General features: G+C 43.9%; 6 protein-coding genes across 7 annotated transcripts in view; 3 read left to right on the forward strand and 3 right to left on the reverse strand.

The window, feature by feature from the left end:
* KLHL24 (kelch like family member 24) overlaps positions 1 to 6,136 on the forward strand; it is a 16,722-nt gene extending 10,586 nt beyond the window's left edge. Inside the window, exons 3-7 of the mRNA XM_088538089.1 lie at positions 1,126 to 1,310; positions 2,517 to 2,635; positions 3,805 to 3,993; positions 4,449 to 4,637; positions 5,830 to 6,136. Of these exons, the coding sequence (XP_088394215.1) occupies positions 1,126 to 1,310; positions 2,517 to 2,635; positions 3,805 to 3,993; positions 4,449 to 4,637; positions 5,830 to 6,030 (883 nt within the window). The 3' untranslated portion in view covers positions 6,031 to 6,136. The remainder of the gene's footprint in view (positions 1 to 1,125; positions 1,311 to 2,516; positions 2,636 to 3,804; positions 3,994 to 4,448; positions 4,638 to 5,829) is intronic.
* A 7,967-nt stretch (positions 6,137 to 14,103) lies between these two features.
* Positions 14,104 to 56,677, forward strand: YEATS2 (YEATS domain containing 2). Its single transcript, XM_088538094.1, has 30 exons — positions 14,104 to 14,216; positions 16,619 to 16,716; positions 16,816 to 16,908; positions 19,398 to 19,640; positions 21,480 to 21,595; positions 22,753 to 22,914; positions 24,566 to 24,677; positions 25,523 to 25,567; positions 26,589 to 26,775; positions 28,977 to 29,216; positions 31,083 to 31,241; positions 33,743 to 33,846; positions 36,350 to 36,457; positions 37,424 to 37,597; positions 38,792 to 39,050; positions 39,418 to 39,579; positions 40,697 to 40,818; positions 41,801 to 41,959; positions 42,692 to 42,865; positions 44,801 to 44,999; positions 46,539 to 46,673; positions 46,918 to 47,019; positions 48,082 to 48,193; positions 49,530 to 49,603; positions 50,577 to 50,656; positions 51,657 to 51,858; positions 53,237 to 53,463; positions 54,509 to 54,583; positions 56,006 to 56,079; positions 56,415 to 56,677. The coding sequence occupies exons 1-30, from the start codon at positions 14,117 to 14,119 to the stop codon at positions 56,521 to 56,523; spliced, it is 4,206 nt and encodes a 1,401-aa protein (XP_088394220.1). The 5' UTR covers positions 14,104 to 14,116; the 3' UTR covers positions 56,524 to 56,677.
* Positions 56,678 to 63,852: 7,175 nt separating this feature from the next.
* Positions 63,853 to 76,904, reverse strand: MAP6D1 (MAP6 domain containing 1). 2 transcript variants are annotated; one of them, XM_088538077.1, is made up of 3 exons: positions 76,369 to 76,904; positions 66,501 to 66,618; positions 63,853 to 64,089 (listed from the first exon to the last, which is right to left on the reverse strand). In XM_088538077.1, the coding sequence occupies exons 1-3, from the start codon at positions 76,902 to 76,904 to the stop codon at positions 64,063 to 64,065; spliced, it is 681 nt and encodes a 226-aa protein (XP_088394203.1). In that variant the 3' UTR covers positions 63,853 to 64,062. The 2 variants fall into 2 exon arrangements, with proteins under 2 accessions (XP_088394203.1, XP_088394202.1); XM_088538076.1 differs by having other exon boundaries at positions 63,853 to 64,140.
* A 7,716-nt stretch (positions 76,905 to 84,620) lies between these two features.
* Positions 84,621 to 96,644, reverse strand: PARL (presenilin associated rhomboid like). Its single transcript, XM_088538078.1, has 9 exons — positions 96,571 to 96,644; positions 96,315 to 96,455; positions 93,752 to 93,800; positions 92,069 to 92,164; positions 90,652 to 90,801; positions 90,159 to 90,229; positions 89,774 to 89,875; positions 86,501 to 86,598; positions 84,621 to 84,933 (listed from the first exon to the last, which is right to left on the reverse strand). The coding sequence occupies exons 2-9, from the start codon at positions 96,357 to 96,359 to the stop codon at positions 84,819 to 84,821; spliced, it is 726 nt and encodes a 241-aa protein (XP_088394204.1). The 5' UTR covers positions 96,360 to 96,455; positions 96,571 to 96,644; the 3' UTR covers positions 84,621 to 84,818.
* Positions 96,645 to 100,155: 3,511 nt separating this feature from the next.
* On the forward strand, positions 100,156 to 113,056 carry LOC104579846 (claudin-19). The gene is made up of 5 exons (XM_010227301.2): positions 100,156 to 100,402; positions 106,874 to 107,038; positions 107,166 to 107,247; positions 111,476 to 111,586; positions 112,926 to 113,056. Exons 1-5 carry the CDS (start codon positions 100,183 to 100,185, stop codon positions 113,023 to 113,025), a joined length of 678 nt encoding a protein of 225 aa, XP_010225603.1. The 5' UTR covers positions 100,156 to 100,182; the 3' UTR covers positions 113,026 to 113,056.
* Positions 113,057 to 114,834: 1,778 nt separating this feature from the next.
* DUSP28 (dual specificity phosphatase 28) lies at positions 114,835 to 115,919 on the reverse strand. Its single transcript, XM_088538108.1, has 2 exons — positions 115,572 to 115,919; positions 114,835 to 114,948 (listed from the first exon to the last, which is right to left on the reverse strand). Exons 1-2 carry the CDS (start codon positions 115,917 to 115,919, stop codon positions 114,835 to 114,837), a joined length of 462 nt encoding a protein of 153 aa, XP_088394234.1.
* Between the last annotated feature and the right edge of the window lie 25,540 nt (positions 115,920 to 141,459).

Here is a 141,459-nt window from a genome sequence, read left to right on the forward strand (position 1 = left end):
CACATGGAGATAAAAGTTGAAGTGCGACATTATAAAAAGGATTTTGAAAAATAAAGTCAGTGTTGCATGAACTTATAGTTAATTAATAGACAGCAATTCTTGAAATAGTCATACAAGTTATTTGTAAATTCATTTAATTTACAAAAGTTGTGAAAAGAAAAGATTTTGATCATTGCTTATATATAAAAAAGTATAAATTTGAGTGAAGGAATAGGATTCAGACATGATTTGATTTATATATTGAAGGTGGTGGTTTGATTCTCTACCTTCTCATGTTGAAAAGAATATAGTGTAATTTACTGCTCTTACATAAACACAGTATGTGGAATGCAGAAGTATCACATTTTCTCGCAAAGTCAAGTAGAAGGTGAATCAGAATACTGAACAGGGTTTCAAGGCTTGATTCGGTATACTGACTACTTAATATTTCACATCCGAGTTTAGGTTTTCCTTCAGGTTTGAATTTTTATTCCAGCATTCCTCAATGCTTCCTTCTATCACTATGCTACTTTTTCACGTTTTTCATCCATTGTTTATTTATGAGTTCTGAGATTTGTTTTCTCTATTTTCCTTTGGTGAGTCTGTGCCTTCAGCTTTTCTCAGGAAATCACCTACACTGCGTTGAAGGTATTTTAGGCTTTTGAAATACTTACACAATGACAGTGCTATAGTAAATTTTCCAAAACTGATTAGGAAAACAAAATGATTTCTGTCTGAAGGATTGGTTGATTATTGAAGTTCTGTACCAGATTTGCACATCTAATTGTTTCAGGTCTTGCTTCAACTTTTTCTGACATCTCTATTTTCCCAGCTAAAGGAAAAGAAACATTACTAAAGAGTGAGAGCTTCCTGTATTTTTAAATGCTTGGCTCTTTTACAGAGAATGTTCTGCATTCTGACTCCACCACTACCTGGAAAACCAACTGCTGTGGTAACCTGCTATATAGTGGGGCACCTGGCAACGCTGAAAAACCAGAAGCGTTTCAAGTGATTTATTTTTCCCCCCACCATAGAAGTTAATGTTACGTTAGTAAATTTTCTGACCTTGTATATGTTTGAAAGCAATGCTATTTGGTTTCCCTCCGTGTATTAATCAACCTTAGTTACCTGGTTTTGCTTTTTCAGATCAACCGGTTATTCTGAGGTGATAGTTGTTGTCGGAGGATGCGAGCGAGTTGGAGGGTTTAATTTGCCGTATACGGAGTGCTACGATCCTGTAACAGGAGAGTGGAAGTCGCTGGCCAAACTTCCAGAGTTTACCAAGTCTGAGTATGCAGTGTGCGCCCTGCGGAATGATATCCTTGTTTCAGGTGAATAACTACATAAGACTCGTTTTCTTGGCTTTTTAAAGAGATATGACAGATCTTGGCACTTTGAACTTCCAGAAGCTCTGCTGAAAGTCATTTGCTGATGTAAATGCTGAACACAAACCCTGGGCCAATCTTTTTAGAGCCACAAGTGTTTTCTGGGATTTTTGCTTTAAATCAACCTTTATTTATTTTATTTATTTATTTTCTTTACACCTGAGGCCAGTGTGAATTGTGTTTAGGGAGGTGAGGATATGTTCCTGCAGGCCGCTCAAGTAAGCTACTTTAAAAAGCCTTGATGGCCCATTTGCAGCAACTTTGGAAAAGTGATAGTTGGAAAAATGACAAGCAAAAAAAAAAAAAAATCCCAGGCAATATTTTGCCAGCAGCATTTTCTCTGTTACAAAAGGTGGCATGTGCTGGTGCAAACAGCAGTTGCCTAGGAGCAGTGCAGTGCTGGTATGTTGCTGCTGCCTTGTTTCTATTGTATGGCTGCCTGGATTCCAAAGGGAAAACAGTTAAAGCTTTTTTTCAGCATAGAAATTCCAGATGCAAACAAACCCCTCTAGGCTTTTGCCACCTGAGTTGGGGATCCCTTTACACCAGCTTTTTCCAGTGAATAAGCAACAGTTGTCAGTTCTTCACCACCTCTCATTCAGTGCGTTGGAAGGGTAAACTGTGTCGTTCAGTGCCAAAAACTGGTGGACCGAGCAGTGTAATTTCTGTGGGTGAACTGACGTATCTTCTGCAGCTTGTTCTGCCTTTTGATCATTTCAGCAGTAAGAGTTCAGCAGTAATGTATGCCCAACCAACCAGGGGACAACAGCTCGTGTTAGGGATGTGCCTCGTGAGGTACAGATGGTTCAGACTTCCGTTCAGGTGTCTCATCCAGGTCTTAACACTCAAAGGAATCTGAAGAGCATGAGCAAAAACGTTTGAAATACAATCCAGGCTCAAGAAATAATTTAATGCATTATCAGCATGTTACCATGAAAGAGTGGTGGGAGTAAAATAACTTAACTCTGTGGATTTGTCTCTCACAATTCACTGAAAATGGCTTCTTAAGCCTAACATAAAGATAGATCTTTTGCCACATAAAAATGACATAACGTTTTCATTGTCCTCTGTAAAATGGTGTGTTAATTGTCAGGCTTTCTTGATAAATAATTCATTTATTCTAAGATAAATTGGCATATCCTTTTTTTAAAGGTGGAAGAATCAATAGCCGAGATGTGTGGATTTATAACTCTCAGCTTAACATTTGGATCAGAGTGGCCTCCTTAAATAAAGGCAGATGGCGTCACAAAATGGCTGTTCTTCTTGGTAAAGTAAGAGAAGCATATTTATAACTTATTTTAATCGTGTGGTCCCCAAATAAGCAAATCATGTAGGAAACAGATGCAAGTAATTAGTGTTACTTTGGCTTCCCTATCAAATTTAGATCTTTAAAAATATTTTAAATCTTAAATAATATTGAAAACAAATAGTTAATGTTCTTAGGTGGTCAGACACTATTCATAGACATGAAAATCATTTTTTCCTTTGGTTATTTATTATATTTTGTGATTTTTTTTTCTGTTGAAGTGTCAGACTTGAAGCTTTTTTTGTTGTTTTTGTTTGTTTTGAAAGCAAAATGCATCAGAATTCAGCTGTGCTTCAAAGTGTTTTCAAAAGTATTTGTCCACATAATGCAAGACTACTTTCAGCTAATTTTACTTACCAGTCACTGTCTTTATTTATGCATTTGCTAACAGGAAACTGCTACTGCTGAGTGGCATTTCTGTGCTCTTTTACTTGGTGTTTTATATTGAAAATATCAGCCAAATACATCACTGTAATGAAAATGTGGGAGTTTTATTACATTTTGAAGACCTATGTATTTATCATTTAACATAAAACCGATAGTTGGGATTGACAGCCCACAGAGATTCCATTAATGAGATTTAGTGAAGATGTGTGATGGGATTCCTGGAGTGAAAAACTTCTTCGAGATGAGAGCTATGGGTGGAGCAAAGAGGGGCACGAAGGTAGATGCAGAAATGGTAATGTGCTGTGCTGCTCGAGTTCGAGAGAAGCAACGGGAAAAGAGGCAAGGAAGGCTTACAGACAGAGGCGGAGGAAGAAGTGTCATTCTTGTAAGCAAGTGGGAAAGAAGTAAAACCCTGAAAAGCAAAGGTAAATCTGATTCAGTTCTGCTGTTGCTGAATATAATTTGCAGTCACCAGTGCACACACCCCATTCAAATATGGCATTTCTATTTCTGGATTATAATACCATCCTCCAGATGTCTGTTTACAGTTTTCATTCCACATATGACTGAATGGAAACTCTTCTGAGAATTTTTATCTATTACTTTTTAGGTCATTGTTTTTTTACTCTTCTGTATTGAAATTGTGGAGGAAAACCTGGCAATTGGGATTCACGCAGCTTTATTTTTTTATAGACATGTTATGCTACTCTAAAGGTGGAACAGTGATAGTTTTCACCACTTTGCTAGGTTTATGTTGTTGGAGGATACGATGGTCAAAGCCGACTCAGCAGTGTCGAGTGTTACGATTCCTTTTCCAATCGATGGACAGAAGTGGCTCCCCTTAAAGAAGCTGTGAGCTCCCCAGCAGTCACCAGCTGCGTCGGCAAACTGTTTGTGATCGGGGGTGGTCCTGATGACAACACGTGTTCAGACAAGGTCAGTTAACTGCGTTTGCCTCTGTTTTCTACGCATGGGTCATGCTGGCTTAAAAACACACTGTGCAGAGACCCGTTTCACTGGGCTTGCTGACTGGAGTTTTGGGTTGTTGGATTATAAAACATACAACATAGAAAATGTTAATTCATTGATACACTGTTTTTTCTGTTACTTTGTTTGGTCTCTGTCCTGGTTATTTTCACAGACTTGACACATTAAATAAACTATCTAAATACTGGAACCTAATGGTTAGAAAAACAATGCTGAGTTGGGACAGGGAGTGTATAAAAGCATCATTGATGCACGAGCCTATATTTATATTAAGTTCATTTTACTGGTGAGGTATTGCCTACAAGGTACTCCTTCTTTGACTGTAATTCTATAATGTGTGAGGGTATGCTAGAGAGTAATTTTTAATTAGGCTTTTAATCTCAAGTACATGTATTTGTTTTCAGGTTCAGTCTTACGATCCTGATACTAATTCTTGGCTACTCCGTGCGACTATCCCAATTGCAAAAAGATGCATTACGGCTGTGTCATTAAACAATCTGATCTATGTTGCTGGGGGGCTTACTAAAGCAATATACTGCTACGATCCAGTTGAGGACTACTGGATGCACGTGCAGAATACGTTCAGCAGACAGGTAATAAAGGCATGTATACTTCTAACAGGTATTTTTTTACATGGATATCTTAGTATGAAATGAGTGAGAATTGTTTAAAATCATTGTTAAAATTCCATCTCTCTTTGCATTCTTGCTTTACGTATTTTCATCTATATAATTCAGTCTCGCAGAAAAGGAAGTTTCGAAACCAGTAGCTTTTCCCTTGAATGCCACTGCATTTGCCAGCTCAGTCTTTTGATTTGAGAGTACTTACTATTGGGTAACAGTGTAACAGTTTGGTAGATACCCAAAATATTATCCATTAATGTCAAGTTCTGTTAGATCTTTTAATTTGGGCTCAAGGCAGTAATTGCCTTATAGTTGATTAAATTCTTTCAACACAAGAAAAAATAAAAGTGTTTCTGCACTGCACAGTCCCCCCCCACTGTAAAAAATAAAATAAAATAAAAAGGAATCTGACTTTAAGTGGTGCAAACAGTATCACTTTAGAAAAAGAGCTCCCTGAGCAAAATTTAAATACATGCTCCTACTGTAGTACAGTTTACATACATAGCAGCTAATTTCTCCTGTGTTTTAAGGCCTCTGCCAATTACACACCCTAGTGTACCTATCTTGACAGAGGTTTGTTCTTTTTTTTTCTTTCTTTCTTTTTTTGTCTTTCCCCCTCTTCATCTCCCTGATTTTTGTGACTTCCATTTGATTATTTTTCTGTGTCAGCTTTTGAGGACTAGCTTCCTTTCCTGCAAGACATAGTATTGCCTTTTCTTATATACTCTTTCCTTAGGCACAAACTTTCCTTCCCCCCTGCTTCTCCCTGCTATCTGTTGCTGCTCTTCAAAAAGTGGGAACACAGAGAAGCACTTTAGCTTTAATATCATCTGCTGTGTCTCCCTTTTGAAAGCCCTTGTTCTCCCTCTGCTCCTTTCCTTATCTCAGATGTCTCAGTGTTAATCTTTAAGTACTGCACTCTATTCCCTGTCGGAGCTATCTGCCCTGAAGACTTAGTCCTGAAATGGCCCTCGCTGAGTGGTGCTGCTGCTTTCCCAGCTGTTCTGTTTTCTGCATTGCTCCTTCTGGAAGTGAAAAGTGTAACCCAGTCCGGTTACAAACAAGAGTCACAGTGCTGTCCTTCTGCACAGTGGTAGGTGTTCAGGAACTGGAAGGTTTGCTTTTTAAATAACCATGTATTCCTTTGTATATTTTGAAACAGGAGAATTGTGGCATGTCTGTGTGTAATGGAAAAATATATATCCTTGGTGGAAGACGAGAAAATGGGGAAGCCACAGACACTATCCTTTGTTATGACCCTGCGACAGGCATTATCACAGGAGTGGCAGCCATGCCCAGGCCAGTATCGTACCACGGCTGTGTGACAATTCATAGATATAATGAAAAAGGCTTTAAACTGTAAAGCAAACAAACAAAACAACAACAAAAAGGAGATGGCATGAATGAATCCAGTGGTCTGCTGCGGGACAGGTTTTTAAAGATTCCTGAAATTGGAAAATGTCCTTTCCCTAGCTTAACTGTCAACTGAAAACTGTATCCTGTGCCTTCAAAGCAAGCAAGCAACCAACCAAAAAACAATTAAACAAAAAGAAGAAAGACAAGTCTACAAATCTCTCTGCTAGCCCTAGTTTAGCTGTATATGCCGTGTGCTCTGATGACTGCAGTATTAGTAGTTTGCACTGGGGTTCAGGAAGTTTTGACCTCTGTGTGATTAGCAATTAAAAGCTTGGAAGTTTTGTGGGGGAAGTGCCTTCACGGGTGTTTGTGCCTGTATCCTAAGAAGCAATGGCTACAAGTTGTTTCAGGTTCTGCTAACTGAAAAGATGCATTGGCAAGTAAATTTCAAAGAATTATCTAGGATAATTATTACCTAGGATTAAAAAAAAAAAGCTTATATAATAATAATTCATTTCTGCAGCATTCTTACGAGCAGATTACTTGGCGTAACCAAGTAGATTTCATTTCAGATCATGCATGTTTTGTGATTTTAAAACAAACAAACAATTCAGCTACATAGGAAAAATATAAGAATCTCTGAGGAATGCTTTCCTTGGATTTCCTTGGAAGGAGAATAGTGACATCTTGGTTGTTCCCTGTGCTACTGCAACATACTGCAGTGAGGACTGTACGCTGTAACACTGTGGGCCTTATTCATAGTGTTGCTAAATGCTTAGCAGAAGTACAAGGCTACACGACATGGAAAACTAGTGAACACGGGGGTGCAGGCACACACCTGTTAAGCAGGTTTTGAATCCCTGTGCTTACAATCTTGAACAATACAGCTGAAGTCTGAAGGTTCCTGGCTTCCCTCTTTGCTCATCACGGAATGTCTCTAAACTCGACAAGGAACTAAGGCCAGCTAACTGTGTGTGTGTTCTTGTGCTTCTCTGAATCACACTATAAATCATGTGCTGGAGGTAGGGGCTCAGATTGCACCCTGCAGCTTACAAATTATTCTTTCAACAACTCATCTGCAAAGGTCCAGAGTGTCCCTTGAGTATTTCTTGGCCTCTCTTCAAAGAGTCACCTTCAGCAGTTCAGCTGTCCTGCGTTATAGCTTACTCGGCCGTAGGCGAAGAGGCTCCTGAAGTCCTTCATATAACCGAGGAATGCCTGTGGACCTGGTAACTGCTATGTAGCATCTTCTGGCTAATTTTGAAGCCCAGGGTTTTGTGAATTTTGAACTGTACGAGGCTTCTGCATTTGGGCCTATTTTTTATTTCCTTTATTTTTTTTTCCTCTGGTGAAGATGCTTCTTTTAAGTTCTCCTTGATTTCTGTACAAGGTCATCTTCTCAGTAGACAGTTGTACAGCTGAGGCACAATTTAATGAAAACTGAAATAGCACTTGAGGGTTGGAAAACAAATAGGGTCGTCTGTGTACCAAGTTCTTGCTAATCACTAGAAACATGAGAAACTCCTTTTCAAGGGAATCTGAGGACAGTAGCCAGAAGGCAAGTTGGTCAGTGCCAGGGCAGGAAAAAGCCCTAAAATCCCTGCAGAGGCAGCCCTGCTGCTGCCAGGCTCTGGCCTCTGCTTACTCAGGAGGATGAGAACGGGCACCACAGCATCTTTGGAACATCATTTTTTCCACAGGACTCTTAGAACCATCTGTTTTTCCCAGAGTACTTTTTGAGGTGGAAATTCTTACCTTCAGTGAAGCCATACCAAATTCAGAATCATCACTTCCAGTAATATACACTCATGTCTTTTTAAAGAGCACTGGAGCTGCACTTTGTGATGCATTAACTTGTAACCTCAGGAAAATACACAAGTTTCAGTTTCTGGCTAAATACCAAACACTGGTTGTATATGTTAAGAATATTGGTAATGTACAAATCTCTGCATATCAGTGGTATAATTAGCAAATCAGTCCCTGAGCATGTGCATTCATATTGCCCTAAATAGAAAGCCATTCAGTAATACAAGACAGTGAATCAGATGAATTAAGCCTTTTCCAAGTTTCTTGTGTCTCTACTCACCAAGTTGCTTTGAAAAGGTAATTTCAGTACTTGTGAATAAGGTCCATTGATAGCAATGGTAATTGCCCAGGAACTGATAAATACTAACACTGTGTATAACTTGTCCCATCCTTGTAAATGAAAATGTAAAAATGATAGGAGCACTTCATTAGAGATATCATTTGGAAAATTTTCCCTTGTTATTTTCTTCCTATTTGTAGTAAGATTGTAACATTGATCATCCTGCTAAACTGTTCTTAAACATTCTTCATCATGTAAGTGTAGAATAATGTCATGTATGTTTAGGTATCATTTATTCCATGTTTATATAAAACTGCAATACTGTGTAAATAACAAGATACTACTTTTTATGATCGTGAAGATTCAGTTTAGAGTTTAGTCATCCTAACCATTTATGTACTCTGTTACTGTTATGTGTTATTTTTGAAAGTAGTTGTTAAATGAACCAGTAAATGCAAAAATGTAGATGTAGAAGAAAATTCCAGCTTGCAGTTCTTCGGAGCCTGTACTCGATGCTGACCAGTTAAGTGTGTGGAGTATTGCTGAAATGGCAGTTATTCTTGCAACGATTCTGTTAAAAGAGCAGTCAGGTTTTTGTGTGTGTGTTTTTTGTTTTGTTTTGTTTTTTTTTGGCTCTGTAAATGATTTGCACTTACGATCTGCTCTGTTAAAACAATATTTTTAGATGTGTTAGAAGAGAACGATTCAAATCTGATTTAATGAAAACATACCATTTTCCTAGAAGGATATATTATTTAGGAATGCAACTTCCTAAGTCACCTATTCTCCGATGCATTTCACTTAAGTATAGATGGATTCAAAGATGAAAACTTGCACTGTCCTATGGATTTTCCTAATTGCTATTCATGTGCTTGGACATCAACTTCGGGGTGGGTTGGTTTTGTTTTCCCTTCTTTGCTCTTATTCTGGGACAGAACATTTTGAGTATCTTCCACTATAATCAGAAAAATTCTGCTGTGAAGAGTAACAGGTTTGACAGCTCCAATGTAGTGACCATCTACTCAGAGATGTACCTTCAGTCTAACAATGCATGGAAAAAGGTGTCAAGTCTCTATGGAGGAAAAAAAAAAAAAAAACCAACTCCAGAAAACCAACTCCAGCCACTTCTCCAGTACTTCACTAAACAATTATCTTTACTATTAAAATACTTAAAAGAAGTGAAAGTAAATGTTTTCTTTCTCCCTTTTCATATCCTCTCTGTTGAAATTTAATGAAATTTTTCCTTCTTTTGCAATATGATATTAACTGAAATGTGCTGCTTTGCAGCTGAAGCTGCTGTCTAGAAAGTTGAGCATGGCACTATAGTGCACCCTGTGGCCCTTTGCTTTTAGATATACTATGTATCGCTTTATTTCTCAGCTGTCAAACATGTAATACTACTTGGTAATAGTTGGCTTTACCTCTGAGTTTCCTTCCTGTTAGTGCCTAAAGAGACGAAATTCATGGAGCCTCTTCCCTTTGTGCATTCAGACAGTTCATGCTGCAGCACGGTGAGGTGTGTGTCCCTTCCAGATCCCTGGCTCTAGGAAGCTTCAGTAACCCAGGCTTGCTGGTTCCTCAGCTATTCCTCAGAAAGCTGAGTCTGCCCCTTTATCTCAGATGATTACTCAGTTTCTCCTGTTTTTGTGCTTATTTGAGTTGCAAGGACAGTCCTGTTTCTTGGGATTGCGGGTGTCCCTCCTGCTCGGGCAGGCTGGTGTGCTGGAGCTCTGGCAGGCCAGAGAAGAACTCGGCACTTGGGGTTTGTGTGTTGTGCACAGCTTGCTGAAAAACAGGGCTTTCTGGACAGCTGCAATTCCAGACACAGCCTCAGCTGGTAAAAATATTTCACATTTATCAACTCCCTGTGTTCAGCCTGCGAGATGAAGATGTATATGTCGTCCAAGTCTTCTGAGGGCAAAGCAAACGGTTTTCCTCCCTGCCCAGCCCCATGTGTGCATCTGGTTTTTCTGCCACTGATGGTGGTGAAAGCCCATTCAAACAGATTGAGAATTTCAATAGACCTGATCACGTTGAAGCAATAGGAATATTTTCATCTGAACGTGGACTCTTATGCACACAAGACAGTACACATTAAAGGGTGCCTGATTAAAAAAATGTGCGCAATGCTGAAAATGAGGCTGGAAAGTGATGAAATGGAGAAGATTTCTAAGAGAAATTTGCTTATCTGGTTGGGGACCAGACTATTTTTTTAATGTGTCCAGCAAATAAATTTCCTTAAGGTTTTGTTATTTCAGATGGCATTAATAAACATCTATCTTGCTGTCCGTTTATCAGTAACCCCAACACGGCAGGCAGCCTTTTACCAACCCCACCCAGATGTGATCACAAGTTCTCCACACACAGGCCTCGTGTCACCTCTCTGTTTTAACACATTTTATGTATAAAATCGTGTTACTCTGAGTATATATCCTCAATAGTGTTACTGTATAAAAGCTCTATTTACAGGGACGTAGCCTTTCTTTCTACTGTAGTGCTCCAGTCTCTGCTCATGTTTGTGTGCACATGAGTAATTTTGTGATTATTTTATGGTAATTCTGTTATAAATGATACCTATAAAAACTCCTATGTACAGCGTATTAATGTAATTATCACTTAGTTCCAAAGAAAATAATGTGTTGATTTTGAAAATAACTGTGCCTTGAATTCACATTTTTTATCTGAATATTATGAAATTGAGTGTGGGTTGCTCCTTCTGGTTTGTTACCTAATATTTTATTAGGATTAGTCTTACTGTCTGGACTGCTGATGTCTTCTAAAGAGAAGTAAGTCTTGCCAAACATTAACCAGAAGAACAGGTAAACCCTTTATTCAGAATATGCCTAAATACTTATTTTTTCCAGTGTTATGGCAGATTTAATCTAGGGAAATCAGTATTTTTCTTTCTTATTTTTCATTTTCAGTACTCCTTCACTGGCAAAGGAGTTTTGTCTTCTTGTCATTCGTATATGGTTTCCTGTTTTAGTCAGTAACTTTTGCCGTATTTCAGGACACTCTGACTTGTCCTAAACATAGCTTAAAGCAATAATACGGTGTAGCATGGCAATAAGCAAAATAAGAGACTTGAATAAAATGTACTATTATTGATTTCATTTGTGTAAAACCTGGACCTGTGGGGCTGTTCTCCTTTTGGTGAACCTGTAGCAAGTCCGAGTCAGATTCATAGGAGCCACTTGGCCATTGAAAGAGAAGTAACCTACTTAACTAGTATTCAAATGATACTTTCTTTTCACCTGGAATACGTGTTGATTTTTGTTCTTGCTAAGGAAAACAGCAGCTCATTGTATTCCTTGCCAGTTCCTTTATTTACAGAAATGTCAAAGGTTTAGCTCCACCAAGAGCTAATCTCGTCTTCAAGAACAACCTGGTACAGCACAAATGCAATCTGAACTACAAACTGAGATGACTGAGCGTGTGCCAGGGTCAATGTAATGTTATCTTGCACATAACATTAAGATCATCAGATTGTGCTGATAGTAGAAAGGTGATTTTGTAATGTAGCACAGTAGCAATAACATTTACTTGTTATATTTAAATATATTTCTTGCATAATTCTTTGATTTTTTTTTTAAATCCAATGTACCTAATAAACATTTGCCTTTTGAATAGTTTGCTGTGTTTTATTTAGGTTATGAGAAATTCCAGGGAGGGGTTTGGTTGTAAAAGGAGGAAACTCTTTCTTTCCTGGATCGTTTATGTGCTCTATTCTGTCCCTTCGCAGTCTGTATCCGCCCACCATTCTCCTGCCCTTCCACTCTGCGTGTTTTCCCAGCTCCTATTTCTGCCTCCATCATTAAACTTCTTATTGCTATGAATGCAGGCAGCGTAGGCAGCCACGCAGAAAAGAAACTGCGGGAAGGACAAGATGGGATGGGATGGTTGGAAAACGGAGGAGTTCTAGGAGTGGCGGCTTGGAAGGAATATGAAGAGACTCGGAAGGCAAAAATAATATTTGAAATTGGAAGAAGGGGATAGATTATGGTAGAAAAGTGACCAGCAACAGCAAAAAAAAAAAAAAAAAAAAAAAAAAAAAAGTCAGAAAGAAATTGGAAGCAGACTTTGCCCAATTAGTTCTCTCTTGACCATCTCATGGTGCCACTTGTAGAATGGTTGATACAGGGCTTGGGCCCCAGGGCTGGGCTGGTGCTGTTGCAGCTGAACTGACGTGAAGAACGTGTTCAGTTTATTACCAAATCTGCATTTTACTGATAACATCCATTTCAGTTGTTTTCTAGCGTAATAGCAGCTTGTTCTCCTGGCACCTTCTTCCCTGAAAGGCTCTGGATTTCACACTCAGGCCTTGTGCTTCACATAACCCTCGGAGTGTTTCGCCTTCTTCTTAAAACTCTTTCTCTCTGGCACTGTGGCAAACAGAACTTCCTACTTTGCCTTCTGTGATACGGCCCTGTGGCTCACGGAGACACTGCTCATGTTACAAGTACTTTCTGTTCGATATATTCTGCATGCGGACACTGTCTTCCAAAATTAAGTCTGAAGCGCTGGGGCCTTGATACCCAGTCAGCTTTGTGGTGGAGAGACGCCGAAAAACAAACACAAAGAGCGAAATCTCTTAGAAATGAGGACAGGGAAGAGAAGCGGCCGCTCGCGGCAGCTCCGCGCGGCGCGGGCAGGTGCGGGCCCGCCCCGCCGCCGCTCTCCGCCTGCGCGGGCCCCTCCCCCGGCGCTGACGGGCAGCGACGCGCTGGGCCCTGCGCTCATGGCGGCCGCGGCGTCGCTGGCGGCGGCGCGGGGCGGCCCAGGCCGGCGCTGAGGGCGGCGGGGGCGGCGGCGGCGGCGCTGGGTGAGCGGCGGAGCGCGGGGAGGCGGGCGGGGGGCAGCGGGTGGCGGCGGCGCCGCTTTGTGCGCGCCGCGGGGGGAGGGGAACAATGCCCGCCGCGCACGTGGGCCGCGGCCCCGCCCAACGGCCCCAACGGCCCCAACGGCCGCGCGCGTCCGCGTTGCACAGTCAGAGCCCTCCCGCCCGCAGCTCCGCGGGCGGGGAGGAGGAGCCGGGACGGCCGAGCCTCGCCGGGGCAGCCTGCGAGGCCAGCGGCGTCTCGTGGCCACCGCCCCCGGCGCGGTTCTGCGGGTCCCTCCTGGGCACAGGCGCGGGGCTGCGCGCGGAAGCAGGAGGGGGCGAGTGCGAGTGCAGGTGCGGGGGCCCAAGGCCAGATGCGCGGGTTCGGCAGGTGAGCTTCAGAGGCCGCCGTCCCAACTCCCCCGCTGCCAGTTAATACACATGCACTTGCGTATCTCTGTGCTTGTGTAACTTCACAGGTGAAGCTATTCACATTTCCCAAGCAATGTTGCGTATTTGTATCTCTGTCTGGGCGCCAGCTTGTTCAGGGCAATCGATATGGCGTTGAGGCTCTGTATTGTGAGCAAGTGCCCGCATGTGATGGGGCTAGCGCTGAGAAAATACTCCGGCTGCAATGAGATTAAGTGTTAAGTCCGGATATCCTCCAAGACCTGCTTACAGACTTCACCGAGAATGGCACTGTGACCTTGGCTTCAGTGGATCGTGACTAAAGTGGAAGAAAAGTTGCTAACAGGAGCACCAGCCTTGGTGGCTGTCCCTGGGCACCCGTGCTAGCCCTGCATGAAGACGTTCGCCTTCCAGGAGGGAGACAAGGGGTGTTTGCAGGGCAGCTGCTCAGTGGCTGCAAAGATTGTTCAGTTTTTCAGTCCTATCGTTCCGGCGTCACAGGAGCTTACTGTGTGCCAGTTTGGGGTGGGTTTTAGAGACCAAAGATCAGGAGCAATGTGAATCTGTGGAGTGTGTATAACTGGACGAGCGCTGAGCTTTGCAGCTGTGGGATGACCTGTAGCAGCCGGGGAAGAGGGTGTTTCAGATGCTTCGCCAGGTGTGAGGCAGGACTCCGTGCTGGGCCCCTGTGGTTTCAGAACAATCTTTGAACACTGTCTGGGAGCTGCTCTGCATAATGTTACTGCTTTTCTTTCCTCTCAGTGAAGTAGTTGAGGGAACATGTCTGGGATCAAGAGAGCAGTTGCGGAGAAGGACCCCGACTATGAGGAGATCACAGTCACGCATCCCAGTAAGCGTCACAAAGCAGCTGAACAGTCAGGTAGGAACTGTCTGAATTTTAATCCTGTTATGTGTGGGATTAGAAATGCCACGGATTCTGCATGTTGTGTGCAAAACAGTTCCAAAAAAGACAGGAGTAGATGGAGCTAAAGGGGCAAAGGGTGAGGAAGCTAGTGATGCCTCTGCGTGGCAGCATCAGATGTTACTTGTGTTGTCATATGCTCCTACCTGTGTGTTTGTTTTGCAGTTGAAACCTGCTGGCAATTAGTTTGCAAGTTTGGGGGGTGCAGCAGGTGGAAACAGTAAGGTGGGAGAGAAGAAATCCATGACCCTGGGGATAGGCTGGCTCTAGGAAAAGGGAGACAAATGATTACAAGAGAAGGCAGATGAAGTGAAATGAGGTAACGTAGAAGGGATAAGCTAGGGGAGGAGGATGGGTTTTTTAAGGATGCAAAAGAGGAGTAACTACCTGTAACTACATGACTGAAAGAAAGATGGAGAAAGAAGTGTAGTAGAGAGCATCGCTGGATGAGTAGCTTTGCATTTGGCACTGTCATAAATGCTTTGGGAACCATCCCACTGGCTGAATGCCTAGGTCGGGTTTGAATCTCCTCTGGGCAAGTGAAAGTGGAGTCTCTCGCTTGTGTGACAGGGAGTGGGCTGAGGGATAGAGCGATATGTGGCGTAGCACAGCTAGTGGGTGAGGACCAGGATAGAAAGAGAAAAATGAAGCTGGCTGTGAGGTCTGAAGAAGATCCAGGGATGGGGCAGGTTGCTGGAGCTGCCAGCTGGAGAGGGACAGATGATGGTTTCCCAGGTGGTGGTTTGGAGGACAGTGTACAGCTGGAGCAAGCTGGTGGGTACTGAGCTTCGCTCTGGATGTGCTGCTAGGCAGGTCTTGTCTGCAGGTTCCAGGTCAGTGTGACAGGGGAACTAGCTGTGGCAAAACAGTGTTGCTGCTCCCAGCTCTCTGTCTGCCAGAAGTTGCTGCTCTTTATGGTGTTGCATCCCAGTGACTGAGGGCAGATTTTTATCTGCCTTCTGAAGCAACTTCTTGGAAGTTTTTAATAGTTAGCCAGACAGGTCTTTGCTTTTGGAAAACTTCTTAAAGTGAACTTATTGCTCAGGTGATTCTTTCAAACTTGCTTCTTCCTTCTCTTGGAAGAGCTCCAGTTTTCTATGCAAGAATTCCTTCAGGTCTTCCACAGCAGACACCTGGAAATAGGTGCATAAAAGTATACACATGTAGCAAACCATAAGCTGCATTGCTTCCATTTAGGTAACTATGATTAGACTGTAAAGTTCTGTGTGCCAAGTGCAACGTACCTGCCAATTTTGGACAGACTTTGGTTTCTTCATCCTTTCTATTGTGATATTAGAAACCTCTTTGATCAGGTATATACCCTTTAGTCAAGCAAATGCTTCCCCTGAAGCACTAACAAACACTGTACAATATTCCCAGGGAACCCAAGCTGCTTCTCTGAGCTGCTCTGTATTGGGGTGATTGGAATTACTGGCTTGCACTGGGCAACTGTTACAGCCTTTCTTCTGCAAGCAGAATTCCCACTTTTCAAGTTCCCACTTTTACAAGTTCAAGCTGAACTTGTTAAAAATGGGTGTGTTGGTCGAATGTCCCAGGTATAACGGGCCCTGCTCAAAGGAGGGAGTGTTTAAAACCTTCATTAAGCACATTACAAAACAAATTATTCTTTGTTCATACATGTTGTAGAAAAAGAGTAAGATGCTGTTTCAGTTCTGAAAGTCTTAATTTATGGTAAGGAATCCAAACAATTTTAAATATTGAACTACATGTTTTCTACCAAGGTCAGTAAACTTCTATAGAACGCATAGGAGTTTTTAACTACCCTGCGGATTGTGTGAGGAGTGAACCAGCTTTGGATAATGTAGTTTCCTTTGTGGGCAATGAAAGGCTTGTAGGCTCTCAAGAGCAGGCTGTTCTTTGCGCCAGTGCTGAGCATACAAAGTACTTGAGTTGTTGTTCCTACATGAAGTGGTTTAAATTTCCTGAATATGGACTGGCCCAAAGAGAGCAGAAAAATGTAAATAGTATGCCAGTTACCTCGGCACAATTGCAGTGGTAACTGCACTTGGCAGGAACAAATTTGAATTTTTCTTTTTCTGTTTCCATCTTCACTAAACAAAAGTAAGCAAACCAGTCCTGTTCTTCCCATCTCAAGATGTTTTTGTCCTCTAAGGAAAAAAATTTCTCCGTATAAGCCAGCTGTTAAAGATATACGTGTTTTTTGTTAAGACAGGAGATCTTCTGCAGAAGAATGATCCTTCCTGCTTATTCCATCGCTTTTTACTCCTTAATTATTTATGCTTGTAGTTTTTTTGAAATTTTTTTCCTTCAAGTACAACCTCAAAAATAAAAATACAAATGCTTTCTCTTCTTTGTTTTCCATGTGTGGCCCTGTGCAGCTCGAGATGTTGCTGTGCAGAAGATCGAGACAATTATAAAAGAACAGTTTGCCGTTGAAATGAAGAATAAAGAACATGAAATTGAAGTTATAGATCAGGTATGAAGGTCTTATTCTTTAAATTAACTGAAGTCCAGGATGTTTGGGGGATTGCTGTGCTAGCTGCCCATTATTATACGTTATTTCTTCTTCTCGTAGCGCCTGATTGAAGCAAGAAGGATGATGGATAAGCTGCGGGCCTGCATTGTGGCAAACTATTATGCTTCTGCTGGTCTCCTTAAAGCTGGAGAGGTAAAAAAATAATTTTGGAATAATAAGACCGCCAGTTAAACACCAATTTTGGGCACCATGATCTCCATGGCCTGCTCATTGTGGGCTGTTCATACTGAGGTTGAATGCGGGCTTCTGATTGCCTTGTAGTTCACTACCAGTTTAATTGTTTTAGTTATTAGCCTTATAATTTGGGGCAGTTTATCTGATCTCCAGTAATAATCAGAGCTGATTTTTGAAAACTGTAGATGTGTACTGAAAACTTTGATTTCACCTTGCTACCTAGAAAATTTCCTTTCTAAGCAAGGGCTTGCATTGTTATTCCTATTATTCCTACTTTTTTTTTTTTTTGCTTATGATTTCCGTAATACTTAAATTCCAGCTTGTGGGGTTTTTGTTGTTGTTGTTGTTGTTGTTGTTTTTCCCCCCTCACCGGGTTCAGGTTGAGCAGCTGGCATTGGGAAAGATCGTTGTAGTATTGGGAAACTTGGATATCTCCTCCTCCTGCTTTGAATTTTGTGTGGGTGGCTGAAAAATTTGAGCAAGATTCTCATGTTTTTAAGTACTTTTATCCAGTGTCATCATGTGTCAGCAAGAGCTTGTTCTGCCATGTAGTGTTTTGTTTTTTTTTCTTGCTGAGTTTCACACCTTCCAGAAAAAATAACTTTAATAATTGTTTTGAAGTACTCACAAAAATCACACAACTTACTGGTATGGCCTAGCTCTTTTTTTTTCTTTTTCTTTTTTTTTTTCCTGCATTTTTAAGCGTTTATGGCTGGCATAGCTGTTTTGATTTTAAAATTGCTTCTGAAATTGTGACTTGCATGCAGGCTAAATGAGGTCTAGTTGCTAGTTTTGTTTTTCTTTTGTTGTCTGTTTTTAATGCATGGATAATGTCTGTTTGGTTCTGTTTCCAATAAATGATTGTCTGTCTTCTGCTTCTGTTAGAATATAAACCTTCTGTAGTATAATTTGTTACATTATTATATAAATGCCTGTGAGGTTCTAGGAAGATTTTTTGCAAATTCCTAATCTGTTCTGATATTAAAAAAAAAAAAAAATCTAGTATTGCCCGGTTTTGAGGCATATGGTTAAGTACAATTGCAGGTTGTTTTTCTTTTTCTTTTCTTTTTTTTCCCCCCTACAAATAAGATGACAATATGTTGTCAATTTACTTGACAAAATGAGTTCCTGATCCCTGCCCCTCCCCCCCCCCTTTTTTTTTTCTTCTTCCTGAATATTTTGGAAGGGCCTGAATAGAGCTGAAGGAACAATTCTGTTAGGATCTTTTTTTTTTGTTTTAAAGATGAGCTTTCTTTTTTTTTGGAAAACTGGTAGGATTTCTGTTTGTGTGTAGCGAAGTAAAAGGTGAAGATTTAGGTTTCAAAACTGTTTTAAGTGCTCTTGAGCAGGGAGGGTTGTGGGTTGTTTAGGTCACATGCCTAACACAACGTTGAAAGAAAAAAGCTGTCCAGCAAAGCTTTGAAGTCCAACACAGGACAGTGTTCAACTCCACTGCTGCTCACCTCTTCAGGCAACTCCAGTTTAGTAGTGCTGGTGTTGCCTCCGAGCCACTGCCTCTGTCCTTGCAGCAGGATTTTGGTCACGCTGTGAAAGGGATGTGGGTTACAAATAATTCTGCAAAAGAAAGCAAACCGAACCACATCAATGTCTTGATTTGTTTCTCCTTGCAACTGCCCTTGGCTCTCCTTGTGACACCTCCTGCTGAAGGAGGGTTGTTTCTGCCTAGTTGATCTATCATCAAAGCAGGACGTCCTGAAGGAGATGGAACTAGTGTCTGGGAGGAGAACTCGCAACAGGATGCTTGCTGTGATGAGTGTTTTCCTTGATAATTCTGACATTAGAAGCAAAATCAGAAAAGAATCTATGGGGGAAAAAGAAGAGAGAGATCTAAGCACTTCCAGCCCTGCAGTCTTTGCAGGCACCTCTATGGAGAGGTTTGGGAGTGTGTAAGACAAGCTCTAATACGTCTGGTTTGAGGCAAGTTTGCAAACATGCCTAAGCATATTATTCTTTATACCCTGTTAAGTTTTTGTGAGCAGCCAGTGCACCCATACGTGCAGTTCGCCTCCTAGGCATGCACGGGAGCAGTATCGAAAACAGTCACAAACATGTACGTTCCCTCCCTGCTGCAAGAGTCAGGCAGCTCTGGCCTTACTGTGTATGAAAGGAAACTGTAGATGCCTGGAAAGGGAGGGAAGCCCTTACCTGCAGGGTGGTGTTATGAGTGTCTGGCCAGGTTGCAGACTTTCTTTCCAAAGGCGGATAGGTTTCTGGGATCAAAAGGTTTATAGAGAATGATTAGATTTGGGCTCCACTTTCCGCAGGACGGTTACAAGCTTTTATGTTCTGTGACGTATGTTTTACTTGCAAGGTAGTTGATTAAATATTTTATCTTCCTTTGGTCATTAACTTCTTGTGCTCTGGCAGAGCCTCATTTTGTCTGGACTAAAGGGAGAATAATGGATTTGCCTGTATCTCTGTTGCAGGGGACAAGATCCTGTGATGCAACGATTCTTAATCACCCTTCAATCAAGAAGTTCTTAGAATCGCCCTCCAGATCATCGTCCCCTGCTAACCAGGGGTCAGACACTCCGTCTGCCAACCACTCCGAAAGCGACTCGCTCTCCCAGCACAACGACTTCCTCCTGAACAAGGACAATGGCAACCTGGATGCAGAGGAGAGGCTGGCAAATAACCTGGACCAGAGACAGAGCAGAAATACTGGCCGGGTAAAGTAAAACTCGAGTGGTGGTCAAGTTGTTGGAGGGGTGTGCTCTATCTGGTTTCGGTGCTGGCACCAGGAGCTCTTCATGTTTTCACCCATATCGCTGAAGATCTGTTTCTTATCCTCTCCAACTGCCTGCTCCCAGTCCCTGAGCCTGGCTTTGCTGTGAGGCTAACCGAAGTGTATGTAACTTTAGTTAACTCCTCTTAATTCAGTCTTAGCCAAAAGAGAAGTGACCCAGGCAATAGTGACAGCATTCATGTTAGCACTCCTGATCTGCTGCCATCTTGGCTGATAGCCTCTGGGGAAGGAGGTGTCTCACAGCTCCAACAAAGGGTTTTGCTCTGCAGATAGAAGTCAGGTTGGGCAGGGTAGTGCCTGGAGAAAAGAGCAAGATACCTGTCACTCTCAACAATGTTAAAAAACTGGTGAGAAACGCCAATTTCTCTTCTGTCTTGTCCAGTCCCGGACCTGGCAGAGGAGTACAGCCAATAATCCAACCCAGAGGTGGGTGTATCTTGTTGTATATAACTAAACTGTACAGTTAGCAGGTTGCAAGAGTAGTGCTGATTCTCTATCAAAAAAGCACCAGGCTTCCCTTGGTAACAGGGCTGCAGTTTGCTGCAGCCTTGCCTAGGATCCACAGCAGGAGGCAGGTATGCCACATGTGCCCACCTGAGTCATAACAACACTAGCCAGTATAATTTGTTTCTGCAGTAGGAACTTTTGTGACATGGTTGTATTGCTTGAGTCTGGCATAATCTTGGCCACGGTTAATAGGTGAGATTTGAGTTACAGGGTTGCTTAGGCTGGTTTTATTATGCCCAGCAACCGCAGCAGTTTTGTAAGCTTATCTAGCTGTCAGGGACACGATATGGCTGACCTCCATGCTGGCCTAGTTGAGGCTGGATTCCTTTCCCAGGAGCAGCCTTCATTTGGAGTGTTGAAGCAACATGGAGGGGTCCTCAAAGCACCAGAGTTTGGGAAAGGGAAGGATTTGTAGAAGCTGCTCGTAGATGGCTTGTTTTTGCTTTTGGTTAGTCACCAGTTGATGCCAGTCTAGTGGTGGTTCACTGAATGGTTAAGTTTGGAAGGGACCACTAGAGATCATCTAGTCCAACCCCCTGCTCTAGCAGGGACACCCAGAGCAGGGACACAGGGTGGCATCCAGATGGGTTTGAAGATCTCCAGAGAAGGAACCTCCACAGCCTCTTTGGGCAGCCTGTGCCAGGGCTCTGACACCCTCATAGGAAAGAAGTTCTTCCTCACATGGAGATTAAACTTCCTATATTTCAACTTGCGCTCGTTACCACTTGTCCTGTCACTGGCCACCACAGGGAAGAGCCTGGCCCCATCCTCCCTACAGTCACCCCTCAGGTACTTGCACATGTTGATCAAATCTCCTCTCAGTCTGCTCTTCTCCAGGCTAACCAGGCTCAGCTTGCTCAGTCTTTCCTCATACAATAGCTGCTCCAGTCCCTCCATCATCTTTGTCGCTCTTGTGCTGGCCCCTCTCTAGCAGCTCCACGTCCCTCTTGTCCTGGTTGATCTTTCAGGTCACTTTGCCAGTGCTGGCCTGGAGTCGTGGCTCAGATCCTGGCATGTTGCATAAGCTCTGCTGAGCTTATCCCTGCAGTGCGCGCACATATTACACCTAAGTTATTTGCATGTGCCTAGTTAGTAATTTAGATATTTTCCTTCAGATATCGTTGGTTATTGGTCTCTCTTGTTATTGCATGGGTTTATTTTCTTAACAATGCCTCGCTTTCCTAGTGCCAAACAAATAATATTTAAGAGCAATGTTTGTTTTTTTGTTTGCCTTTTTTTCTTCCCCTACCCTTAGGACAGTTCGGGTGTTTCAGGCTCTCAAAAACCAGGACAACGAAATGCCGGACTATCAAATGATGAAACTTCACGGCTTTATGTGAAGAAAACAATTGTGGTTGGCAACGTCTCCAAGTTAGTATGAGAAGTCTTAGTGGTGGCTCTTCATTTCAGGACCGAATAGAATAAGAGGTTAAAATTAAGACACAATTATAATAGTTAATTTATCCTAGTTTGAGATCTTGCTTTTGAATGTCCTCTTTTGAGTGTCAGTAAGAGCGTTGGAAGAGGAATAGATGTTATACTAGTTGTTAAGTATGGGGATTTTAAGATTTATTTCTTCCAAATTTAGTCTTTCAACTTGCTCTGATCAATGAAAAAACATTTTTTTTTTTTCCCCCCATGAAAGTTTGGAAAAGCGAATTGCCCCAGTTCAGTGTGTCTGTGGCCCAGAATAGCGGCCAATTCAGTGTGTCTGTGTAAACAGTGTTGTTAGAAACAAAAAGGGAAAAAAAAATGGAATGAGGTAAAGTCTATGAAAGCGAAGCATAGTATGAAGAAATTCTTTTATAGAGGGTTTTTTATGGTGTTTCCTCAAAAGTTTTAAGCCAGGGAATTAAGACCAGGGACATAACTTTGCAGAAATAAGTGAAGAAATGCGGTTTTAAGAGGGATTTGGACAAGTCCATGTTTTAAGCTGTCAGACTAGTCTGTTCACTATTAAGTGAGTCTCATTATTTTCTATGGGGAAAAAAAAAGAACACTGACAGATGAGATTAGAATTGTTACCTTGAAATTAGGGAGAATTGCGTCTTGAAAATGTACCCAGAGCCAGATTGTCTGTGAAACTTCTTACAGTTTTTTAATAAGAATTGCTTTTGTGTGTGTGTATGGTAGCAGGATTACCCATGTGCTCCGAAGTGATGTGGATTCTCAGTAATTCAAAAGAAATGGGGAAGAAGATTTGATAATGCTAGTAGTAAAACATTAAAATTAAGTGTTTAAATGGAAGAATATCATATGGCAGGTGTGCACTGAGATGCTGAGAAGATGTATTAGAGGCATAATATAGAAATAAGTTTATGAAATCCAAATTTGTTTTCCGGAGGAGTTTCTTGGAAGGGCTTGATGAAATATCAAAGTATAGAATAACGAACAGAATTCTAAATGGGCTAGGTACAGATAAGCACCTTGCTGTTCTTTTTTTTTTTTTTTTTTTGTCTAATCTTCCCATAACACTTTTTGTGATGTTTATCTTTTTTATCTTTTCTTTTTTTTAACTTCTCTGCCAGATACATTCCCCCAGACAAGAGAGAAGAAAATGATCAGTCAACCCATAAATGGATGGTGTATGTCCGAGGCTCTCGGAGAGAACCCAGCATAAATCATTTTGTCAAGAAAGTTTGGTTCTTCCTCCACCCCAGTTACAAACCTAATGACCTGGTAGAAGTGAGGTAATAAGGCACTAATTCAGTTTTATGCTTGCTGAACTTAAAATGCTCAGATTTGTAGGAATTTAGCCCCTTCTTTTCCTGGTTTTGTATCCCATGCCTTACATTAACCTCCAAATCTGCTGGACTTGCTCACAAAATAATAGTCAAAAATAATCAGTTTTTATGTATTTTTATGTATTTATGTGACAGTTTTTTGGGTTTTCCTACTGACAAAAGCTTTTAGTTTTATTTTTGTTCTATCTATGTGAGTTCATGCATCTCCTGTGTGCAATACTCTGTCTGCTCTTCAGGTTGGGCTTTTGTTGTTCAAATATGTTCTCTATCTCCCAGTCCTTTGAGGAAGAAGAGTCATAGAAAGCTAATTGGCCAATAGTTTAATGATTTATATGTATTTGGGAAGAAGTTTTACCCCTTTCCAAATATTTCTCCTCTGTAGTGAGGTCAGTGGGGTTGACTCTGTGCTTCGCAGAATGAATTTCCCTTGACTGTGGTGGTGTTGGTGCTGCAGGAACTTGATAGCCTCTCCATCCTCTCCCAAAGCCATATTCAAAACTGTGTCCCAGTTGTCCCAGTTCTCTGCTGACTCCTGCAAGGAGGGACCTAGTCCATTTTCCTTCTTGTTCCCTTGGACAAGACAGTGGGAGGAAACCTTCAAGATACTTTGTGTCTTCCCAAATGAATTATTCTCCAAAATAGGCTCTGCTGCCCAGGTTTGTGATGTCTTGGTACAGAATGTCAACATAAGTATGGCAAAATTGATGTCTCTAAAAGGCAACTCCAGAAAGACGTATCTGAGAGGAGGAGTGTTGGTAAAGGTCACTAATTTTCCTGAGATTGTTGAGGTGGATGAAAACAAACTCCTCTGGCTTGCGTAACGTACTAAATTACACCTGAATTCTATCTATTTTGTGTTTTCTCCATTTCATTCTCATCAGTGCTGCCTGTCTCCTTGTTTAATCCCTTCTAGTTAATTGATTTCTTACTGTAGCAGTCCCAGTCATTTTAATTAACGTTCATGTTCAGGTCTGAAAATAACCTTTGAATCTCTTGTGTTTTTTTTCTTTGCAAAATCACATTTGGGATTTACAATTAAACTGAAGTTCAAACAGAGTAATGGTAAATATTGGAGATAAATATCCACTTCTTTTTTAGGTTGGAGACAAGCGCTAATGGAGTTAGCTTTTCTTTGGTATATGTATGTTGTGCTGTGTGCCTTCAGGTAGTAGATAGGGGATAACAGAGAGTGCACAATGCTGCCTTGAAAAGTCACCTTGCAGCAGTGTTCTAGGAACTGACTTCAGCTTCTATTAAAAAAAAAATTTTATATATATGCATATATATAAATTTGTCTTTGAAGCAGCAGCTTTTAAAATGACTGTTGTCCCTGTTGCTCTCTACTCCAACGCACTGTTTGACAGTTTTCTTCCCTCTTCCATGACGCAAAGTGAAAATACGTTTTCAACTGTCCACAGAAGTGAGGATTTTTGTAGGTTTAGTCGCTCGAACAGACTTAGCGTTCTCTTCATGCTGAACAGCAGGGCTAAAGGTAACTTTAGCTCTCAGTTAGGAAAGCAGTCTTAGGTTTTCTGAAAAAGAGATGGTGAAAACTATCCTTTTTGCATCCAAAATGTGAACCACCGTTTGTTTCCAGAGAACCTCCGTTTCACCTGACCAGGAGAGGCTGGGGAGAGTTCCCTGTGAGAGTCCAGATACACTTTAAGGATAGCCAGAACAAGAGGATTGATATCATACACAATTTGAAGGTATGTGAACAAAATGATTGAGAGAAAGGCAATTAAACGTTTTCTCCTGCATAATCTAGAAGAGATTCTGCTTTGGTGTGTGTTTATACTTCCCTCTGTTGTATCTCTGTCCTGCTGCCCATTTACGCATGAATGGTTGACATGGAGAATGAAAAGAAGATTGAGGAAAAGCAGCCTTGGCTGTGTTGGAAGTGATGCTGTAGCCGAGGAACCCAGCCTGGCAAAAGCTAGAATTGATTCTACTCAAAGCAGCAAAGGAGATAGATACCCTTGCTGTATAGTTTGAGTTTTTGCCATCCTTTTACTGCCTTTAACTTGAAAGATTGCTGGAGGTTCTCTTCCCCTTGGTGAAGTGATTGCTGTATTTTGTTCTGGCCCTCCACTTCTGCCTCAGCTAGAGATGTTCTCCGTTGGCAGAGTGGGCAGGGAGAAGAGAGGCCGAGATTCCCTGTTCGTTTCTTTCCTGTCTTTGAATGCATGAAGAGCATGAGCAGGGACAATTAGATGCTCAAATCACCTTCCTCCTGTGTAGGCCAACTTCCTAAACTGCTGCATGTCCTGTGCTGCACTGCGGCTCCAGGGAACTGCGTGTCTCCCCAGCAACTCTCACTGCCTTCAGCTTTTTTCTCCCTTTCTTCTTTAGCATAGACTTTGAACTGTGGTGGTTTTATTTTGCAGAAGAGAGTGTTGAACAGCGAAACAGATTTCTGACCCTGTGGCTTCATAACATTTGATGTATTGTTCAAATTATGTAGTTTCAACTCTTTTCAAACAATCGTATTGTGATTTTTAATTAATGTATTGCTTTGCCCCTGTTAATATGAATGTTATATTACTTTGCTCAGTTGGACAGGACCTACACAGGCCTGCAGACACTTGGCGCAGAAACGGTGAGTGAACGGGTTGTGGGGGGTGTGCTGTACTTTGATTTCCGTAAGGATTTTTAAAATCCTTGTAGTCCTTATGGGACTATGTACTGAGTTGCCTCCGTTTACTTCCATTGTGTTGGGAATATAGGTTCTTCTCTTGTGAAGCGAAGTAATTATAACAGTTTGTCACTATTTGTGACAAAAGCTTTTTGTTTTTGTTTGTTTGTTTTCACTTTGCAGTGCAGGAGGAACTCCAGGTCTTGTTTAATGAAATGTTAATCCGTACTATGGTTTTAATTATTTCTTTATGGACTTCTGTTACCAGATGTCTTGGTCTGCATTGTGATGTGCTGCCTGTTTCATAATTAAGGAATTTAAGGGGATCACCTAACTATTCTGCTGAAATTTTGCAGTAGATTTAAGTGCTTCTAACTTTCTGCCTGTGTCAACATTCAGTACATTCATGGAAAATGAAATCTTAAAACTTTAAAAAAAACTTTAAAATAAATGAATGAATAACTCATCGCCTGTTACAGCCTTAGAGTTTTTATTATATTTCCCTCCTACTGTAGCGAGTAGATTTTTTTTTTTTATTGTGAAATTGCATTATTTCAGCTTTTCAGTCTGTGGAAGAGACTTTAACGTGAGATGTCTGCTGTGATTAAAGAACATTTTTTGAAGAGTATGTGATGTTGTAGTAGTGTTTCTCAAGGCCTTTTTCAAAAAAGTCAGAAAAGGCAAGCTGCAGTTCAGTGCCCATTCCTGTGGGGGTACCTAGAGCCCTTCCCTTGGATCTGAGCTTTGTATTCCTTAACTGTTCACTATTCAGGACAGAGAGATGTGCTATTTTACTATGGCGTTTTCACGTTGCAGATTCCTGAAATGAGTGGAAATTTTATGCAAAAGTGTGGAGAGGATGGGAGAAGGCTTCCAGACATTCTGCAACATTAAAAAAAAAAAAAGGCTTTTTTTTTTTTTTCGCTTTATATATCTTTACCTAGCTACCAAATATTAATGTCATCCTTTCACCTATTTCTGGAAGGTAGTGGATGTGGAGCTACATAGGCATTCCCTTGGCGAGGAGTATCTCTTTTCCCAGTCTTCAGAGTCTGAGCTTTCTGATGTTCCTACGTCTTTACCGCTACCATTGAGTATCCCAGCACCAGTTAAAGCTTCTTCACCGATTAAACAGTTGCATGACTCCAGCCCGGATGCTTCTGCAGATAAAGGTAAAGCAAATGGCTGCTGGTGTATTTTTGGAGCCTTGGCTCAGTTCTGCTGGATATTTCCTTCTGCTCTTTGGGTTTAAAGGTTGCCAGCGCTGCCTGCTTGTTCCTCAGTGTTCTAGAAAATGGATTTCAGAAATGATAACTGTTTTATTTGGTTGTTGACTTTTCTTTTTGAAGCTGGAGTTTGTTGAGTAGGATCTATTCTGCTAAGCTTAGTGAATGTGTGGCTTTATGTAGCACATGTAGTTGGGAAGAATGGTTGTTGAATAGCAGTTGTAGTTTTGCTCTTGACAAAGAGTGTTTTCAGAGGAGTATTGAGGTTTCTAAATGTTTTGGGGGCTCTGTGTATATGTCTGAGGGATTAGTCTACTGGTGTGTCCAGGTATATCTGGGTGCCTAATTTGTGTTGCTCAGCAAAAGGTGTCGTCGTGTACAGCTTTCCGAGGGGTGGACGCTCTGCGTACCAGCGACTGTCTCGGTGCCATTGTCACCTTCCCCCCGAGACCAAAGCACGCGCTTGTTGCACGGCCTCAGTGGGGCTCCAGGGCACCGAGAAAGCTTGTTGTGGCTTTGGGGGCTCAGGGTGCCTTTTTACTGACCATGACCTGCGCTCAGATCTGCAGACAGGCGGTAGTTTAAGCCTTCTTAGAGCAAAGAAATGAGCTTATTCTCTCAGCTGTGGTTGTCCAAGAGATCCCAGCACTCCCAGTACTGTAGGGAGTTCCAGCTTCCTTAAATCCCAGTCACAGCCCCGCTGCATTTCAGGTACTGTTTTGCTCCTGTTGATGTCAAAATTCAGAATCAGGAGTGCTGTCTTTGTGTTTTGAACAGAAACCAAGTCTCCTTTTGCCACAAACATTCCCTCTGGAGTTCTGTCTTGGAGGCATTTCTGTCTGAAAGCTTGGAGGCATTTTTTGTATCTGTCTCTTATTGAGAATTCACTTTTAGAACAAACCTGTTCTCTAAATATGGCACAACTTTGCGTAAATATGATCTCTAGCTCCTTTTGAAGCAAACTTATTCCGTCCTGTGATGCAAAACTGCTTTTTTTCATCTCCTGTCTTAAGCAGCCACATGCTTAGTCTGGATTTCATAGCGTGCGTTGCAGTGTGGCAGCAGTTGATACCTTGCAATCATTTGAATCGCCTCAAACAAGCTACGTGTTGGCCACTTGAGCACAGTATTATCATTTTAGTTTGCATGAAGTAGGAAAAACTGTGCCCCTGTTTTCATTTTACCTTTTTTTTTTTCCTCAAATGCATGGTGTCAATGCTTGTAAAGCAGAACTCAGCTGGACTGAGAAACAAGGGACACTTATAGGTCTCACATTTTCGCACAGGCAAGTAGCAAAAACCAGGAACTTAACAGATTTCAAAATGTGATCACATGCAAAATGGCCTGATGCCCTTCTTGGTCTATCTTGACACTCCTCTGTAAAGCAGTGGCTGCAATACTGATGTCTTACATGATGCATCTTTTGGTAGATCATATAATGCCGCTAACGTCCCAGTTCAATGATGAGAAAAGAAAGTCTGTAGCTTAAGTGTGGTATGTTCTTATGTCAACAGCACAGCCAAAAAAAAGAGAAATGCAAGTGTGTTATAAATGCACAGGCTTATGTTCAGGCGTGAAGATATGCAGCACCTTTACCTTGACAGTGCTACAAAAAAGAAAGGAGGTAAAGCTGTACCTTGCTTGTGCTAACTGGCATCAGCTTTTCTCATCAGGTCAGGATTGATTGATCTCCTTCTACATTAAATAAGGTGGATTCCTAAACACCGCTCAGAAGGCAGTAGTTGGCCTCCTTGTGCTTCTACTCAAAAAAATTCAGTGAGAAGTTCTCTGCGAAGGAACCGCTGCCTTCACTGTGTGGAAAGCTATCTGTGGACCCTCAAAACTGCCAGCAGCTTTTGGTCAGTGGAAGGTTCTTACCGAACAAATGTGTCAGAAGTGGCTGGTAGCCAACCAAAGCTTGGCAGGCTGCATGGTGCACGTAGTTCTTCTGTTCAGAGACAAACCCAACAGAATTGGGCAGGAGGGGCTCCTTATCCCACCTTCTTCCCATTCAACTCTGCCCACCAGTTGCTTTTTCCTTCCTTGATTTGAGAGCGTGTTTATCGTACCTTATTTTTGTTTGTGTAGAGAAGAATTAGATGTCTCGGCTTAAGAACTATTTTTCTTCTTTTCCCTGTTTTAATCAGGATTCCCTGGGAATGCTGAAACCGAAAGACATGCCACGTTTTATTCTCTGCCATCTTCGATAGAACGGACTCCCACCAAATTAGCCACACAGAAAGTTGCCTTTGGCTCTCAAGGAAATTCAGCCTTTCAACCCATTGCAGCTAGCTGCAAAATAGTGCCTCAAGGTCAGATTCCAAGCCCTGCTGAGTCTCCAGGAAAATCCTTCCAGCCTATCACCATGAGTTGCAAGATTGTATCAGGTGAACGTTAGTTTACATATCTAAGTGCTTCGCCCTGGTGGAAAACAAGAGATTGAACCAGCTGAGCCTGTTTTGGGTCCTTCCCCTGTTTTCCTGGCAATGTTTGAACATCAGGCAACAGGAAATTCTAGAATAAGGAGCGAAACGTGATCCTAGTATTAAAGGAAAAATAAATACAGAGGTGAAGTGCTTGCCTTATCAGTTCAAGATCAAATACAGGATGGGAGCTGTTCCCTGTTTTCAGTGCTTTTAAGTATGCAAATGATAGTCTTTAACTGGACTGTCCCCCACACAAATGCTCAGGCAAGAACTGTTCTCCCACATGGGTATTTGAGTGTGGGAGGAAGCTATTCTTCCCTTCCCTGCTTTTAGGCACCTGGGCTGAATTAAGAGGAATTGCTTCTTCCCTTTTCCCCTGATTATGGGGCAGTAATTACGTTCAAGGTCGTACACTCAAATGGACCCTCTTGTGCTTGCAGTATCAGGTCTTTAGATCGAACAGTTTTCATCTTCCAAAAGTCTGCTCTCTGTTGTATTAAATCATCAGATAACTGCAGTGAGCAATGGGAAATATCTTGCCAGGTTCCAAACTGTGATCAGGATGCTGTTTACTAAATTGACTTACACTCCCTTGTCTGCCTGGGCATGAAGCCCTCCACTGGAGGATGTTTTACATCAGATGCAACTCACCAAGTCATTTATTGTGGATATGAAAGGATGACTTGTTACATCCCTTCATTTTCTGGTGTTCAGGGTGGAAAGAATGAACCACCAGTTATCAGTACATGTGATTTCTGAGTATCTGCTTCTGACTTTATTTTCTTTAAACATGTTTTTTCGTTTTTTCTGTATTTTCTCTTGATATCTTAAAACTTTATTCAAGCTACTGGCAATTTACATTTGAACGTCTCTCAAGTGCTTTGTCTTTCTCCCTATCTAGTCCTGAGCTACTTCTTCCAAAGCTTCCCAGAAAGCAAGAATTCCAGGAGAGCTTGTCTTTCTTAATCCTTGGGCTATTCTCTGTTGATCTCTGCTATTTAAATATCTCCCTGACAAATGTTCTGTTTTTCAAGAATCTGCTGTCTGCTAAGTGTCACTCCTCTGATTTCAACCAGAATTTATAAGTCGTCGGGGTTTTCCCTGATTGTCATTTCTCCTCTACTCTAGCTGTCAGTGCCTCCCAGGAAGCAGATTAATAGCCAGCTGATGTTTAGTGTCTGCTGCCACCTCGCTTTCTGATCACTTCCTAACCTGTCTTTTTGTGTGCACTTGCTGTGTCCTCTTTCACTCTGGAGCTTTTCCTCTCCTCTCTTCCTTTTGCCCAGAAGCTGCACACTCTGCAGTGGTTGCTTTCAAGGGCTTCTGCTGTCACGAGAGACACAGAGAGCAGAGTGGCTTGGCCTGCCTCTCAGCTGCTGTGTTTCACAGCCTTCGTACGTGAACGTTTCATGGTTGGCTCTCAACGTGTGCACTGTAGGCTCCACAAGGGAAAGAAAGTGCACATTAGGGAGCTTATCTTCCTTCGTTCATCTGCTTGGGCAGGCTGGAATTGGCAGGGATAATAATGTAGGTAATGAGCATCGACTTCAGCATTAGAGGATGGACTGGATGGCTTCTCAGCATTACTTTGAGCCATTTGTCTTGGTAGACAGAGAATGCCCCAGGTAGGTATGAGCTATATGCTTTGCATTCTTCCTCTTTTCCTTCTGTCCCTTCCTTCTTTCTCCCAGTCCTATGATCTGCCTCAAACTGGGAAATGCATCCTGAAAAATGTGCCTTCGCAAAGTCATTTTTAAAAAATATTGCTGTTTTTTTATTTTAATGTTCTTATGAGATTTACAAGACAGAAGCGTTTTTTTTCTTAAGGTTCTCCAATATCGACCCCTAGTCCATCTCCGCTACCTCGTACCCCAACCTCCACTCCGGTGCACATGAAGCAAGGCTCTGCTAGCTCAGTCATTAATAATCCATATGTTATTGTGGACAAGCCTGGACAGATGGTTGGAGCAGCAGCCACGAGCACAGGTGTGTAGTGTGATCGTAGAAAGCTTAGTTTTTCCCCCATTAAAGTTCATTTTCCCTTTAAAATTACTAGTCTACTAATAGTGCTTCAATGAGTAAGGATGGAAAAGTGCACAGAAGAGGTATTGCTGCTTGCATGACTGGCCAGTAACAAGGTGCAATATCTTGGCTATGGGCAGAAAGCAGGTAGAGCTTGCAGTGACTTGCAGCGTACTGTGCAGTAGATGTGCTGAAATGGTTGAGTAGACCTGGCTTACCAGGAAAACAAATTGTTAATTTTTGTTACTGCTGTCAACCTCTAGCTGGTTTGATTCCGGGCGGTTTGGATCCCTCCAGCTGAATTCCCAGTGTGCTTCAAAGGTGGCCTAGATCTGGTATCAAGAGGAGGGGAGGAGTGCTGAACTGGAGGCAATGAGTGATGGGTGTGGGAGCTGGCTCGTAATCTTTGTGCAGGTTTAGGTGAAGGTGACTGCTTGCAAATCTTTTGTTGCTGCTGCTGCTGCTGTTATTTTTGTGATCCAGTAGGCAAGAATTGCTGTCACCTTGAGAACACACTTGCTTGCACATGTATGTGTTTGAGCATCATTCTAAGATGTTGGCAAAGCCATGTGGGAATCTGCAGTGTCCAGGTGGCACAAACACTTCTCCGGACTCCATTGGAAAATGAGAAAATTCTTCACTTAACAGTGCTTGCTGCTTTTGCCCAAGGGGAAGAGCGAATCAACAACTGTGCTGTTTTTTTTTTTTTTTTTTTAATTTTAACTTCATAGGAGAATTGCTAGGGGTAATCTAGTAGAAACAGAGTTGAAATACATTTTGGTGCTTTCTTGTTAACGGTGAAGCTGTTTCGCCACTAGTTTTGGTGTTCAGTTCTTCCACACCTCCAGCCTGACTGGAATCTGCATTGGAAGTTGCGTATGCTTTATCATGGGTTGGGTAACTTTCCTCTTCTTCTAGTAGAGATTTGTACATGGAGGATAGGATTTGTACAGGCACCAACCAGCGGGGCTGGCCATACAGGTCTCAATGCCTCTAAAGATGCAGCTTCCCACTGCATTAGTATGATGTAAGTACAGCCTGGCTTGAAAAAGCACTGTCTACTCCCACTTGCTTTCTTGATTTCCTGCTGCTTCACTTCTATACCCCACATGAGTTAGATCAGCTCAGTGGCAGAGTGGAAAACCATCCTCCACCCCAAAGTGGGTTTTATTATCAGATAGCCTCCTCGCCAGGCCCTGCGTGAGGGACGGAGAGGGCATGTGGATCAGACCCTTTCTGTCAACAGCAGCCTGGAGTGGAGTGTAGTGTGACATAACAGCCAAAGTGACAGGGACATTATTGATAAGCCTGAAAATCGTATTTAAAAAGAAGGATAAGATATGAAACTTAATGCGCTTTGTAAAAGCCAATCTTCACAAACCCACTTATTTCTAGAAAGGGCTTCATAGTTTACTTTTAAATTTCAGTAGGGATTATGGTATGTCTACCCAAGAGACTGTTATTCTGTTTTCATGTGCATAATCCACAGCTTTTGTGTCTCTTAACAAACAGAACAAACAAAACCAAACCACCAGCAGTAACAAAACTGCTGCTGAGCAGCAATGTGTTGTATACATGCTCTGATAATGCAAGGGTAAGTTGACCCCTGACCTTCCACTCCAGAACCCGCATCCTGCTCAGGTGATCATGGTTGGGTGCTGTGGTGAACATCTCCGTATGTTCTTCTTCCTGGAGCGGTCATCTGCAGACACAGGGACCTGTGGCTTCATCCCTCGTTTCTGTTTCTTCTTCTTTCCCTGCCTCACTCTGTCTTGTTACTCCTCACAGTGCATCCCTCCTTTTCTGGCATTCGTTTCTCCTCCCATTTCTTCCAGCTTCCTCTGACCCTTCCAGATGCCAGTGACTGAGTAGTGTAGGTTCAGAGGGCCTCTGGGCAGCGGAAGGAATTACATTTGCAGCAGCAAATTCTGCTCATTTAACCTCACATATTCACATCTGTAGCTAATATCTTCAGTTGTCCAGCAGGTTTCTGGACTGTTTTTCAAGGACCAGAGCTCCAAGTGGAATGTGAGCTCGCTGAGGTGTGGATATTGCACAGGAAAATTTGGTAGTGGCTGTCGCTGCCCTTCTGGGTGCTGCTGAGCTATGATGGCTTTTGGGTCTAGCTAGAATAATAACCAGGAAATTGCTCAAATATTTTAGAATTGCCTCCTTTCTAATGTCATGAAGGTGATAGAGACAAAGACCTAATCTTCCCTTATTTTTATAATTGTTTCAATTTCTTGGGGACATTAGTATTTTGGATTTTTTTTTAAAGATTCGTAAGGAAAATTAATTTGGTTTGTGCCCATCCCAACTCCCAGTGATGTACCTCATTTTGTGTTCCTCATGGAGATCGATTTTAAACCTGAAGTGAAACACCATCTTCCTTGTTAGAAGAAGCTGCATGTGTGGCACTGCTCTGTGGCCCTCACTTCAGATCTGCTTTATTTCCCAACATGCAGGGAGCCCAACCAGCAAACTGACAAACGTTTGTCAGGCCTCACATGGAACTGGATCTCCTGTATCAAAGACCCATGGAAGCAGTTTTGTAACCTCAGCTGTCAAGGTAATGTTCTTGTTAGATATGTACTTTCCATTCAAAACCCAGCTCTCTGTGGAGTAGATTTTTTTAGTATGATAAATTCTGCCTCTCAGGCAATTTCTTGCTCTTTCATATGAAGATTTACCCTGTCTAGCAGCTGTAGTCCTATGAGAATAAGGTGATTATGCAAGATGATAGTGTCAGTTTATGCAGCTGTATTTAGATTTGTCTGTACCTCTGTTAAGGCACCATTCTTTTGCTTTACTGTGAGGAAATCCATAGAGGGCACAGCTCTCAAAATGTCCCTTCTTTCAAAGGGGCTGTTCCATAAATGACTGATCTTCACTTCATTGATGTCAGCATGTGATTACACTAGAAGTGCCTACCTCAGAGCCTCCACTGTGTTCATTATTTTTGCACAATAACTGTTCCTAAATTGAAAATGGGTTTTTAGTGACTTTACAGCTGTCTGAACTTAGGAATATATTCATGTAAACAGTGGAGTAACTGAATGCATACTGAATGATGAAGAGGGTTCGTGCTTGTCATCTACAAAGCCCCAAAAGCATGGAACTGAACTATGCCAGATAAACTGTCTTCCATGTCGGGCCCAAGAGAAGACATTTCTGGCAGGGAAGTGGCATCAGCAAAAAGAAACTGGTGGATATGCTGCTCCTGAAACAGGGGCATTTCCCTGACCCAAGTCAGAAGAGTGTAGATGCTGGAGGGGGTTTGCCAGGCAGCCTGCAGAATGCCGTTATATCTGGAGCTCAAATGCTTCCCAGGATGGTTAGGAAAGACATACAGAAGATCACTATCTGAACAGTTAGTTTGGAGTGGCATTTTAAATAGTAGATGTGCAACTAACTGTTCCATTTTTTTAAGAGTTTCTGTGCTCAGATGGATTTCATTTGACAATTTTAAAGCGTTCTTAATCCATATTTTTCTCTCGTTTGAGACCATTCTGTAAGGTTTTAAATGAGTCAAAGTAGGCACATACGACTAGATTTGATTGAGCTCTGTATCTCTAGGACAAAGCCAGGTGAAATCTGAGGATGTATTTTAAAATTCACAACTCTGCCACGTTCACGTAATATTCTGTTTACATAAGTTTGGTAGAGAACTTGTACTTTTCAAGATTTCTTTAAGAGGGAGGGAGTATCTTATAGCTGGCTGATGTTACAGTCTGTGGTTAATTCACTACTATTTTACCTCCTGAGATGTTTTCTAGTTTTCTCTGTATTCTTCATGATTTAAGGATATGTTTTCTTAGTCACTTTAAAATGACCTAAGTGCATGCTGCTGTTGAAAGGACTCATAACGCCTCTAGCTTGTTGTCACACCGCTTTCTCTTTGCTAGTAGATGTGTAGGTATTTGGTGAACCAGAGCAGGTAATTCTCTGACCTGTTTTCAGTCACATATGTCTGCACAAGGAAGATGTCAGGAGTTTGGAGTTCAGGTTTTTTTGGTTGTGGTCTGTCCTTGGAGCAAAGGCATTGTGAAACTGTAGCCTCAGAGTTCATGCTCATTGTAAAATAATGCAATTATTTTAATTAAAGCATAATCATAATGTTAAAGCATAAACATCCTGAAATGCATTTGGCTTCCCTACCAGCATAAAATCTAAGAATGAAAAATTCACAGTTTTTCAGGTGTGGAAGTGTGTTTATTGCACTTCGTTATCCTGCCGGTTCTGCTTGGGAAGTCTGCGTGCTGCCAGGTGTGTGTGCTGCTCACAGGAGAGAAGGAAAATCATTAGATGAGTTTGCTTGCAGATTTCAATCGAACGATTTTGCCTCCTCAACTTTATGGTGGTTCTTCTGTATCTTGGGTTGTGTATAGCGTCATAGAATGGCTAAGGTTGGAGGGGACCTCTGGAGATCGTCTAGTTCACCCTCTAGTTCAACTAGAGCAGCTTGCTCAGGACCATGTCCATTTGGGGTTTGAATGTTTGCAAGGATGGAGGTTCCAAAACACCTCTAGGCAGCCTGTTCCAGTCCTCCATCACTGCTACAGTAAAAGAGATTTTCTTATGTTTAAACAGTTTCTTTTATTTCTGTTTGTGTCCATTTCCTCTTGTCCTTTAAATGGATACCACTGAGAAGTGTCTGGCTCCATCTTCTTTACACCCTCCTGTCAGGTATCTATGCATTTTGATAAGAAACTTCCTGAGCCTTCTCTCCTCAAGGCAAAGGATGTAAAGTATTTGCCTACTTTAATTATGCAGCTCTGAAATGCTATATATAAAATCTGGTGAAGGAGCTTAAGTTGATTTCTTTCACTTGTTTATGATGTGGTAAGAAAGACTTGGAGATGTAACTTGTCGAATAAAAATTGCTTTGAAGGTTTGTACTAAATGTGTAACATTCCTTTTATTTAAGTGTTGACTGATTTTGGACATGGCTTATCTGCACAGGTGGTTTGGGTTTGCCCAGATTATCCATGCTACCTTCACTAGGAGTCTTTTGCTTTATTTCTTTTATTGCATATGTCAGTGATTGTTGTGCCGTGTCTGTCTTTGTGCAGCAGGAGGATTCTCTGTTTGCCACCATGCCACCCCTTTGTCCCATTGGAAGTCATTCCAAGGTGCAAAGCCCTAAATCCGTGACAGGAGGCCTTGGAGCTTTTACAAAGGTATTTCTTCTGGCTTTTGTGCAGAAATAAAAAGCCCAGTAGTGCCATTTAGTGCCAATACTTGACACAAAGCATCCAGGCTTCCAAGTGCCTGGAAAAAATGTTGCTGGAGTCAGGAGGAAGTGTGTCTCTGTAACCTCTCAGGGCTCTTACCGTGATGGCTTTTTTTTTTTTTTTTTTGACTTCTTTTTCATCCTTTCTTGCTTTCTTTAAAGTACTGCATATAAAGCTAATATTTTCAAAGCTATTTGTGAGCTTTGCATGCTAAGATGCATGCAGGATGGATGCAGTAAAAGTAAGCTCATCAGCTCATTTTTACACAAAATGCTGTAGTGATTTCTGAATGTTAGGTGTTGCCGTTTGCAAGTACGTTTCCTTAAATATTGCCACCCTGAATTTATTTATTTTTTTTCTGGTAATATTAGGTGATCCAAGAGTAACCTGAAAGAATACCTCCTATCACGTATGTTACTCGCAGCAATCTAACACAAAAATCAGCCTATTTTAAGCTGCCAGTTTTAGCAATGTAACTATTTTTAGCTAAACATGATAGAATAATATTGGCTATAATCAGTTACAATATCTGTAACATCGGTTATGATTTTACAGGATAAAAAAAAAAAAACGCTTTAGAGCATGTTCTGAACAAGGAAGGTGTTTAGAAATTCGAAACCTCTCATTCTGGAAGGTCTGAGTCATGTATGGCCAAGTCCATTGCAGCATTGCTAACAATTTCTATCAGCCTTTTTTATATTTGGAATATTTTATAAATACAGACTCACATCATACATGTGTGTGTCAGGAGTAGCCCCCACCTTACACTCGGGAGGTAGGTTGGAGAGTTCACCTGGCAGTGTATGAGCCACCTGTGAGTTACTTTGCATGCCCCTTCTTGCAGACAGGCTTTAGCAGAGCTGATTCCCAGTGATTTAGTTGTTTTGTTGTTTATATGCCTTTATTTAAAAGGTGATAATAAAACAGGAACCGGGAGAATTGCCCCAGCAACCCCAGCAGCCAGCAACGGGGACAACCACTCAGAACTCCGTGCAGCAGTATGTCACTGTGAAAGGAAGCCACATGTTAGCCTTGTCACCACAGAAGCCAATCGTGAGCGCAGGAGAGGGGACAGTGCAGTCTAAGGTATGAGGTATTTGCGGGTCTTTGCGTTGGTGTGAGCTGTTCTTCACAGTGCCTTGTGTTTCTCCCAGGGCTGTAGGGTTGCTTCTGTCCCAAACACGGCTCCCTACAGGACACAGGCAGTAGTACCTTGGGTGGCTGGTTTCCCCATGAGCACAGAGTGCGCTTGTGCCTCACATCAGGCTCATTTTTAATGCTTGTGAGGCGAGCAAGGCAGGCAGACACCATCGCACCCCACTGTTTACAGAGAGCACCTCCTGCTCTTCTGTAACCCATAGTGGCAGTGAGGTGGGGATGTTTTTCAGCTGCATCCTAATGACCCCAAGAAGTTGGCTGCCATCATGACCATTACGTAAATCCACCCAGGTCTTTGTATAAGAAGAAACAAATTATTTCCATAGTCAACAGGACTGCAACAACAACAACAACAAAAGAACAGGAAAAATAAAGAATTAAGGACCTGGGTGTCATGGTGGACAAGAAGTTTATCATGAGGCAGCAGTGTGCCCTTGTGGCCAAGAAGGCCAATGAGATCCTGGGATGCATTAAGAAGAGCGTCTCCAGCAGCTCGAGGGAGGTGATCCTACCCCTCTACTCAGCCCTGGTGAGGCCGCATCTAGAGTATTGTGTCCAGTTCTGGGCTCTACAATACAAGAGGGATGTGGAGCTGCTGGAGAGAGAGTCCAGTGCAGGGCCACAAGGATGATCAGGAGTCTGGAACATCTGCCCTATGAGGAGAGGCTGAGGGAGCTGGGCCTGTTCAGCCTGGAGAAGAGAAGGCTGAGAGGGGACCTGAGCAGTGTCTGTAAGTACCACAAGGGAGGCAGTGAGGGAGGATGGTGCTGGCCTCTTTTCAGTGGTGACTAGCAATAGGACAAGAGGAAAGGGCCACAAACTGAAACACTGGAAGTTCCCCAGGAACTTGAGGAGCAATTTCTTGACAGTGAGGGTGACAGAGCACTGGAACAGGCTGCCCAGAGAGGCTGTGGAGTCTCCTTCTCTGGAGATCTTCAGAGCCCACTTGGACATAGTCCTGTGCCATAGTCCTTAAAGATTCTAGGATTCTATGAATACCCTTTATATATGAACAGATATGTATAAAATGGCCTAAAATGTTTAATGGTGGAGGTAGTGAACCAAATAGACTCCAGTGATTTCTCTTGCCAGAGCCCATCATCTGATCCTTGTTTGTTGCAGGTGGTTGGTGTCCCAGTTGGTTCTGCTTTACAGTCAACAGTGAAGCAAGCGGTGGCCATCAGTGGTGGCCAGATACTCGTGGCAAAATCTAGCTCTTCAGTAGCAAAAGCAGTTGGTCCAAAGCAGGTAGTGACTCAAGGTGTAGCCAAAGCCATTGTGAGTGGAGGTGGAGGGACGATTGTTGCCCAGCCTGTGCAGACTATAACGAAGGCACAGGTCGCTTCAGCAGGTGCTCAGAAAAGCACATCTCAAGGCTCAGGTAAAGTAAACCTTGGAAAAGGGTAATATTGGGAGATTCCGGTGCATTATAATGATTCCTTCAGCTCCAAAGACATCTCTTTGGGCTAGATTTTTTTCAAAGAAAATGAATATAGAAGTCCAGAGGGAGATTTTAACTAGCATGGTAATAAAGGAAATGTTATTAATTATCTTTAAGAGGGAAGAGAGGGCACAGGTATTTTAAAGCAGGCCGTGGTCTATGAATAGAGTGCACAGCTTTATCAAACCTGAAGTTGGCCTGCAGGTTCATGGGCTGCTGGGTTCCTGGGCATCCTGGGGCAGAGAGAAGCTTGGCCAGAGCCAGATCTTATACTTTTGCTAACTTAATTCTTATTCTCTCTTCCTAGTGATGGCTACACTGCAATTACCAGCCACCAACCTGGCAAACTTGGCAAACTTACCACCAGGCACCAAACTTTACCTCACCACCAACAGCAAGAATCCTTCTGGGAAAGGAAAACTGCTTCTGATACCCCAAGGAGCCATACTGCGAGCCACAAATAGTGCTAGTTAGTCTTGCAGGGAAATTTAATGAGTTAAATAATGCAATCACTTCATGTTTAAAGTGCTTGTCCCTTTTACTATTAAGTGTCCAAAGGATGAGATTCCTTTGTTCACAGCAAAAACAGTATGTGTTACTTTTAAGACCGAAATCTCATAAGTGTCTCCACTATGCATGAAACTGCTTTTCATGCGGTGTTCTCAATCTCTTCGTGTCTGCCCAAAGCAGACGCTGAAGTTATTCTGAAATTTTGCAGCTAAGGATTCTGGTTAACTCTTCATCGTGATCTCTAAGAAAGGAGAGCTTCGTATTCGTGATGTAGCAATGAGATCCGTTTGAGTGCAGTTGCAAAAGCTATTAATAAGTAATAGAACAAGACCTTGGAGAAACTAGAAACATAAGAAACTAACTTTGAAAAGGACAAGATCTTGTATCTGAAATGGGAGAAATAAATAGTTTTGAATACTGATAGAAGGCTTGACCCCAGGCTGTTTGGAACAGCAGGAATGCTATTTTTTGTGGTTGTTAATGGACTTTGAATCAAACCTACTGAAACAAACCTGGAAATTAGCTTGCAGAAGGGGTTCTAGTGGACAATACTTTGCTCATGGAGTGCTATCTCGGGTTTTGGCCTGTGTAGAGGAAGTGTTTTGTTATGAGCCTTCTCCAAAATGCTCATTTTGAGGTTGGGGGTTAGTGTGAAGGATGGACTGGGTACCACACTGCTTGCTGCCAGTAGGGGAAGAGCTATTATGTAGCTTAATAAATGTTCATGAGTCTCCTGTTAAGGATCAAAAATATTTACAGGTTTGTTTCTTAATGAGAGATTGCAAAATAGTCTGCCTCCAGAACGTTCCTTCTGGAGGCAGAGCAAGATCAAACCGTTGCTGCAAATTATCACCCTTTAGTATCCATTTGCTGAGCTACAGGAGAGGACAGCAGTACAGCAACTGTACTGTATTGGAGAATTGTTGTATTTATGCTATTTATGTTGCTGAATTCTGGAACATGTAGCAACAAGTATCTTGCAAGGTAGTTTCAATTACTTGTATATACAGGGAAGCTTGAGCAACTGACAGCGTCTGGTTACTAAAGGCTCAAGCTGCCTTTTATCCTGCTTACAGGTCTCCAGTCTGGTGGTTCTACTAATAGTGGAGGAACAGGAGGAGGAGGGACCCAAAGCACAAGCAGTAACTTGTCACAGCATCTCACCTATACATCCTACATCCTGAAGCAGACACCACAGGTCAGTGGCATAGGCATCTTAACTGAAGCAGAGTGACATTTCATGTTGCAGCTGATGATGTGCGTTTCTGTACTGGGAGAAACCTTCTTGGACTGTGGATCTGTGGATTCTCTTTAACAAGCCTTCCTTCTCCACTTTGCCAGGCATCTGGTTTGCTACTTTCTATCTGCACATCTCTGTCTTTACCTCCCATAGCAAGGTATAAGGTGCCCCTAACAGATCTTTTTAGGCTAAAAAAGCAGCATTGAGTAATACCAGAGCAAGCAGTGGTTGGGGAGGAGACAGGAGGTAATAAGAGCACAGGACTGCAGGGGAGTCCTATAAAAGAAATGATATTGGAAGAGCTGTCTAACACAGATGGATGTGTGAGAGCTTGAAGAAAACACTAGTGATAGGGAAAAAAGAGCCAGTAGAGAGAAACTGCAAGATGGAGCAAGGAAGGTGGACTAGAAAATGGAAGGTTATAAGAAGGGATTCATGTGAGACAGAGTGACCAAAGCCTCTGAGGGCAGAAGTTAAATAATGATGTGAAACAGGAAGGCTTTCAAGGCCTCAGCTGGTAGATGCAGGCCTCAGGTTGTGGATCTGATAGTCATGTGCTGAGCTCTGAATACGTGGATCTCTAGGAGGACTGATCATGTTTTAAAACTAGGGTATTTTGATGCCTTTTATCCTTTTCGCATAGCCCAGCAGTAGCCTCTCTGGTCTTGGAAGGTAAGTAGCATTTGTCTCAGTGAATAAACTTGAAGAACATTGAGTGTGTTCAATTGTAGTGGATGACTCTGAAGAGGCTGGAACTACCTGTGGCTTTCTCACACCTTCCTTGCATCAGTAAGTGTGGTTTTTGCACTAAGAAGAGAGATGGCTGTGCGTGGCTGTGGGTGTAGAACCATCCACTGTTGCTTTTACATTACAGCTACAGATTTATGTTCTGTATTGACACTTATATTTCAAGGTACTCTCTCTCTTATTTCTGGATCAGGGCACTTTTCTGGTTGGTCAGCCTTCTCCTCAGAGTTCTGGGAAGCAGCTGACACCAGCATCAGTTGTTCAGAGCAGCGTAGGAGTTGGGTCATCATCTACACAAGGACAACAAGCATTAAAAGTGATAACTGGACAGAAAACAGCTTTATTTACACAGGTATTTGCAAATGATATGCTTCTTTCTTATCACTCAGTATTGTTTTGTCAAGTAAAATACAGGAAACACAGCCACACATTATGAAAGGTTTTCCTTGTGTGTGTGTTCTTGTTTGGTTGGTTTTTTTTTTTTTTTTTTTTTTTTTTTGTATAATTAAGATGCTGTCTGCACTGTGTAAGGAGAGTATGTGAAGGCCTAATTTTATAGCAGATAGTATACTACAGCTTTCCAGCTTTATTCACGATCTCAGAGTGGGTCGAACATAAGCTTGGGATTGTAGTTTGTAAATGGGCTTAAAGTTTTCTTAAGGATATATAATTAAAGAAACGAACACAATCAAGTATGGTTGTTAAATATTTCAACCTTAAAAATGGGGCACCTGCTAACACTCCGAAGTTCTTGGCCCTGACCATCTTGAGATTCCCCAGAGGCCCTTGTTTTAAAAAGCACTGAGAGGTCTCTATGAATTAAAACTCTCTTGGAGTGTCTGAAGTTGACCATCCAAAACTTGTAGGTGTATTTCTTGAAGCTGACATTCCGAATTGATGAAATTGAGGTAATCATTTTGTGTTCCAGCTATTATTGTCACAAAATGCCTTCTTCGCGGGGAAGAAGATAAATCTATTAAAAGTATTTTGTATTTTATTAATACAAAAACCACTTGTCTCTTAAAAAAGTAACAACGAATATAGTATTTCAACCTTTCACCTTACGCTGAATTCCATTTCAAAGGCTGCACCCAGTGGACAGACATCATTGGTGAAACTATCAGATGGCTCTATAAAATCAGTGCCTACCTCATCCCAGCTTTCCAAGCCTGGCACCACTGTGCTGAGAGTATCAGGAGGCGTTATCACCACAGCTGCCACTTCTGCCATGGCCCTTCCCACAAATGGGGTGGCCCAGGTGAGAAACAACATTACCAATATATTGTGATCGGAACTTCGAGGTCAAAGCCAAAAGCCCTGGAAACCCCACGGCATGTGCAAGCTGTCTTCAAGTGTCTCTCTAAACAGCTTTCCTCATTCTTGAGTTCTTCCAGCTTCTGTATCATAGGGTATCACTTTGCATTTGGACTCTTCCTACTGAGGTCCTTCAGGACCTCTACAGAAGAAAACCAGTCTGTGTATGGTCTCAGAAGTAAAACATTTGCGTGCAGGTCTTTGCTTTCACAAGTACATAAGCCAGAAGTTTTGTTTTAGTTTCTGACTAGTATAATCCCCAGCAAAGGTCTTTTACTACTTTTTTTTCTCCGTTCATATTCTTCTATGGTCAGTCCTCTTGGCTGGTCAGCTTTGTATTTCCAGTGCATGCATATATCCAGTAGGCATGAGTATATCCACTAGGCCAGTGAAAGCCAGCTAGACTGAAGGTTGTTCATCCAAGATCACTGACACTTCGCATTGCTTATTCCTGAATCTGCTATGAGTTGGTAAGAGAAGCCAGCAGTGCACAAGGGTTGTGATCCTTCCAATATAACTTTGCTCAAAGCATGTTGCTTCTGTTTATCCCAAAGGAATTGTAGCACAGCCTTGCTTAGTTAGTTCCTCAGAGAGTGAGTTTGTAAATAAAGTAGTTGTGTGCCCAGAGTCAATTCTTGGTGAGTTGATATGTCGAGGAACTTGATACAGGTTGTCTGTGTTGACACCCACACTGACACCCACCCTGAACTCCAGCTCAGGGGCTGTAGAGGAAGCACCATAAAGGGAAATACAAGTTCCCTGTGAGGATTCCTGCTGGCCTTGCCACTGTAGTGTGTGGGGAGGCAGAGGTTAAACAAGTGAAGTGTGAGGCCATGCTGCCCTCGAAGAGGGCTCAACTCTGGCACTGTAGAGCATATATAGGTGAAGGTACTGGAATTTGCATTAAAAGCTACTTACTGTTTTTACAGCTCCCACTGGAGAGCTGCAGAGGCTTAGATATTCTATCTGGTCTCTTTATCTCCAACATTTCATCTGCCAGGCTTCCTAATGATAGTTAGTGCCATCTAATTGTCTCTGTCTTGGCCTACCGAGGGCACATAGCAGCTGGGACAGAAAGATCTACCTGAGGTCTGAGTTGATGAATACTAAAGAGCTTCTTCAGTTCTTATGAACAGATTTGAAAATGTTTCACATCTGTCTAACCAAAGCACCAGCCATAGAATTATAAAATCCTTAAGGGACCTCTAGAGGTCATCTAGTCCAACCCCCCTGCACACACAGGGTCACCTAGAGCATGTGGAACAGGGTGGCGTCCAAGCAGGTTTTGAAGATCTCCAGAGAAGGAGACTCCACAACCTCTCTGGGCAGCCTGTTCCAGTGCTCTGTCACCCTCCCTGTAAGGAAACCATGCAGGTTGAGTTTCTGCAACGACAGAAGTGCTGCAGTCTCTGTATGAAAGAAATATATTTTGGAATTAAGGCCTACATAGTGCCATAACAAAACATGATCTGTTGGCTGAGGCAGTGGAGACACCTCCGTTAACAGCTTTGCTCCAATTCTGCTCTGATCTCTGTAGAGCTCTGAGCAGCAGGGAAATACGAAACATTGCTGGGCCAAATTTCTCATCTGGAGGCTTACCTGCTTGCTGAACTTAAGAGATCTGGCTCCTGATACTATCAAAGCAGTTGTGGTAGCAGTTCCTATGTTCATGGTTTCATTTGATTTCTGCTCAACACATTCTTCATTCTGTACATACCATCATTGTGTATTGGCTTTTGCATATATGCTAAAGAACTCTTGCTTCTTAATGACAGATCAGTAGTCATTTGGTTTAGTACTTCCAGATAATCCTCCTTTGAGCCTATTGCTAAATCACATTTGAAATGAATAGGATTTTCATAATGCTCTCTTTATGCAGCAAATAGATAACGCAGGTGCCAGTTCATCAACTTCTGGGGGTCCTACAGCAAAGACGCCTGGACAGCAACACCAAATCTGTATCAGCCAGGGCCAGTCTACTTCATCGGTAGTGAGTAAGACTGCTACCTCTACTGTTGTAAGTGTTGCTTCTCTGATGACTACACCAACGCCTGTGACTGGAAAAGCTGCCGTATCAGGTACTGAACTCTCCATGACCTTCTTTTAGACAGTTAGATTCGCGTGCAAGTTCTTTGTACCTTCCACTGTAAAAAGAAGTATTTGGGGTCACCTGCATTTGTGAATGTGTGGAAGTGAAATCATGCTTTCTATAATACCAAATTAGGATAGCATCTGGCATAACCAAAGCAATGTGCTTGGCATCACATCAGTATATTTACTCCAATACGAATAACAATGTGATTTGTCCACTGGTATTTAAGAGGAGTTGTAGTTTTCATGGCAAGTTCTCATTAAATGCTGCTTCCTACTTGTTCAAGAGCACAGTTTATCACTGAGCACTGATAGTAACAAAATTTCAAAGACACCACAGGCTTAATTCTATTTGAAGAAGTAAAACTACACTGAAGATAGAGAAATTGCATGAGGAGAGCTTGGCCCTGAGACTTTGCATCTTCTCTATTGGGTTTGGAAAGGAGAGAAGCACCAATTAGGGGGAATTGAATGGTATAAAGTCATAACCATAATTATAAGGTCATAAAATTAGCAAAAAGAGCTAATTTAGTTTGAGTAGCATGGGTCAAAAAAAGAAATCTTCGTTTGGATTTTTAATTTACCTGTTGACATGTTCAGGTCATTTGAAGTGGCTCCTTACTAAGTGGAAACAAGGCACACACATACAGGAGGGAACAAGTGACACAGCCTACCTGACAGTGTCATTTAGAGCAGCTCTTCTGCCTTCTGCCTCTCTAAAACTTGCCTTATTTTCATGAATTTGTGCTTCGCAGAGCTGGGAAGCATATGACAAAGGCTATTAAAACTGCCACAATTCTACAATAAGCAATTGTATATTATCCCCCTCAGAAATGAAGCAGCAAGATTTTTAGTGGGAAATATGCTATTTGAGATGGCTTTCAGCTTAAGAATTTCAAGGTCAGAAAAAATACTGTGTTAAAATTCTCCGGGTGTGAATTTTTAAAGGCATCTTTCCAATAGAATCTCATTTTTTTCCCCATTCCTTTGTGATAAGTAATGTCTCCCACCCATCAGACTTAATAGGGATAGTTGAAAATGTCCCTGCCTACTTGCCTTGCTGTTTTGGTGCCATGTTGTGCTGTGCTAACACATCTGCCTATCACACACTTGGGACAGTCCCCACAGCATCACTTAAACAATGCACTTTATCTAAGTGTGGTCAGCTATTACAGAGAGAGACTTCCAAGCCAGAGGCTTTTAATATCTTGCTGGACACTGATCCTGTGCCCTAAGGGAGCTTCACCGTTTAACATTTTTAAGATGCTTAAGATTACTAAGGTGATTAGAAATCTTGTCTCAGAAATAACAGAGCATAGAGTATAACATATAGCATATAATGCTATATGGTTTTGACAGCCACCCATATCAATAAAAAATTGTCTGACAGTTCAGTCCAAACTGGGGCTTGTTAAGAGGGTGTGTTAAGAGAGTAGCTTACATACCCTCCTATTTCATGCAGAAATACCTACAGATTGTTTAAATAAAACAGTATGTTCTGTTTAACATCTCAGCTTCTCTTGCAGGTTTGCTAAAAATTCACTCAAATCAGTCCAGTCCACAGCAGCAGGCTGTTTTGACAGTTCCCAGTCAGCTTAAACAGCTCAGTGTAAACCCAGCTTCTGGAGGGGTTCAGACAATACTCATGCCTGTGAACAAAGGTAAAGTCCTGAGAAGACCTGTAAGTGGTCTTTGAAAATTCCCTATGATCCAGAGTAGTTCTTGGTCACTGTTGGCATTCACGGTTCAAAGGTTTAGAGACAAAAGAAGAATTAGGAAGGGAATTTGTCTCTAAACTTTGTATTGCAAGCACTTTGTGTTTGCTTCTGAGCATGGTTATTTGTCAAAGTGTTTGGAGTTTGATTTCTTTTTCTTTACTCTCTTTTTTTTCCTATTCCTCTCTAGTGATACAGTCGTTTTCTACTAGCAAAATTTCAGCTGTCACAGCTGAACTGTCAACAGCCAGTGCAGTTGTCCCTAGTCCCTCTGCAGCTTCTGTCACTAAAGGTAACAGTGAATTTCTCAGTAAGTTAAATAGCAATATGCTGGTTTTGTACAACCTGCTTTGTGCAGGCGGCCTGACTCTAAAAGTAGACCCTCTGACTGTGGTTCCTTTATTTTCATTGATAGTAAGATTTAAATTGAATTGAAATGGGATCTGGAGGCCAGCAGGTTAACTGTTACTCCTCCTTCAACAGAGCCTAAATACAGAGAGAATGAGGATCTTCTGAAAAGCACCTATGAGTAGTAAAACCATTCATTATTTTAGTCCATCTCTGTGCAAATGCATACGGCAGCACATATTTAATCACATTTATTGATACTTCCTAGAATAATCCATAGTCCAGAGCTGAAACTCTAGCGTGTGCTGAACTGCCATGTGTGTCTCCCATCCCAGATGAACAACCAGACTGCCAGGCCATTTTGGGTTCGGAACAACTCTTCTCCTCTCATCTTACCAGAGTTCTGTCCTAGATGTGAGAAAATGCACTTATGTCAAGCCAGGGATGTCCTCAAAGAAGGTTCTCATTTTGGGGAAATGTCACTTCTTCATTAAAAATACCAATAGCTTTCCAGCTAGCTCTTAATTTACCAAAATGCCAGTGTACGTTTGCAGGTAGTTCAGTTTAGATCAGGCAGTTGTATGCAAAATGTTAAAACAATTTGTTATGTATGTACAAATCTTTTGAAAAGAATGAGGTGTGAGCATTTTGAGATCTGGAGGGAGAATCATGTACTGGTCTTTCCTTCAGCATAGTCAAGAGATGTGTTCTTTATAAGGTCACATTTATTCATATTTTGCAAGCAGAATGCAAACAGAAGAGACTGTGTTACTTAACGTTTGAGGAGGGTACATCTAGACACTTGTTTTAGTCTGCAAACTACTCAGACTTGGAAATGTGTGGTTTCTTTCATATGTTTTTTCTATGCCTGTAGTGCATAGCAGAGCAGCTCTGATCAGTAGTGTCCACAATTTCATTAGTTTTAATGGAGTCGCACTCACAAGACATTACTTGTCTGCCTGACTGATGCTTTTTGCCTTTTAAAATGTATTCTGTTTCTTTGAAGTTAAGATGGAGCCTGATTCAGCCGGACCAAACTGCAGTTCTGTGGGAACCCAAGAAGACCAAGCAGCAGTAAAAACAGAAGAGAGCTCAGAACTTAGGAATTACGTTATCAAGTAATTGTTCGTTTCTCTCTGGATAATTTTTATCTTTGGAGTACTAGGGAGAATGGAAGAGATTCTAAGAATGCATGCAGTGGTATTGGCTCCATTATAAAATCTTCAGTTACATATGCTGTTTCTTCATTGCTAATTCTCTCGGCTAACATTCATTTCAGTGATGCAGTATTTTCTTTGTAAATGGATTTGCATTCAAGGCTGCTGAAGGAGGAAAAAAAAAGGTTTTTTTATGGTTTGCAGTTGTTCTGGTGATTGCTAAAAACTTAAATTTCTAAAGCCTTGTTATTATCCATGATTATCACTGCTTGCATAGTCCCTGTTGCGTTCTTAGAGGGGTCTGACTTTGCTCAATGAAATACAGGTTAAAAAAGAAACATCAAGAGTAAGTAGGAGAACTGTTTGCCTTATTGGCTCTGTAGTCTTACCAAGCTCATAGATTTCTTTGATTATTTCATAACCAAGTCAGGCCTCATAGTAAGTACCAACAGTCTGTCTGTTTACTGAATGCTGTGAAGTCCAGTGACTTCTTTGTGATGCTCTTCTAAGAAGTTTCTGGAGGCTTTTCACCAGAACTCAGTTTACAAAATAATTTTCTCTGAATATTTCTTTTAGTCTGTAAGATTTTTGTTTTCCTCTTGGTTTCTCCCAGTGGCATACTTTCCTGTCTCCATGTTTTGAAAGTGCTATTATCCTGACACATCCCCATAGATAGTTCCCTGTTGGAGAGAATGTGTAGGAGACAGGAATAAATCTCAAATCAGTATACACTGGGAATCCTTTTAGTCGTAACTGATGGAAAACGCAGCTCTACTCATAATGACTAATTAAATAAACTCCTGCTAGCACATGTTTTCATGTTATAGATGTGCTGAGCGCCATGAAATAAGCAAGTTAGCATAGTCTTTCCCAGCAAGAGAAGTCATAAGAGATGAATGGATCATGAGAAGCAAAAGAAAATACAAAGCTTGCCTTGCAGTGTACAGCGTTCATGCTGGGGCAACCTGCAGTAAAAGGGGCTTCTCATCTCCTCAGAATCGTATTACAAACTGGGAGATGATGAAGGGATTCCTTTCAAGCCTGCCTGCTAAAGCCAATTTCTTCAGCTTGATGAAAGTAGCTTCAGAGATGGACAGCAAAGCAAGGAAAAAGGGCACTGCAAAATACTTTCTCAGAATTGGGACATTGTAGGAGTAACATTAGTGTTCCTCTAAAGCCTTGGGACCAGGGACTACAATATGTATTTTTAAACCATGCAGTGATATTGAAACTTTGTGCATCTGGTTCATCACTTTCCAGCAGTATTTTTCATCATGATTCCTATTATTTCTTGCAGCATAGAATATTTGGAGAATGTCCAGCAGCTTTTAACAGCAATAGTCAAGAAAGTTCCATTAATTGCTGAAAGAAGTAAGTAGTGAATGAAAATGCTTGATTTGCAATTTTCAGTGTATCAGCAATGCTTTCTCTACTCTGTAGCTGCAAAAATTACTAAACCTGAATGAAATAAATCCCCTGTCCTATAAAGTTTACTTCAGGGTTATCCTAAAGATTTTTTAGACTTAAGTCTATCCAGTGCAGTCATTTGTGTTGTTAGCAGTTATTAACTTTAATCTGTTTTTCCATTAGAAATAGGTCATATTTGCCCACATGATAGCTGCAAGTGGGTGCTCTTTTACCTGGCTTTACCTTGAAGAAAATTTAGCAGTGTGCCTGTTTTGCTAGGGTTTCAGAAATGCTTGAAAATATGGTAATGTATTTCAGCATTGGAATTGGAATTGTTTTTTTCTTTTTGCTGGGTTTGGGGTTTTTTTTTTTTTTTTTTTTTTTTTTTAATCAAAGGTGGTAGTTTACGGAGAATCCATGTAATCTTTTATGAGACTTTATAATAGCATACCACTTCATGTAGATAGCTGAAAATGTGTCATTTTTCTCTGGTAGCTAATGTACTTTGCAAAGCAGCTCCTGCAGGCTCAGTAGGGTAGAGCTGCTCAGATGAGTACAGGAGTGGGTAGCAGAGTAAAGCTTCTATTGTATCTTGCTTTGTGGCCCATGAATCTCTGGATTGGGATTCATGAACCCTTCTAATATTTTGCCAGGAAATCTTTTCACTGTTTCATTTTCATGTTGTGATTTGTTGGCCAAAAAGTTTTTCGAAAAGAATGAGACTACTGATTACATAGCCTTACCAGCCTACCTCTTTAGAGCTTGTTGGGGAAGGAGAGACTCAAAACAGGATGTGAAAGTGTTACAATCCTTGGCACTATGAGCATGAAACATTTCCCCATTTCTCTCCATTAAATACAGTACATCCACACAGAATTAATCTGATTTCTGTCATTAAAATTGAATTCTGTTTTTTGGCTTTCCTCACTCTTTCTAGGTGAAGATGTCAGCTCCTTTTGTGCCAGTTCAGTGGAACAGTACTATAGCTGGAATATTGGCAAGAGGAGGGCAGCCGAGGTAATCTTCTCCAGTGTTTTGTAAACAGTCAATAAGGGTGCAAGAAGTATTCTGGAATTGCAGAATCTTCATCGTTGTTGGCTGCTTTGTTTCCTGAAGCATTGTCAGATTTTAAACAGAAGCATTCCTCACTGTAAGGTGCACTGGTTGCTATTCCGTAGTGCTTCCGTGTATTTTTCAGAGACTTTCTCAAATAGAAGGGACCTTGAAGGTCGATTTTTCTGTCTGTTTGAAGAAAGATATTTTTGAAACATTTGAAAAGATATTTTGAAACAAAATACCAAATTTTTGCAAACTATCCTTTTACCGCTTTATCCTCAACACTCCTTTGTGGTATATCATGGTGATGGGAATTTTCCCCTGCATACTTTGTCCTCCTTACCTCTTTTCATGAGATAATGTCTACTTTTTATAGAAAGAGAATTGAGAAATCTGACCTAAGAGGTGATAATACTGAAACACGTTCAGTCCTTCAAGGATAATTATATCAACACATCGGGATCTTTTAGTTTGGTGGTTGTTACGTTTTCCCATTATTTCTTAATAATTTTGTCATCTTGCTGTAGGTTGTATAGGGAAAATAACAAACTGATTAGACTTGATGCTGTCTCCAACTTAAATGAACAAAATGTGTAACCAAAATATAGAAGAGCACCTCTTGCTCTGGCAGCTTCTTGCACTATGCTATCTTAAAGTGCTGCTTGGAAGATGAGAGAGTGAAGTCGAGACAGAAATGCTTCTGAGCGCCGGTAAAGGGATGTCCCTGAGACAGGGCTCCTTCTTGAGGTTTTAGTTGCATGAGAAAGCAGAGAATGCATGACCTGCTCAGAGCATCAGGTTTACAGCCACATCCCATGTTTATTTTTCCTTGCCATTCTGATCCCTGGGAAAACCATGCTCCTTTTGTTTTCCTTGCATCCTAGAATATTTTTATGAGCCATAGGGTGGCTTTAGATTAAATGTTGTAGCCACCGTGAACTTTCCCTTTGGTTTGTCACAGTGGCAACGAGCAATGACAGTGAGAAAGATCCTGCAAGAAATCATAGAAAAGCACCCCAGGTTTCACAACATGGCACCCCTGAAAATCAAACACGTGGTACAGTGGTGTCGATGCCATGGCTACACTCCACCCGACCCCGAGACCTTGCGGAATGAGGAGGACTCGATTGAAGATGTGCTGACACAGATAGACAATGAGCCGGGTGAGTATGGAGGCAGCAAACTCCTTGTTTATTACATGGCTCAAGACTTTGCTTGCGCACGAACGTGCCTGTCCTTCAGGACAAAGAGGTTTGTTCTTTAACTTATTTTCTGCGGGGTAACAGAAGTTGGAGAGATGCTACAGGCAAACGTAGGAGTGAAGCTGTCTCTTGCCCCCTGCCAAGCTTGACACATTCTGGCACCTCTTTGGCTTCCATTTTGCTTTGGGCCCCTTGAGGAGCAAGTGCAGATACACATGGTGGATGGCGCTCCTCACTTTATAGTGCAACCTTTCCTAAGCAGGCACGTGAACTAAGCATACAGAGTAGTGACACTACCAGAGCTGCCCTTGGGTAAGTTTAGCCTCTGTTAAAAGGCTCCTGTGCAAAGTGTGAGCTTCAGATCTAAGAAGCTGTCTGGCAGTGGCAGCATGGAGCACAGTTGTGGGTTATTTACCTCTAAAAGTCAAGTAAATTGTCCTGAATGAACCTTCATGTTGTGCTGTTAAGCTGCTACGGTATTCCGCTAAGGATAGCTGTGGAATATCCACAGTACATTGCAGTCTGTATTAAACACATATCTTTATCTTCATCTATTCTTTCCGCTTAGGTTCCCTTGTTTCACCTTCAAATAATCCTTTTCCCAAAGCTGAGTGTTTTTCTGGCCTGATCATAAAAGGATTTAGAGTATTTCACAGAAGTGTGTGGATCTCATTATTCTGTGCAAAGTCTGAGTAGTTGAAGGTGAAAAGGAAGTCTGGAAAGGTGGAAAGTAGTTGAAGGTGGAAAGGAAGTCTGCATCTCCATTTTAATCTTTTTGTCAAAATAACTATATTTATATTTGTTCTTGAAAACAAGGATCTGTCTACCACGTAGCTTTCCACAAAAGGTTTTTTTACTTGCTTGATTCCAGCATGTGGAGAAGAGAGCTATCCTTGCATATGGAAATTTGTCTTCTGATTTTTCTCAAAAAGAATTCTAGGACTTGGCATAATGGAAAAGATGACCTAGTGTTACATGGTGCCTATACAGTAAATCTCCATTTCTCTATGTGGGCTGAAGAGCATCAGACTGCTTTACCAAGTGCTTTGATTGCATGTCAGAAGGCTTCTGTGACACTGTGTAGGAAGCTTGTATTATTATTTGAAGAGCAACTTTGTTGATTGGTGTAGGGGCAAATGAGGGACAGCACCATGAGTGTAATGAAGACATAATTAGAGGGCTCTTGATGACTGTTTGCATTTCTGTTCATCTGTATGTGTATTAGGAATTACAAAGATAACCTCCAGTTACCTGTGTTTCTAATCATATTTTGAGTATGTGTTTATAAGTGCTTTTCCCATAATCTGTCCATATGTTTAAATGGTTGCTTCTTTTTCAGAATGCCCTTCATCTTACACCAGTGGTGAGGAGCTGTGCCAAAAACTGGAGGAACTGCAGCAGTTTCTGAAGCGGGAACCAGAGCATGAAGAGGAAGTAGATGTTCTCAACTTCTGTGAGCCATTAAAAATAAACATTAAAAAGGAACAGGAGGAGAAACAAGAGGAGATGAAATTCTATTTGGCCTCCTTGCCTGCATCAGAGTTTGTGAGGGATACAGCAGAAAAGGTAATGAATGCTTCAGTCACACTGCTAGTAGGAACAGCTGCTAAGCTGGCAGTGGCTTAACTTTTATCTAGGGTGTCTATCACTCATCTTTGGCATGGTTTTTGTAAGTGGCCTGAAAAAGTGGGCTCTCTGACCCATGACATTTGTCGGGCAGTGCTGGTAGGAGGGAGTGAAGCATGCTAGCCTGAAGTTCTTTGCAATACAGCTGTGTTGCAGAATTTAGCAGCAGTAAATCTGTCAGGATGGCTAGCAGCAAGGAGAAATGAGGAAAATGGAGCACTTGCACTGATTGCCTTCTGGCCCGTCATGGAAAAGACTGGGGACTTGTTGCTGGGACTGGTCCAGTTAACAGTGGCTCCTAGAAGTGAAGTGAAGCCAAGAGGATAGCAAACTTCTCTGCTGCTCCCTATTCAAACCTGAGTGAAGGAAAGGGAGAGACTTCTTTTTGCTACAGGGCGGGAGACTGAAGCACAGACAGTTCCTCACAGCATCTATGGCAGAAGGAAAGGTATCTCCATTTTTGCCTCAGAGACTAAACTGAAGGGGCAAAACTTCTTTCTTTATTGTCTCCTTGTTTCCTGTCACATAGGAGACAAGGGAGCAGGCATGGTGGGAGTGTACTGGGGGATGAAACAGTCTCTGGATGCTGAACCTTTGTACCAGAGTAGTGTTTAACAGTCTCTCAGTTGTTATAGTAAAGTGCCAGGAAGAGTGTGCGTACACCTGAGGAGTTTTCATTCTCAATCCAGAGATGTAGTTTGTTTTTTGTGTAGACTCTGTTACCAAAATGAAAATCTCTTTTGTTCCATGTTTCAGAGACATCTCTGCTAGCTGTTCTAATTGGTTTAGCTTCATTTTTTTCTTCTTTTTTAATATAGCCTGAGATTATACTGCCCTAAAGTCTGCATTTTTTTTTTTTAAAAAAAAAAAGTCATTATAATGGATTGTTTCTGAAATTATCTCATTGTCATCTCAACTGTTATGAATGTTGATTGTGTTACTTGATGTACTAATTTGTCCTTTTTTTTCCTGTCATACTTTATAGATCGGGATTTCTTTCCAGCCTGCTGAGGTGCACAAGAATGTTTATGCATCTGTAATAGAAGATATGATTTTAAAGGTAAAAAAAAAAAAAAAAAAAAACTCACAATAACACATTAATTTTCCTGTGGCTGTATTAATCCAGTAATGTTAAAAAGAGAGAGAGAAAAAAGAAATATCCATATTAATATGCATTTTTAACTGATCTATTGGCTTGGACTTAGAATAGTGATCTGCAACTGCTAACCTCCATTAAGATACTGATTTATTTTATAACTTATAAAGTTATTTAGAACTGCTCACTTTGGCTTGCCCCTCAAAATTGAGGGAGGAAGAAAAAAAAAAGTCCTGCCACACCTCTAGAAGACTTGATTTTCTTATTTCTTATGAGGGGGTTAGATGCCTTTTTCCTAATTACTCTTCAGTTCCTTTTATCCTGGGTGACTCTAATGGGACACTGAATGGCTGAAGTCAGCAGAATTTCTCCCTTTTACAAGAAACCCTTTGTCTGTCATACTTGGTTTGAGAGAGGTAGAGACTGTATCTCACCAAAACAACAGCACAGGTTTGGGAGTTCTTGTGTTTGGACCGAAGACTAGGTTATTTTTAGCAGTGCTCTGCTGTATTTCAAGCCAAAGACAGTTTTTGAGATTGTTTATAGAGATTGTTGTCTATCAAAAGATATTTTTATAAAAGCTGATGGATTCCAGGTTTTCAGCATGCATGCACACACAAACACCTGCTCTGCTGAGCTATCTTAGTTATCCTGTGTGAAGTTAAATACAAATAAAATCTATTTGTTGACACACATCATAGCAACTGGGTTGCTGCAGTAGAATTGTAGTTATGCCAGTCTTCCTGACCAAACATCCCAGGAACCTCTGTTCTAGCCTTGCTATAATCACAGAGAGCCGAGAGCCCTAATGAAGTTTTGGTTGAACCCTGGTTGAGCCAAGTGTGCGGGGCATGTGGCTGCTGCCCAGGCTAGGAAGCCAGCCCTTTGTTTAAGTGCTTTGGCTACACACAAGCCTGGTAGCTGCAGACTGACTAACGAGCACAGACTGACTCCCGGAAGAATATGTGGATGTAAAACCAACATCTTGGTAAAACGCTGGGCCCTAAAATACTCTGAGCGCAAACTGTGTAGATATCGGATCCACCCTGCAGTGCACATGCTGCTCTGCAGGTCCAGGAAGAAGCCAGACTGGGCAGCTGCAGTCATGAATTCTGCTTGCGCACACGCAGGCGCTCTATCCCCTCCTCCCCACTCCCCCTTCCTCTCCCCACTCCCCTCTCTCTCTCCCCCTCTCTCTTTCGCGCGCTCTCCCCCTCTCTCTTAAATGGAAGTGCTTCTCCCTGTGCTAATAAAAATCATTTCGGCCTGTTGAACTGCCTCTAATGATTTGATAAGCCAAAATTCCAGTGTTCAGTTATACTGATACTCAAGCAGTAGCTTTTCTCTTTCCATAATGTCGTTGCCCTATTTTGCCTTTTGTCACAGGCCACTGAACAGCTTATGAGTGATATTCTGCGGCAAGCACTGGCTGTAGCATACCAGACAACACCTCACAACAGGTACAGTGGCTTATTTTCTCTTGGACCACCAGCACTGGCAGACTCTGGGGCAATTTGAAATTGAGTCAGGAAAAAAAAACAGTTTGAGAAAATACTTAGTTGAAAATCTTATATTTAATATACATGTGCACACATACGTGTATGTGTTTGCACACATATAATGTCTGTGCTCTACAAGTTCAATAATTAATTATGTTAATGTTGTGCTGTTTTAACACCTATTCCGTTACACGTTTTTAGACTTCTTTCTTCCTGTTGGTAAACCTATTGCCTTGCTGCTTTATAAACAATTGTCTTTAAGTAACGTGATAGTATCTTTGATTCTTTCCTTGCAGGACTCCAAAAGAGATCACAGTGATGAATATTCACAAAGCCATCTGTAATATTCCGTTTCTCGACTTCCTCACCAACAAACATATGAAGATACTAAATGAGGAACAATGAAATAGAACATAGGAGATGCTACAGGAAGGTTGGATTTATGACGGAAGTTGGAATGACAAATCCAGTATTTCTGTAGGACACTATTATAAACATTTATAACATTGGGCTACTAGATTGTTACCTCCAATTAAAGATGCACCTTAATGCAACAAAACGATGCTCTGTTCCAAATCAAGTTGTTAAATGTCAGTATTTACTCAGTAAGTGTATGTTCAGTGGCTGAACAAACGTCAGTTTGCATCGAGTTGCTAACCATGAAAGATTTCACAGGTCTTGTACATGTAATGGCAGCTGTATTGATGAGGTTGAGTGTTTTTTTTGGAAAAGAAATCATTTGTTGTTACTTTGCCTGCTTTTTGATGCAGACTACAGATGAGTTGGTCTCCACACACCGTGGGCAGAACAGTTGTGTCAGCACACTGAATATGGGCGACTTTTGAAGGTGGGCTGTTTGACCAAGTAATGGGTGGTTAGGTTTGGGTGATGCCTAACCGTTTATTGATGGTTGCGATAAATTCTGCAAGTCATGCTTGAGCATCATGTATACGACTGATAAGAGTTGGATAGGCTTCTCATTAGCTTATTCAGCTAAGTGTAACCTAATCAAATTCCTTGCCTGTCTGAAGGAGATCATCTTCTCAGTCAACTAGCACATTCCCAAATCTAGATGAATAAACTATAGTCAGACTTGCCTGGCCACTTATCCTGCATAAGAAAGAAGAGCTGAAGTATCTAGAAGAGGACAGTTTGCAGTGCTTGTGAGTTTGGACTGGCTGGAACCCTTTGCTTGTCCGGCAAGTGCCTGCCCCATCTGTCAGAAGTTTTGGAGCCCTAAGATGGGAGGGCAGACGAGCTGTTCTGTTTGACAGCACTCGCTAACGCTCAGCTTTGCTTATGAAGTGAGCACTGCTTATCAACACCCGGAGACCTGATAGAATCAAAAAATAAGAGATTACTGCTTGGGGGCAGCACCTCTGATGTCTCGACTGCAAGAAGTTCTGCCTCTAACTGCAGCACTTACCCGTTTCGGGAACATCGCCGCTGCCGAAGACATGAGAGCTTGCTGGAGAAAGCCTCCCTGCCAATGTCCTGACCACCCCTGCCCTGCCCCTGCCTCTCCCTGCGCTGGCCAGCAGTGTCATTAGGCCGTTGTAGGGCTGCTGGGACCCTTGCTGGCTGGGAGGTTTTTGGGGTGCTCCCGTTATTGGGCGGGTGGAACGGAGCTCAGCAGCCAGAGCCTCCCAGGCGCTGATCTCAGCTGGGTCACTCATTTGCGGCAGGGCCTTGGATTTAATCACTCTGTGCCTCAGTTTCCCTGTTTTTCAAAATGGGGAGCAGGATACCTACCTCACAGGAGTGTACTGGGGCCTCACTCTTGTTGATGCTGTGCTTTGACAATGCGAAGCTTTTTATAAATGTGAAACTACAGTTATTTTTCTTGGCCTGGGATAGGAGCATAAATCTTCAAAATAAAATCTTTTGGTGCTTTTCGGGGCTAGAAGATGGATGATAGTAGCTCCACCTGTATGCAGAAACAGTGGAAGATGGTTTAGTTACTGGGTGGTTGGAAGCTCCCAAGGAGAGCTGGCCTAGGTTTAATGCAGTTCTTAAACTGTGGAAGGACAGAACTGCAAACCTTAGCTGAGATGCCACTTTTCTTAACCTTAAATAAACAAGGGTCTGCAGGTAGCCCATCAGAGCTGATGGGGAGCTTCAGTCAACTAGAACAAGAGTGGCAGAATTTGGCCCTTGAGCACAGGAAATGGATCTAGTGTCTGAACCCTGGACTGCATGCAGAGGAGAAGGACTCAAATGCCCCCAGAAAGGGCATTTCAGATGCTTTAGATTTGAAAGATAATCCTGGCTCGTTCTATAAGCCTGGAGCAGGATTGCGTGCACAAATAACAAGTGCGCAGTGTAGCCATGGCGTTAGTTTTTCAGCTGAGATTAGTGCGAAGAGATTGCTGATCATGTCTGAGCACAATGCTGAGAGCAGGGAGGAATCCAGGTAGCTGCAGAACTTGAGCGCTCGCACTGTCTACAGGCTGTAGCCCAATCAAAAGCCCTTCCAGCTTTCAGACACTCCTGTACATAGCTTGTACATTAGAGCATTTTTGAGATGTCTACAGCAGCCTGCAGGTGTGGGAACAGCCTTTTGTGCAAAATCAGAAGTGCTGTGATCTCCTGGAGTGACACATGCATGTCCAGCCCCCTCTCTCTCTAAGGGGCTTAGTTTCTGGGATTTCAGTATGCCTAGAGAAGCTCTTGATGCAGGAGCTTGTTTTGGGCACCTCTTGCACATCACTGGCTTCCTTGCCTGTGTCCTGCTTTTCTGTAGAGCTGGAAAATGGAGTTTCAAACTTTGATTGCTGAACCAGTCTGTAAAGAAGACAAGTAAATGCCTGTTGTTCTTACCAGAGTTCTTACAGAAATCTGTTGATTTCTGAGCAGCTACAGGTTATTCTCCTGGGAGATGCTATCTCAATAATATGTAAAGTTTACTAAGGAAAAAAAATCTGTTAAGAGCAGATAGAAAATAACACATTTGTTTAGTCTGCAGATGTAGAATATGTTTGCGGTAAGGTCTCTGAATTTTGAAAATGGTGGGAGAAAAAATCACCAAGAAGTTTCCATCAGAATTGCTTGGAAATACATGGGAGGTGGTGGAAATTTCATACACCCAGTTAGGTGTAGAATTGGAATATTCCAGTATAGTTCTCTGGCTTTCTAAAGAGTCTTAATACAAGCTAAAGATCTCTTTACAAATATTGTCCTTTTTGTAATGCTGAATGTTTAAATCCTTCATGTTATCTGTATTATACTGTATAATTGTGTAAGATACATATGTTTACAATAAATTCTTTTATTAGCTGTGATAGGACTGTCACTTGGCACTCAAAGCAAGATATTCCAAGCCTCCAGATTTTTGTCCTTTCTGTACTTGGAACATTTTAATTAGTTTGGGGAGAAAATTCGGTGGATCTTGAATTTGTCTCAAGGAAAAGGTAATTCATTCTTTTAATTGTTTTTTAAAGCTTTTGGTTGAGGTAGGTTGGGGAGAGGGGGACCATAAACTCAGCAGGTTGAGCTACCCCAGCTTTGCATTTGAAGGGTGGCTCTTAAAAACAGCAAGTAATTGGCTTGCCCTGAGCTGTGTGGAAGATTGAAGAGGAATGAAAAAAGTAAGAAAAAGTGATTTCTCGGTTTGATTGAGGAGATTGTGGGGAAAGAAAATCCTAGGTGACTTTGATCCGTTTTTCCACTGTTGTCTTTGAAAATACTAGAACCTTGACTCTTGTTAGTGCTAAACCCATAAAGGAGACCCCTCAAACCGAGCATAAGCTGTAGTGCCTTTTGCAATGCCAGAGCCGAACAAATGAGCACACTGAAGACCAACTGTCCTGTGGAGTCAGTCGGTGTGGGAATGCATTTTGGAATGTTTCAGCTGATGCCTCTGCTTGTGGGTGTTGCAGCCCTCTTGCTTTGACACTTTCACAAATCTATCTACAGGAAGTGGCTGTCATTTGCAGGAGATGGAAATGCATTCACACAGAACACCTCCTGCAGGCACTCGTCACAATTTTTCTTGGGTTCTGTTATTAGCCTTTCCTTCTGGCAAGGAGGGTCTCGGCCAAACAACTGCCATCTGGCTCTGACTCTAAGGCGTGTTCATAGCTTGTTGCTGTCTTCCCAATGGGCAAAGGCCTAAAGTCAGTGGGTTGACTTGTAATTAATGCCTTAGTCTCACGGCTACGGAAGCAGTTGCCGTGCTCCCAGGAGGTGCTGCACCATCTGCTTCCAAAATGAAGTAATTTGTATACAGACCTAGCACAGGTGTGAACAGCATTCCCAGCTCACCGTACGCCGACTCGGTGGTGTTAAAGAACAAGCCACTGAGCACAAAGGATTGCCCAGGCATCCTGTGCCATCTCTGTCCTGGCGACAAGCATCACCCCTCCGCGTTTAATGGCATCCACGTGTGCACCATAAACTGCGTTGGTCCTTTGGATCTTGCATTACTGTGTGATGAGCAATATAGAGCAAATCTATAGGGACAGGACAGAGGTAAGAGGTTTTTATCTGGTTGTTCTTCCCACAAGAAATTCATGCAATGCGAAGAGATATCTGAAGTCTATAATAGGGAACCTCTTTGCATATCCAGAAATTATTAATGCATTGCTTTCCAGGTATTCATTTCAGGCAGTGAGAACTGAGTCACAGAGTATGTAACAGAGCAGAGCTTCCCCTGAACACACAAAAGTGTGGCTGGTCCTCATTCCCTGCAGTACCAGAGGCAGCTGGCACAAACCTCACCCTCAGCATCCAAACAGGCCAAGTGTTGCTTGCTAGCAGGAGATAGAACAAGAGCGTTCAATGGCACTCTATAGGAAGTGAATTACTACAGTTCAGGTGTAAAACCTTCCTCTTAAAGAGTTTTTTATTTGTGTCACATAACTCTTGTTTGCAGGATGGTTCATGGTAGGAAAGTGCTGGTGGATTGAACTGAGCCCAGAGCAATGGGGAGCACAAATGTGTGAGAGCAGTGATGGAGACAGTCCCTACACTGTGATTGTCTGGAGCCTGTTAAACCTGCATCCACGATTTGCTCACTTCAGAGCAATTTAGTGGGTTTGACAGAGGCAGGGAGTTCCCACGCACAAGCAGGGGTGTTGCAGATGTCAGCAGCCTGGACCATTCCCCATCCCTTTCCTCTAGTGAGTACCTGCTTGGTGGTCCTTTTGCTGTTCCCTGCTGTGCTTGGAGCCAGAGAGCAGCACCAGGAGCCCGTGGCTTTCTCCAGGCAGTCCGCCGGGGCATAGCTAGAGCTGGAATTCCCATATCTGGGCATGCTGGCTGGATAGTCAGCATAAAAAATGATTTTGGAAGCAACTATAAAGCAATATCTTAAGAATCAAAACTAGCAGCATTTGCCCTGTGATCTGTGCAAGGCAGCAGAGTGGAAGCGAGGTGAAAGGCAAGTTGTGTCTCTTCCTGTTAACATAGTGGCACTGACGAGGGTCTTGGGAGCGTGGCATCCATGTATCAGCCTCTGCATCTGATGGTGAATGCAGCAGATCAGTGTTATTGGTTCAATCCCATTCCCCTTGCTGATTAACTGCCTTTTGAATAATTTGCTTTTTTGTTTGAAAGCATCTGGAGAAAAATCCCACGAGCAATTATGAATTCTGCCGAGCAACAGCTTTCTCTTTGAAGGCAGTTGTGCTTTTAAATCACCATTCAGACATGCCACAGTTTGAATTGTGCCCCAGATATCATTCTTCCTAGGGATCTATGCTTGCAGATCAGCTTAAAGAATAAGGAATTTACCACTCCTGATAGTGAATGACTGGAAACAGGGTGCGAGTGCAGAGTCAGGAATCGCACTGTCCCCTTTTGTGGCGTCCTGCACGCACTGCTGTCCTGTCCATGCAGGTCTATATACTGGTCTGGAATATTGACTCCCTGTGCAACAGCATTTGTAGACTGGAGAGTGAAATATGGTGACAGACTTCCCTGTTGAGGCTAAATATCCAGCAACATGTTTTACAGCAAGAAGGATTTGAGGAAAGAACCAATAGCCAAAATACATTTTGATTTATTAAATCAAGTCCATTTGGTAAAATACAAGCTTATATTACCAGTTTGTTCACAACTGGGTTTTGTCATCTTTTTTTTCTTTTTTTCTTTTTTTTTTTTTTTTTTTAGAAATACAGTGGATTAAGAACGCAGACTGAATAGGCAATAATTGTTTTTCTGCTGTCAATAAAGTCCAGAAGTCCAGGATTGAAATTAACTGAAATGGTTTGAATAGAACTGTTAAAAACATTATAAAGAGATCAATCAGGCAAATTGAGTTCTTTCTTAAAAACATAGAACATGCAAAACCTGTAGTGGAATTTGAATGTTTCAGTCAAATTCCTGAAAAATGAGACTTTCCAGAAAATTATTTTGGCAACTACTGTTGTTAGTGTATGTTCCTCTGAGTCCAAATGAAAGGACAAGTGTGAGAAATTCCATTCCTCGTCTCCCCCAAAAACAGCTTACTGAGGATGTTACCTGTACTTGTGCTTAGTCTAAGTTCTTAGGTCCTGTCAAATAAATAACAGAGGTGGCACCATTTAAATCATCACATAATGCAATGAGAAGATGTTCTCTGCATAAGTTTCAAGTATAATCCACATGACAGCAGTTCAAAAATTCTTCTTATATAAATTATCAGCTATGGATATGTGTTTGCAGAGTCCCAAAAGTTCATTAAATTAGCCTTTGACTTGAGCTAGAAGGTTAAGGAAAAAGTCTTCCTGTGTTGAAGTACATTTAATTACAGGTGAATGATTACTGTTCCAATCGGATGATACAGTTTCCTTTCATTCTAGCAGACCTATTTCAAACACACAAAATAGAAGTTTTTCTATTTCCTTTTTTTTTCCCCAAAAAAATAATTAGGAAAAACATTAACTAAATAGTAGACTAATAATGTTGCCTAAATCCTTGAGATAGAAACTTGAAACTTACTCCCAGAGGAACAAGGGCTAAAAAAAAAAGGGTTTCTCAAAACACTTCAGATAAACTATCTTAGAAATGAAGGATGTCTTATATTCTACTTTTTAAAAGTTTCTACATAACATTCACTTCTGGTTGTTCTTAGCATTAGCATTACCATATACAGGCAATAATTTAGGAATTTCAAGGCAATATATTTTCCACCTTGCATATGCAAAGAGTTAACATTTGTTAAAAGTACAAGCATATCCTTTTCATTAAAGGATCTTAAGTTGCTTTAGCTAAAATCTATGTACAGTATTTACACTTACCCTAAGCACAACTATGCAAATCACATAAATGCTTTAGATTTACTTCTGAGGAGTCTGGCAGGTGTCTAGCTGACTCCCTCTATGCTATAATCTCTGAACCAGGCTGGTGCATTATTTTCACGTCTGTTTTCAGAAGTTCAGTCCCCTCTCGCTTCTCTGTCAATTGTCCAGTTTTGGAAATACTCAGCTTTTCAGCTTCCTATCTCAAAAAAAAAAAAAAAAAAAAAAAAGAAAAGAAAAGAAAAAAAAATAAACCAAGAAGCTCAGAAGTCAGGCAGACATTTCCTATCTTTCACTGGCCTACTTTAGAGGGTGTTGTTAAATAAGCCTCTTTTTTGTTTTATTTATCCTATTTGTGAGTATTTTCCCTCCTAGCCTGTGTAGTTAAACATAGGGATGTTGCCTGCACTACGGTCTTTCCTGCCCAAAGTCAGTCTGCTCATGTTAAGCCAGCTGGCATAATACAACAACAACACATAGTACAACAACAGCTGGACCTGTTTCTGCGAAAATCTAGGTCACTTCTTGCAGTGTGTTTTGCCAGTTCTGAATCAAGCACTTAGCGATCTGTGTGTTAACAGAAAGTGTGTGTACATATCTTTAATCACTGGAGCTGCTTTTGGTAATATTTTTTCTTTGATAGTAACACTCCTCATGAAAATTGCATAGTGACACATATTAACAGCCCACATTGAAGCCGCCTGGATGCAAACGGGGTCCAGGTTCACACGTTGAGGATCCGCGATGGTGCCTGGAAAACAGCAGAAGGATTGGGAGAGAACTTGGTCTCCACTTCTGGAATCTGGTGGGGTGAGCAGGGGGGAAGAAATGTTAGTGCAGCACAAAGTGCAACTCTGGTGTGAATTTTACTGGGTCTAGAGAGTTTGGCATATCTGCTCTGACCCGTAACATGCCATTACTTGATAACCATTTGCTCTTGGATGGACATAGCAGAGACGGGTCTAAGCTTTCAGGATGACTGACGGGAGATGTATAATGCTTGGCTGTGGAGGAGTGGTTTAATTAGAACCAGGCCCTTGGACCTTGAGGTGTGTTCTGTAGCAAGAAGACAGTCATGGCTGGGCAGTTATTTATGCATCCAGCACAGGACTCTGGATGAATCTGGCCATAAAACGTTTATGAGCTTTGCTTTGTGCTGAGTATTTTGATGGCACTGCCCAAGCAGAGAAAGAAGAGCATGACCGCAGAACAACAGAGTCTAGGAGAAAGGAAAATAGCTATTGATCTGTTTTTTGTTGTGTTGTTCATTTTTTTCCACCCCTCTAGGGACGCATCTGAAACACTGAGGAACAAGAGTAGCATCACAAACAAAGCCTGGGTAGTGCTCAGTGGCTGTGGAAAGATCAGCACTGAGTCTTGCACACAGGCTGTCAGACCATAAACTGACTTCTCAAGTGTCTAGCAAATCCATGTTCAGGCAAGAGGGAAAATCCAGATGGCCGTGAACAAATCGGGTACTTGAAACAGTCTCACTTCTGTTTGAACTGGTGATTCTGCAGCATCATCTCTATCTCAGATACACTTTTCCCTCTGCTGACCATAATAAAAAGGTCCCGGTGGAACCTTGCTTACCTCATCTGCAGTATTGTGTCTTTAGTGATGTCTCAGAATGTCTCTGGGATCCCATTTCTGTTTTTCGCTTTCCCAGGACCTGGGATGGGGACTCTGATGGGTTCATCTAGGACCCTTTCCTCGGGCTCCTGCCTGTGACACTGAAAGCCTAAGGAGGGCAGTGTATCTCTCACAGCACTACACATCTTGGGCAACAGGAGGCACTACCTTGGAAGGAAGACTTTTTGGCAGGACAGTGCTCTCGCACTGGCGTTTCCTACTGCTGCCATCTTTCCTTTCTCCCTCCTCCTGCAGCTGCCCAAGTCTTGGGCTGTCTGAGCCTGAGAATGGTATTTTACCCCTGCAGAGTCCCAACTCTTCTGACCTTGTTGCTGCACCTCAGAAAACATCCCAGACTATCGCAGAAGACATTCCAAGGCAGAGAGGCAGTTTTCATAAGATTTGCAGATTCTCTCTTGCTTTGCCGTAGGCCACTGTCCCACATTTAGTTGCGCTGGGTACATCTGTTGTGCGCGTTGTTAGGGCTTTGAGCCAGCAGCCCTCTGGGGAGGAGGCATTTGGCTGCCTGCTGACTAAACATTTCTTCCTCATCTCCTCCAAGACAAAGATTTGCTTTTTACAAATGGCTCAAGAGGAGCTGCTCATCTCTAATGGTGCTAAATACTGCAGCTGGGGAATCCTGCCCTAGCCATGTCTCTGCTTTCTAACTGCAGTTAGTGCAGCTGGTTTGCAGCTGGTCATGAAGCATGGTTCTGCGGTGTCCTAATGCAAAACGCTGCTAAACTATGGCTGTTTCTGTGTGCAGTCTTTCCTTCCTTACCAGGATGCATGAGTATTTGGGGCCGTGTCAGGGAAAATGCTGAGTAGAGAGAGAATTCAAAGGTTTTGCAGTAGTGCTTACATGTGTTTGGCCAACAAGAAGACATTCTTACGCTGCTAGAAAAGGTCATAGAAATGCACACGGAAATCACAAGGAAGCCTGAGTGCACTTACTATAGCCATATTCTGCTTGAGGGTGGCAGAGGTGAAATTTTCTGCCCTTCCCATGATGTAGGAATTTGGTGCTGTTTGAGTGGGTGGAGTTCGTTAGGCAACAACATGCAAACATTTCATACAAGCATTTATCAGTGTTTAGTATCAACTGTGAAGGTCTAAGTCTCTCACTACAGCCCTAGACTTGGCAGAAGAGAGATGCACCACGGACTGACCATTCTGAATATGTACAGAGGCTGTTAAATAGACCTTATACAAAGATACATAGTGACACACACCTTGTACACAAGGCATCCAATTGTGGGAATCGCAAATCTTGAACTGCCCGACTTTCATGCAGTTTAAAATCCTGATCTCAGTGTTGCATTATGTTAAGTTATGAAAAAAACATTCTCTAGCATGCCTCTCTGAAAGCAAAGGATGGCCACATTACCTAATGGACAGTGAGGAAAGAGCGCTCAATGAGAACATGGCTTAATTCTATGCATGCCACACTGGTTAACAAATGAGGATTTGCTAATGCATGCTTTGGGCTTTACCCACATGGACACAGAAATTTGAAAAAGTGTTAATTACCTTAAAATCTGCCTTGTAGCTTGTCTCTTGAACAAAATGTTCTTCTGGGATAATGAAGCCTTGCTTTGTCTTTATAGGTTTGGATGGTTTTGCTCCAGTCCATGGGCGATATTCTTGCCTGAAACGAGATTGTCAATACAAAAAAACCATAACATGCAATAAACTAGCAGGGAAATGGTGTTTCTGCTCAGAATGGGGGTAAAGCAAGATAGAATCAGTTCACAATATTGAACTGATGTAAGGCTAACTGTTCTGGAATAAAGAGGAAATGCGCCTAGGAGCTGTTTCTCTTCAAAAGCCCAGACTCGGTGAAAGAGGTAACAGGCTGACTGTCTGCCTTGGTGTGTAACTCTTCTGCTTCACTTTCTGGCACATACATGTCCTCTCTTGGAGGTGATTGGTAATTTTCTGGATAAAAAAAGGAAGGGTAACTATTAGCTTCATAGGTTTTTTGCTTCATTCTTTACTTGGCTTGGCTCTCGGCTTATTTGCCACTGTGTGATGTTTTATGCTTTTGTGATCACTTAGTCAGAAATGCATCAGAAGGGAGGCCGCACCCCCACTGGCAGATATTTCAATTGTTATTTTCCTTCACGTGGGAGCAAGTGCTTTTACTTCACGTGATAATGTTGATGTCTGAAGTGTCTGGCTGGTTATAACTTCTGGAGTAGTGATGGCTGAGGAAATGGGTGCAGAGGCTGCCCACTTAGATAGAGGCACAAGTTTCAACAGCTCTGAAAGGCAGCCTGCCAGGCTGGCTCAGCTAGGCTGCTAGTGTCCTTCTGCAACCCTCACTCTGCCTATCTGTCCCTTTTGTCACAGATATGCCCATGTGTGCTGCAAATGTGGCCCGGAATGGGTTTGCTCTTGCTGCTGTGAGGTGCTTCCTTTCACCTTCTCTGCATCTTGCTTTGCAGACTTGCTCGAGCAGTAGGTGACTGCCTGCCTGGCTCTCTGGGTGTCTGGGGGCTCTGTTACTGCTGCTGTTGCACCTCAGCGTGCTGAAGTGCCTTGCAGAATGGCAGTGTTGCTGAGCAGAGTCCCAAGAAGGCAATCTTGCAATGGGAAATCCCAGACATGCGTCATTACTTAGTTAAATTTGAGCTCTGCTCTGCCCTGCAGCCAGAGGGAGGACACCCAGCTACTGGGCAAAATGATACAAAACTGTTATTCACAACCCAGTGGTTTCCAGGCTCTTGAACCTGCTGTTCCACATAAAGTTGGCTTGCCTTAAGGATGCTGTTGGAGTTGATTCTTGGGTATATATCCTTGTGGTGGCTGGTTTCCCTGTCGCATCCCAGTGAAACGCAGTGTGTCCCTGGGCTTTCAGTGAACGGCTGTGCTGCCTGTCTCTGCAGCAGCTCTGTCCCACTACTTTGTAACCGATCATTTGCTGATTTGGCAGACATCCCAGCACTGGCCTTTTGGGTCATCGGACTCTCATTTTGGCTGGAAGCCGATCTTTTTCCTCTCTCCTTCCTCTGTTGGCCTAGATAGCCAGAGCTGTTTGAAAACATATATGCAGTGGTGAGATGCTGTGCTTACATCCATAGGAACAGCACTATGAGGGCAAATACAATGGCTGAGATTCACAGCACTTCTATCTGAACCCCAGATTTCCTCCTGGAGCAACTCAGAATCCTCAGACAAAGGGGAAGGCTGAGTGAGACGGGGAGGAATCGTTCCTTCTGGAAGCTGGGGGACTTAAAAAGAAAAGGTCCAGAAAGTACAGCTAACAGCTCTGCCTTTCAGCTTGTAGGATGCAAATACTCATCTGCAACCGCACAGCCAAGAGTCAAAAGGAGTGAGAACCCAAATGCTGGTTTAATAACTTGACTAGATATTAGTCATAGAGTAACAAATGGAATCAAAATGCAGCAGAACATCGAGCCTACTTGGAGTAAGGGGAAGAGGAACAATCTGATTTCTAACATTACTCAGTTAATTCAAGGCTCTATCAAGATTCAGTGACTTGTTTCTCTGGTTGTGCATGGTTGTGAGTGCTTGAGAAAGCCAGGTGTCACACCAGCCGAACTGTGTGTTGCCTCTTCCCCCCTCCCTCACTTTTGCCACCATGAATGGTGTCCTGTCCCAAACTACACTAGTAAAAGAAAAAAAGCAGGCATCTTTGAGACTGCCAGATGTGGAAAGGAATACAGCCTCCAAGACCCTTACTCGGTTCCCAAGTTCTCTTTAGTTCTATTGCTGTAACCTATAGGTGAAGCTTTTGATGTCTGTAAATAGAAACAACCCAGTGGTACTTACAAGTCTTACTAAAGCACTGGAGTTGTGAAAGAGAAAGAAAAGACTCCTGAATTGTAGGAAAGCTTTAGACAGTAGAGATGAAAAGGGCTTCTCAGAGGCTGTAATGCTGCTTCTTCACCTCTGACTTGCTATAAAAGCAGTACCAAGAAGCTGTTGGCAGATGGTTGCCCATCTGCCAACAGATGGTTTTCTGTGGAACTGCTCTAATCACATAAATCACTGATTTGCCAGGCATTGCTCCTTGCCATAACTGCTTAGCAGAGCCTGCAGAAAGGGATTTTTTTTTCTCTTACAGTGTGTCAGGATCTGAGCTAAGAGGGAAGTTATTAATAAATTCACTATGGAGAGCTGAAAGGCTTATGGCCTCCTGGGATGGTTTAACCCCACAATGATAACTACAAACTGAGCAAGTGATAGTAGAATCAATGTGTGTCCTGCAAACAACAACAACAAAAGTCATTGCATTGTCATTGTCACCAGAGGTTAATGCAACGCTTAACTTCAAAGACAGTTGTTCAGGTTAAATAGTGGTTGTGTGCCATTTCCACCTTTTGGTGAGCAGGACCACCTGTACTTTAGGTCTGTTGGGCAACATTTTTCATGAATGGGGAGAAAGGCTGCTTTTAAAGGTGACTGACTCTTTTATACTGCATTGAGAGCCTGCTCTGATGTGCTGTTTGTTTGTGCTGTGAGGATTTAAACCACCTGGAAACTTTTATTGGCCTGACTTTGGCTCTCTGATCTGATTGTAACCCATCCATCCAGTGGCAGTCACCACCACAGGCCTTTGCTGCACCATTTCAGGGAGTCCGTAGATAAAAGCAGCATCTTCTGCTGGTAGAGAAGATCGCTGTTGGAAAGGCACACAGGGGGTTTCATCACTGCTAATTAGCACGACTGGACTTGGGAGAGCTCTCTCTCCTGCCTCTGCAAGCCTCGTCCTCCATCAATTGGTCCTTGGTAGCCCAGCCTGCCCAGTCAGGCCTTGGCCACCCCAGAGATGTGAATCCACATGCTGGGTTCAGGGTCATCTGAGACCAGATGGAGGGCAAATGTAGCAGAGCAGCGATGGTGACCCAGCCCCTCTTCGCTGGTTCTGTGTCGCTGAATGCAGCATCCGAGTGGCATTGCCTAAGCTAGTCTCATTTATTCCTCCACTGCCATCATCACTGTAATACGCGGGCACCCCAGTGAGAATTAATAGGCTTAACTGTCATTTGTCACATTTTCTCTTCAGAGGGAAAGTTGTATGCACAGGATAGGAGCATCCATTGTTAGGATCTTCTTTTTAAAGTACACACTGTGCCTTCATCAGAGAAGGCAGAGTGAGGTGGTGTGCTCAGGGCAGTAGGTAGTACTGTGTGAATTAGGAAACCCCTTGCAGCTGCTCAGCCAAGCTGCTGCCACAGATGTGCCATTTCCTTTACAGTGGGGACAGTTCTGTTCTGCCACAGCATCATTGAGAGGCCAGTTTCAGATGATATACTGAGTCTGAGCATCTCAGAAAGCAAAGACATCTTGACTTGATTGGAAATACCCCGAAAGACCAGAGCGAGGAGCAGATGGGATACTGGAGGCCTCTCCAAGCCTTGGACACATAAGCAGATTATGTCCATTCTTCTACTCAGCCAGGAGAGCACAGTGTGTGTCTGTGACTGGGGGAAAGACATCGGGGTGGTGGAGGAAAAGTTAGAAGAGTAGAGGAGAGAGTTGAAGGGTAGAGAGACCATCAAATAGGAATTATAGAGGAGGAGGCAGGAGAAAAAAAAAAAGTGAGTGAAGTGTGATGTTTAGTGATTACTTGGCAGTTTTGGCTCTTAGAGTCTCTTCCACTGGAGATTTTCAAGACTACACAGGACAAACCTGGCTTATTCCTGTCTTGGTTTTCATCTGTCACGGGTCAAACAGTACTTCGAGTTGATTGTATGTGTGGAGTCGATCGTGTGTGACCTGTCAGAGGCCTGTGTGAATGGGAGTTTGTAGGTGGGTCTCTGGGTCTTCGTTTCTGTGATTATCCCATTTCCCATTCTTTCCCCTTTTCCTCTAACACAGGTTTGGGTGCACGTTGAGTGGAGGAACTTCCAGCTAGCTGTATGCAACACCCTTAAATTTTCCTGATTTCAATTCTGAAGATTATTTCGCAGATGGGAGATTCTTTCTTGAGCCAGCTATTTCCAACTGCCCTTATTCTTTCCTTCCAACTCTCTGTTCCTCTGCCCAACCCTTTCTTCCCCAGCCAGGCTATGGGAAGCCTCTCTAGATCAACCCTGTACAAGCTTACAACTTAAATACCATAAAAGTCAGGGATTGCAGTATTAATTTCCCCATGCAGTATTAATTTCCCCAAGCAGCAAGGTACTTAATTATTTAAAGATAACTTTAAGCCTTGATTATAAAAGCTTTACTTCCTTTATTAAGTTTAAGCATGTGTTTAAATATCTTGCTGGATCAAGGATGGAGCTCCTCACAGTGTTCTTAACCCTGCTAGCTAAGGTATGTGCCATAATCCCATATTGTGCTGAACATGTGTGTAGTGACTTCTTTTTTCTTCTGCACACCTGAAATAAGATGCTTCAGTGTGAACTGCTCACCACAGTTCACTTTGCCCTTGTGCAGAAGCAGTGTTTGAGGGTAGGTAAATAGTATAGACAGCAAAGCAATGTGTGACTCTGTGACTGCATGCATAGTGCGGAGGGGAAGTGGGCCACCCTGTGCTACCTTGCTTGGTGGGGAGGACCCTTCTGTGAATACAGTGCTACAGAGCACGCTGAACGCTCACATGGAAAGGTGGGTTTTCAGTTCACTGGGGACCTTCAGCCCTGTCAATCCTAGTATCACTAGTGGTGACATTAGCAGTAGCACATCAGGTGCTTAACCCTGAAATGACACTAGCTTTTTCCATATCATTTTCCTTCGGTGAAAGCAACAAAGCAAACTTGAAGACCATTTGTGTGGCTATACTCTGGGCAAGAAACACTGCTTATCGACATCCCTAATTTGGTCTGCCTCCACAGCCACAGAGCTGTTAGCACAAGCCAGGTACACTTGAATGCCTCCTCACATAGCAGAAGCATCAACTGCAGAGATTAGGCCCAACTTGGCACTATGTATGTGTCAAGAAATTGTTAGCCATCCTCCCCCTTTCTCAAGGGCAGATTTTGCCAAAGAGACAAGGGGCAGAAGAAGAAGAGGTAAAACAAATGTTTTAATCTCTGACCTAGCATTTTTCACTTGCACCTTTGAAGTGTGTTCCAAGGGCTTTTAAAGAAGGAGAAATTGAAACCTAAAGGAGTGAGAAGAAGAAAGGAGAGAGCTCTCTGCTAGCCTCTTTCCCCTGACAGAGGGGCAGTGGCCACATCCCAGTTGCCTTCTAACAACACAGGAAGACTGTGGCACCCATCAAACAGGCGCTAGTTAGCACATGGCTGTTGAGAGTATCAGCTTCCCTCATGCAGCACAGAAGGGAGGTAAGCGGCCAGTAAGCCACTTCTTTGCCTCCGAAACACCTGCTAAATGCATTCAAACCATCTTCTTGCATCAAATCTCTGTTGCGTCAGGAGTACATAGCACTTGTGACTTGCTGCTGAAAGCAAAAAGGTGCTTCCGTGACGCTGAAGGGTAAAAACTTCAGGGAGGGCAGATGGAGGAGCTCTGAGGCCCTGTTCTGTGTCTTTCAGCATCAAGGAGGTGTAGTGTCCTGCAACACTCTACAGCAGCCCCTGGAGTCATTTCACAACGGGGGCAAATCCCATTTTTGCCTTTTATGTGCAGTTTATATTGATCTGGCTTGGTTTGGGTGGCTGAGCTTTTCTCTGTAGACCACTCGGTCTTTGACTTCATTTGGGGTCTAGCAGAATTTCAACTGAAAAATTCCCATTGGAGCCCATTGGCCTTCTTGGCCATGAGGGCACATTGTTGCCTCATGGGGAACTTGGTGTCAACCAGGACTCCCAAATCCCTCTCCATGGAGCTGCTTTCCAGCAGGTCAACCCCTAACCTGTGTGGTGCCAGGGGTTATTCCTGCCCAGGTGCAGGGCCCTGCTCTTGTCCTTGTTGAACCTCAGGAGGTTCCTCTCCGCCCAACTCTCCAACCTGTCCAGGTCCCTCTGAATGGCAACGCAGCCCTCGGGAGTGTCGGCCACTCCATCCAAGTTGGTATCGTCCGCAAACTTGTGATTATGGACAAGGTTGTTCTTTTTGTTCTTGGTTGGTGATCGCGTTTGCTCGGTTCTATAAAAGACCAGATCAAGCTAGCTGCACCATGTGTGGGAAGGATACAGCCTGCTTTGTGTGCAGCTGAGTTTCCTTCTGTGCTTAAAAAATCTTAGAGATGTAGAGGGAAAGATGGAGGAGGAACTTGCAGAATGAAGTCTCACAGAAGCATTACCCTGATATGCAAAATATATACCACACTAGGCTCAGTATTACAGGGGACTTCCTGCTGCACAAGAACAAATGTGTGATGGAGTGTTGTTGAAACAAGCAACCAAAATCCCTGAATCTTTTCTTAAAAAATACTTACAGAATTAAGCCAAAATCAGCAGTACCACTAAAAGCTTAGAATAGACCATGTAACAAAGCCAACTTTTCAATCCATTTATATCTTATCTCTTTAATATTAAACAAGCCCAGATGGCTACTGAGACCTGACAGAGTCATAAAATCCTATTGCAGGCAGTTGCCTGGCCCTATGTTCACTGCAGCTGCTGACTGCACTAGCAGGAGCCTCGTGCTGCCTGCATGACCTGCCTTGGTGCAGAGCCTGCTACAGCAGCTACAGTGCACACAAGTCAAACAGCTACTGCAGAGGCACATACTACCCTGCCACAGAGCCCTGTCCTGCCTGTTCTTAATGCAGTGCAGAATCTCTAACTCTTGTAACACCCAAAGAGGTGGGACCTGCACGTAGGTGCCATCTAGAAAGGAAATGTGAGGGCCAGAGCAAACACCAGGGGTGTTTTTTGTGCATAACCTCCTCTAGTGAGCTGCTGAACCAGCACTACTCTCCACTCCAGCACAGACCCATCCTCCCTTTCCCTGAGTACTTTAGTACATAACCTGCTTCACTCAACCTCCTCCTCAAGCACACTCCAGCTGCCCCCTCTCAGGCCAGACCCCAATAGACTAGGCCCACACCTGCCTCTGCTTTACCTGCACTACAGCTGATTTGCCTTTTCTGCTTCCTCAACAGCTGCTTCACCCACACCAGAGCCAGGTGGGCCAGCTTTTCCCTGTTGAGTGCCTACAAGAAGCAGAGCAGGCAGGTGTTGCAGGAGGTTAGTGAAAGTGGTGGTTATGTATGGCTGCTAAAGACCCTGGGAAAGAGCAAGGAGGAGCTTTCAGGCCTTCATGGGAGAAGATGATGAGGAATACCTAGTGCTGCTGCTCAGCACTTTCCTGAAGGTGAGGCTGATGTTTGCAGATTGTGATGCTGCCCTTAAAGTACAGGTATGAGGCATGGAGGGAGAACTGCAGTGTGGTATCATTAGTGGAAATGTCCTTGTGTTTGTTGGTGTGTGACTTGTAAAAAGTGGCTGTGTTGTGGCTTCTCATTTCCCTGCTTACAGTGAGGAGCTTTTTCAGCATTTTCTGTTGTTTAAGCATAGTTTTCCACATAAAAGCTCAGCACTCCAAATGTAGCTGCAAATGAGTGTGCTAAGTACTAGTCACTTAAATTCTGGTTAGTCTGGCTTAAAAAAGAGAAAAAGCAAACATTATATACCAAACCAGACTCTTACTGCCCTTAGAAGCTATTGTGGACATCATTATTTCTGCTGCCTGTTGTGTTTCTTTTGACCTGCTTAGCCTGCAACGTGTTCAGTGCGTTATCTAGGATGTGCAACAGCTTAGAGTTGCTAGTTGAGCAGTCTGTGTTGCTGTAGCTGGCCATGGCTCTGCCTTCAGTGCACAGCAGTCCTTGTGTTAGCTGTGATGAATTCTTGGACAACTCAGCTTCTTACTTTTCCCAAAGTTTCTGTTATGATTTGTTGGCTGGTATCTCACTCTCGCCATGTGATTCGTGTGTGAAATTGTCGTGCTCCTATTGGAGTAGTTGTGAGCCCTGTGCAAGAATAGACTAGTTGGAGGGAAGGAAGGTGCAAAAAGTGGCTCTTCTCTGACAGAAGCTGTGACTTAAATGAATGCTTAATGTACCCTTGACTTGGGGTCAGACTGAAGAACTAGAGGGATGTTTAAACAACAGTTTGAAGAGGGATATGTTCCCAGCGAATGAATCTTGCTAAAGCTGTTTGAGACAGGTTTCTCTTTTGAAGAACTTCCTGTGCTACAATACTCATAAGTGCTTTTCTTCAGAAAAGCAAAAATCATCACTTGGTAGCTGATTGTTCTGTTAGGTGTGTCAAAGAATAAAACAGCTTACAGATTCCCTACCACAGCCATGCATTTCCATAGACAGTATGTAGCTGCATTTGTACCAGAGATGCTGCCTGTGTGAGGAGGAAGATAGGCAGTATGCATTTGCATGCAGGTTTATAACCCTTTCCAGGACCCCAGTGTTTTTCTCTTAGAAAGCTCTTTGATTAACTATGTAATGAATTGCAATTACCAAGGAAATTGTCTTGGCTACCTAATAGATCACTAGGGTATTAATATTTGGAGTTCAATTAGAATAAGACTAGTTACTCTGTCAATATACTTAATAGGCATATCACCATCAGTCAAACATTATTATTAGGGAACATGCAGCAGTGTGAAACTGAGGTGATATTTTGTATTGACCATACAGCAGCTTCAATTCCCTTTCTCCCCAGGGTGAATATGAATGCTACTTAATGAGAATTGAGGCTGAATTTGGATGCATCCAGACTTATTGCTTATTCCAGAAAAGAGTGTCTGTAATCAGTCATACTGATCAAAGGGAGAGGAAAGCATCAATAACTAAAAATCACTTAATCATTTTTAAAAGCCCTTAAGAAAAAGTGGTTTGTGATGGTTAAATTTTCCGTTGTATGTTATTGTCACTACTGGTTTAGAGTGCATCTTTGGAGCATGTCCCTGGTGTATGTCTGAGCTTTGAGCTGTAATTTGGCTCACCTTGTGTGGTATTCCAGGTACTGACAAATGTGGGGAGCATAGTTCAGTGCAGCTTCTGGTGAGTGCAGCTGGCTGTAGAAAATGTTGTGTCCTCCCAACATGGGTACGTGGAGCAGAGCTGTGCTACAGACAGCAGCGATCCCACTGGGCTTCCTTTCTATCCTTTCCTTTAAATGCACCAAAAGCTAGAAAATGCACGGAGGCTGTAGCTGTGGCTTTGGCAGTTATGTTTGCCCCAGCTGTGCTGTGCTGCAGAGAGACAGCTGTGACCCTGCTGGGCAGGGAGCTGGAGACCAGGTAGAGGGTAGGAAGTGATCTATTTTTAAATATCAATTCATGAAAGCAAACATGGCTAGGCTCAGCACAGTGCCCAGAGCATTCCCATTCCCCCTCCCCTTGTTTACGCCGTGTTGCCTCTTTGCGGCTGCTTGCGCTTTCCCCGCAGCTGAGCACCCCTAGCCTAGGCTGGAGCTGCATCCCGGGCTCCACGCTCTTGCTGCCGGGGAGGCCAGAGGGCAGGAGGGACCCGGCAGCGGGAGGCGCGGGTTACCTGTACGAGGTGGTGTGACCGCTGTCCCCTTGCGAGCGGGGCCACAGCTGCTTGAAGCTGCTGTACCTGCTCGCCTCGAGCCTCTCGTCTCTGTTGCTGGCAGGCAGGACGTAGACAGAGGTGCCTGGGGCAGGCTGCAAGGTGCTGGGGGCCCCGTTCCTCCTGCACTCGCTGCTGGTGCCGATCCAGGGGAACGCGTCCCGCTTCTGAAGCGGCCATGCTCGGAAGTCTTGCCGGTATTGGGTCTCAGCTGCAAAGGGCTCGGTGGCGGTGCTGGCCGGGCCCTTCTTGTGGGCACCCCCCTTGCCCAACCTCTTGACAGCCAGGGTGTCGGGCATGTGTGAGGTGGCGGCGGGCAGCTGGCTGCCCCCGCGTGCATGGCTCCCGCCTGTTGCGCCGCACGCGGGGCCGCCATCCTCCTGCTCCTCGATATCTGAGTAGTTGTGGATGGTGAGCGGCACGGAGAGGTCTGACTTGTCCAGCTGGTTCCAGAAGCGGGCTAGGCAGCACACACGGCTGATGCAGGGCCAGGCCATGACACCCGCAGCCAGCGCCGCAGCCCCACCGCGGAGCAGAGCCGCCCAGCGATGCGGCAGCGCCCGGCTCCGGCCCGCGCTAATACGGGCCCCTCCTCTCGCCACCCCCAGCCCCGTTAATGACACCCCCGCTCCAGGATTACAGGCAGTCACACGTGATGCTTGGGCGGCCAGAAGGCACTTAGTGCGGCTGCCTGCGTTGGCAAGAGATGCTGGGGATGCAGGGAGAAGCCCCTGAGCCTCTAGTGCTGCTCCCACCTGGTGTCACCCACACAGTATGTCCACTGCATCCCCCTGGGCTGGCAACTGTGGAGACACCCAGGAAGCCACTGGCTCACTCCTCTTACTACAGCTCCTGGTGTGAGCATTTAACACATTGGGATCCTTTCTGCTCCCAAGAAGCTCAGGGAATAGCTGCTCATAGGCACCGGCTGAGCAGGGACTTGTGCTGCTCAATTATAATTTAAAATTGGCTGAAATCATCTGTGATCAGAGGGGTAAGAACAGTGGAGTACGAAGGATGATGAATAAAGTACTCGATCTGCACAAGCCATAACATTTTTGTTGTTTATGTAGAGTTTTGGATACAGTAATATGCTAAAAAAAAATCCCCTATTTACATAAGCAGTATAATACACTTTACTGTACTTCGATGCTGAGATTTTTCTGTTTAATATGATGCGTATAACTTGCTGTCTGCTTAAGACTATAGATTGTATCTTTTCTTTGCAAACTTAGTCTCAAAGCCAAACAGCTGTGGTAGAAATCACTAGAGCTGATGGAATTACATCAGGGACGAATCTGGCTTTTGATGTCTTATGTAATAAGTGGCTATAGGACATAATGCTTATCTAGAATTCCTGATTCAGTGTCTTATTAAGAAAGATTCTCAATCTAATGACAGGTCCCCAATTGCAAAATGTAAGACTGTGTGTTGTTGTTGTTGTGTGTTTTTTTTTTTTTTTTTTAAAAGCATAAAGTTGAACTGAAACTCCTGTTATGAGAAAAATCATGTTTTAAAATCTAACTGGACTGGCGCAGCATTTTAGAAAGTAATAATCTAGTTATAAGGTGGTTGATTGTTACCTGCTGAGGGAGAAATTATGCAGTGAAATTCAGGAAGCTTAAGACTTACTGTTTTAGTTAAACAAGTAGCCTCTCCGTATCGTTCCTTAGACTTTCATTGAGATTTGGACCCAATCCTTGGGTGGAGGGGAGAAAGAGAAATGTGGGTATAGACTTACTCAGCTGCTCCGCTCTAGTATTTCATCTCTCTCTTTCTAAAGCATAAAATTGTTTAGAGATGATCATACTGCAAGCATCTGATTTGTCACTTCCTAGTACTACTAGGAATGCTACTTGTCCCCACTGCATTCTGTTCAGTTAAGGCAAGAAAACTCAGCAATTTGAGATATAATCCTGGCTTGCCAATCTATGGGATAAGATGTAGAATTTCTTCTGTTGCCTGAAAACTCCATTAATGTGATTGTCTAGGAAAACGCAGGGAGCCAATTTTTAAATGCTTTTCTGATCCTTTTTTTTTGTTTGTTTTTAGCTTTCTAGAACTAGTCTGCTCTAGTTCTTTTAGAATTCTTAAATAAGCAGCATTTGGATCAAATGCGGGTCACTTTACCCTGGTAAAGAATTGTTTTTATGGTCATTAGAAAAAAATAACAGGACATCCGTTTGCCATCTGTTTTCACTAGCGCATTACTGCTAATGAAGCTCTGATGCTTGTTCCTAGGCCTGACTTAGCACAATACATCAGGGAACAAATGGAGCATCTCTACTGTCTGTGCCTGCTGCTTCCTTGTACTGAGTTGAGATTTGACAGCGTGTGGAAGAGCCACTGCCAGCATCGGCGTGGGCTCATGCAGTGAGACAGGAGATGGGCACAAAGGTACTGCACACAGGGAGCCAGAAGAGGCCGCATGAGTTTAAAAAGTTGACTGCATTTAAAGGATCTATCATGATTAAAAGGGAATAGGGGGAGGGAAATACCGCAACTGTAAGACAAAGACAAGCTGTCAAATCAGAAAGCAAAACAGCTGTTGCTGCAGGAGTGGGGGCTGGAGCCTTGAACATTTTGTTCTAATACTAAAAAGAAATTTTAGTAGTGCAGATCAGTGCATGCAAGCAAAATACTCCTTAAACAGGGCAAGGCCATGACAGATTTTTCTCACAACTCTGTGTTCTCACAGTTCTTGTGTTTTTACAACATTTAGCTCTGACTTTATACTTACTGCTATTGTATTTGTTTCCTGCATAAACACTGGCTGCCGTTTCTGCCAAACATCCACATAATTATTGCATTGTATTTTTATTCAGAAGAATAAGCGCTTTGAGAAACGGGAAAAAGTCTTCCTTTGTTGTTTTGCACTCTTGTAATTTTTGTCATTCAAACGTATGATTGAATAATAAGACATTGAGAGATGCTGATGCCAAATTCTGAAAGGGCATTTGTTTGCCAGAAAGGTATTTTATTTACTCCAGTGAGCTGTCGTAAGTCCAAGCTCTTCCTTGGCTTCCCAAATTGAGTATTGATTTCCCTATTGCAGTGTGAATAGTTTTGGACCATGAAAGATAGATTCCCATTGGCAAGTAGTGCTGCATAAGACTTAGGTGTAAAATTTCTTAAGAAAGAAATCACGACTTGGCCATGTGAACTCTTTTCTACCATCTTTACTTGTAAAATGTGTCCAGGTTTCCTACAACATGAAATATTTGGAGAGCAGACAATCTTTGAAACTTAAGTGCTGTTTAACCCTGATCTTAAGGTGATACCTGGGCATGAGACTCTCTGACCACAGCCACCTCAGTCACTGTTGAGTATGTCTGATGTTCCATTTTTTTTTTTTTTCTCTGAGCTTTGAACCCCTATAACCCTAAGAATCCAAAGAAAAATCAAATGCTTTGCCTTTGAAGGATGTGCTGGAAAATGTCCTGGTGCTCCCCTGCATCCTTTCTGCAACCTGAAAGGATACAGCAGTATCATACTGTCTTAGCAAGTCCAAAACTCCACAAGAGTAGAACACCAATCTCAACAAGTGACACAAGGGCACAGTTGTCTAACACGCAGGTAGCTACCAGCTACTATGGAAAAGAACTTAAAGTGGCTTGTAACCTTGGTGAATTCACCTCTACCTGTAAAATCCCAAGCCAGGCTAGGTCTGCAGATTTTTGTTCTTCAGGTTGATGATGCATGTTTTCCCACACTACTCCTGCCTGAAGTGTTCAGCCAGCAGGATCTTTAAAAACACCGTAGCACAAATGAAGAAGTGTAAAAGTGACTGGAGAAAAAGATGTAGAGCAGACAGGAGGGAATGCGTAGAAGGGAAAGAATGAATAAAGGCAACAGCTGTGTGTTTAAACAGCAGCAAAATCTCAGCTTGCTAAGGATTTTGAGCTTTGCTGGCATGAACTCTTCCCTTGTAAGAAGCCTGGGTTGTGGCTTGCTGCTGCTGCCCCCCCCCCCCCCCCCCCCCCCAGTGGGATGAGGGGTCAGGCCAGCCCCATGTCTGCATGTACTGCTGCATGTTCTCCCAGGGCTGTGGGCCTGCAGTGACCTGCTCCCTAAGGGAGCCCTCTGGGAAGGAAGACAAAAGGAGATGGGAAGTGAAAGGGATGAGGGACACAAACCCAGGAAGCTTCTGGAGTGAAGCAGCAGGAACATTAGATGCTATTCATATCCTTCAGGTTTTAAGTGTTTAAGCAGACTCACACTCAGAGGAAAAAATCCCCTACTGTCTCTCTTTCCAAGGGAGAAAGAACCCCTCTAAATTTTGTAAGTTTAAAATTTGCAGATTGAGCCTTAGCCCATGACAGCTCGCATGACTGGAGCGCTGCCATGGAAGGCTATGTGCTCTTTAGGAAGGACAGGCTGGGAAGGTGAGGTGGTGGAGTTGCTCTTTATGTGATACAGCAACTGGAATGCATGGAGCTCAACCTGGGAGTGGAGGATGAGCGAGTTGAGAGCTTGTGGGTAAGGATTAGAGGGCAGGCTAATGTGGGAGACACTGTGGTGGGTGTCTGCTACAGGCCACCTGACCAAGACGAGGAGGTTGATGAGGCCTTCTATAGGCAGCTGGATATTGCCTCACGGTCACAGGCCCTGGTTCTCATGGGGGAACTTCAAGTACCCCGACATCAACTGGAAGGACAACACAGCCAGGCACAAGCAGTCCTGGAGGTTCCTGCAGAGCGTCGACGATAACTTTTTGACGCAGGTTGTGGAGGAGCTGACGAGGAGAGGTGGGCTACTGGACCTGGTGCTATCAAATAAGGAGGGACTTGTAGGAGATGTTAAGGTGGGGGGGTAGCCTCGGCTGCAGTGACCATGAGTTGGTGGAGTTCAGGATCCAACGAGGAGGTGGCTGGGCTGTAAGTAGCCTTGCAACGATGGACTTTAGGAGGGTCAACTTTAGCCTCTTCAGGGACCTCCTTGGAAGAATCCCATGGGCTAGACCTTTAGAAGGTAGGGGGGCCCAAGAGAGCTGGTTAGTTTTCAAGCGCTACTTCTGCCATGCCCAGCAACAGGGCATCCCTGTGTGTAAGAAGTCAGGCAGAGGGGGCAGGAGACCTGCATGGATGAGCAGGGAGCTTGTGGCAATGCTCAAGCAGAAGGCGGCGGTATACGGAATGTGGAAAAAAGGACAGGCCCCCTGGGAGAAATACAGGAACGTAGTCAGAGAATGCAGAGGTGCGACAAGGAAAGCTAAGGCGCGGCTCGAACGCAATCTGGCAGGGGACGTTAAAATTAACAAGAAAAACTTCTTCAGATATATTAACAGCAAAAAGATGATCAGGGAAAACGTGGGTCCGCTGGCAGATGAGATGGGCACCCTGGTTACAAATAACACAGAAAAAGCGGAGTTGCTGAATGCCTCCTTTGTTTCAGTGTTTACCAAGGGCAGCCCATTAGAGCCCCAGGCCCTATGGACAAGAGAAGAAGCCTGGAGAGAGGAAGACTTGCCCTGGGTAGAGGAAGATTGGGTCAGAGAGCACCTAAGGAACCTCGATACCCACAAATCCATGGGCCGTGATGGGATGCACCCCAGAGTGCTGCGGGAGCTGGCAGAGCTCATAGCTAAGCCGCTCTCCATCATCTTTGAAAGATCCTGGAGAATGGGGGAGGTGCCAGAAGACTGGAAGAAGGCCAATGTCACGCCAGTCTTCAAAAAAGGCAAGAAGGAGGACCCAGGCAACTATAGACCAGTCAGCCTCACCTCCGTCCCCGGAAAAGTGATGAAACGGCTCATACTGGCTGTTGTCTCCGGGCACATGAAGGACAAGAAGGTGCTCAGGAGTAGTCAGCATGGATTCACCAAGGGCAAATCTTGCCTGACTAACCTGATAGCCTATGATGAAATGACTGGCTGGATAGATGAGGGGGGAGCGGTGGATGTGGTCTATCTCGACTTCACGAAGGCTTTTGACACCATCCCTCACAACATCCTCCTGGGCAAGCTCTGGAAGTGTGGGGTAGATGAGTGAACAGTGAGGTGGATTAGGAACTGGCTGGAGGGCAGGGCCCAGAGAGTGGTGATCAGCGGTGCAGAGTCTAGTTGGAGGCCTGTAGCTAGTGGTGTACCCCAGGGGTCAGTCCTTGGTCCAGTCCTGTTCAATTTATTCATCAATGACCTGGATGAAGGCACAGAGTGCTCCCTCAGCAAGTTTGCTGACGACATGAAACTGCGAGGAGTAGCTGATACTCCAGAGGGCTGTGCTTCCATCCAGAGGAACCTGAACAGACTGGACAACTGGGCAGTGAAAAACCTCATGCAATTCAACAAGGCCAAGTGCAAGGTCCTGCACCTGGGGAGGAATAACCCCAGACACCAGTACAGGCTGGGGACTGACCTTCTGGAGAGCAGCTCTGCGGAGAAAGACCTGGGTGTCATGGTGGATGACAAGTTGACCATGAGGCAGCAGTGTGCTCTTGTGGCCAAGAAGGCCAATGGGATCCTGCGTGCATTAAGAAGAGCATCTCCAGCAGCTTGAGGGAGGTGATCCTGCCCCTCTACTCAACCCTGGCGAGGCCACATCTGGAGTATTGTGTCCAGTTTTGGGCTCCACAGTATGAGAGATGTGGAGCTGCTGGAGAGAGTCCAGCGCAGGGCCACAAGGATATCAGGAGCCTGGAACATCTGCCCTGTGAGGAGAGACTGAGGGAGCTGGGCCTGTTCAGCCTGGAGAAGAGAAGGCTGAGAGGATACCTGATCAGTGCCTATAAGTACCTCAAGGGAGGGAGTGAAGAGGATGGTGCTGGCCTCTTCTCAGTGGTGGCCACTGACAGAACTAGAGGAAATGACCACAAACGGAAGCACCAAAAGTTCCACAGGAACTTAAGGAACAATTTCTTGACAGTGAGGGTGACAGAGCACTGGAACAGGCTGCCCAGAAAGGTTGTGGGGTCTCCTTCTCTGGAGATCTTCAAAACCCCCTTGGATGCAGTCCTGTACCACATGCTCTAGGTGACCCTGCGTGTGCAGGGGGGTTGGACTAGATGATCTCTAGAAGTCCCTTCCAACCTTAAACATTCTATGATTCTATGACAGTTCACAACAATTTTTGTACCCAATGATTTATTGCAACAGTTGCTTTAAGCACTTATGTACTGTTTCTCATAAAAGCGTAATACAGGATGCACATTTTCTACAATGCACTGTTATAAAGTTTAAAAAAAGACGCAAGTTGTTTGCTTCTTACAGACGCGAAGTTTTTCTACAGGTCAGTCTCTCTGGAATGACATTAATTCAGCCTGCAGGGAGGAGGGAAGGGTTTGATCCCACCAACTCATATTTGGGCAAGTCATCAGTCCCTTGCAAGGTGTTCAGCTGTGATACTTGCAGGACAGCCATAGAATAGTAACATACAAAAAACCACAATTTTTCTTCCTATTTATGTAATAGGAGCATCATAGTACTAAGATCAGTTTTACTTTAGCAGTTACTTCTGGTTACTGTGGTTACTGATCTCAGGCATTTTATCTATTTTTGAAGCTGCTTATCCTTTCCAAACTCTTACAGTCTGAAAATAAGTTACTGATTTGAAATTCTTGGAAAAACCTTAAAGGAAACTAACAATAACAAAAAAAAAAAAAAAAAAAAAAGCAAAACCAAACTAACAAAAAAACTAATGCAGTGAAAGAGATACTTTTACAGAAAGCAGTAAAATTCATGGTATCCAAAACCACAATATAAGTAATTCTTTCACTGGAAAAAGATACCTTTGTGATAAACTCTAACAACAAGGTATGTTGTCTTGGAAGCAGATCCAAGCAGGGGAGTTGGAGGTGGGGAAAGCCCCAGCCAAATAAAGCAAGCTGGATCACTAACCATCATGTAGCTTCAGTTGACTACATTAACAATCCAGTATTGCTTTGTGTATTTCAAGCTTATATTAGAAGAGACCCCTGGCTGGCTTATCTCATCCAGTCTTCTCAATAATAAAGACCACTTTACCATATAGCCTTACATGGAGTCCAATTTATCTAAAACATAAAAGCATCTAGTCTTGACTGGAAGATGTCAGGATGGACTATCCATTAAATCCCTTGTTTTTCAACTATTTATCCTCCTAACTGTTAACAAATTGTGCTGAATTTTTTTTCAGTTTTTTTTGTCTTTTCAGTTGAGCTTCCAGCCATTCCAGTGGAACACCTTCCTATTCCCACTTTAAAAAAAAAAAAAAAAAGTACATGTTACCTTAAGGAGCAATAGTATATAAACCTTTATTGTTCTACCTTTGCAAGAGTTCATTTTCTATGCTTTTGTATTTTTGACTGCAGTTTACATCAGAAACTTCAGCTCCTGAGAGGTTTAAGGTGGAGTAACAGGCAGCCTTCAAAACCAATTCCATCCCACATTTTGAAGTAATATACCACTTGGGCACAAGTAACCTCTAAGATTAGAATCAGTTAGACTTTCCTCCTCCTTTTCCTGGATTCTTTGTCCTCATTTCATGCCAAGCTTTCACCAGTGGTTCTCTGTTCTTCCATATTAGCTCATGGCCATATGTCACATACCACCTGAGGAAGAAAATAAACAGTGAAAACAAAGTACAGCTCTCCTCTCAATCTGAGAAAGAGGCTGATCACTAAAAGGGGGTAACTAGGATGCCTAGAATACAATATAGGATAAATAGAGGTAGAAATAATGTTTTTAGAAAGCACTTGATAGTGCCATGCAAGTCATGTGTTCTTTTCTGTAACCTCTTTACATTCCTGTCTGTGTCAGTCCTGAGAGAGAATGTTCTTCATCAGCTGAATTTCATGCTTTTGGGATTTCTACTTAAAGATGCACATTATTTTCATTTATCAGGCTGCTAAAACAGCAATGGTTACTGACAACACTAATTCATAAGTATTTCTTATATGTAAATACAGTTGAAATGAACCCATAATGAAGCGCTCCTCCATTGAAAGTGGATGGAGAACCAAGACAGTAAACAAAGGTAAAACAGTTCAGACAGCAAAACAGCTGTTCTGATTCTTTCAGACTGGACCAAGTACAGATACAAAACAGGAACAAGCTGAACCCCAGGGAGTTCCATCTCCATCTGAGGAAGAACTTCTTTGCTCTGAGGGTGCCAGAGCCCTGGCACAGGCTGCCCAGAGAGGCTGTGGAGACTCCTTCTCTGGAGATCTTCCAACTCACCTGGATGCCACCCTGTCCCTTGTGCTCTGGGTGTCCCTGCTGGAGCAGGGGGCTGGAATAGATGGTCTCTTGAGGTCCCTTCCAACCTCAACTATTCTGGGATTCTGTGAACAATCTCTACAGCATCTTAGATGCCTTGGTAAGGTAGTTACAAGAGAAACTTGCTGGGAAAGCTTCTGTAAAAAGCTTTAAATTCAACCTTTATTTGACAGTTAAGTATCAAGTAGGCTTTAACCTAACGTTTACAAGTGTTCTTAGTAAGTGTTCAGGCAAGACACAAGTATTAGCAAAATTAAGGCAGAAGACAGAAGCTTATTATGTAATAGAGTTCAAACACAGAGCAATACAGAATTGTTTCCTGCAAAGCAGTTTCTACCTGTCCCCAGTTAGAAAAGGCCCTGAAGGCTCCACAGTAAAAGACAAAAGCAGCAACACTGTAAAACAGCATTAGAAGCTGTTCAAAGGAATTTGGCCTATAACTCTCTAAATAGCCCTCTAAATTGGTAATTAGAGATAACATCAGGATTTTGGAGTGTTGTTACGTAAAGTAATTCAAAATAGGTTTTAATTTGCCCACTGTTTTGTCAGAATCCTTTCAACTCCTCAGTGTGGTGGGAGAGCAGGACAGAGGGAGTGAGCCAGCCAAGGCTGTGGTGACAGGATAACTTGATATCCACTCTGTCATTCTCAGCCAGTTTGGATCAATTCCTTGTAGTTCTTGGCATCGGTTAGCAGTGTTACCACCCAACTAATGGCATCACAAAGGTAAGTGTGTTGTCCTCAGTGCTACTTAATACCCCCTTCCTTACCCCCAGGAAGATCCTTTTCTATGATATGATGAAGAAAAAGTGGGGGGAAATACAGGCTGCATTTGCACAGAAGGAAAATAAATAATCCCTAATGTACCAGTTCCACAAAACAAAGTAGATAAAAACTTACATTCCAAATAGTGCTCCTCCAAGATGTGCAGCATGGTCAAAAAGTCTCCAGCCCAGAGCGAGTCCCACAGTGTCAAATGCAATTATGGCTTTTAAAGCCTAGAAAGGAAGAGTCACAAAAGGGAGAGAATTGGACGTAGTACCTAGTGGCCTGTATTAAGAAACTGTAGAATCATAGAATCATTAAGGTTGGAAGGGACCTCTAGAGATCACCTAGTCCAACTCCTGTGCATATGCAGGGTCACCTAGAGCATGTGGCACAGGACTGCATCCAAGGGAGTTTTGAAGATCTCCAGAGAAGGAGACTCCACAGCCTCTCTGGACAGCCTGTTCCAGTGCTCTGTCACCCTCACTGTTAAGAAATTTTTCCTTAAGTTCCTGTGGAACTTTTGGTATTTCAGTTTGTGGCCATTTCCTCCAGTTCTGTTGGTGGCCACCAGTGAAAAGAGACCAGTACCATCCTCCTCACTGCCTCCCTTGAGGTATTTATAGACACTGATCAGGCCTCCTCTCAGCCTTCTCTTGAGGCTGAACAGGCCCAGCTTCCTCAGCCTCTCCTTTATAGGGCAGATGTTCCAGGCCCATGATCATCCTTGGGGGACACTGCTAAAAACAGGCCTCCAACTAGACTCTGCACTGCTGACCACTACCCCCTGAGCTCTGCCATCCAGCCAATTCCTAATCTACCTCACTGTCCACTCATCTATCCCACACTTCCAGAGCTTGCCCAGGAGGATGTTGTGAGGAATGGTGTCAAAAGCCTTAGTGAAGTCCACACAGATGACATCCACTGCTCTCCCCTCATCTACCCAGCTGGTCATTCCACCACAGAAGGCTATCAGGTTAGTCAAGCATGATTTCCCCTTGGTGAGCCTATGCTGACTACTCCTGAGCACTTTCTTGTCCTCCACCTGTTTGGAGACAACAGCCAGGATGAGCTGCTCCATGACTTTTCCAGGGATGGAGGTGGGTCTCGCTGGCCTGTAGCTGCCTGGGTCCTCCTTGCCATTTTTGAGGACTGGTGTGACATTGGCTTTCTTACAGCCCTCCAGCACCTTCTCTGTCCTCCAGGACCTTTTGAAGGTGATGGAGAGCAGCTTAGCAATACCATCTGCCAGCTCCCGCATCACTCTGGGGTGCATCCCATCAGGGCCCACGGATCTGTCGGTCTCAAGTTTCCCTAAGAGCTCTCTGACCCAATCTTCCTCTGCCCAGGGCAAGTCTTCCTCTCTCCAGGCTTCTTCTCTGGTTTCTAAGGTCTGGGGTTCCAGAGGGCTGCCCTCGGTAAACACTGAAGTGAAGAAGGCATTCAGCAGCTCTGCTTTTTCTGTGTCTTTCGTAACCAGGGCACCCAGCCCATTCACCAGTGGACCACGTTTTCCCTGATCTTCCTTTTGCCATTGACACATTTGAAAAAGTTGTTATTATTTTTAACATCTCTTGCCAGATTTAATTCCAATAGTGCCTTAGCTTTCCTTGTCACATCCCTGCATTCCCTGACAACATTCCTATATTCCTCCCAAGGAGCCTGTCCTTCTTTCCCTGCTTTCTGTATTCTGCCCTTTTCTGTTTGAGTTTTGCCAGCAGCTCCTTGCTCATCCACACAGGCTTCCTGCTCCCTCTACCTGACACCCTACTCAAAGGAATGCACTGATCCTGCACATGGAGGAAGGGCTGCTTGGGTACTGACCAGCTCTCCTGGGCCCCCCTTCCTTCCAGAGCCCCAGTCCATGGGAGTCTTCTGAGGAGGTCTCTGAACAGGCCAAAGTTGGCCTTCCTGAAGTCCATGGTTTCAAGGCTGCTTACAGCCCTGCCTCCTCCTCATTGGATCTTGAACTGAACCAGCTCATGGTCACTGCAGTCAAGGCTACCCCTCACCTTCACATCTCCTTCAAGTCCCTTTCTATTCGTTAGTACGAGGTTCAGCAGCCAGCTCTCCTCGTTGGCTCCTCCACAATCTGTCTTAAACTGTTACCATTAACACATTGCAGAAACCTGCAGGACTGTTTGTGCCTGGCTGTGTTGTCCTTCCAGTTGTTGTCAGGGTGGTGGAAGTCTTCCATGAGAACCAGGGCCTGTGACCATGAGGGTACTCCCAGCTGTCTGGAGAAGCCTCATCAACCTCCTCATCCTGATCAGGGGGCCTGTAGCAGACACCCACCACAGTGTCTCTCACATTAGCCTGCCCTCTATCCCTACCCACGAGCTCTTGACTCACTCATCATTCACCCCCAGGTTGAGCTCCATGCATTCCAGTTGCTGTCTCACATAAAGAGCAACTCCACCACCTTGCCTTCCCAGCCTCTCCTTCCTAAAGAGCACATAGCCTTCCAGGAGCCAGATCTTCGTAACTGTATCACAGAGCAAATACATAGATAAAAAGCTGTTCCAAAACTCTCAAAAGATTTGGTCTTTAGTTGTACCATGCTGTCAAAACATACACACAGGCAACAGAATAAAGCAGGGTTACAAATGTGGCCCCTTCACAAAGAAAGGAAGTTACCTGAAAGTAAAACATGGAGTTCCCATTCACTGACTCTACCATAGCTTAATTTATGTGAAAGAGTCCTTCCAAACACAACCTGCTGGAACACAGATATTCCTAGACGAACATGCAGGGCAACATCCTTATTTTCCATTCAGTAACTATTTCTCACCACTCTGCTTTGTTATTCTTCTGTTAGAGTAACAGTAAAGGAATAATAGGGGCTTTTTTTTTTTTTTTTTTTTTAAGTCCATTAAAGTATATATAAGGTAGTGTGCATATATAAAGTATAAAAATACATTTAAATGGCAAAAACATTTAGTAAAGACTACATTAAAAAAATGAGGTGTATATTGCAATAATCAGGGTGGTTGTTTTGGGGTTTTAATGAACACCTCCTCATGGCAATACTATCTGTGGCTCTGCCTCTGCTTTCAGTAGTATTCCCTGACCATTTCTTTCATAAAAGATGCAATCAGAGTGGCATGCAAACACCTAGGCTCCACTCAAGAATGCAATAAAAACATTAAGGCTACATTTAAGAACAGTATCAGATCTAAAGCAGACTCACAGAGGATGGAATTAGAATAATCCTAAACTGACTATACATGTGGAGAAGTGACCATGGTAGACTGCAACAAACCAGTACAGCATTCAGGACCTCCCATGCTTGTGTTCTCTTTAAAGATAAATATGCTAGGTTACAGACACAGATGAAGACAGGCAATCAGATTCTGTTGAGCAATAAGGAAAGTGTTTTAGGCATAGGATTTCTTCAAAGGCACTTACGCTTCCTGCTGTAAATGTAAACATTGGGAGAAAGATGATGGCTAGCTTTGCTTCTGGCATCTTTGTACATACAGCTGCAAGGACGGTCATTATAGCTCCTGACTGTAAATACAATAAAATACAAGAAAGTAAGTTGAGATTTTTACATGAGGGAAACTTTATTTTTCTGCATGTGAACCTGTTTTCCTTTTGGCTTTCACTATCAAAAGCAGCATGGCAAAGTGTGGTGTCTTGTTTTAACTACTAGCTGTTATGTGGCAGTAACCCTTCCTAGTCTCTATGATCCAGAATATCCTTGACATTTCTAAGTATGCTGAAGAATACAGTAGGCTTTGAAAGTGGCTTTTGAAATGCAGCAAGGTATCTTGTATTTTGAGATACTCACGGCCCCAAGAGATGGTTCAAATCTTCCAGTGGCCATTTTAGCAACGTAACTGACAAAAGTGGAGATAACCCCTGGAAATGTAAAGTTACTATCAGAAAATCATGTCAGCGATATAGACAAGAATCAGAAAACAAAACAATGTTATCTGTATGCTCTCCTAAAGAAGCTAGCAGAGTACTCTTTCCTTTTTAACTTTGAAAACAGTCACCATTTTTTTCAGGTATCCCATATAATTCTGTATGAAGAGCTATTTTGTTTTGGCTACTGACCATGCTTTTAAACCAGGTACTTCTACTTTCACGCTATTTTAAAACCCAGTATCCTAAAGCAATCAAATTCCTGTATGATAGCAAATAAGCACTGCAAGTCAGCAATGCGTGATGTTGAACAACTGCCATTTGTCACTAAAAATACACTTATTAATCCTGCACACATCTTACTTTGCATGAATGCATACTTTTATAATGCTGTCAATATACATATTTAACATTACCAGCAGAAAGATACATTGCTATGAACTGCTCGCATCCCAGAAGAGAGACAATGCTGGTGGAAAAACTCCATAAAACATACATATTTGCTGCCATGTGGAAAAGAGAGAAGTGACTAAATGTAGAGAGCAGCATGGGAGAACACAGGGCTCCTACAAGAGAGAGAAAAGCAGTAAATGAAAAACATTTTGATCTGTGTTAGCTTACACATCATGCAGACTAGAAACTTACCAAGAGATATTATAGGCTACTGTAATAAAAAACTGAAATGTATTCTAATTCTGTGCTATAGCTATTGTAAAGTAGAATAGGTACCCAAAGACATGCAAGCTGCACAAACAGCTGCTTTAAAAAGTCTTCATTCCTTACAGGGAATGCTTCCAGGGGTGTTTTACACAAAATTCTATCTTATAATACTTCTGTGGTTTCAGAAGTGCAAAAGAGGTTTATATACGTATATGGTGAAAAAAAAAATATCACATGAACATCTACATAAAATTGTTTTTGCTAGGGAGTTGGACTGAAGGGAAAGTTAGTGTTCTTTGAAAAAAGCTACTAGCTCTCCTCTCTGAAATAGCCTGGAACATGTAAGAGAGCCAATTAACAAGTTTAAAGGTCAGCCTTGTTTCAAAACAGAACTGACACAGATTTGAATTTTAGCTGTGGGGTTGCAGAGGAGGAATCAATTTAGTTTCCACTTCAGCAGAAATCGGAGGATAGCAGAAGCTTCTTTCCCAGGCATATTTCTCCCATCCTTTTAATTTTTTTCTCTACTGTGTAAATGAAAACTGACTGTTCTGCCTCGAAATACTAGTAATTTGTTTTCTTAAATCAGCCTCTTCTAAGCATTTCATATACAGTGAAAGCTGAGGTTTATTTTATGTGATTCAAAGGCCAACTCTGAACAAGGACTCTAATCTTGTCTCATGCTTGTCTAAGGACAAAAGCACATATGCAAATGACTAACGACTGCTCATACCTGTATCCCACAGAATATTACGGAAAAAAATCACATTTTAAACATAAAAAATAGCATTCCATAGTATGATTTATTTTTCTCCAAATTCTAGGGTGATTAGCAGCTAGAGTTAGGATCACTTAAGAGAAGTGCCCCCTCACCTTTACAAGGCTGAAACTGTCTGAACACATTAAAAGACCAGTCAGGCAACTGTGTTGACAATTTTTAACTCAAAACAAATTAAACAAAACAAAACAAAACAAACAAAAAACCCACCATTTTTGTAACATTCTTCCCTCAAAGTTGTTCCTGCCTAGGCAAACTGAAATGTTTTGGCCTGACTGATGAGAACTTGCTTGTTGCTCCATGCCTTACAAGCAAAGCAGTCACCCCAAATCTTGACAGTATAACCAGATGTTCTATTATACCCCAGTGTAGACAAGTCATCATTATTCACTTACTGGAAGAAGGATCTGAGGTGAAATATGTAAACATAATCCGTCGCATAGCAGGCAACCTCCATAAACAGAATACAAAGGCATTTGCAGCTATAATACCTAATGAGAAGGAAAAAAATACAAAAACAAAATTATGTGCAGTAATGCATATGGTAATGTACAAAAACATGCTTACAAGAATCATGCTTTTCCTCACTATTCCATTAAGAGCAGCACCCACCCTTTGTGGAGTTCAGAAAAAGTAAAGAGAAATACAGAAAGCTATGTATATATCTATATATATAATGAAAATCTTTTTAGAAACATCACATTTAACCATAACTTTTAACATACACTGTATTGAATAAACAGTCCCGGAAATCTGCACTGCAAGCACTAAAGCTACTGGTTTCAAACCTCCACTGTAGAGTCAATGAAAGAAGAGCCAACTTAGGATGTCCCATCTTCTGCCTCTCCAGCTGCTTATTCCCAGTTATTACAACTGCATCTGCAGTTGCATTTGAGACAAGACTTACGAAGCAAGTTTTAACTGCACTTGGAGGTGCAGAGAATGAGGGAACTGCACAAACATGTGGTATACACCCTTTTAATCTCACGGGGAGGTCTGCTTTTTCTGTGAGGGACTTGTAAAGATACCGGCTTGAGATCAAGCACAAAGCTGATTTGGCATGGCTCAGGGATTGTCACCATCAGGATATAGCAAATGCCCAGCTTTTTAATATTCAGCTGTTTATTCTTAGTTTAAGTGGGAGTGTAAACAAACAGAAATAGAACGATGCAAAATAAGTGTGATTCTTGCTTAAAATGCCTTTCTTAATTCTATCTAAGTATGTTGGTATTTAAAATGCTTTATAATATCTAGAAACATTATGGGAGGAATAATGGGCTTCCCTTAAAGAATGTTAGCACCTGGAAGTGTTTTGTTTTCCTAAAATGTTTTGGAGATGAGTAAATGACACCATAAAGTTAAACTCTATCATTATTTATTTTAACCTGCTAATAACATACATTCAGGAATACTTAATATAGACTGTATAACACTGGACATGGCTTAGCTCCTTCATTTGGATTTGAATCAAGTTCTCATCAATTTCTCTCCACGTATCATATCTATCATGGGATTTCAAGTGATGTTTGGTTAAATGCACAAAACCACATCATAACTAAAGAGAGGTACATAAGGCGGCCTGTTCTTACTTGGAACACTACGTAAAACAGCAGAAAAAGTATTTCCATCTCACTGAAAGAATGCAATAAATATTGGATAATAGCCACTTTACGTAGTAGACCTGTAACTCGTCAGTCTGTGCTGAATGAGAAAGTCATTCACTGTCTGGACGCCTCATGTCTACACAGCCTTTCCAGATAGCACTTACAGAAGCACATAGAAGTAGTACATAAGTAGCTCATACTCCTTCTTAAAAAAGCAGTTGCTATTTTTCCCAGTTCCTGAGAAAGGAATGTTGCAGGAAGAGGGTGAACAGCATTTTTTTTAAATAATGCTGACAAAAGCATTTTGTAAGGAAGAAACATAGCAGAAATAGTGTATCTGCAGGTTTAAGTATATACATGCGTTGTGCCTAGCAACTTAAACATGGTATGAAAGCCATCTGTTGTAACATACTGTACCTGTTTTGCCATATTTCTCTTCCCGTGAATGTCTAATACTTGTAAGCTAACACAAACCTGTCACAGTCCGCTGACCCTCAGTCAGGCTACTCCACCACCTGTTAACCTGAAACAGAAGTGGTACCGTCAGTGCCACAGCCACTTCAGAAGCAGTCACACGAGGCTCTGCTTTAAGACTGCAAAGCGTTCCGTATGAAACCGTTAGGTAGAGCAGCTTTAAAGTTTTATTTCTTACTGATTCAGTTTTTCAAATGGGGATTTCTTTCTCAAGAGTACCTAGCTACCCTCCTTCTAAAATATCAAAGCATAGATGAAGAGTCTTTTAAACAGAATAGAGTTGCACCAATCTATGTAACTCCCGGGATGCATCTGCCTCCACTAAACAGGGATTTAGCCCATAATTCTTACATTAACAGGTTAACCAAAATAAGTATCAACCCCGCCTTGACTAAGCTTCATCCTGATTCTATCTAATGTCACACCACCCATCTTCAGAGATTCCACTTTTGTGTCAGAGTCACTTTTGCAGAGGTGGCTCACAAGATGTGGAATCCATTCCTCCTAGTATCTGGCTCACCTATCCCTTCTTCAAGTTTAAAATCCCTGGAAAAATTTATTTTGAGTGCAGTCAACCCACAGATATTTTCTTTTTCCTCCCCTTAAACTTCTAGAAGCAGTTTATATTTTGTTACCACTATGACCTTGCAACCATACTGGGGAAGACAATATTATATAAATTAGCTGCAGTGTAAAACAAAGCAAACCATTCTCTGACAGCAAGGTAATCAATTCTGTGTTTTTTTTGTTGTTGTTGAATGCTCTCCAGATAGCAGTTATTTCCTGCTAAGTCCTCCAATAAACAGTGCAGACTTCTGTAATATAACAAACAGAATGTCCTCAAGCTATAAGGGGATCCTGTATTTTTATCAACATAACTGACCAGTGGAGAGAGGCTTATTAGCAACGGAGTAGTTGTATTTTGCTTTTGGATAGCAATTCAATATGCCAGGGCGCATGTCATAGAATCACAGAATCATTAAGGTTGGAAGGGACCTCTAGAGATCATCTAGTCCAACTCCTCTGCACACGCAGGGTCACCTAGAGCACGTGGCACAGGACTGCGTCCAAACGGGTTTTGAAGATCTCCAGAGAAGGAGACTCCACAACCTCTCTGGACAGCCTGTTCCAGTGCTCTGTCACCCTCACTGTCAAGAAGTTTTTCCTTAAGTTCATGTGGAACTTTTGATGCCTTAGTTTCTGACCATTTCCTCTAGTTCTGTCAGTAGCCACCAGTGAAAAGAGGCCAGCACCATCCTCCTCACTCCCTCCCTTGAGGTACGTATATACACTGATTAGATCCCCTCTCAGCCTTCTCTTCTCCAGGCTGAACAGGCCCTTGCTCTATCGGTCTTTCCTTATAGGGCAGATGTTCCAGACCCCTGATCATCCTTGTGGCCCTGCGCTGGACTCTCTCCAGCAGCTCCACATCCCTCTTGTACTGTGGACCCCAGAACTGGACACAATACTCCAGATGTGGCCTCACCAGGGCTGAGTAGAGGGGCAGGATCACCTCCCTTGACCGGCTGGAGACACTCTTCTTAATGCACCCCAGGATCCCACTGGCCTTCTTGGCCACGAGGGCACACTGCTGCCTCATGGTCAACTTGTTGTCCACCAGGACGCCCAGGTCCCTCTCCGCAGAGCTGCTCTCCAGAAGGTCAGTCCCCAGCCTGCACTGGTGTCTGGGGTTATTCCTCCCCAGGTGTAGAACCTTGCACTTGGCCTTGTTGAATTGCATGAGGTTTTTCACCGCCCAGTTGTCCAGTCTGTTCAGGTCCCTCTGGATGGCAGCACAGCCCTCTGGAGTATCAGCTACTCCTCCCAGTTTCGTGTCATCAGCAAACTCGCTGAGGGAGCACTCTGTGCCTTCATCCAGGTCATTGATGAATAAATTGAACAGGACTGGACCGAGGACTGACCCCTGGGGGACACCGCTAACAACAGGCCTCCAACTAGACTCTGCACCGCTGATCACCAACCCCTGAGCTCTGCCATCCAGCCAATTCCTAATCCACCTCACTGTCCACTCATCTATCCCACACTTCTGGAACTTGCCCAGGAGGATGTTGTGAGGGACAGTGTCAAAAGCCTTGCTGAAGTCGAGATAGATGACACCCACCACTCTCCCCTCATCTATCCAGCTCCATCATAGAAAGTCCCCGTGAAAAGTGGTACCACAGCGCTTCCAGCTCAGAGACAGGCAGCTGCATGCGTCCCCCCAGCCCACACTCAGAGCCACTTCCCTACAAGGGTCCAGCTGGGGCCTGACCCATCACAGGCCAGAGCGGTAGTGGGGCACCATTTTTGGACCAGCTATCTCTGCTCTCTCCCCCTTCACCTCTGCAGATACTGGTTTTCGCTGCGCACAGGGACTGCTGACAACAAGTTCTTTTCCCAATATAGCTTTTACAGTAACACTGTAGGCTGATTTCCTAGAAATAACTGAATTCAGTTTTCTTTGTGTGAAAGACGGATCCTCTAACTTGCTGAGAGGCTGCTCTTCCTCGAAGCAGCAAAGCGTTGCTGGAGGGATTTGTCCCTGGCTCCCGCCAGGCCTTACCTGTTTCCTGAGGTCTCCCCGCTTCTGCGGCCGGACCTTGTCCATCCAGTCCGCGCGCGCTCCCTCCAGGTAGCTCTGCACGCGCGACTTGAGGGCCTCGTACTGCCAGATGGCCGCCGAGCCGAAGGCGCAGCCTGTGAACTGCGGCGCGGGGCCGTGAGCGCGGCGCAACCCGCGCCGCCCTGGCCCCCAACGGCTCCCCGGGGCGGCGCGCGGCCCCCCTGCCCTGCCCGGCCCGCGGCGAGGCCCGCATTACCCCCACGGTGAAGACGAGCGGCTTCACGAGGCGCCCGGGCGAGGGGCGGCCGGCGCGAGCGGGCGGCGGCGGGCACAGGCTGCGCCGCGGTGCGGGGGGCGCCTCGGCCCCCGGCGGCTCTTCGGCGCGGGGCCGCGCCCGGCGGAACCCGCGCGGGTGCTCCAACAGCACGGCGACCCTGCGGGGAGAGAGCTCCGTGAGGGCTGCCCGGCGCGGCGCGGCCCGGCCCATCCCGGCCCGCGCTACCTGTGCGGCCGCGGCGGCCCGGCGCGCGCCCAGCACCGCCACGCCATGTTGGAGGCGGCCCCGCGCGCGCAGCGCTTCCGGGGCAGTCGCCCGCCATACTGCGGGGGCGGCGAGCGGCGGGAGCCGCCGCGCTTGGCTTCCAGCGCCGCGGGGCCCCGGCGCCGCTCGGCCCGCGGGGTCCCCGAGCGCCGGGCGGGCCGGGCGGGAGCTCCCGGCGGAGCGCCCGCCGCCGCCGCCGCGGGGAAGCCTCTTCGGGCGGCGCCGCGGCCGCCGCCATGTTGGGGCGGAGCGCGCGCCGCTACTGGGCGCCACGTCCGGGCGCTGCCGCCGCGACGGGCCGGGCGCCGGGAACGGGCAGCAGCGTGAGGCCAAGGGGAGGGTTAAATATAAATATAAATATTTAACAGGTCTTGGACGTTTTTGCCCTCCCTACCGCGGGGTGCGCAGTAACCTAATAAACCCTGCCAGCTTCCTCCGTGGGCTTATGTGCTGCTTTGGCGGTTAAATCTGCATTTTACCAGCTTCTGATTGCACTAGCGCGCCTGGTTGAGCCTCGGGATTTGCTTGAATTAAGCACGGATTAAGCAGGTCTAGGGACATATGGAAGTACATGGATATTTATGGAAATGAAAGCAGTCTTGTACCTAATGTCCCCCTAGTTTCTGCCCCCCCCCCCCTTTTCATGTAGCAAAACGAAAAAGAAAAATTAGTTTTAACTTTACTCATTTTTGTGTCCAGAAGTTTGGAAGTCCCCTAGACACCTTATCAGAGTGATTTGCTTGTTTAAAAAGCTCAAAATATTTTCCTGTTAGCCCTGCCAGCCACACATTCTGCCGCTGCAGGTTTTGGTGTTGGGATGACTCCCGCCCCTTTGGCACCTCCGGGATTATCCCATCCCAGCTCTTAGGTGTACGTGGTGTATGTGTACACTTGCAGTGAGAGGATGCTGTGGGGTGTTTTACTGTTTTTTCTTTATGGTCAAACTTGTTTGGGCAGTACTAAAGCCCATTTATTACTAGTTTGGCCATCAGTGTGGCTGGTAAAATCAAGTCTTGAAGAGGAAGCTATATGGTATCAGCTTAAGAAAAAAAGAAAATAAACATTAGTTTTTGGAGACTTCTTTGCAGATGGTGTCTGTTACTTGCACTCTCATCTTATTCAAGCAACATATTTTACTGACATTATTTTTACCATTAATGTTACAACAGGGGTAGGAAATCTGCCCCCATCTCACGGTGACCGATGAGATGGGCGGCACAGAAGGGATGAGGGCCTTTTCTGAGCTGTGCTGTGGGTTGTAGGAGCAGGACAGGGCTCCAGGTGACGACAGCGGGTGCAGAGCCATCCTGGCACAGCCCAGCACGGCGCCCTGGCGGGAGCACCCTACCTTGGCAGGTGCTGCACATCCCACCTTCACGCTCCCATGTAATTCCCACTTCTGGTCTCACTTCTGATCCCCACTGAGACACCAGACCTGCTTCTCTGGCCCTTCAGGCTTCAACCATCCAGCGCTTTGTTTGCTCGGCATTAGTGGTTCTCCCTGGCTTTTTTGCTGGGAGATAAACCACCTTTCAGTTGGTCCTTCACACACGGCACCCTCAGAGTTCACTCTTTCTGCCACATAACATTTTCCCCATGTGTTGAATTGATAACTCACCTCCTAAACTCAGCACGTTCATGCATGCTTTTTTCAAGCACCGCACCCAGTGTGGTGCTCACAGCTGCTATGTGGCACTGGTAAGTGACAGCTAGTGGTGCTCAATCATTGAAAAGGTGGAAAAAGGGCTCTTACAATGTGGTTTGCATTCTGTTAGAAAATGGTTGAATTTGGGCTGGGCAGTCAGGGGAAAAGGTAGGTTGCTTAGTGTGTGTGTGGTTTTCTTTTCAGTTTAATTTAACTCCTAAGCTTCCTCAATTTTAAGCATACTTTAAATTATTAATTTTTAGCAGCACTTTATAGTTACAATGTCAACAGATGCCCTCTGCATGGTGATGATGCACCACGTACAGTTCAATCTTCTTGCTACCCGGAAAGACCTACAACTGCGTGGATCACAGCACGTATGTGGTACACAAACACCTACTTAAATTATCAGCCTGACCATGTAGTGGGAAGCCTGTTTACATTTGTTGTTTATTTTCATTTTATCATTTGTTTCAGATGTTCTTTATTAACTGCTATGTGTATTTTGAAGCGGATGCACAATTTCAAGTGTGTGTGAGAAAAGTAAGCCCTCTTCAGTGCAAGATCCAGCTTTCAGAGTGGACTAGGTACACTTTTAAGGAATGAGCTGCAAACAATTCTGCTTTCTTGTACAAAAAAAAAACTCCAAGGTTTTGTAGTTATTTTGAACTAATTTTTAAAGAATGAAGCCTGATTTTTTTTTAATGCAGAACTAGAGTATTTCTTCACAGCATGGGCAACATACTAAAGCAAGTCCTGCTTGGGATTGCTTGCCTGTTATATCTGGCCTCCTGTCTTGAAAGACATAGTGTGGTGCTGGTGAGTGCAACGCACAACTCTCAGGTAAAACAGCCACTGGGAAAACAGTGGTATTTTTCTACCTCAGCAGTGGGTGTGCAGCTCAGTGTTGCTGACAGAACAGATTTTATACTGCTGTCAGATTAATCTGAGAATGACTTACATGATATTAATATACATATATTTTTTTAATAAGCTGTCATCCATTTTACTGAAACTCAGCTGTAGCGAGCGGCTATGCCTGAGCTTTTGTGCAACAGTCAGTGAGTGCTCTGACCTTGATTTTTAGAACAGGGGGAAAGGTCCAAAAGAGGGCAAAATTGCTTGAGCAAACTGATCTTCCCAAAGTGCTGACAGTTGTGTCCAGCAGGAGGGTAAATGCAGTGGAGAGAAAAATAACGCCAGCGTGAGTATCCGGATCTATTTCGTTTTACATTTGTATCTATAGGCATTGTAATCAGGTGATGAATAATTTATATTAGCTTTTGTTATCTTTAAAATAGTTTTGAGTTTGCAGAGGAGTTAAGACCTGACAAAAGATTGCAAATTCAAGGCATAGTTCCTCGGTTCTTCTGATTTGCCTTTGTTGTGTTTTTTTTGTTTTAATGGTAAACACACGCTGTGATAAAGATGTTCCTAAGAAATGCTCAGGTGTCAGAATAGTTTATTCCCATTGCCTCATGAGATTTCGATTCTTGTTGTATAACATTCTTACATGATAAGTTATTTTGTAGGTAGGTCTTTTTGGTGTTTACCTACAAGATAGACTCGTGACTGGTGTAAAGACAAATTCATCCATTTCGTGTGTGTATAAACTGTCCCAACAGGTTTCTCATATCGGGAAACTCAGAGGGCTTCTTTGAAAACCTGTGTCAGTTGGGAGAATGGCATCGTCTTCGTCACAGATCTGTGTCTTGCTGCTGGCTTTATCGGGCTTCACCACCATACTTGTTACTACCATGTCCAACAGATGGACCGTTTCCAGCGCCGCAGCCGTGTCAGCTCCTACGGATTGGGTTTCGGAAGGTCTCTGGATGGAGTGTGCTGTGGCCGCGCAGGGAAGAGTGCAGTGCAAGAGGTTTTTGTACTTGTTGAGTTCAGACAGTAAGTTTGTGTGGCATACTTACATAAAATAGAGCAATGTGGTTTTATTAGTGTATTACTATCTGCTCTGGTATTCCTCAAAGGTGGTCAGCTTAATTTAAAGTGTGTCTGTATAGATAATGCTTCTGTATTTTCTAGGCTAGCATGTTAACTTGCCTGCAGATAGCAAGAGAAGAATGATCTTTCCATGGACTGGAATTTATTTTGCTTGGATTATTCTGCATTTTTTATATAATTCTACCAAACACCCTTTTTGTGGTAAAGGACCAGGAAGGACTCATGTATTTAAGTACTTTTTTCAGAAAAAAAAAAGGAGCAGAGAAGCAGTTGCTCTATACCATTCGAACACTGATGTTCTGGTTAGATTTCTGTCTTAAACAGAACAGTCTGCTTGTTCTTTTACAACTTTCTGAATTGTGCAGTCCTTTTTCTGAATTGTGCAGTCCTACATTGTCATGGAAGCATTTCTTCAAATGCTCCTTCTTTTATAGATCCCCAATTGTCATTGCTGCGTTTCTGGACTTTTGAGATTTTTCCAGCTGATTTTTTTTCTTGCTGTGCAGTGTTTAAACCTGGATGCTGGTCTTACAAATATCACATCTCACAGACTGTGAAGGTTTGTGTTTCTTGACACAGATATGGACTCCGCTAAGGTCAGAACTTGCATAAAAATGCAAGGCAGGTTTCTAAAATGTGACTGCCCAAAAACTCAAGATTCAGCATTTACACAGTTCCTCCTCAGGCCCCTTTGTGTCATGGCCTCGTCTTTGTGGTGATGGTGCCAGCTTGAGAATAAGGATTAAGCATCACATAATGAGTACAATTTTGTAGCCTACTACTAACATATGAACTTTAGGTTAGTAGTGCTTTAGTAACTCCACTCATGCAAGTTGGAGGCAATATCAGCATTTCATACCCTTCCCTTTCAGCTGTGCAGATGCCTCCCAAGGACATCCTGTGAGCAGATACAAGGAAGGCCCTGTTTCATCCAGAAAGCTAGATCTGATTCCTGGGAGTCAGGGTGGGGAGATGGGACCAATGGTCCTTCAGGTCTCGCAGCCTCACCCAACAGGCCACAGAGTGACACCAACAATAGGTAATTTCCTGGGGAGCTGAAGCTGTTGCCTCCCTAGGGATTTTTCTTCATTCCCTTCCCGTAACCCCCAAGTCATAAGAGCAGATCCCTGCTTGGCTGAGTGCTGCTGGACCTCCATAACTGCTTCCTCTAGGAAGAGCTTGTTCAGGCCAGCTCATGGCACTCGCTGGAGTTGCCTGGAGAATCGTCGTGTGCCACAGGAAGGGCAGCTGCTCTTCCTAGTGCAGAGTCAGTGCTCCTATAGTCTGGGACAAATGGACACAAGTGACAGAGATCAGGAACAGACAGCTTGTTTTGGTCAAATATTTAGGTAATTCTTCAATTATTTTTGTTCATTTATTTGTTTTGTTCATTTGTTTTGTTTTTCCAATATTTCCGTAATGGAATGGTTAAATGGTGCCGAATGAGGAAAAACTCGTATGTTCCACGTCTATAGTCCAATCTTTTCTGCTTTTATGTGTGTTTTATGGGTGCCCACCAAAATACCTTAAAGCCATTAGGAAGAGAAGAATTCTTTATGAAAGCATCTCATGGCAGCAGTAGGAAAATCTGGGGAAACTTGCTTCAAGTTCTTAGCTGAACTCAGCTTGGAGAGGCCTGTGAGCAGCACTGATCTCTGAGGTTGCCAGACTGATACCTGTGTATGGAGGAGTTAATTGGAAGGTCTTTGGAGAGCTTTTGAAGGGGTGCTGTTGTCCAGTGTATTCATTTTACTGTGCCATCATTTTGAAACTGTAGTGACCTTTCCCTAGCTGAAGGAGAGGATTCTCTAGAAATGTCCTTAGAAAATAAATTGTTAGCATGTCTCCATCCAGTTTCTCTAAAAGATTGCAAGTGCAGTGAGTGAGTGAGTGATTGCAATCACTCTCACAATAAGTGATCGTTTTGGGAGTCCCAATGTGAACGCTGCCATGCCATGACTCTGCTGCGGTTTTGCATCAGAACGCGGTCATTTTCTGAAGAAACTGGTTCCATTTCCTGGACGTAACAGCAGGTGACCACTGGGAAAGAAACTTCACCCTGTTTACACACACAAGCAGCTTAAGGTATTAAAATTAATGGGTGCTGAGAAATGACTCTATGCTGGTGTCTAGTTATGGGCAGAAGCAAATAAACCAAGTTCACATGCCTCAACTTGGTCTAGAATAGATATTTTTATACTCATATAAATAACCTGAGAAACATGCAATTAGTTGACAGGTTATTCTTCAGTTAGCTGTTTTCCCCCATCAGTTTCACCCCCCCCATCAAGCCTTTTGAGATAGGCTTGCCAGACTGTGGGTCCATCCCTTATGTTGTGTTTCCATGAGCCACACATTACCACAGCTGTATTCCAGTATACCTGGGACTCTGCTTTAAGAGTGCACCAGTTTAACTGTAGATTAATAGATAGTAAAATATTAATGAAAATCACTTATCCACCAACCTAACATTCCTGAAATAAGCTTGCAGTATAGTTGTTAGATAATTTAGCTAAGCTAGAAGTTACTACTAGTTTATGGCCATAATTCTAAAAATGCACTAAGTTTTCTATGAATGGGAAAAAAAATCCTGCTCGGAAGTTTCTAGTTGAGTTTTGCCATGAAAAAAATAACACGAGAAAGCTTGATTTGCTTTGATGTCCGAAGTTTCAGTGCACATTTCCCAGGTAAACTGTAGTCCATTTGATGGAAGGAGAGATGGAGATTTGCCACAATCATCACTCTTTCAAAACATTTAGTGGCTGGCCTTTATAGGCTGAGGTTAAGAATAGGCTCCTTTTGTCACTCCTTATTAATATTGTCAGAAGTTTGAAAAAAATAGTGCCTCTGTCATAGACTGCTCCCACTTCTTATTGTCATTGCCTGGAAGCCTTATCTCTGGGGCTGAGCAAAGAGCAAAGGTAGCCTCATTTTGGAGTGAAAGCCAGAGATAAACCAGCAAGGAGGCTTCTGAAGCCAGACATATTCTTCATTCACCTGGTTACAATCTAATTATAGGAGCATTTAGCTGTTACTACTCCGAAGCATGTCTGCTGCTTTGGAAATTGCTGGTTTTCTTTTGTGTTTGGGTGGATGTACACTTATCGGAGTGACTTTACCACATGATTACTGGAAAGTCTCCAGTATACATGGTAGTGTGATCACCACGTCTACGTTGTATGAAAACCTCTGGAAGAGCTGTGCAGAAGACAGCACTGGAGTGTCCAACTGCAGAGAATTTGACTCTATGTTTGCACTTCCTGGTATGTGGCTTTGCTCAGACTTGTTTGCACTGGTGCAGATTTTGTTGGAAGGAAGTAGTGAGATTTTTGTTTTGGTAATATGGTGGTATTGGAAAATGACATTGACTTTCTGGCCAACAAGAAATTTGTGGGCTAACCTGTGCTACTTAGCAGTTTTCAGTAGTAATGCCGATTGTCCTCATGTGTTTAAGGCAATATTCTGTGCACAGTTAAGTAGTTTTACAGGCAGTTAACCCAGTTGTTACCAATCTTGAATGTCTGTAGACAGTCATCCTAGAATAAGATTGTCTTCCTCCTCAGCTGTATCCACACAGGAAAGTGGTTGAATTGATGAGAATGGAGTATACTGCTGTCTCTGACCATGGATTATCCGGGGCTCGGGCAGGAGGCAAGTGCATCAGCTAGGCAGGTCCTGAAAGTGGCTGTTTGGAGCTTAACTTCCACGTGGCTCAAGAAGACATCAGTTACTGAAGTTGCTTGAGAAGATGACAGTGTTATTTGTCAGAGGGAAATTTGTCACAGAGGGAAAGCGAGGCTAAAAAGTGCTTACAGCATTGTGGAGAAGAAAAGGTTTAGAAAGAAAAATTGAGTAAAAGAAAAAGCAACCAGGTAGGGAAGTTTAGAGAAAGTCAAGACGATAACTTGGCCAAGTCAGGAAAGAGGAAGAAAGTGGGGTTGTTAATGATGCCCCTGCAGATATGGGGCCAGACAAACTGGAAAATAATCACTGGAGTAGTTGTGTTTCAGATTGCTTTTAGGAAACAGCCGCAACTTAGACGGGAAGATGCCAGAGGTTATTAAAAAAGAAGGTGTCTTTGTTCACAGGGTGTTATGGATCATCATAAAGCCATGTGTAAGCATGGCCATAAAGATTTACCATAAAGGTTTCCTCTTTGGCAGCAATAGCTCTGTGCTATGCCTCCGATTTTTGCTTTGTGTATGGAGAATATCAGACTTGGATCTTTTAACCTTATTTACAGCTTTTGAATTCAGCCAGCCATTAGCTCAGTACATCATTTTTACCCCTTCTTTTATAGAATGAGGTTAATCATCCTTGGATGTCTGTCACAGATATGTTTCATGGTATAAATCCTTAGTATAGAGAAGTGTTCTAAAGGATTAAGGTTTCAGTTTATTCAGGAGGCATTTTTTTTGTGTGCGTAATCATAAAATATCATTCAGGCACACGTCTAGCACTTAAAAAGCCAGAGGTTAGAGTGTCCCTTATATGGATATTTCTCCAAACTAACCGTGAAATAGGTAAAGAAGTGCTAAGACCAGAGTTTCTGAATTGGTGGAGAGAGGGGTGCTCACCATATAATTTCAACTTCTAGAGATTTTCAAGATGCCCAAATCACAAATGTGTAGACTGTGGATCTTTTTAAAGCAATATTGCATAAGACTAAAACAATGTCTGACTATATGGTGTAGTTGGCACTAAACATCTAGTCACATCTGGGAGATCAAACATTTGCTATAAGGCAATTAGCTGCCAAATGCTTTTTAGGTGCTTTTCTTCTTTTTAAGGTTATGTGAATTTCTGCAAATGGTGATATTTAGGATCATTTCTTACAATTAGCTTTGACTAATAAAACTAATTGACTTGTATCTTGTTCAACAAGCTCAGTTTATAAGAAAAAGCCAACAGAAAATTTTCTAGACTGTGAAATGAGATGCTTGGTTAAGGCTGTTGAGATTATTGCCTTGTGGTACAAGAAGCGTGAAAGCTCTTCTATTAATACAGCCACTGGGTTGCAAACAGCTTGAGGGCAGCTTTAGTGCCCTGGAAAGAGACAGGGAATCCAGTCTAATACTCTGGGATTTCTAAAGAGGTGAACCATGACCTGCCAGATCCCTGCTGTGGGTAATAGCTGCTGCTGTGGCGTCTGACCCAAACTAGAAGCAATGCTGAAGTTGAGTGCTTCTCCGAACTCCATCGTCTGCAGGCAAAACTCTTAAATTGCTAGTGGTGCTTTTGGGGAGCATTTCCCCTTTTATCATTGCCAGTTTTTCTTTTTTTTTTCTTTTTCTTTTTTTTTTTCCCAAAATGGTGGGTTTTAGTGCTCTAATTCCTTGAACACCATTACCCTCCCATGCTTCATTGTATTTATCCTGTGGCTATGTGTAATTGTCTTTGCTACCAGCTCAAGCTCACAGGACCAATTCTCTTAAGCTCTATGAAGCCGCACGGACAAGTGAGTTTGAGTGGGAACCCACCACTTACTCTGTTTCCATGTCTGAATTTTGATGGCTCACTCTGATACGGAGCCACCAGGCAATTGCAGAGGATGGGAAGGCCATCAGGAAGCGTAAGAGGGAGCACATGGGCCAGCCCAGGTGCTGTGACTGCGGAGCTGCAGCTGGCTCAGACTCGGGGACCCATGGTTAGGAGCCAAGACCTACCAAGAGCTGGCACTTGGCATGTTTGTTTTTTTTTGTGAAGGGGTGAAATTCACAAAAAAACCCTCCCCTCTTAGACCAAAGTGCATTGGGGAGTGATCAGCTCATAAAAAGAAAAAAAAGGATGCCAAAGCATCATCTGACCTGGAACCTGCCAAATTCAGGGCACCATTTTAGACAGCCAAAAGTCCTCTCTGACCTTTCTGCTTAATAAGAATTAATAATTAATAATCTGTCCCATTTTTTTTTCTGTGACCAGAAACTTGAGAGAGGAAGAGTTGTCAGCATAAGCAGAAAAAGAGCTTTGGAAGTACTGCCGGAGATGGTCCCAAATTCCTTATGATTAGGACTTTGTGGCAAAGCAGCATTGAAGGTATTCTGGACACACCAGTAGTAGCTGTAAGGACAGCAAGACGAGTCCTAAGTAGGAGACTTATTTCTGCTACTATAAATGACCATAAATACCACTGGGATTTGAAGACATAAGCTGTGAAGGGCTTTTTATATTTTTTTTCCTAGAGTTTATTAATGCCGCTATAATATGCGGGTATAGTTTAGCATTGAAATCTGATTGAATTTAGGTATAAGCATTCTATGTTTTTGATGTTCCTCTGACAACAAAATCATACAAGAGTCATTCCTTACTGTTCCTGTTAACTTTCTGACTGTGATCACTTTTTTTTTTTTTGTCTGGAATAGACTTAATGTCTGTAGATGCTGACTTTTTTTTCCCTTTTTCTATCTTATGCAGTTCATGTTCAGGCATGCCGTGCCCTGATGATTACTTCCATCCTTTTGGGACTTATAGCTACAATACTCTCGCTGCTTGGTTTAAAGTGTGCACACATCGGGTTGAGTAATGAAGATGGAAAAGTGAAGTTTGCTGTCACGGGAGGATTTCTCTTTATTTTAGGAGGTAATATTGAAGCCAAAATGAGGATGCTAACAGTACTTGCTTTCTTCACCAGACTAAGTTAAATGGTTTAAAGTCATATAGTCATCAAAGGAGTTACTTAGGCGCTGCTTTAACATTTTTTGGATAGGTCTCTGTTCCATGGTGGCTGTTTCTTGGTATGCTGCAATGGTTACGGCTCAGTTCTTCGACCCGTTGTATGCTGGAACCAAGTAAGTCAATAGATGAAGTAAGAGAAGTAATGAAAAAGTAATGAAAAAGTTAAAGATGAAGTAATAGAAAAAAAGTAAGTTAGTAGATGTGTTATAGCAAGTCATTCATGTTTTATGTTTGCATGTTTTAATGGTGGCAGCACTACTGCCAGCTGCTCCAGGGGTTTCACACCCAGTGGATGGACAAGTCTCTCTCCTGGGCAAATTTTCATCTCAGACCTCCTTCGGTGGGGAGGAAGGAAAGATTTTCCTCTGGGTTATTGAGTGTTTAGGGGATACCAACCCCAAATTTGTCCTGGTTCATGAGGACAGAGTACCCTGATATATTAGCAATCTGTGATCATCTGCTGCAAAATGTAGAACTGAAATTCATGGTGCACAGGTCATTCCCAGCAAGAAATTTTCTTTATCTGCAATTGTACTCGAACCCAGATGGTTTCTTCCTTCTTGCCTGACTCTTAGTCTGATTCAGGGTGCCTCCCCTGATACTTGTGTCTCCTCTGTACGGGTAGCTTCTTCTTGTAGAGTAAGGTGAAACACAGAATAAATGAACAACTGGTGGAATTATTAGCCTATTCCAGAGCTTTCTCATATTAATATGCAGTCTTTTCCTCCTGTTTTTTTTTTTTTTTCTCCTCAATCCCATTCAAGGGAAAATGAGACTGCCTAATCCTCAGGGACAGTGCAAAAAAATCCCAAACCTCTTTTGTCATTGCTACCATTGCTTTGCCATACAGGGCTATGGCTTTGCCCACCGTCTGCGTGTTACATCTGCCTCTAGGTCCCTACATCCAAGCTGTTTTCAGGCGAGCATGCATTTCACTTCATTTTAGCTCAGCATCCAGTATAATTTTATCACCCAGGATCAATCTACAGCTGATGGAGAGACAGGCACATGCAGTGCAAGCTAAAAGGAGTGTCTGTCTTACAGTGTGCTTGTACAACAAACATTTTACATGAACAACAAACTTTGCATATGTACAACGAACCTCACATATTTCTCATCCAATTAAATTTTCACCTTGCATGTCAATTGTAGGGATTACTATTTATGTAGGCCTGACGAGTGCAATTTTCCATGTTCCTGTCCTTTAGGAACACTAGGAGGAAGATTGGTCATGACTGTTACGCAGAATAGGTATTTTTTTTATGGCTGCTCCTCCTTTGGCATCAAATAGAAGCTGCATTTATTCCTTTTAGGGTCTTTCATCAACATTGCCTGCTCACTTCATCATTTATTGCTCTTTGCTGACATGGTGACTGGTTTCTGAGAATGCTGGGGTACCAGCAGCCTCTCTGCTCACTTTTTCAATGGCATTTTCAAATGCCATTTTTACCTCTGCTGCTGCCTCTTGGGAGGAGTGAGATGTTTAAATACTTTGGAAATGCAAACAGCTAGAGCTAGATGCAAACAGCTACCCCTCAGTCTAAATACCAAAGCTATTTTTGACTTTCACCTTTTCTTCTTCATAGCATTGTGATGTAGACTTAATTGACTGTCCTGAGAAATGTAGAAACAATATAGAAACTGGCTTGAACTGAGTAGCAGTGATCTGCAGGTAGGTGAAGAATGCCACTTGAGTTTCCTGCTTGTTTTAATGAAATCCAGCAAGTATTTTTTACGATACATTAGCAGTTCAACATTTGTCTTTAAAATATGGCAAAGTTTGCAGGTGTATCAGCTTGTAGAATTGAGCATAAACAAGCTTAGAGGAATGAAAACTCCTGTTCTTGTGTGATAGAGAAGCAACAATCTTCAAAATTAAATGCCAGCTAATGACAGCTTATCGTGGGCAATAAGTTTATCAGTTGGTAGCAAGGGTAGAGGTGACTGGATGTTTCCTTTGAAGAGGGGGAAAGGGAGAAGGAAACAAACAATACATTGTTTGGGGAACAAGAAAGAGCGAGAAGGAATGTATATAACATGCCAGTACGTATACCAAGTCTATAATTTTTAGATCAGAAGAACGATAAATCTTTACATCCTGGGATCATATTTGAAGGGTTTTATAGGCTCCCCTTGAGGATCGGTGTAGAGAGGTCAGCGGTGCAGTGCTTTGTTATGAATCAAAGTACTTTCAGCAATTACTTTTGATGTTTTTTAGTTGTCCTTACCCTACCAAACAAGCAGTCACAAAGAAATTGTGCTTGTTAAGACCTTTTTTTTTAAATGTTTTCTGTCCCCTTGAGATAATTATCTGAGGGGCAATAAATGTGTTGGAGGACCTAAACAATGGATGATAAGGAACTGCAGTCAGGAGACTAACTGGTGTAGTTATGTGCTGCCGCTGCGGGACTCCAACATGAATGCGTGTTAATCAGTGACCCGTTTGTTTGCTTTCAGCAGCTGAAGAGAACTTTTGGTATAGCTAAACTTGGTGTTTGAAACTATTGTTTTAGTCAGGAGGTCTTATCGAAGTAACATTGCTCACGAGCAAAGGCAGGCAGACTGTGTTCTCAAGTAATTTATCCTCCTTGGAATTAGTGAGATTGACTTACTTTAATACCATTACTGGCCAGTATTGATCTTTATACTTACCAAACTGGCAAATCTATATTTTTTTTAAATGCCTGTTCTTCTACTTTCAGTAGATGAGTTCATTTGACTATTAGGTCTTACAGAAATTTTAACTCCCTCACAGCACTCTCCTATAAACTCTGCTCTGCTGGGTGACTGCAGATTTCTTGTCAATAGCTAGGCCATGAGTGAACACCAACTACTGCGTGTGCTGGTCAACACTCTCCAGCTGGTCCTTACTATTCCTCCAGCATCTTCCCCCCATTTCTAGAGTTCGTTTGAGGTGGCGATGGTCTTTTGCTCTGTGTTTGTATGGTGCCCAGAGCAGAGCTCGGGTCCCCACAATGTAATGGGATCATGGAGGGGAGCAACCTCCAGGAAAACACCAAAACATTGCTGCAACAATTACCGCTGCAATCAGAAGCACCCGTTATCTCAAACAATGATTTTATGTTTACAGATAACCAGAAAATACACTTACTTGGGGTATTTTATCTGGTTCCGCACAGTCCATGAGATTTACTTTGCTCTTGTTATTGGCTCTGGTTCTTAAGTCGACGGCTGAGCAGAATAATTCAGACTTGCCTTTCTGTGCCATGAGAAATGGCTAACCACAGAAATCAGTTTTCTGTGGACATGACTGCTAAGTCACCTATAAACAGCTAAGTATATGAGGCTAGCTTTTCCTTTCTAGTAGAAAAATCAGAAAAGAGTAATTGTTTTCTGTGTAATCTTACATTAAACTTAAAACACAAAGAAGAGTCAGCTCTCTATCCTTGCTGATTTTTTTTTTCTTTAAGTTATTACCAATTACTCTCTGTTGCTGAAGGACATTTAGGAGTGATCTCAGGAGGAATAAGGATAGTTCTCTATTGTGCTATATAGAACAAGACCCCTTCCGGAAATCTCTTGAGTCCGAGAAAATCACAGACGATGAATCTTAACCAAAAGAATAAGTATGATGCTACTGTCTGGTGGGAATTTGACAAAAGAGAAAAAAAAAAAAAAGGAAAGAAAATGGAATTTTTTATGTCTGAGCAAGAATTAGAGCTGTGATGTCATTGCACCTGCGTTGGTCCTTTGTGTGCTTCCTTCACATATGTTTAGCAAGCACTAGATAGAGGGGTAATTTCTAAAGTTCATCAGCACCTGGATCCCATTGTTCTGGGCTTGGCTCTTAGGAACCTTAGGCTCTTAAGACCTGAAGAGGCAGGATCAATTAAGGGCATTAGTGAGTAATAATGAGACTGATAATCTGAAATTCAACAAAAGCTAATGGATACACATTTAGCTTTTCCTTTTTCCATTTTCCTTTTGAACTATTCAAAGTGATTGCTTTAGATGGATTCTCTTTTTAGAGAGAATACAATTATACAATAAATACAATTATTTATTGCTACTTATCTTAATGATTGCTTGCCTCTTTCTGTTCAGTCACTGATTAAGCAGTGCACTTAAATATACACTCAAGAGTTTTACTGAACCGTGATGGAAATGGGCCTGTTCTCCTCTGTTAGCTTTTGAAGTACATTTCGTTAGCTGATTGCTACCCAGAAAGGCATTTGTTTGCTTGAGCTGGGCACCTTATGGCTCAGTCTGAAGTAACCGTGTCTGGCATCACACCATATAATGTAAGAGCACAGAAATGGTTACAACTTCTCTGTGTGAATCTGTTTTATGCTGCTTCCATAAAAGATTTTTATGTTTCAGGTATGAACTAGGAGATGCTTTGTACTTTGGCTGGGCTGGATCTGTTCTTTATGTGCTTGGTGGGATCTTCCTGACCTGTTCGTGCAAAGGGAAGAAAAGAGGGAAATACAGGTAATTTTTGAATATGTCAGTTGAAATAGCAGCTGTCAATTATATACGTGTAACATCCATTTTCTATTTGTATACCATTATCTCGACCTCCAGTATGAAGCTGCATCCATACTAAGTCTAGGCAGGAAACTGTAGCTGCTAATTCAGTGCTATGATGCCACACAGGCTACTTGTACCCCCTAAATTCTGCATTTCTGATATATGGCAATCAGCAATCACATATTACTAATCTTTTATAAATCCAGGTACTGTTGCTGCTAAAATCTGTATGATTAAAAATATGCAGTCAAAGAGCAAGCTGTCCTTTGGCCAAAGTATAGTGTATTATAATTAAGTTCTCCTCCTGCAACATTAGCTACTGTTAAAACAATGAAATATTTAATTTAAACATTTAATTTGTAGAAAGTGTCATCATATTTTCCTCCAAAAATATAGATTGTTTGATACCTATGATTTTTTTTCTTGTTTCTCATGGAATGCTCTGTTGTGCATCAAACCTGAGGGGGGAAAAAAAAAAGAATGAATTCTGGCCTCCATGCCTATTCTTGCCTGTTTTTTTTTTTTCATTTTAAATTATTTGCACATATAGAAGGTCCCTGTCTCAAGAAGAGGACTGATGTTGTCAAAATTAGCGGTGTATTAAAGAGAACAACCCAAGTGGCAGGGAGGATGTACAGTCCAAAGTTACGTGGTTGTTAACATGTTAACACAGAGGGAAACAGCCTCACTGCTGTTGTATTTAACCTGGGGAAAGTTATGTCAAAACAGCTACTCAGTGAGCATATTCCCCTGGCAGTCCATTACATACTGAGCTTAAACTGATGACATTTAAGTTTTATGGTAATATTTCATTAACCACTTTGGACTTTCGATCCACTCAATTCGACTCACCCTACCTTGCTACAGAGTACCAAATATATGGAAATCTATTGCAAAAATCAGGTAAAACTGGTGCAGACAGTAAAAGTTCAACATGCCGAAGGCCAACTGAAGGGCTTGGTTAGACTCTGGGTGCTTCTGGCTTTCCTTCTCATCGTCTTGCTCCCCGCATGAAGATGTGCAGCTTGCACAACCTCAGGGCATCCAGGTCTCAAAGTGCTTCTGCTCTAGCCTGGGCACCCAGAGGGTGTCTCTGGATAAGGGCTCTCGGCCTTCGGCCAACAAGCCCCCCTCTTCCTCTTCTCTATAGGACCAAGGTCTGCTCATTTCTGCACCCGTGTGAAGTATTTGATATCGATGGGTTGAGTGCAGACCTAAATGAGTAACCTCCTCAGTATGTAAAACCGCAAAGTTATGCGCAATCCTAATGATTTTATGTATTTTTTTTCTTAACTTGCAGTGGCAGCAAATATGATTATTCCATGGGCCAGGCAGTTCCTCAGCAGTACATGTACTCCAAGAACTCAGAGGCAATCACAAGCACCAAGGAGTATGTCTAAATTTGCACATTTTACATTACTCGCAATGTTAGTAGTTTGTGTGCTCAAAAAAAAAAAAAAAAAGTGACCTGGTTCCAAGTTGCAAGCATTCATCTTAATTTGGAGATGATACATGTTTTAGTACCTCCTTCTGGGAGTGGCTTTAAAATAGAAACTGACTCCTACAGAAAATGCTGTGATGTAAAATCCTGAGGCACCAAGATTTTTCTGCACACTGAGCAGCCTGGTAAAGTTATAGCCTACCAAATGAAGAGCAACAGCTTTATATTTTGCCGGACTCAGTGTGGAGCTGATACGCTGTAGCTGACTGCAACTTAATATGTCTCACTGTTGGGAACGTGTTGTATTTTTGTTAGTGGTTCACTTTCTATTTTTGTTTAGCTGCTTTAGCTTTTGGCAGTCAATAAGCTTTATTCCACTGACTGACTGACATAGTTTTTATGGTGAGCGGTATCATGGCCATAATAAGGATATAGTAGGTATACTATAATTATAATTCTGTGCTTAAGGCTCAAATTAGACAGAAATTCACATTATGTATGCTAGTCAAGATGATTTACATAACTTTTTTTAAAAATAAAAACTCTGAGAAACAACCCCACACCTCCAAGTGTGCAGAACCGCAACAAATTTCTTGTGGGAAAAAATTAAGCTACCAAAAATGAACAATATAGAAGGATCCAAACACAGCTGGGAGTAGAGAAAGCATCTGATGATTATGTGCCTTCAGATAACTAAGGAAATAATCCAAATTTTAGACTTTTATTTCTAGTTTTGGGTGTTTTTTTCAGATCTTAATTCTATTTTTAACTTTGATCAGTCTTTACCATTGAGAACTTCTGTTGCACGTGAATTGTCTAAGTCAAGTAATTCTTTATTATCCATCATTGCTCGGCCTTAAACTACCCTGCTGCTGGGGAAAGATATTTTGCATTAGCCAAGCACTCAGACTCCCAAGGTGAGCTCACATCCCATAATAGTGGCTCTCTGAGCAATGTGGAGATGGTATTTCACGCTGTACATGCACAGCTTTCATAACTTGCCACTTTTAAATCGCAAACGTATTAAAGCAGATCAACAAAATACATCTGTATTTCTGTCTTACTATAATGTCTTATGGCAAAAGATTTCCTGCATCTTCCCTGATGCCCTAATAGATAATTTCAACAGGGTAGCTTGACCTGCATGCATACGGATACAGCTGATATATACAGACACATTAAGGCATGAATTTGGGCATTGATAAGTTTTATTAAGACTCATAGCTCTTCTGCATAAATTAACAATGCTAAAATGAATTTTAACACCCCCCTGCCCGGGCACATACACCCACTCAGGCAGAGTGATAAGCACCTCTTGTGCCAGTGTATGATGCACCCATATTCCCAGGCCTGCACCTGGTCATAGACATTAGTTATGATCCCAGAGGTGAGACAGATATCCAGACATTGGTCTTGCATCAGAGCTTCCACTTAGGTTACCAGGGAAGTTTAATTAAAAACAAAATGGGAGACGAGTAAAACTGCTATGTAGTAACATATTCATGGTTAAATGCATTTATTATCATTACTCAAGGGAAAATAAATGCTTAAGGTAACTGTGTGTTTGCAATCCTTCTGCCACTCTTCAATTGGTATTGCTGTCCTCTGTATCTTCAGTAGCAATGCACTCCATGACTGTAAGGATCCATCACCTCATTTGGGGATAAAAAGCCTTTTATTTAGTACTTACACATAGTGTCGTAGTGAATTTTTTTTAATGTCATAAGCTCCTTTAAAATAACATTGTGTGATGATGTTTTAATGAGAATTAAGTCTGTTGCTCAGCTGACAGCTTTCGCAGCCGTAGATCTTCTTCATATCGCTGCAGCTGAGCCCAAAATCCTGCATTGGGTTCTGCTTCAGGCCTGGCAGCCTTCACAGTCTAGGGGAAGAGGAGAGACATAGCAGAAATAGTGCGGACAATTGAACAAAGTGGCCTTAGACTAAAAGGCCTTAGCAAATAAGTCACATATGCACACCTACACATATACGCACACATGAACACATTTATCATATATGTGCACCAGATGTGCTGATGAAGCTGAGGTGTTTGCAATTAGCCTTAAGCCATTCAAGAGCCCCCCTGGGTGATGGTTCTTTGCTATATCAACCTGTTACATAGCTGATATGTACATGCCAGCTTAAAGAATGAACCCTGCAAAACAGCTTTTTGCTTTTTCTTACTCAGTTGCTTCACATCTCTGACTTCAACTTCCCTCATCGCGACGAAGCCAATGCCAGTGGGAAGGTGCACGCAAACAGCCAGCTCCACATGCAGATTTTAGCACCAGTGCTTAAAGCCTGCTAGCATCTTAAAGCATATTTGTGCAGGAAACATAGCTGGGAATGCATATTCCTTCAGGTAGGGTAGGGGGAGTGGAAAGATTTTATTCAAATAGCTAAATATCTGCCAGCAAGCAGGCAAGAGCCCCAAGCCAGTGTGACACCGCAGCTCGCAGTGAGCGCCGCACATCTGCCCCACACAGGTTCAGCAGGATGTGGTACCGCAAAGGCCTCCTGCAGTGAGAGGTGCCGGTGTCGCATGAGGAAGGCTGTGCAGACGGCGGCTGAGCGGCTGCGGCCGCTCTTGCAGTACACGAGGCAGGTGCCGCCACCGCACAGGGCCTCCTCGATGGCCTCGCTGCAGCGCTCGAAGTAGCTGTACAGGTCCTCGGCAGGGTTGTCAGAGACGGGCACACGCAGGCAGCGGATGTGCTGCAGCGCAGGGAATGGCTGCTGCCGTGACACGTTGATGCAGAGGGTGACACGCTTGCGCTGCAGCAGTGCCGCATCGCACACGGCCCGTGCTGGGCCCAGCAGCAGCCCCGCAGCCACGGTGCACAGCAGGACCATGGCTGATGCCGGCACCCAGGCTGCCTGTGCTTCTGTATTTATCACAGACTGACTGTCTGCCCACGTGGTCGTGCTGCTATATTTACCGCACAGTGGCGAGGCCAGCGTGTCCTAGTGTGCCTCCGAGATCCCCAGTGCAGCTCTTCAGGCAGGGTGGCTGTGAGCAGAGCCGCCCTACGGGCCTTGGTAGAGCGCCCTGGAGCCTCCATGCACAAGGGGCCGGGGAGGCCCTACAGGTCTTTGTGTAGCCCCCCCCAGAGCCTCCGAGCCCATGGGGCAGGTGGACCTCATGAGATTAATGTGGCCCCCTGGGGCCTCTGTACGCACGGGGCTGGGGGGGGAGCCCTACGGCCTTGGTGAGGCCCCCCTGGGGCCTCCATGTGCATGGGGCCATGGGGGACCTACGGGCTTTTGTGCGGCCTCCCGGGGCCTCTGTGTGCACTGGGCTGGGGGGGGTGCCCTAAGGGCTTTCGTGCGGCCTCCTGTGCGCACGGGGCTGGGGCGACCTCACAGGCTTTTGTGTGGCCTCCTTGGGCTCTGTGCGCACCAGGCCGGGAGGTCCCTATGGGCTTTTTTGTGTGACCTCCTGGGGCCTCCATACGCACTGGACTGGCGTGGGGGGGCTTAAAGGCCTCCTGAAGCCTCTGTGCACACTGGGCTGAGGAGGCCCTATGGACTTTTGTGCGCCCCCCCGGGGTCTCCGTGCACTCAGGGCTTGGGGGACCCTATGGGCTTTTGTGTGGCCCTGAGAGGCCTCCATGCACACGGGCCCGAGGGGGCCATGCAGGCTTTCGAGCAGATCCCCTCCCAGGGCCTCTGTGTGCACTGGGCTAAGGGGGCCCTATGAGCTTTCATGTGGCCCCCCTGGGGCCTCCGTGTCCTTGAGGCTGGGGGGCGCCCTATGAGCTTTCACAGAATCACAGAATGGTTAAGGTTTGAAGGGACCTCCAGAGATCATCCAGTCCAACCCCCTGCTCCAGCAGGGACACCCAGAGCACGTGGCACCAGGCAGGTGTGAAGATGTCCAGAGAAGGAGCTTCCACAGCCTCTCTGGGCAGCCTGTGCCAGGGCTCTGGCACCCTCACAGGAAAGTTCTTCCTCATACAGAGATTAAACTTCCTGTGTTTCAATTTACACCGGTTACCCCTCGTCCTGTCACTGGCCACCATGGAGAAGAGTCTGGCCCCATCCTCCCTAGAGTCTCCCCTCAGGTACTTGAACATGTTGATCAGATCGCCTCTCAGCCTTCTCTTCTCCAGGCTAACCAGGCCCAGCTCGCTTAGTCTTTCCTCATACGATAGATGCTCCAGGCCCTCCATCATCTTTGCCGCTCTACACTGGCCCCTCTCTAGAAGCTCCATGTTCCTCTTTTCCTGGGGAGACCAGAACTGCCTCCAGTACTCCAGGTGCCTCCCCAGAGCTGAACAGAGGGACAGGATCCCCTCCCTCACCCTGCTGTAAACGCTCCTCCTGCTGCACCCAGGATCCCATTGGCCTTGGCCACGACAGCACATTACTACCTCATGGTTAACTTAGTGTCAACCAGGACTCCCAAATCCCTCTCCATCGAGCTGCTTTCCAGCAGGTCAACCCCTAATCTGTGCTGGTGCCTGGGGTTATTCCTCCCCAGGTGCAGGACCCTGCCCTTGTTGAGTTTCACGAGGTTCCTCTCTGCCCAACTCTCCAACCTGTCCAGGTCCCTCTGAATGGCAGTGCAGCCCTTGGGAGTGTCGGCCACTCCTCCCAGGTTGGTATCTTCCACAGACTTTCTGAGGGTGCCCTCTGTGCCCTCGTCCAAGTCATTGATGAAGAAGCTGAACAGCACTGGGCCCGGTACTGACTCTTGCGGGACACCACTGGCCACAGGCCTCCAACTAGACTTGTCCCCACTTATCACCACCCTCTGGCCTCTGCCATCCAGCCAGTCCTCAATCCACTTCACTGCCTGCTCATCCAGGCACACATCCTGAGCTTCCCTATGTTATGGGAGACTGTGTCGAAAGCCTTGCTGAAATCAAGGTAGACAATGTCCACGGCTCTCCCATTGTCCTTCCAGCCGGTCACCTCATCATAGAAGGCTATCACGTTCATCAGACACAACTTTCCCTTGGTGAATCCATGGTGACTGCTCCTGATTACCTTCTTTTCCTTGAGATGGTCTCTAGGATGAGCTGCTCCATCACTTTTCCAGGGATGGAGGTGAGGCTGACTGGCCTGTAGTTTCCCGGCTTCTCCCTCTTGCCCTTTCTGAAGACTGGAGTGACGTTGGTTTCTTTCAGTCCTCCGGCACCCCCTCTGCTCTCCATGACCTCTCAAAGATGATGGAGATCAGCTGAGCAATAACCCCCCGCCAGCTCCCTCAGCACTCCTGGATGCATCCCATCTGGGCCCATAGATTTGCGGGTGTCCAGTTTGCCTGGGTTAGTCCCTAACCCAATCCTCTTCGACCAGCAGAAAGTCCTCCTCTCTCTTGGTTATCTCACTTGTGTCCAGGCTCTGTAGTACATGGGGACTAGCCTTAGCAGTAAAGACAGAAGCAAAGACAGCATTTAGTAACTCTGCCTTCTCTGCACCCTCTGCCACTAGGGCACCCTCCCCATTCAGCAGTGGACTAACATTTTCCCTAGTCTTCCCCTTGCTGCTGGTATATTTATAGAAGCCCCTCCTGTTGCCCCTGACATCTCTCGCTAACTCTAATTCCAAATGGGCCTTGGCCTTCCTCGCCACATCCCTGCATTCTCTTACAATGTTCCTATATTCTTCCTATGTGGCCTGGCCCTTCTTCCACATTACATACGTGCTTTTTTTCTCATTGAGTTTACTCAACAGCTCCTTGCCCATCCACACAGGTCTCCTGGCCCCCTTGCTCGACTTCTTTCTTATAGGAATGCACCGATCCTGAGCTTGGAGAAAGTGGTGCTTGAATATTAGCCAACTCTCCTGGACCCCCTTTCCTTCTAGGACCGTTACCCAGGGGATTCCTCCAAGGAGCTCCCTGAAGAGGTCAAAGTTAGCTTTCTTAAAGTCCAGGGTTGCAATCCTATTTCTTGTCCAGCTTCCTCTTCACAGGATCGTGAATTCCAACATCTCGTGATCACTGCAGCCAAGACTGTCCCCAACCTTCACATTTCCCACTGGACCATCCCTGTTTGTTAGTATCAGGTCTAGCAGCGCCCCTCCCCGCCCCGCCTTGTTGTCTCATCAGCCACCTGCATCAAGAAGTTATCTGCAATGTCCTGCAGGAACCTCCTGGACTGTCTGTTCCCAGCTGTGTGATTATCCCAGCAGATATCAGGATAGTTGAAGTCCCCCATAAGGACCAGGGCCTGGGATCGTGAGGCTTCTTACAGCTGCCTCTAGAAGGCCTCATCCACTTCTTCTCCCCGGTCAGGAGGCCTGTAGTAAACTCCCAAGACAATGTCATCCATGTTGTCTTGCCCTTTAACCCTCACCCACAAGCTCTCAACCCGCACTTCGTCCTCCTCTAAGCTGAGCTCCATACATTCCAGTTGCTCTCTCAATGTAAAGAGCAACTCCGCTACCTCACCTTCCTGGCCTGTCCTTTCAGAAAAACCTAAAGCCATCCATGGGCACGTTGTGAGGACAGTGTCAAAAGCCTTGTTGAAGTCGAGATAACACGATATCCACCGCTCTCCCCTCATCTATCCAGCTAGTTATTCCATCATAGAAGGCTATCAGGCTAGTAAAGCATCATTTCCCCTTAGTGAATCCATTCTGACTACTCTTGAGCACCTTCTTGTCCTCCATGTGCCTGGATACAATAGCCAGTATGAGTGGTTCCATCACTTTTCCATGTGCGGCTCACTGGCCTGTAGTTTCCTGAGTCCTCCTTCTTTGCCATTTTTGAAGACTGGCGTGACATTGGCTTTCCTATGGATAAAGACTTTGAACACCTTTGTGAAGAAATTAGAGAGTCTCATAAGAAAAGAGGTATATACTTCAATCCTAAGGATTTTAAGACTTGCCTCAGTATTTGTAACTAGAAACAGTCAACATCCTCCTGGGCAAACTCTGGAAGTGTGGGATAGATAAGTGGACAGTGAGGTGGATTAGGAATTGGCTGGATGGCAGAGCTCAGAGGGTGTTGATCAGCGGTGCAGAGTCTAGTTGGAGGCCTGTAGCTAGTGGGGTCCCCCAGGGGTCAGTCCTCAGTCCAGTCCTGTTCAATTTATTCATCAACGACCTGGATGAAGGCACAGAGTGCTCCCTCAGCAAGTTTGCTGATGATGTGAAGCTGGGAGGAGTAGCCGATAGCCCAGAAGGCTGCGCTGCCATCCAGAAGGACGGGGACACACTGGACAACTGGGCAGTGAAAAACCTCATGCAATTCAACAAGGCCAAGCGCAAGGTTCTGCACCTGGGGAAGAAAAACCCCAGACACCAGTACAGGCTGGGGACTGACCTTCTGGAGAGCAGCTCTGCGGAGAAAGACCTGGGTGTCATGGTGGATGACAAGTTGACCATGAGGCAGCAGTGTGCCCTTGTGGCCAAGAAGGCCAATGGCATCCTGGGGTGCATTAAGAAGAGCATCTCCAGCAGGCCGAGGGAGGTGATCCTGCCCCTCTACTCAGCCCTGGTGAGGCCACATCTGGAGTATTGTGTCCAGTTCTGGGCTCCCCAGTACAAGAGGGATGTGGAGCTGCTGGAGAGAGTCCAGCGCAGGGCCACAAGGATGATCAGGGGCCTGGAACATCTGCTGTATGAGGAGAGACTGAGGGAGCTGGGTCTGTTCAGCCTGGAGAAGAGAAGGCTGAGAGGACACCTGATCAGTGCCTATAAGTACCTCAAGGGAGGGAGTGAAGAGGATGGTGCTGGCCTCTCTTCAGTGGTGGCCACTGATAGAACTAGAGGAAATGGCCGCAAACTGAAGCACCAAAAGTTCCACATGAACTTAAGGAACAATTTCTTGACAGTGAGGGTGCCAGAGCACTGGAACAGGCTGCCCAGAGAGGTTGTGGAGTCTCCTTCTCTGGAGATTTTCAAAACCCGCTTGGACGCAGTCCTGTGCCACATGCTCTAGGTGACCCTGCGTGTGCAGGGGGGTTGGACTAGATGATCTCTAGAGGTCCCTTCCAACCTTGAGCATTCTATGATTCTATGATTCTATGAACTGTTTTGCTGTCTGTCCTTTATTGCAAGGCTGCAGCTCTTCACAGGATGTGCCATCTTACTACGATGTGATGCCACAGCAGCCCTCTGTTTTTGGATATAATAAAAAAGGTAACAAGTATAATGAAAGAATAGATATGCTAGTGATGCCTGTAGCTTGCCCTACACCACTGTCTAATGGCAAGTTGCTTTTTCTTTTTGAATATATGTTTTTTATTTTTCTCCCCCACCTCCAGGCTTTCTGGGTGATATTGGTAATGGCACTGATATCCTTCTTGTGACAAGGTTTCTGCTGGTGGAAACTTTGCCAAGGATTTCACCCGTATATTTTGTGCAATATTCTGTAAATAGAAAGAAGGGTGTGTTTTTTTGTTTTGTTTTCTTGAAGACATAAGTACAAAAATTGTTTAAAACAGGTTATCTGAGAATTTTCTTTATCCTTCAGTTAGTTTCTTGAAATTGTCTCTTTTTAACTCTTCCTAACTTTTATTCAGCTTTTGATGCTTACTGGTTTTATAACAGATTTGAAGAAGAGCTTTTCTCCAAAGGCTTTTCTGTATTAGTTCATGTAATGAGACAGTAAACAACTTTATGTAATAGGCAGAAAATATGACTACAAAGCAAGGCTAAAGTAGGAATTTTCTGTATATAAAATCTTAAAGTTTAATTTAAAGACTTAAATTATTTTTTAAATCTAACAGTAAATTGTCTACATTAACTTGCAACCCTTCCTTTAGATCTACATGTGTGAGATTTGACAGTACTTTCAATTCTTTGGTTGTTTTACTTGAAATACAAGAAAGATGAGATTACCAGATTTTAAAGAAGGAGCTGCTTTGATTATGCTTTGGGTTGTTTGTTCTAATATCTTATTGCAATTCCTTCAAAAAGAAAACACAAAAGGAGCAAATGCACTTCAAGTGGTGAAGATTTTGCAGTTCAGTAAAGTGAATAAAACTGGAGAAGACCAAGATGAAGTAGAGAGTGATGGAGAAGAGTTTCTGAAAACGGTGTTTCTAGCATGCATCAAACTGAAGTTGAGTTCATATGAGGTGTGGAAGAAAGCCCCAACAGTCTTCCACGGCGACAGACAAATGTATATGAAAATAAATATGAGACAGAAAACAAGAGATTTTTCTTTGTGGCTAAATCTGGCTCTGAAAAGAAGAGAGCCCAGTTTTCTCAATATTCAGGGCTAAGAAAGAGAAATGAGACTTCTGATTCCCAAAATACAGAAAGTTTTGAAGAGGGTGATTCAAAAGGTAAGTGAAAGGTCCAGCAGGCCATTTAGCTCCATTTTGTTGTTGAGAGGTTTACATTAGTCTCCTTTAATTTAATTCTATTATTTCCACTTCCCTTTACAAATAATTGCACTGTGTTTTTTCTATTAAGATTCTGTCCCTCTGATTATGCTACCAAACGAATATTTTTCTTAAGCTGCTGCTCATCTGATTCTGAAATCAGTTTTTGTAATTCTATCTCCTTGCAAACCAACAATCATTTGCTTTCTTTTATTGCACGTACATCTTTCTGCTAATAAGCAGCTTAAGATAAGAAGCTGTAACTCAGCCTGTGTAGATTTAGTCATAATGCGGCAGAGATGACTTGCACCCTAATACTTGCTTCAAATGGGAGATGTGTTTTCTTAATATTCAACTTCCTTAAATATGCACTGCTGTAATGGCAACGCATGACTATTGCTTTTTTCTCCTCTTAATCCTGGGCTTTTCACTCATATTGCTTTTTTATAGTGGTTCCTATTTTTTATGGAAGAGAAAGTAGAAGCCAAGTATTTCTCAGTGAACAAATAACGGGGAACTGCAGAGAAAGATAGCTGATGGATAGCTATGTTCCAGATAAACAGAAATCATTACTTAAGAAAATGTTTTAATTCCAGAAACTTATATGTGTCATGTGAGGCATAACAGGCAGAACAGCAGCAATGGGTGAATATTGACAAAGCTGTGGGAATTCTTGAAAAGCCAGTCCCCGAGTTGTGATAGATTACATAGAACTTGTGGTATGTCTGTTTTCAGTTTCCTTCATAACAAAGAAGGAAATTTTCTCCCCTCACCGCTGTGACGGAGGCGGCGTTTGATGGGCAATTGTGGGCAGTATTTTCACTTGCCTGGTTGCTGTGTGTGGGTCCCTTCTGACAGCCTCACTCCATGTACAGCTCCTGGACAGTGTTGGCAGTCAGTTGTGCTGTAATGGGACTATTTAGCTCCTGAAGACTTCCAGAGCTTTTTCAGAAGGTCTCGTGCTATTTTCAACTCGTGTTGCCTCCATTTTGTTTTCAGGATCTGCTGGATTCTGTCACTAAGCTAACAAGGACCTTCAACATCTTTTACCTAGAAAAAATACACGCTCTCCTCAGCCAGTGCATTTACAAGCACCGGAACGATTATGACAAAACTAAACTCATTATGGTAAGTTTTATATATGTTTTCTAATGGTTATATATAGTATTCTGTCTTTGTTACCCAGTCTGCATGCCCTCTGGATATCATGCTTATTTCATATTTATTGTTTTAGTGCTTAGCTGTCGTGTTATAAGACTTACTCATTTCTGCCTGGAAGACATTAATCCATATTGCAAAACCATTGATATATTTGGCATAATTATTTGCAGTTTCAGCAGGAAAAAAGAAAAGATTGGACTTGAAGACAGTGGTTCCACCCACCCAACTCCTTCAAAGCAATTAACCTTGGAGGCTGTGAATAGCTTTTCTTTCTCCCTCTTTTTTTTTTTTTCCTCTCTTTTTTTCTCTCCTTAGGGATGGGGGGACCATGAAAGGAGGGTCCTGTTCTCAGTCTTCCTCTTTCTGCCCCTATAAGCAGGCAAACACAGGAATACTTAGTCATTCCTTTCTTCCATAGCTTTAAAATAAGTATAACTTAAGCAGGGTTTGAGATTTTTCTTTAGTCCCCCATCAATCTCTTCTGAATTTAGAAGTTCAAGTGTCTCCAATTTGATATAAAGGAGGTTTCTGCCTGTGCAGATTTTACAGGAATTATTCAGGCTGTCTGTCTTCTCCCTGTAAAAGTGGACTTATGAGTTGTCAGCATTCAGCGAATGTCTTCTTTAGGAGACATCCACCGCCCAAGCCAGGCAATCCCAGTATTGATTTGGTTTAGATATGTTGGAAATGGAGTCTTCAGATCCAAAGAAGCCATGAGCCCGCTCGTCTCTGAGGCGCTTGTGTGTGAGAATCGATAAAATTCTTGGTCCCTCTGCAGTTTACCTTGAAAAGAGGGAGCCTCTTTGCTTAGGCCCTGATATCTCCATCTCTTCCCTCACATCTGATTAAGAGGTAGAACAGACGCTCTGTTCTGACTGTGCAAGAATGAGGATATTTTGGATCCAGGGAGGTCATGCCTGAAAAACGTTCCCTTTTCATCTAGTATAATGTCATATACTAGCTTGAGAAGGGAAATTATATATGTTATCCCAGGACTTGTGGGCTTCTGGAACTTAACATTGGAATGCTCAAATTAAATGTGCCTGGATTTCTTTGTTTCCTACCTTTTTTCTTTAGCTTTAAGTACAATTCTCTCTTCTTCTGAATGCACAGCGCGAGTAGCAAAGGTAAATTAATTATTCAGCATGCACCAAGTTACTTTCCCATCTTTTAGTTGTGTTTTCTTAGGGAGGATCTCTTCCTAACTGTTGAAACAACTGTTGCTCCTCTACTCTTTTGGACACATAGGGATGTCTCTGAAACTATAGAGAATATAGAAGCATTGTGATGGTTTTAGCACGTTACTGTAAATATCACCAACAATTGGATATATTTACAGATTCTTTAACATTGTGTGAAGAAATAAACTATCAGGTTCTTAAACTTTTATTTGTGCTTATTGATAATTTGTCTTTTTATTATTATTATCAGGAAATTAAGAAAACAATTAGAAACTTCTACTGTGCTTCATAATGAGATCTTCAGAATAATTCATTTCTACTTTATTTAAAATTTTATTTTAATGGCATTCTGTTCTGTTAGCTGCATATAGTTCAGTAAAGAATACTCCTAAATATATACATATTTTATATACATACAGATAAATTTTATATACATATATATATTTTAAATACATTCACATATAAAATATATCTGTTTTAAGACAAGAAAAATGTATAGTGAAGAATACAGGAAGCTCTCATTTTGCCTTGGCTTGATCTCCAACTTAGCTGGCTGCTGCCATAGATTGATAAGATGTATGGATCTTAGAGAGTAAGACAGCTCTTTTTTAAAAAACAAAACAAAACAAAACTGTGTAATAGGAGTGAAGCTGAGAAATCATAAGAATGATGCCTGAAAGTAGATTCTGAGAAGCCTGAGAGAGCACACACTGAAAATGTCCGTTTTTGCTTCCCTCCTCATTTGCTTTTTCTCTGCCCTCGTGTTTCTCCCCTAGCTGGGCTCTGCAGGTTACATTTTTGGGATACCAACTCACACACCAGAGCAAGCAAGTGTTGGCTCCGCTTCCTAGGCTTATCTGAGGTCAAGATTGCCCATTTCTAAAAGGGAAGAGTCCTGCATTATAGCAAATCGAGACCTAAGGTCACCAAACCCTGCTTTTTATACTGCAATCATCGTTGTCCTGCACGAAGCTTCCTTTTTTAGTTGAAACTTCTAAGCAGAGCTGCTATGTTAATAAATAGGCTGCCAGAGAGGCTGTGGAGGCTCCTTCTCTGGAGATCTTCAAAACCCGCCTGGATGCCACCCTGTGCCCTGTGCTCTGGACGTCCCTGTTGGAGCAGGGGGTTGGACTAGATGATCTCTAGAGGTCCCTTCCAACCTTAACCATTCTGTGATTCTGTGAAAAAAAGGTATTTCTTACATTCTAGCTACTCTATGAACATTTCTTTTAGCAGTACTTATTTTTCCTTCTTATAGGGGTATTTTTTAGATGAAATGCTTGATTTTACTAGCTGCCCTGTAGATAAGGACCTTCAGGAGCTCATATGAAAAGAACCACAAGTACTTTCTATGCACATCCTCTGATACCTTCCATTTCACCCACAGCAGGCTCAAGCAAGAAGAAGAAGAAGAAGAGGAAGATTCCTCCCATCGTAACATCGGATAACAGCAGTTATCTAGCAGCGTTGGTCTGACCTTGACCTTAACCTTAACCTTTTGGCAGCAGCTGCCCTTAAGCCCTACGCCCTGTGGAGATTTCGCTTTGTTTAACGGCGGGCGCCCGTGAGGTGGGGATCTAGCCCATGCACCCACCGAACCTGTCCCTTCCCTTAGCTATGGGAAGCTTTTGCCTCCTCTCATGGGCTGGCTTTTTTTTTTTTTAAAGGATCCTCTTATTGAAGAAAGGAATGCCTTAACCTCTCCGAGCTCTTGCTCAGAGCTCTTCGGTTTGCGGGTTCCTGCCGCGAAACCTTTCGGTGCTGGCGGGACCTCCTGCCATCCTGCATATCCGTCAAGATTCAGCAGCAGCGTCTTATTGGGGTTGCCAGAAGCTGTCACCTTGGGAAATCAAAACATTGTGAATAAACCTCTCAACACCAACGTCCTATTAGGTACGTATTATATACTATTACATTGCATAACACTTCCATCCATTTCTGAAAGAAATGTTGTATTCTAAAAGAAACAAAACCCCAAATGTCAACCCTCAATAAAAAGAAAAAAAAAGGTAAACACAGGGATACACCCCAAAAACAAGTTTCAAGAATACATTATTCGATGCTGGCAATCACTCGTACAACACCAAGGCAGCTCCACAGCCACACGCTGTGGCGAATTATTACATAAACCCCAATTTGTATTTAATCAGAATCAGAATCCCCTTACTGCTCCAGTGAACACCTTATATATTAACACCATGTCTCCTAGAGCCAATCAGCTGTACACTTGTGGCCTTGCAGATGCCAGTAATCAGCTGGCCCCATGCCGTCTCCAACTACTCTATGCAGTAAGTTTTGCATGGGAACAGCAAAGGGATGACCAGTCTGCACTGGTCCCTCAAGGTCATGGCACGGCCCTGTTCCGTCCCAAGCTGCACCGTCACCCACACCTATCCCCTTTATGTTTAGCCAGGCCATTGACAAAAGGAGCTGCCATAATCTGGGCTTCAGCGTTTTTCAGTCTTCTCATCGATGCCTATGTATTTTATTAAATAATTATATTTATTCACATTTAATATATATTCATTGTATATATATATTCATAATCTATATATTTTATTTATATAAGCAATAATATTCATATATATTCATATTTTATATATATTCATAATATAAATATTTTTATATATCCATATACATACAGATTTATATACATATTTTATATGTAGGTGTATTTACTTATTCATATATGTAATTCATATTTATGAATTATATAGAATATATGTTTTATATTTACATAATTATTTTTATTCCTATACTCATATTTATGAATTTTATCTATATATATTCATAATATATATATGTTTTATATTTATATAGTTATTCATATATATATTCCCCCTTTTTAAAAATATATATGAGGTTAGCACTTGTTACACAAAGCAAAGCATTACAATTCGTGATACCCAGATTAAATGCTAACAAAAAGACATATGGATGTGAAGTGCACACCATAACCTGCTGGATGTGAAGAAGAGTCAAGTTAGGCTGAGAACGGTTGCTATTAGTCGATAACTGAGAAACGTTTCTTTCAAAAAAAAAAAAAAAAAGCCATATACCATTATTGCCTATTGGAGGGGATGCATCCCACCATGTCAGAGGTTGAAATAATGGCAGATCAATGATATGAGCCCAGTAAATTTGTGCTAAGGTTATAGGTATAAGCATCACATATACAAACATCCATAATATTCCCTAGTAGGTATCCACAGTCAGAGCATGAATGGACAGTTTCCATGGTTTGGTCTCGGGACAGAGCAAATTGTTCATGGAAGGAAGAGGCATTTTGCTGAAAGAAATCGTGAGATAACTGGGCTTGCTCAAAGCTGTGTGGCAGTACTGCTACCATTGTCAATTTGTCTGCCATAGCATTTCCTTCAGTTATTGGTCCTGGTAGAGTAGCACGTGACCCTGACGCATTTCAGTGATGTCTGGTCCCTCCTACTCTTTGGCAGCAAAAAAAAAAAAAAAAAGAAAAAAGAAAAAAGATTTAAATCTGGAATAATTTAATACATCTCTATAATCTAATATGTATTTGTGTCTGGTTCAGAAAAGAGTCTTTGCTGCGTGTGAAGGAAAGAAAAAAATTACCTCAGGATTTCGGCATCCAGTGGGTGTGAAAATCAGAGTATGGGGAGGAAGTGAGGTGCAGAAGCAGCTTTTCCCTGCTGTGCTGCCGGGTTTACCTACTCTGCGTGGTAATAACCTACCCTGCGTGTGCAGCTGAGGAAAGGGGCACAGATCTGGGTGCCAATCTTGGCTAGGGAAAGCAGTGTGCTGGGTGCGGAGCAAGCGGTACCGGGGACGGGAGGGTTCTGCATGCCACCACTGGGCTGGGTCTCCGCGCTCGCTCCTTATTTATGATCCAGTGTTGGGTCTCCGCGCTCACTCCTTATTTACGATCCTGTGTTGGCGCGTCCTTCACAGGAGTCCTGGCGGGGTGCGGGGTCCGGCAGCAGTGGCTCCGCAGGGGGTTCCTTCCCGAGCTGTGCGTCTTCTGTGCTCCAGGCAGGTGGCCCGGCCCCTCATGAACACATTGAAAACATTGAAGCGCAACCCGTGCCACTACCATCTGCAGAGCTAAAGCAGCGATGAGCATTTCTGCTTTATGCTGTTCCAATCTGACATTCTGACAAAACTTTTTGACATCAGCTATTATTTTTGCCCAATTACATAGGATCAATTGCTCCCTTACAGTCCGTATTTACTTTTTCAATTGCAAGCCGAAATAGCAAAATCTCAGTGGCTTCCTCTTGTTAAATTTGTCTCTAAAGCTCTCTGTAAAGGAAGTTTCCCATGGGGAAAGCAAAGGGAGGACCAGTATGCACTGGTCCTTCAAGGTCATGACAGAGGGCTGTTCTGTCTCAAGTTATACTGTCTCCCACAGTGGATGTGTTGGGCATCCCATGCATCTGAAATGGCCCTGCAGACCTATTGTCATTGCATTAAATCAAGCGTCTGCTCTGAAGTAATTACATGAGCTGTTTGCAATGTCAAGACTTGGGTAGGTCTGAGCTCCATTTTGAGTGGAGCTCTACAGGTAGTGGGTATTGAGCATCATTTCAAATGGCCAAAGAGATTCTTCACCTAGTTGTCAGTTGTGGCTCTAGAAGGATGTGGGAGTCCCAGTTGCTCCATCAGAGCAAGTAGACACTTGGACATGTCTTGAACCACCTCTGTTCCTCCAGAAGTCCAGAGGAACTGCTAGTTCCCTCTCTGCATCCCTAATGATTCCAGTGGGAGCTTAGACAAGAAGCTGCCATGCAGATAGACACAGAATTTGATCAAGGGGAAACCTCCTCTCAGTTTGTGGAGTGCAGAGGAGGGAATTGAATGCCACTCCATCCCAGGAGCTTCTCAAGGGGCAATTGATGCATTCATTAATACCTTTAAATCAGTTCCTGAAGCATGAGGAAATGAAGTCCCTTCTTGCTACTGTGCAGGTGTCCTGTTTTCTTATAAGACTGGAGCAGCATATTCTAGAGTGGGACATTTCCATCTCACAGATTATCATCCCCTGATGAGAACAACTGCAGTGCAGGACTCACTGTCTCTGCACAGCTCACAGAGGAATGATTGATGATCATTTGGGGTGATCAGTGGCTTTTCTTTGGCTACTTCAGTGAACATTTGCCAGGGATGTCCCTGCTGCCTTTCAGGAATTGTCAACCCTGGAGCCCTTGGAACATCTTGAGGGTGCATGGGGAAGATAAAATGTCCCGTCTTCAGCTGGGTCCCTGCTCCTGAGCTGGGCCTGGTTCCTGGGACTGCAGGAGCCCATGGCAGCCTGGCAGGTGCTGCAGAGAGACAGCTCTGCCCAGGGGCAGCTGCTCTAAAAGGAGCAGCAAGACTCAGGGCAGTGCCTGCAGGCACTAGGGTGAGAAGAACAACTGAGATATTAAAGACTATTTGGAATGGGAAGACAGCTGAGAGCTCACTGCGGGACAAAATCATCCCAGCCCTTGACACAGTAAGCCTGTGAGTTCAGAGCAGGTGGTGCTTTAGATCAAGGATTGGCTTCCACACCATCCCAGGGACAGGGCATCACTACTACCTTCTCCCAGAGATGGTGCACCCAAGTCTGTATGGGCTGTAAATCAGAGCGCCACAGGGGGCTGTGTGCCCAGGGCAGTGACTGTCACCTGCAAGGGTCAGCACTGAGCCTGCCTGGGCACTTCCATACGGTGCTGTGGGGAGAAGCTCCGGGTGAATGAAGTGACTCGCAGTAGGGCAAGTTCATTCTGCTCTTGAGAGGGTGCTGCAGGAGTCTGAGGACATTTTCTGAAGGGGAGTTTTCAAGAGGGACTTATAGGACCATCATACCTGAAAAGGAGCTTTCTTCCTGACTCTCTGCTAGCCCTGCCTGCTTTTGACAGCATCAGAAAGAAAACAGAGTTGCTGGTGTGGGACAGGAAACTGAGACTCCTAAACATTTACAGTGAGAGATCAAAAGGTCTGTGAGGAACCCCAGCAAATCCTTTCAGCTTTCCCTAGGAGCAGCACCATCTAATCTTTATTAGGCTTGTCAGGGTTGGTCTTACTTGCTCTTTATCAGCAGCAAACAAGGGGACACCTCTGGGACAGTGCCAGGCATCAGACATATGATACAGGAAAGAGAGGAAACCTGAAACAGAAATGTTTATGGGAGGGTGGATTTGGGCAATGCCCTGACTGTTCCTTCAGTGCCGTCCTCTGGAGAAAGGCCCATCATCTGGAGAAAACATTATGAAGAGGCTGAGGAGCCCTTCCATGTTAGGAGTAGGCTTAATGTGACAGAGGATGGAAATATAGACCTTGCCTATCTCTGCCTTCTCAAACTCCTATTATGATTGCAGATGTAGCTCCTATGGTAAATTGATGTGAGGACAGGATCTACCTTGGCAGAACAGAGCCCTCTGCAATAGCTTGGGTTCCCCTGCCATCATGTGTCTCTGTTGCTCCCTTGCATGGAGTGGCAGCAGGGGGTGATTGATGCAGATATAGATCAGAAGCTTTAAAAACAGCAATGAATTATGCATGTGCTGAGTGGTCATGCAGATCCACAGCTAGGCAGGTTAGAACAACTGACCCAAAGATTGTTTTTGGATTCTGGTGCAGTCCAGCTGACAACAGTGTTACAAGGATCCTTTGCCATCAGACAATACCTATTTCGGGAATGTGATTCTGAGCATTTGTATAACAAGCACGGCTGACCCATCTGCAGCCCACAGGCAGAGGAGTCTGCTCCTCACAGCACACTCAGAAAGGACCACCTAGAGCTTAAGTAAGGGAGCTGAAGCAAGGTGCTCCCAGTGAGGAGAGAGGAAACATGGAGATTGGCTATGAGGAAAGGTGTGGGTTTTATTCAAAAAAGCCTGGCCTAACTTGCCACTGTGTTTTCCTCCTTGGACTCTCCACGGTGCGCAGAGGCAGCAAATGTCAAACAGCAGCTCTTTCACCAAGTTCCTCCTCCTGACATTTGCAGACACACTGGAGCTGCAGCTCTTGCACTTCTTGCTTTTTCTGGGTATCCCCCTGGCTGTCCTCCTGGCCAACAGCCTCATCATCACAGCTGTAGCTTGTAACCACCGCCGCCCCACCCTCATGTACTTCTTCCTCCTCAGCCTGTCTGTCCTGGACCTTCATAGAATCATAGAATGCTTAATGTTGGAAGGGTCCTCTAGAGATCATCCAGTCCAATCCCTGGCACACACAGGGTCACCTAGAGCATGTGGCACAGGACTGCATCCAAGTGGGTTTGGAAGATCTCCAGAGAAGGAGACTCCACAACCTCTCTGGGGAACCTGTTCCAGTGTTCCGTCACCCTCACTGTCAAGAAATTGTTCCTTAAGTTCCTGTGGAACTTTTGATGCTTCAGTTTCCGGCCGTTTCTGGCCGCCACTGAAAAGAGGGCAGCACCATCCTCCTCACTCTCTCCATTGAGGTACTTATATACACTGACCAGGTCTCCTCTCAGCTTTCCTCAACCTTGGCACCACCTCCACCATTATGCCATGGGCTAGAGCTCTAGAAGGAAGGGGAGCCCAAGAGAGCTGGTTAGTTTTCAAGCAGCACTTCCTCCACGTCCAGCAACAGTGCATCCCTGTGTGTAGGAAGGGAGGCAGAGGGGGCAGGCGACCTGCGTGGATGAGCAAGGAGCTTGTGGCAATGCTCAAGCAGAAGAAGGTGGTATACAAAATGTGGAAAAAAAGGACAGGCCCCCTGGGAGAAATACAGGAACGTAGTCAGAGAATGCAGAGATGCGACAAGGAAAGCTAAGGTGCATTGGGAATGCAATCTGGCAAGGGACGTTAAAAATAACAAGAAAAACTTCTTCAGATATATTAACAGCAAAAAGATGATCAAGGAAAACGTGGGTCCGCTGGTGAACGGCATGGGCACCCTGGTTACAAATAACACGGAAAAAGCAGAGTTGCTGAATGCCTTCTTTGCTTCGGTGTTTACCAAGGGCAGCCCTTTAGAGTCCCAGGCCCTATGGACAAGAGAAGAAGCCTGGAGAAAGGAAGGCTTGCCCGGTGTAGAGGAAGATTGGGTCAGAGAGCACCTAAGGAACCTCGATACCCACAAATCCATGGGCCCTGATGGGATGCACCCCAGAGTGCTGCAGGAGCTGGCCGATGTCATAGCTAAGCTACTCTCCCTCATCTTTGAAAGATCCTGGAGAACGGGGGAGGTGCCGGAGGACTGGAAGAAGGCCAATGTCACGCCAGTCTTCAAAAAAGGCAAGAAAGAGGACCCAAGAAACTACAGGCTGGTGAACTTCACCTCCGTCCCCGGAAAAGTGATGGAACAGCTCATACTGGCCGTTGTCTCCAGGCACATGGAGGACAAGAAGGTGCTCAAGAGTAGTCAGCATGGATTCACCAAGGGGAAATCTTGCTCGACTAACCTGATAGCCTTCTATGATGGAATGACTGGCTGGATAGATGAGGGGGGAGCGGTGGATGTCATCTATCTCGACTTCACGAAGGCTTTTGACACCATCCCTCACAACATCCTCCTGGGCAAGCTCTGGAAGTGTGGGATAGATGAGTGGACAGTGAGGTAGATTAGGAATTGGCTGGAGGGCAGAGCTCAGCGGGTGGTGATCAGCGGTGCAGAGTCTTGTTGGAGGCCTGTAGCTAGTGGTGTACCCCAGGGGTCAGTCCTCAGTCCAGTCCTGTTCAATTTATTCATCAATGACCTGGATGAAGGCACAGAGTGCTCCCTCAGCAAGTTTGCTGATGATGCGAAGCTGGGAGGAATATCCAATAGCCCAGAAGGCTGCACTGCCATCCAGAGGGACCTGAACAGACTAGACAACTGGGCGGTGAAAAACCTCATGCAATTCAACAAGGCCAAGTGCAAGGTCCTGCACCTGGGGAAGAAAAACCCCAGACACCAGTACAGGCTGGGGACTGACCTTCTGGAGAGCAGCTCTGCGGAGAGGGACCTGGGTGTCATGGTGGATGACAAGTTGACCATGAGGCAGCAGTGTGCCCTTGTGGCCAAGAAGGCCAATGAGATCCTGGGGTGCATTAAGAAGAGCATCTCCAGCAGGTCGAGGGAGGTGATCCTGCCCCTCTACTCAGCCCTGGTGAGGCCACATCTGGAGTATTGTGTCCGGTTCTGGGCTCCACAGTATAAGAGGGATGTGAAGCTGCTGGAGAGAGTCCAGCGCAGGGCCACAAGGATGATCAGGGGCCTGGAACATCTGCTGTATGAGGAGAGACTGAGGGAGCTGGGTCTGTTCAGCCTGGAGAAGAGAAGGCTGAGAGGGGATCTAATCAGTGTCTATAAGTACCTCAAGGGAGGCAGTGAGGAGGATGGTGCTGGCCTTTTTTCACTGGTAATGACAGAACTAGAGGTAATGGCTACAAACTGAAGCACCAAAAGTTCCATAGGAACTTAAGGAGAATTCTCCTAACAGTGAGGGCGACAGAGCACTGGAACAGCCTGCCCAGAGAGGTTGTGGGGCCTCCTTCTCTGGAGATCTTCAAAACCCACTTGGACGCAGTCCCATGCCACATGCTGTAGGTGACCCTGCGTGTGCAGGGGCGTTGGACTAGATGATCTCTAGAGGTCCCTTCCAACCTTAAGCATTCTATTCTATTCTATTCTATTCTATTCTATTCTATTCTATTCTATTCTATTCTATTCTATTCTAATTATCCCCAAGGGCCAATTCCCTCTGGAGCACCAAGGCCATTTCCTGCTCAGGATGTGCAACCCAGCTCTTCCTGTATGCCTTCTTCACTTCAGCAGAGTATTGTCTTCTCACAGTCATGGCCTGTGACCACTATGTTGCAATCTGCAGACCCCTGCACTACGGGACCTTCCCGGGCAGCAGAACTTGTGTCAAAATGGCAGCAACTGCTTGGGGCTGTGGTTTCCTCAGTGCTCTCCTGCACACTGGGAATGCATTTTCCATGCATTTCCATACTCTGCCGAAGCAATGTTGTGGAGAAATTTCTCTGCGAAATCCCCCAGATTCTCAAGCTGTCTTGCTCAGACTCCTACCGCAGAGAAGCTGGACTGCTTGTGCTTACTTTTGCTTTAGTCTTTGGGTGTTTTGTTCTTGTTGTGATTTCCTAGGTGCAGAACTTCAGAGCTGTGCCGAGGATTCCCTCTGAGCAGGGTCGGCACAAAGCCTTTTCCATGTGCCTCCCACACCTGGCCATGGTCTCCCTGCTTGTCAGCACTGGCATGTTTGCCTACCTGAAGCCCCCCTGAATCTCTTCTGCAGCTCCAGATCTGATGCTGGCTGTTCTGTACTCAGTGATGCCTCTATCAGCGAACCCTCTCATCTACAGCATGAGGAACAAGGAACTGAAGCATGCACTGAATAAACTGTTCGGTTGGTACTAGTTCAGCAGCAGTGCACTGCTGCATTCCTCTGCACAAGTGATTTCTAATTTATCTTGGATAGATTTAGTCCTTTGAGATTCTGTCTGTGATAGTAATGTTTGTGCAAGAGTGTTTGAATGCATCCCACTTCTCCAACATCATGAACCACAGTCTACCTGAGCTGGACATATTTTGTAAATATGTCCACACATGTTTCAGGTCTGTCCTCTCTCTAATAAAAGGGAATGTCATTTTGGAGGGTGGTCTTTTTTTCTAAAGTTGGAGCCAAGAATTTGCTTGAAAGGCTCACTGTGATGAGCTCATGGGGTGATGCGTTAGTGCATGAGGGCTGGACTCAGCATTCACTCCTTCGTTCCTTGGAAAAAAGATAAGGGAAACAGTGTCACTGTCCTTCGTGCCCCTGTGGCAACCACAGGGCCTGGTTGCAGCTTGGAGCCTGGTGGGGCAGCTGATGCACACATTCCTGCACCCTGGAGCTGCTTTTCTTACAATGGGCTTGGGCTGTGCTGTGAGTGTCCAGAGCTCTGCAGCACCCTGTGTTGGGCACTGCTGTGGGGCTACCCCTAGCCTGGGCTGTGCGGATGGTTGGGCTGGGGAGAAGGCAGCGGAGGTGGGGAGAGCCAGGAAGCGACTTCTTCTGGGCTGCTCATGGCCTATGAGACGAAAACAACAGTGTTATCTAAGGGGTGTGAACAGGCAGGAGGAAGGACACACATTAGTGGGTCTGTGGTGCTGGGCCAGGTCTTGTGGCCACGGCCTGTATTGATGGGAACAGTCCGATCTCCCTGACCTCTCTCCCATCTTACACTCTGGCAGACCCTGGAGGATATCAATGTGGTCCCACTGCCTGGGACACAACCAGGGCTGGGCAGGCAGCGGGTGCTGGGGAGGTGCCAAAGCAGGAGGGCTATGGAGGGATGGAGCACCAAGGGTTGTCATAGGGACCATACTAGGGGCACATTCCCCTAAGCCAGAAAGCACCTTGTCATATGTGGTGACTGCACAGTTGGTCCATGAGGCCACATGTGGGGCAGGGATACAGAGGACACAGAGATGGGACAGAGATGCCGCTCATTGCTCCACCACACAAAAGAAAAGCCAGGAGAGCTCTCCCATCCCGGCCTGATGAGCTCTTGTCCCTGTGCCCATCATGGCAGAGAAGAGGCTGAGCACCAGCAGATCCCTCAGCTACAGCTGTGCCAGCCTTGGAGAGCTGCCTGGAGCACCAGGACAGGCAGAGCACCTTCCTGGCATGTCCCGGTCCAATGGGAGGGTGGCACAAGCAGCAGGGAAATGGTCTGTTTCTGCCTGGGGTCAGTGTTAGACTTATGCGCGAGGTGAATGCGGTAGCCGCTGCACTGTGGAAACACCAGCCACAACCCCTCACTGCAGCCCCCACTGCTCCCTGTCCCTGCCTACCTGCTGCTACCCCTGTGTTCCCTTGTCCCTGTCCCTGTCCCCGTACCCACATTGCAGAGACCAGCAGCAGGAGCTGGCACAGCCCTGAAGCTACTGCCTGCACCCAGGCCTTCTGCCCTGTCTGCCCTCCCCCAGATACTCCATCCATCTTCAAGAAGGATTGAAAAGAGATGGACCGGAAGGAATGGAAGCGATGGACTGGTTAGTGTCACCTCAATCCCTGGAATCCAGTCTTTCTGTGAATTGGTTTCTGAACGCATGAAGGCAGTGGGAACACCTCTCGTGAAGTAACCGAGGGCAAATTGTGCCTCACCAACCTGCCTGCCTTCTCTGGTGGGATGACTGTCTGTGGGAACAGGGGGAGAGCAGTGCACGCTGCATACCTAGAATTTAGGAATGCCCTTAACATGCTTTTCCATAACATCTTTGTAGCTAAATTGGGGGATTTGGGCTGGAGTCGTCAGCATGTGAGCAATGAGCTGGAGGCCTCTTTGCTCAAAGAGTGAGCAGTGGTGCAAATTCAGCTGACCAGTGGTTACCCGTAAGGTTGTCCAGAGTCAATGCAGAAATCAATATAGTTTGTCATTACGAATTATCTAGATGATGGGACCAAGTGCACACTCAGACTGTGCATGGATGATGCCAAATCAGGATGAGGCTGGAGGGCAGGGCTGCAAAGCAAAGGGACAGCTGCAGCCTGTGTGATATGTGGTGATGGGAAGATGGAGAGTTAAAGCAAGTCCTATTCCTGTAAAGACACAACCCCATTTCTTCAACCTAACTGAAATCTATGATTGTAATTTTTCGCTCAGATTAGCCCCTGGTGAAACCTTGTTCTCCACCACAACATGGTCATGGCACTCCCCATGGCAACAGGCAGGCCTTTGTGATGGAGAAGGCATCATGTCCTCAAGGCCATTGTGATGAGCCTGTGACCTTGTTTATGCTTGGGCAGAGTCCTCACCCTGGCCCACTCTGGATGCGTACTCTAAGCAGAGCAGCGCCATCCCGAGGGAGCAGCGCTTCTTTGAGTCCAGAGTAGCCAGTCTCCGGGTGTATAGCCAGGAGATGGAGAAGGAGTGACAGGTGAATGCTTGCCTGTGGACAGGCTTTCCGACACACAGGAAGGTGGGAATGAGGTGAGTGGTGGCTCTAGAGGGAGAGGCGGGCAGCAGGGATGAGAGCCACATGACAGTGCAAGAGGATGGTGGGGATGATGGGCAAACCAGCCCAGCAGGACCTTCTCTCAGGTCGGGGTACTTGCTGCTGGACTTTTCACACAAAGCACAGCGACCAGGACCATCCAAGGCGCTAATGGAGCCTGTGAGCCTTGTCCTGATGTTCAGAGCTGTGAGCCTTGTCCTGATGTTCAGAGAGCATCTCTGGTGCCAGCACAGCTGGCCTGGCTCAGCTCTGAACATTTCTTTGTCATGCGGATGAGGCTTTCTGTGCTTCAGGGGCCACCTGTACCAGCACAACCACCTCCATCATGTTTCTCCTTGTCTGCGCAGGGAGCAGAGCAGAATCCGCACGCTGCACTGCAGCACTGCGAGACCCTGGCTTCATCCCACACAAGGGACAGGTTGCATTTGCTCCCTGCATCACTGAGCTCACAAGACTTGGAAAACATCATTGCACAGGTACAGAGCTGCACAGCGATGGCGGCCAAGCCTCTGCATGACTGTGCACAGCTGCTGAGAAGCAGGGAGGAAGCACTGAGGGAGGACAGGAGGTCTCTGCCCCCTGCAGCCTGACTGAATGCTCTGCACGGCGACTGCAAGGAGCTATGTCAGGGTCCTCTGGGAACTGCCTTTGCCCATCTCTTACCCCATGGTGACAACACCCTCCTCGCCCTGCCTGTAGGAGCAGGGCAGCATCTTCCTACATGGCAGAGCGCTGCTGCTGTTCAGGTCATCAGAAGCGTAGGGAATTTATGGGAGGGGAAAACACAGAGTGGGAGGAAAGGACTGCAATCACTTTCCTAATTGCGATCCTTGGAAAAGGCAGAGCAATTGGACCTGATGGTGCACAGCCAGGGCTCTGTGGAAAGCAAGTCTTCAGTGTCCCAACAGAACAAGTGGAACAAGCTATGCTGCAACAGGAGATGCCCTTCTGTGGCAGAAAATGGAGAAAAGCGTTTCACTGGAGGTTTGCTTCAGCAGCCAACACTTGGCAGATGCACTATACAGCTCTGCAAAAGCCTGCAGTGCCAGCACCCACAGTGCAATGGCTCCACGGGAGTCCCCATTGCATTCATGGCCTGATCACGCTAGCCTTGTTCAGACTGTCCTTGAAGATGCGTTCATGGAAACGAGGGCTCAGAGCCAGACACCTCTGCCACACAGCCCTGCAGCAGCTGCCAGTGCTCTGCAGAACGCTGGTCTAGGGTTCATGGCTGCAGCCTTGAGCCCTCCTGATGGTAGGAGCCCCACAGGAGGCCCATGCAAGAGCTTCTGCAGCTGCATGCAGAGAAAAGCGCAAAGAGGCTCACTGCACGTGTAGCACAAAACAAACTGGAACACACACCTGCCCCAGGAACAAAGACATCCCAACTGTTGCAATTTGGAGCAGATCAGGAATGCCAGACAACAACTTCTTAGAAGCTGGAACTGACTTCGTTTATTTCGCGTTATACGTCGCAATATAAGGGATTTCCCATAGCAACATTTTGGCAGAACACCAGAGATTGGTTAAAGGCATTGATGTGCTAACATATTATAGGTTGCTAGGACGTATCTAAGAGCCCAACCGCAATAACCAAACTGACACTTCAAGGTGGCCACACCTCCCCAAAGCTGTCCATCTCAACGTGCTGCTTCCTCCTTCTCGCCTCGATCCTACCCTGTCAAGGGCGGTCAAGGACACCCCCACATCCTTGTCCTCCACATTTCCCCCTTTTTCTTTAGATTAAATGTCCCCGAGAAGCAAGCCAACCTTGAGGTGTCAGATTCAGATTGTGTGAAAAGACAGTTAACAAGTGTGATAATAAAGCACGCAAACAGGTCCAGGCGGTCATTAAGCTAACTACAATCAACAATCCCCATAGCAACAACATCAACAGCGACTTCACCAACGATTTTATCCATCCCCCGATCACAAACAAGTCAGTTAACCCATCAAGTCCGAAAAACACAACATCTTTTGTTACTTTCTGCATGTGCTTGATCACGTCGTGGAGTTGCTGGTGGATGGCTGCCGAGTGATCTTGCAGGTCCATACAGCACATCCCGTCGAAGTCCTGACACCCATGTCCATGAGCAAGAAGCAGGAATTCAATAGCGGCATGGTTTTGCAGCACAGCATGTTGTACCTGGGATAAGTCATCTGACAACTCACTAAGCACAACACTGGTTGTGTTTGCTTGTTTTATGGCCCAACAGGCAAGGCGCTCAATATTCCTATGGGCTCACACGGCCGATACCCCAGGGGTAAAGAAAGACGCTGCCACGACCTTCCAGGTTCCCCAAAGCCCAACATCGTCGTTACATTCAGCGCTCAAAGCCAGTGCTGACCTTCCTCGCCTTATCAGCATTTTCCTGCTTCCTGGAGGGCCGTGCGGTCAAATCATAGTAAGACGACCAATTGTGCATGGCCCACCCATAGGCTGGGCCAGGATGCCAGCCCAAGCTCGGTTCCCACATAGCAAAAACCACCCTGCAGGAAGTTTCCTAGGCAGGATAGTTTCCGTATCGCTGGGAACATTCCCCTTACACCAGTCATGTTCCCACTCTGAGCAGTTCCCTTGAGGATAAACAGGAGTTTCTGTGCCATTCCAGATACCTGCCCATTGCCGACCTGTGTCTCCCGACACAGCTTCCTTGCTGCTATTGATCATTACGCAGCTGGTGGCATTGAAAGAATTCAACAACTCTAACTCCTGCAGTTGCGCTCCAAAGGGTAGCCAATCAATCCATCGATGGATTTGGGTGACTACGGCAGATGCATTGGGAAATTGACTCTGCCAAGCGTGGTTAGCACCCGGAATACCCGACGGTGACCCAATGCTGCTCCGCGCCTGTCCCATGAAACCTGTTACCTCTGAGTCATTGAGTGGTATCCCTACAAGGGAGTATTGGGAGTGGCTAAGCTGGCACAGAACTGAGTGGTATTCAGTGCCCTAGCCAATGTTACCCATACATTCTGTCTAGGGTTAATTTTCAGAGCCCACCCGTGACTAATTGAGCACACGAATATCAGCAGAAGCAGTTTCTCCATCCTGTGTATCTAGCGCTGGACCCTCTGCCACCTTCGTCCACCTGCTGGGCACCCACAGTGGTCCTGAAACGCACATGTAACCCCTGCCACAGAACAGCACCTCAGCGGGTCCTTCCTAGATTCCAGTCCTTGGGTTTCAGAATCGTACCCACATTTTGGTCTCCATGGAAGGAACACACTGCGTGTATTTGACAATAGGGGGTACTTTGTCCGTGCCAAAAATGCACAGATGATTTAACACAAAGAGAACCACCGAGAGACACTCTTGCGAGTCAGGAGTTCCCTCAAATTTTCCCAGGTATACTTTCAAGGTCCGATGGGCACGTTCCACTACTGCTTGCCCCGTAGGGGAGTGCAGGATACCTGTACTGTGTTCCACCCCCCAGGTATCACAAAAATGACGGAGGATCTGACTGACGTATGCAGGACCATTGTCGGTCTTAATCCTCTCAGGCACCCCCAGGACTGCAAAGATGCCTTTTTACATGCATGGCTTTTCCTCCCGGCTGTGCCGTGGCCCATATCACTTTAGAAAAAGGTATCTACGCAAACATGTATGTATTTCAACCTTCCAAAGCTCGACACATGAGTAACATCCATCTGCCACAGCTCCAGGGCCTTTAATCCTCTCAGATTGACCCCGATACCTAATCCTGGACCATGGTGACTACATTGCGGGCATGCCTGTACAATGCCTCATGCATCTTCCAATGATACCCCAAACTGTCTTGTCAAACCCTTAGCGTTAGCGTGCAACATCCCATGACCCACTCTTGCCATCTCGAA

This window comes from Tinamus guttatus, unplaced genomic scaffold, assembly GCF_059628265.1.
Source record: "Tinamus guttatus ecotype Peru unplaced genomic scaffold, ASM5962826v1 Tinamus_guttatus_pri_ptg000927l, whole genome shotgun sequence".
Lineage (NCBI taxonomy): Eukaryota > Metazoa > Chordata > Aves > Tinamiformes > Tinamidae > Tinamus > Tinamus guttatus.

Bases quoted from the DNA above. Each gene is read 5' to 3' on its own strand.
- YEATS2 (XM_088538094.1), top strand. From the start codon at position 14,117: ATGTCTGGGATCAAGAGAGCAGTTGCGGAGAAGGACCCCGACTATGAG. The intron at 22,915-24,565 runs GTAATAAGGCAC...GTTTGTTTCCAG, and splicing joins AATGACCTGGTAGAAGTGAG to AGAACCTCCGTTTCACCTGA. The intron at 53,464-54,508 runs GTAATGAATGCT...CATACTTTATAG, and splicing joins TGAGGGATACAGCAGAAAAG to ATCGGGATTTCTTTCCAGCC.
- MAP6D1 (XM_088538076.1), bottom strand. From the start codon at position 76,904: ATGGCCTGGCCCTGCATCAGCCGTGTGTGCTGCCTAGCCCGCTTCTGG. The intron at 66,619-76,368 runs GTAACCCGCGCC...ATCTCGTTTCAG, and splicing joins GGTCACACCACCTCGTACAG to GCAAGAATATCGCCCATGGA. The intron at 64,141-66,500 runs GTAATTAACACT...TCACCCCACCAG, and splicing joins GCTACAAGGCAGATTTTAAG to ATTCCAGAAGTGGAGACCAA.
- PARL (XM_088538078.1), bottom strand. From the start codon at position 96,359: ATGGACAAGGTCCGGCCGCAGAAGCGGGGAGACCTCAGGAAACAG. The intron at 89,876-90,158 runs GTGAGTATCTCA...TTGTATTTACAG, and splicing joins TTGAACCATCTCTTGGGGCC to TCAGGAGCTATAATGACCGT. The intron at 84,934-86,500 runs GTAAGTTTTTAT...TTTCTTCCTCAG, and splicing joins GGAGGAGCACTATTTGGAAT to GTGGTATGTGACATATGGCC.
- LOC104579846 (XM_010227301.2), top strand. From the start codon at position 100,183: ATGGCATCGTCTTCGTCACAGATCTGTGTCTTGCTGCTGGCTTTATCG. The intron at 100,403-106,873 runs GTAAGTTTGTGT...TATCTTATGCAG, and splicing joins GTACTTGTTGAGTTCAGACA to TTCATGTTCAGGCATGCCGT. The intron at 107,039-107,165 runs GTAATATTGAAG...TTTTTTGGATAG, and splicing joins ATTTCTCTTTATTTTAGGAG to GTCTCTGTTCCATGGTGGCT.
- DUSP28 (XM_088538108.1), bottom strand. From the start codon at position 115,919: ATGGTCCTGCTGTGCACCGTGGCTGCGGGGCTGCTGCTGGGCCCAGCA. The intron at 114,949-115,571 runs GTACCACATCCT...CTCTTCCCCTAG, and splicing joins CACTGCAGGAGGCCTTTGCG to ACTGTGAAGGCTGCCAGGCC.